This window comes from Oryza glaberrima, chromosome 10 (assembly GCF_000147395.1).
Source record: "Oryza glaberrima chromosome 10, OglaRS2, whole genome shotgun sequence".
Classification (NCBI taxonomy): domain Eukaryota; kingdom Viridiplantae; phylum Streptophyta; class Magnoliopsida; order Poales; family Poaceae; genus Oryza; species Oryza glaberrima.
Genome location: NC_068335.1, coordinates 22,279,772 through 22,417,306, shown reverse-complemented (window position 1 = coordinate 22,417,306; position 137,535 = coordinate 22,279,772). Strand labels below are relative to the sequence as shown.

The following is a 137,535-nucleotide window of genomic DNA, read 5'->3' as shown; positions in this document are numbered from 1 at the left end:
AAAACCTTGATAACATTGCCATCCGGTCATGTAATCGAGCTAGGTTTTTTTTGACGGCTGCAGAATCACGGGCCTCACCCTAGAGAGGCTGGATTTGGAGAGGTGGACCCCTAGAGATTTTTCTAGAAATGACTTACCATAGGCCACGAAGCAGCAGTTGTTTCGGCTAAACGTCGAATATCTGAGGGTCCACAACTGGTTTTCAACGAGGTGATTAGTATAGGAATGGCACATAGGACGTTAGGGTGGATAGCTTAGACTATGTTAGTGTCAAGCGCGTCGACTAACCGCGCGGTTAAGGTAGGCTGGCGAGCGCGACACTGTGGTGGACTGTAGATGGAGAATTCCGAGCGAAATTAAAACCTTGATAACATTGCCATCCGATCAAGGAATCGATCTAGGTTTTTTTTGACGGCTGCAGAATCACGGGCCTCACCCTAGAGAGACTGGATTTCGAGGGGTGGACCTCCAGAGATTTTTCTAGAAATGACTTACCATAGGCTACGAAGCAGCAGTTGATTTTGCTAAACGTCAAATATCTGAGGGTCCACAACTGGTTTTCAACGAGGTGGTTAGTATAGGAATGGCACATAGGACGTTAGGGTGCATAGCTTAGACTATGTTAGTGTCAAGCGCGTCGACTAACCGCGTCGTTAAGGTAGGCTGGCCGGCGCGTCACTGTGGACTGCAGATGGAGAATTCCGGGCGAAATTAAAACCTTGATAACATTGCCTTCCGGTCATGGAATCGAGCTAGGTTTTTTTGACGGCTACAGAACAACAGGCCCCACCCTAGAGAGGCTGGATTTAGAGAGGTGGACCCCCAGATTTTTCTAGAAATGACATACCATAGGCCACGAAGCAGCAGTTGTTTCGGCTGAACGTCGAATATCTGAGGGTCCACAACTGGTTTTCAATGAAGTGGTTAGTATAGGAATGAAACGTAGGATGCTAGGGCGGATAGCTTAGACTATGTCAGTGTCAAGCGCGTCGACTAACCGCGCCGTTAAGGTAGGCTGGCGGGCGCAACACTGTGGACTGTAGATGGATAATTCCGGGTGAAATTAAAACCTTGATAACATTGCCTTCCGGTCATGGAATCGAGCTAGGTTTTTTTAGACAGGTGCAGAATCACGGGCCTCACCCTAGAGAGACTGGATTTGGAGAGGTGGACCCCTAGAGATTTCTCTAGAAATGACTTACGATAGGCCACGAAGCATCGGTTGCTTTGGCGAAACGTCGAATATCTGAGGGTCCACAACTGGTTTTCAACGAGGTGGTTAGTATAGGAATGGCACATAGGACGTTAGGGTGGATAGCTTAGACGATGTCGGTGTCAAGCGCGTCGACTAACCGCGCCGTTAATGTAGGCTGGCTGGCGCGACACTGTGGAATGCAGATGGAGAATTCTGGGTGAAATTAAAACCTTGATAACATTGCCTTCCGGTCATGGAATCGACCTAGGTTTTCTTTGACAGCTGTAGAATCACGGGCCCAACTCTAGATAGTCTAGATTTGGAGAGGTGGACCCCCAGAGATTTTTCTAGTAATGACTTACCATAGGCCACGAAGCAGCGGTTGTTTCGGCTAAACGTCGAATATCTGAGGGTCCACAACTGGTTTTCAACGAAGTGGTTAGTATAGGAATGGCACATAGGATGTTAGGGTGGATAGCTTAGACTATGTCAGTGTCAAGCGCGTCGACTAACGCGCCGTTAAGGTAGGCTGGCGGTCGCGACACTGTGGTGGACAGTAGATGGAGAATTCCTGGCGAAATTAAAACCGTGATAACATTGCCTCCTGGTCATGGAATCGAGCTAGGTTTTTTTTGACGGCTGCAGAATCACGGGCCTCACCCTAGAGAGACTGGATTTGGGGAGGTCGACCCCCGGAGGTTTTTCTAGAAATGACTTACCATAGGCCACGAAGCAGCAGTTGTTTCCGCGAAACGTCGAATCTCTGAGGGTCCACAACTGGTTTCCAACGAAGTAGTTAGTATAGGAATGGCACATAGGACGTTAGGGTGGATAGCTTAGAAGATGTCGGTGTCAAGCGCGTCGACTAACCGCGCTGTTAAGGTATGCTGGCGGGCGCGACACTCTGGACTGCAGATGGAGAATTCCGGGCGAAATTAAAACCTTGATAACATTGCCTTCCGGTCATGGAATCGAGCTAGGTTTTCTTTGACAGCTGTAGAATCACGGGCCCAACTCTAGATAGTCTAGATTTGGAGAGGTGGACTGCCAAAGATTTTTCTAGTAATGACTTACCATAGGCCACGAAGAAGCGGTTGTTTCGGCGAAACGTCGAATATCTGAGGGTCCACAACTGGTTTTCAACGAGGTGGTTAGTATAAGAATGGCACATAGGACGTTAGGGTGGATAGCTTAGACGATGTCGGTGTCAAGCGCGTCGACTAACCGCGCCGTTAATGTAGGCTGTCTGGCGCGACACTGTGGAATGCAGATGGAGAATTCTGGGCGAAATTAAAACCTTGATAACATTGCCTTCCGGTCATGTAATCGAGCTAGGTTTTTTTTGACGGCTGCAGAATCACGGGCCTCACCCTAGAGAGACTGGATTTGGAGAGGTGGACCCCCAGAGATTTTTCTAGAAATGACTTACGATAGGCCACAAAGCAGCGGTTTCTTCGGCGAAACGTCGAATATCTGAGGGTCCACAACTGGTTTTCAACAAGGTGGTTAGTATAGAATGGCACATAGGACGTTAGGGTGGATAGCTTAGACGATGTCGGTGTGAAGCGCGTCGACTAACCGCGCCGTTAATGTAGGCTGGCTGGCGCGACACTGTGGAATGCAGATGGAGAATTCTGGGCGAAATTAAAACCTTGATAACATTGCCTTCCGGTCATGGAATCGGGCTAGGTTTTCTTTCACAACTGTAGAATCACAGGCCCAACTCTAGATAGTCTAGATTTGGAGAGGTGGACCCCCAGAGATTTCTCTAGTAATGACTTACAATAGGCCACGAAGCAGCGGTTGTTTCGGCGAAACGTCGAATATCTGAAGGTCCACAACTGGTTTTCAATGAGGTGGTTAGTATAGGAATGGCACATAGGTACGTTAGGGTGGATAGCTTAGACGATGTCGTTGTCAAGCGTGTCGACTAACCGTGCCGTTAATGTAGGCTGTCTGGCGCGACACTGTGGAATGCAGATGGAGAATTCTGGGCGAAATTAAAACCTTGATAACATTGCCTTCCGGTCATGGAATCGAGCTACGTTTTTTTTTACGGTTGCAGAATCACGGGCCTCACCCTAGAGAGACTGGATTTGGAGAGCTGGACCCCCAGAGATTTTTCTAGAAATGACTTACGATAGGCCACGAAGCAGCGGTTGCTTTGGCAAAACGTCGAATATCTGAGGGTCCACAACTGGTTTTCAACGAGGTGGTTAGAATAGGAATGGCACATTGGACGTTAGGGTTGATACCTTAGACGATGTCGGTGTCAAGCGCGTCGACTAACCGCGCCGTTAATGTAGGCTGGCTGGCGCGACACTGTGGAATGCAGATGGACAATTCTGGGCGAAATTAAAACCTTGATAACATTGCCTTCCGGTCATGGAATCGAGCTAGGTTTTTTTTGACAGCTGCAGAATCACGGGCGTCGCCCTAGAGAGACTGGATTTGGAGAGGTGGACCCCCAGAGATTTTTCTAGAAATGACTTACCATAGGCCACGAAGCAGCAGTTGTTTCGGCGAAACGTCGAATCTCTGAGGGTCCACAACTGGTTTTAAACTAAGTGATTAGTATAGGAATGGCACATAGGACGTTAGGGTGGATAGCTTAGACGATGTCTGTGTCAAGCGTGTCGAATAACCGCGCTGTTAAGGTATGCTGGCGGGCACGACACTCTGGACTGCAGATGGAGAATTCCGGGCGAAATTAAAACCTTGATAACATTGCCTTCCGGTCATGGAATCGAGCTTGGTTTTCTTTGACAGCTGTAGAATCACGGGCCCAACTCTAGATAGTCTGGATTTGGAGAGGTGGACCCCCAGAGATTTCTCTAGTAATGACTTACCATAGGCCACGAAGCAACGGTTGTTTCAGCGAAACGTCGAATATCTGAGGGTCCACAACAGGTTTTCATCGAGGTGGTTAGTATAGGAATGGAAACATTGGACGTGAGGGTGGATAGCTTAGACGATGTCAGTGTCAAGCGCGTGGACTAACCGCGCCGTTAAGGTAGGCTGGCGTGCACGACACTGTGGACTGCAGATGGAGAATTCCAGACGAAATTAAAACCTTGATAACATTGCCTTCCGGTCATGGAATCGAGCTAGGTTTTCATTGACGGCTGCAGAATCACGGGCCTAACCCTAGATTGTCTGGATTTGGAGAGGTAGCCCCAAGAGATTTTTCTAGTACTGACTTACCATAGGCCACGAAGCAGCGGTTGTTTCGGCGAAACGTTGAATATCTGAGGGTCCACAACTGGTTTTCAACGAGGTGGTTAGTATAGGAATGGCACATAGGACGTTAGGGTGGATAGCTTAGACGATGTCGATGTCAAGCGCGTCGACTAACCGCGCCGTTAATGTAGGCTGGCTGGCGCGACACTGTGGAATGCAGATGGAGAATTCTGGGCGAAATTAAAACCTTGATAACATTGCCTTCCGGTCATGGAATCGAGCTAGGGTTTTTTTGACGGCTGCAGAATCACGGGCCTGACCCTAGAGAGACTGGATTTGGAGAGGTGGCCCCCTAGAGATTTTTCTAGAAATGACTTACCATAGGCTACGAAGCAGCAGTTGTTTCGGCTAAACATCGAATATCTGTGGGTCCACAACTGCTTTTCAACGAAGTGGTTAGCATAGGAATGGCACATAGGATGTTAGGGTGGATAGCTTAGACTATGTCGGTGTCAAGCGCGTCGACTAACCGCGCCGTTAAGGTAGGCTGGCGGGTGCGACACTGTGGACTGCAGATGGAGAATTCCGGGTGAAATTTAAACCTTGACAACATTGCCTTCCGGTCATGGAATCGAGCTAGGTTTTTTTTGACGGCTGCAGAATCACGGGCCTCACCCTAGAAGGACTGGATTTGGAGAGGTGGAACCCCAATGTTTTTTCTAGATATGACTTACCATAGGCCACGAAGGAGCGGTTGTTTCGGCAAAACATTGAATATCTGCGGGTCCACAACTGGTTTTCAACGAGGTGGTTAGTATAGGAATGGCACATAGGACGTTAGGGTGGATAGCTTAGACTAGACTATGTTAGTGTCAAGCGCGTCGACTAACCGCGTTGTTAAGGTAGGCTGGCCGGCGCGTCACTGTGGACTGCAGATGGAGAATTCCGGGCGAAATTAAAACCTTGATAACATTGCCTTCCGGTCATGGAATCGAGCTAGGTTTTTTTTGACGGCTACAGAACAACAGGCCCCACCCTAGAGAGGCTGGATTTAGAGAGGTGGACCCCCAGAGATTTTTCTAGAAATGACATACCATAGGCCACGAAGCAGCAGTTGTTTCGGCTGAACGTCGAATATCTGAGGGTCCACAACTGGTTTTCAATGAAGTGGTTAGTATAGGAATGGAACATAGGATGCTAGGGCGGATAGCTTAGACTATGTCAGTGTCAAGCGCGTGACTAACCGCGCCGTTAAGGTAGGCTGGCGGGCGCAACACTGTGGACTGTAGATGGATAATTCCGGGCGAAATTAAAACCTTGATAACATTGCCTTCCGGTCATGGAATCGAGCTAGGTTTTTTTAGACAGCTGCAGAATCACGGGCCTCACCCTAGAGAGACTGGATTCGGAGAGGTGGACCCCCAAAGATTTTTCTAGAAATGACCGACCATATGCCACGAAGCAGCGGTTGTTTCGGCGAAACGTCGAATATCTGAGGGTCCACAACTGGTTTTCAACGAGGTGGTTAGTATAGGAATGGCACATAGGACCTTGGGGTGGATAGCCTAGACGATGTCAGTGTCAAGCGCATGGACTAACCGCGCCGTTAAGGTAGGCTGGCGAGCACGACACTGTGGAATGCAGATGGAGAATTCTGGTCGAAATTAAAACCTTGATAACTTTGCCTTCCGGTCATAAAATCGAGCTAGGTTTTTTGTGACGGCTGCAGAATCACAGGCCTCACCCTAGGGAGACTGGATTCGGAGAGGTGGACCCCAGAGATTTTTCTAGAAATGACTTACCATATGCCACGAAGCAGCGGTTGTTTCGGCGAAACGTCGAATATCTCAAGGTCCATAACTGGTATTCAACGAGGTGGTTAGTATAGGAATGGCACGTAGGATGTTAGGTTGGATAGCTTAGACGATGACGGTGTCAAGCGTGTCGACTAACCGCGCCGTTAAGGTATGCTGGCGGGCGTGACACTTGGACTGCAGATGGAGAATTCTGTGCGAAATTAAAACCTTGAAAACTTTGCCTTCCGGTCATGGAATCGAGCTACGTTTTTTTTGACGGCTGCAGAACCACGGGCCTCACCGTAGAGAGACTGGATTTGGAGAGGTGGACCCCCCTGAGATTTTTCTAGAAATGACTTACCATAGGCCACGAAGCAGCGGTTGTTTCGGCGAAACGTCGAATATCTGATGGTCCACAACAGGTTTTCAATGAGGTGGTTAGTGTAGGAATGGCTCATAGGACGTTAGGGTGGACAGCTTAGACGATGTCGGTGTCAAGCGCGTAGACTAACCGCGCCGTTAAGGTAGGCTGGCGGGCGCGACACCGTGTACTGTAGATGGAGAATTCTGTGCGAAATCAAAACCTTGATAACTTTGCCTTCCGATCATGGAATCGAGCTTGGTTTTTTTTTGACGGCTGCAGAACCACGGGCCTCACCCTAGAGAGGTGGACCCCCAGAGATTTTTCTAGAAAGGACATGCCATAGGCCACGAAGCAGCGGTTGTTTCGGCGAAACGTTGAATATCTGAGTGTCCACAACTGGTTTTCAACGAGGTGGTTAGTATAGGAATGGCACATAGGACGTTAGGGTGGACAGCTTAGACGATGTCGGTGTCAAGCGCGTCGACTAACCGCGCCGTTAAGGTAGGCTGGTGGGCGCGACACCGTGTAATGCAGATGGAGAATTCTGTGCGAAATTAAAACCTTGATAACTTTGCCTTCCGGTCGTGGAATCGAGCTACGTTGTTTTTAGGCTGTAGAATCACGGGCCTCACCCTAGAGAGACTGGATTTGGAGAGGTGGACCCCCAGAGATTTTTCTAGAAAGGACTTACCATAGGCCACGAAGCAGCGGTTGTTTCGACGAAACGTCGAATATCTGAGGGTCCCCAACTGGTTTTCAATGAGGTGGTTAGTATAGGAATGACACATAGGACGTTAGGGTGGACAGCTTAGACGACGTCAGTGTCAAGCGCGTCGACTAACCGCGCCGTTAATGTAGGCTGGTGGGCGCGACTCCGTGGAATGCAGATGGAGAACTCTGTGCGAAATTAAAACCTTGAGAACTTTGCCTTCCGTTCATCGAATCGAGCTAGGTTTTTTTTACGGCTGCAGAATCTAGGGCCTAACCCTAGAGAGACTGGATTTGGAGAGGTGGATCCCTAGAGATTTTTCTAGAAATGACTTACCATAGGCCACGAAGCAGCGGTTGTTTCGGCGAAACGTCGAATATCTGAGGGTCCACAACAGGTTTTCAATGAGGTGGTTAGTATAGAAATGGCACATAGGACGTTAGAATGGCACATAGGACGTTAGAACAGGTTTTTTTGACTGCTGCAGAATCACCAGCATCACCCTAGAGAGACTGGATTTGGAGAGGTGGACCCCTAGAGATTTTTCTAGAAAGGACTTACCATAGGCAACGAAGCAGCGGTTGTTTCGGTGATACGTCGAATATCTGAGGGTCCCCAACTGGTTTTCAACGAGGTGGCTAGTATAGGAATGGCACATAGGACGTTAGGGTGGAGAGCTTAGACGATGTCGGTGTCAAGCGCGTCGACTAACCAAGCCGTTAAGGTAGGCTGGCGAGCGCGACCCCGTGGAATGCAGATGGAGAATTCTGTGCGAAATTAAAACCTTGATAACTTTGCCTTCAGGTCATGGAATCGAGCTAGGTTTTTTTTTACGGCAGCAGAATCACGGGCCTCACCCTAGAGAGACTATATTTGGAGAGGTGGACCCCTAGTGATTTTTCTAGAAATGACTTACCATAGGCCATGAAGAAGAGGTTGTTTCAGCGAAACGTCGAATATCTGAGGGTCCACAACAGGTTTTCAACGAGGTGGTTAGTATAGGAATTGCACATAGGACGTTAGGGTGGACAGCTTAGATGATGTCCGTGTCAAGCGCGTCGACTAACCGTGCCGTTAAGGTAGGCTGGCGGGCGCGACTCCGTGGAATGCAGATGCAGAATTCTGTGCGAAATTAAAACCTTGATAACTTTGCCATCAGGTCACGGAATCGAGCTAGGTTTTTTTATGGCTGCAGAATCATGGGCCTCACCCTAGAGAGACTGTATTTGGAGAGGTGGTCCCCTAGAGATTTTTCTAGAAATGACTTACCATAGGCCACGAAGCAGCGGTTGATTCTGCGAAACGTCGAATATCAAAGGGTCCGCAACTGGAGAATTATGAGCAAAATCAAAACCATGATAACTTTGCCTTCCGGTCATGGAATCAAGCTAGGTTTTTTTGGACGGCTGCAGAATCACGGGCCTCACCCTAGAGGTAGTAGATTTGGAGAGGTGGACCCCTAGAGATTTTTCTAGAAATGACTTACCAAAGGCCACGAAGCAGCAGTTGTTTCGGCGAAACGTCGAATCTCTGAGGGTCCACAACTGGTTTTAAACTAAGTGATTAGTATAGGAATGGCACATAGGACGTTAGGGTGGATAGCTTAGACGATGTCTGTGTCAAGCGTGTCGAATAACCGCGCTGTTAAGGTATGCTGGCGGGCACGACACTCTGGACTGCAGATGGAGAATTCCGGGCGAAATTAAAACCTTGATAACATTGCCTTCCGGTCATGGAATCGAGCTTGGTTTTCTTTGACAGCTGTAGAATCACGGGCCCAACTCTAGATAGTCTGGATTTGGAGAGGTGGACCCCCAGAGATTTCTCTAGTAATGACTTACCATAGGCCACGAAGCAACGGTTGTTTCAGCGAAACGTCGAATATCTGAGGGTCCACAACAGGTTTTCATCGAGGTGGTTAGTATAGGAATGGAAACATTGGACGTGAGGGTGGATAGCTTAGACGATGTCAGTGTCAAGCGCGTGGACTAACCGCGCCGTTAAGGTAGGCTGGCGTGCACGACACTGTGGACTGCAGATGGAGAATTCCAGACGAAATTAAAACCTTGATAACATTGCCTTCCGGTCATGGAATCGAGCTAGGTTTTCATTGACGGCTGCAGAATCACGGGCCCAACCCTAGATTGTCTGAATTTGGAGAGGTAGCCCCCAGAGATTTTTCTAGTACTGACTTACCATAGGCCACGAAGCAGCGGTTGTTTCGGCGAAACGTTGAATATCTGAGGGTCCACAACTGGTTTTCAACGAGGTGGTTAGTATAGGAATGGCACATAGGACGTTAGGGTGGATAGCTTAGACGATGTCGATGTCAAGCGCGTCGACTAACCGCGCCGTTAATGTAGGCTGGCTGGCGCGACACTGTGGAATGCAGATGGAGAATTCTGGGCGAAATTAAAACCTTGATAACATTGCCTTCCGGTCATGGAATCGAGCTAGGGTTTTTTTGACGGCTGCAGAATCACGGGCCTGACCCTAGAGAGACTGGATTTGGAGAGGTGGCCCCCTAGAGATTTTTCTAGAAATGACTTACCATAGGCCACGAAGCAGCAGTTGTTTCGGCTAAACATCGAATATCTGTGGGTCCACAACTGCTTTTCAACGAAGTGGTTAGCATAGGAATGGCACATAGGATGTTAGGGTGGATAGCTTAGACTATGTCGGTGTCAAGCGCGTCGACTAACCGCACCGTTAAGGTAGGCTGGCGGGTGCGACACTGTGGACTGCAGATGGAGAATTCCGGGCGAAATTTAAACCTTGACAACATTGCCTTCCGGTCATGGAATCGAGCTAGGTTTTTTTTGACGGCTGCAGAATCACGGGCCTCACCCTAGAAGGACTGGATTTGGAGAGGTGGAACCCCAATGTTTTTTCTAGATATGACTTACCATAGGCCACGAAGGAGCGGTTGTTTCGGCAAAACATCGAATATCTGCGGGTCCACAACTGGTTTTCAACGAGGTGGTTAGTATAGGAATGGTACATAGGACGTTAGGGTGGATAGCTTAGACTAGACTATGTTAGTGTCAAGCGCGTCGACTAACCGCGTCGTTAAGGTAGGCTGGCCGGCGTGTCACTGTGGACTGCAGATGGAGAATTCCGGGCGAAATTAAAACCTTGATAACATTGCCTTCCGGTCATGGAATCGAGCTAGGTTTTTTTTGACGGCTACAGAACAACAGGCCCCACCCTAGAGAGGCTGGATTTAGAGAGGTGGACCCCCAGAGATTTTTCTAGAAATGACATACCATAGGCCACGAAGCAGCAGTTGTTTCGGCTGAACATCGAATATCTGAGGGTCCACAACTGGTTTTCAATGAAGTGGTTAGTATAGGAATGGAACATAGGATGCTAGGGCGGATAGCTTAGACTATGTCAGTGTCAAGCGCGTCGACTAACCGCGCCGTTAAGGTAGGCTGGCGGGCGCAACACTGTGGACTGTAGATGGATAATTCCGGGCGAAATTAAAACCTTGATAACATTGCCTTCCGGTCATGGAATCGAGCTAGGTTTTTTTAGACAGCTGCAGAATCACGGGCCTCACCCTAGAGAGACTGGATTCGGAGAGGTGGACCCCCAAAGATTTTTCTAGAAATGACCGACCATATGCCACGAAGCAGCGGTTGTTTCGGCGAAACGTCGAATATTTGAGGGTCCACAACTGGTTTTCAACGAGGTGGTTAGTATAGGAATGGCACATAGGACCTTGGGGTGGATAGCCTAGACGATGTCAGTGTCAAGCGCATGGACTAACCGCGCCGTTAAGGTAGGCTGGCGAGCACGACACTGTGGAATGCAGATGGAGAATTCTGGTCGAAATTAAAACCTTGATAACTTTGCCTTCCGGTCATAAAATCGAGCTAGGTTTTTTGTGACGGCTGCAGAATCACAGGCCTCACCCTAGGGAGACTGGATTCGGAGAGGTGGACCCCAGAGATTTTTCTAGAAATGACTTACCATATGCCACGAAGCAGCGGTTGTTTCGGCGAAACGTCGAATATCTCAAGGTCCACAACTGGTATTCAACGAGGTGGTTAGTATAGGAATGGCACGTAGGATGTTAGGTTGGATAGCTTAGACGATGACGGTGTCAAGCGTGTCGACTAACCGCGCCGTTAAGGTATGCTGGCGGGCGTGACACTTGGACTGCAGATGGAGAATTCTGTGCGAAATTAAAACCTTGATAACTTTGCCTTCCGGTCATGGAATCGAGCTACGTTTTTTTTGACGGCTGCAGAACCACGGGCCTCACCGTAGAGAGACTGGATTTGGAGAGGTGGACCCCCCTGAGATTTTTCTAGAAATGACTTACCATAGGCCACGAAGCAGCGGTTGTTTCGGCGAAACGTCGAATATCTGATGGTCCACAACAGGTTTTCAATGAGGTGGTTAGTGTAGGAATGGCTCATAGGACGTTAGGGTGGACAGCTTAGACGATGTCGGTGTCAAGCGCGTAGACTAACCGCGCCGTTAAGGTAGGCTGGCGGGCGCGACACCGTGTACTGTAGATGGAGAATTCTGTGCGAAATCAAAACCTTGATAACTTTGCCTTCCGATCATGGAATCGAGCTAGGTTTTTTTTTGACGGCTGCAGAACCACGGGCCTCACCCTAGAGAGGTGGACCCCCAGAGATTTTTCTAGAAAGGACATGCCATAGGCCACGAAGCAGCGGTTGTTTCGGCGAAACGTCGAATATCTGAGTGTCCACAACTGGTTTTCAACGAGGTGGTTAGTATAGGAATGGCACATAGGACGTTAGGGTGGACAGCTTAGACGATGTCGGTGTCAAGCGCGTCGACTAACCGCGCCGTTAAGGTAGGCTGGTGGGCGCGACACCGTGTAATGCAGATGGAGAATTCTGTGCGAAATTAAAACCTTGATAACTTTGCCTTCCGGTCGTGGAATCGAGCTACGTTGTTTTTAGGCTGTAGAATCACGGGCCTCACCCTAGAGAGACTGGATTTGGAGAGGTGGACCCCCAGAGATTTTTCTAGAAAGGACTTACCATAGGCCACGAAGCAGCGGTTGTTTCGACGAAACGTCGAATATCTGAGGGTCCCCAACTGGTTTTCAATGAGGTGGTTAGTATAGGAATGGCACATAGGACGTTAGGGTGGACAGCTTAGACGACGTCAGTGTCAAGCGCGTCGACTAACCGCGCCGTTAATGTAGGCTGGTGGGCGCGACTCCGTGGAATGCAGATGGAGAACTCTGTGCGAAATTAAAACCTTGAGAACTTTGCCTTCCGTTCATCGAATCGAGCTAGGTTTTTTTTACGGCTGCAGAATCTAGGGCCTAACCCTAGAGAGACTGGATTTGGAGAGGTGGATCCCTAGAGATTTTTCTAGAAATGACTTACCATAGGCCACGAAGCAGCGGTTGTTTCGGCGAAACGTCGAATATCTGAGGGTCCACAACATGTTTTCAATGAGGTGGTTAGTATAGAAATGGCACATAGGACGTTAGAATGGCACATAGGACGTTAGAACAGGTTTTTTTGACTGCTGCAGAATCACCAGCATCACCCTAGAGAGACTGGATTTGGAGAGGTGGACCCCTAGAGATTTTTCTAGAAAGGACTTACCATAGGCAACGAAGCAGCGGTTGTTTCGGTGATACGTCGAATATCTGAGGGTCCCCAACTGGTTTTCAACGAGGTGGCTAGTATAGGAATGGCACATAGGACGTTAGGGTGGAGAGCTTAGACGATGTCGGTGTCAAGCGCGTCGACTAACCAAGCCGTTAAGGTAGGCTGGCGAGCGCGACCCCGTGGAATGCAGATGGAGAATTCTGTGCGAAATTAAAACCTTGATAACTTTGCCTTCAGATCATGGAATCGAGCTAGGTTTTTTTTTACGGCAGCAGAATCACGGGCCTCACCCTAGAGAGACTATATTTGGAGAGGTGGACCCCTAGTGATTTTTCTAGAAATGACTTACCATAGGCCATGAAGAAGAGGTTGTTTCAGCGAAACGTCGAATATCTGAGGGTCCACAACAGGTTTTCAACGAGGTGGTTAGTATAGGAATTGCACATAGGACGTTAGGGTGGACAGCTTAGATGATGTCCGTGTCAAGCGCGTCGACTAACCGTGCCGTTAAGGTAGGCTGGCGGGCGCGACTCCGTGGAATGCAGATGCAGAATTCTGTGCGAAATTAAAACCTTGATAACTTTGCCATCAGGTCACGGAATCGAGCTAGGTTTTTTTATGGCTGCAGAATCACGGGCCTCACCCTAGAGAGACTGTATTTGGAGAGGTGGTCCCCTAGAGATTTTTCTAGAAATGACTTACCATAGGCCACGAAGCAGCGGTTGATTCTGCGAAACGTCGAATATCAAAGGGTCCGCAACTGGTTTTCAGCGAGGTGGTTAGTATAGGAATGGCACATAGGACGTTAGGGTGGATAGCTTAGATGATGTCGGTGTCAAGCGCGTTGACTAACCGCGCCGTTAAGGTAGGCTGGCGTTCACCACACTATGGACTGCAGATGGAGAATTCTGGGCGAAATTGAAACCTTGATAACATTGCCTCCCGGTCATGGAATCGAGCTACGTTTTTTTTACGGCTGTAGAATCACGGGCCTCACCCTAAAAAGACTGGATTTGGAGAGGTGGACCCCCAGAGATTTTTCTAGACATGACTTACCATAGGCCACTAAGCAGCGGTTGTTTCAGCGAAACGTGGAATATCTAAGGGTCCACAACTGGTTTTCAACGAGGTGGTTAGTATAGGAATGGCACATAGGACGTTAGGGTGGATAGCTTAGATGATGTCGGTGTCAAGCGCGTCGACTAACTGCGCCGTTAAGGTAGGCTGGCGGTCGCCACACTATGGACTGCAGATGGAGAATTCTAGGCGAAATTGAAACCTTGATAACTTTGCCTTCCGGTCATGGAATCGAGCTAGGGTTTTTTTGACGGCTGCAGAATCACAGGCCTCACCCTAGACAGACTGAATTTGGAGAGGTGGACCCCCAGCGATTTTTCTAGAAATGACATACCATAGGCCACTAAGCAGCGGTTGTTTCGGCGAAACGTCGAATATCTGAGGGTCCACAACTGGTTTTCAACGAGGTGGTTAGTATAGGAATGGCACATAGGACATTAGGGTGGATAGCTTAGACGATGTCGGTGTCAAGCGCGTCGACTAACCGCGCCGTTAAGGTAGGCAGGCGGGCGCGACACTGTGGACTGTAGATGGAGAATTCTGTGCGAATTTAAAACCTTGATAACTTTGCCTTCCGGTCATAGAATCGAGCTAGGTTTTTTTTGACGGCTGCAGAATGACGGGCCTCACCCTAGAGAGACTGGATTTGGAGAGGTGGACCCCCATAGATTTTTCTAGAACTGACTTACCATAGGCCACTAAGCAGCAGTTGTTTCGGTGAAACGTCGAATACCTGAGGGTCCAAAACTTGCTTTCAATGAGGAGGTTAGTATAGGAATGGCACATAGGAACTTAGGGTGGATAGCTTAGACGATGTCGGTGTCAAGCGCGTCGACTAACCGCGTCGTTAATGTAGGCAGGCGGGCGCGACACTATGGACTGCAGATGGAGAGTTCTGCGCAGAATTAAAACCTTGGTAACTTTGCCATCCGGTCATCGAATCGAGCTAGGTTTTTTTTGACGGCTGCAAAATCAGGGCCTCACCCTAGAGAGATGGGATTTGGAGAGGTGGACCCCCAGAGATTTTTCTAGAAATGACTTATCATAGGCCACTAAGTAGCGGTTGTTTCGGAGAAACGTCGAATATCTAAGGGTACACTACTGGTTTTCAACGATGTCGGTGTCGGTGTCAAGCGTGTCGATCAACTGCACCGTTAAGGTAGGCTGGCGGTCGCAACACTGTGGACTGTAGATGGAGAATACTGGGCGAAATTAAAACCTCGATAACATTGCCTCCCGGTCATGGAATCGAGCTACGTTTTTTTTGACGGCTGTAAAATCAGGGCCTCACCCTAGAGAGTCTGGATTTGGAGAGGTGGACCCCCAGAGATTTTTCTAGAAATAACTAACCATAGGCCACGAAGCAGCGGTTGTTTCGGCGAAACATCGAATATCTGAGGAACCACAACTGGTTTTCAACGAGGTCGTTAGTATAGCAATGGCACATAGGACGCTAGGGTGGATAGATTAGATGATATCGGTGTCAAGCGCGTCGACTAACCGCGCCGTTAAGGTAGGCTGGTGGGTGCGACACAGTGGACTGTAGATGAAGAATTCTAGGTGAAATTAAAACCTTGATAACATTGCGTTCCGTTCATGGAATCGAGCTAGATTTTCTTTTACGGCTGCAGAATCACGGGCCTCAGCCTAGAGAGACTGGATTTGGAGAGGTGGAACCCCCATAGATTTTTCTAGAAATGACTTACCATAGGCCAGGAAGCAGTGGTTGTTTCGGCGAAACGTCGAATATCTGAGGGTCCACAACTGGTTTTCAACGAGGTGATTAGTATAGGAATGGCACATAGGACGTTAGGATGGATAGCTTAGACAATGTCGGTGTCAAGCGAGTCGACAAACCGCGCCGTTAAGGTAGGCTGGCGGGTGCGACACTGTGGACTGGAGATGGAGAATTCTGGGCGAAATTAAAACCTTGATAACATTGCCTTCCAGTCATGGAATCGAGCTAGGTTTTTTTTGACGGCTGCAGAATCACGGGCCTCACCCTAGAAATACTGGATTTGGAGAGGTGGACCCCAAGTGATTTTTCTATAAATGACTTACCATAGGCCAGGAAGCAGCGGTTGTTTCGGCGAAACGTCGAATATCTGAGGGTCCACAACTGGTTTTCAACGAGGTGGTTAGTATAGGAATGGCACATAGGATGTTAGGGTGGATAGCTTAGACAATGTCGGTGTCAAGCGCGTCGACTAACCGCGCCGTTAAGGTAGGCTGGCGGGTGCGACACTGTGGACTGGAGATTGAGAATTCTAGGCGAAATTAAAACCTTGATAACATTGCCTTCCGGTCATGGAATCAAGCTAGGTTTTTTTTGACGTCTGCAGAATCACGGGCCTCACCCTAGAGATACTGGATTTGCAGAGGTGGACCCCCAGTGATTTTTCTAGAAATGACTTACCATAGGCCAGGTAGCAGCGGTTGTTTCGGCGAAACGTCGAATATCTGAGTGACCACAACTGGTTTTCAACGAGGTGGTTAGTATAGGAATGGCACAAAGGACGTTAGGGTGGATAGCTTAGACGATGTCGGTGTCAAGCGCGTCAACTAACCGCGCCGTGAAGGTAGGCTGGCGGGCGTGAGACTATGGACTGCAGATGGAGAATTCTAGCCGAAATTAAAACCTTGATAACATTGCCATCCGGTCATGGAATCGAGCTAGATTTTCTTTTACCACTGCAGAATCACGGGCCACACCCTAGAGAGACTGGATTTGGACAGGTGGACCCCCTTGAGATTTTCTAGAAATGACTTACCATAGGCCACGAAGCAGCGACTGTTTCGGCGAAACGTCGAATATCTGAGTGTCCACAACTTGTTTTCAACGAGGTGGTTAGTATAGGAATGGCACATAGGACGTTAGGGTGGATAGCTTAGACGATGTCGGTGTCAAGTGCGTCGACTAACCGCGCCGTTAAGGTAGGCTGGCGGGTGCGACACTGTGGACAGTAGATAGAGAATTCTGGGCGAAATTAAAACCTTGATAACATTGCCTTCCGGTCATGGAATCGAGCTAGGTTTTCTTTTACGGCTGCAGAATCACGGGCCTCACCCTAGAGAGACTGGATTTGGACAGGTGGACCCCCCTGAGATTTTTCTAGAAATGACTTACCATAGGCCACGAAGCAGCGGTTGTTTCGGCGAAACGTCGAATATCTGAGTGTCCACAACTGGTTTTCAACGAGGTGGTTAGTATAGGAATGGCACATAGGACGTTAGGGTGGATAGCTTAGACGATGTCGGTGTCAAGCGCGTCGACTAACCGCGCCGTTAAGGTAGGCTGGCGGGTACGACACTGTGGACTGTAGATAGAGAATTCTGGGCGAAATTAAAACCTTGATAACATTGCCTTCCGGTCATGGAATCGAGCTAGGTTTTCTTTTACGGCTGCAGAATAACGGGCCTCACCCTAGAGAGACTGGATTTGGAGAGGTGGACCCCCAGAGAGTTTTCTAGAAATGACTTACCATAGGCCACGAAGCACCGGTTGTTTCGGCGAAATGTCGAATATCTGAGGGTCCACACCTGGTTTTCAACGAGGTGGTTAGTATAGGAATGGCACATAGGACGTTAGGGTGGATAGCTTAGACAATGTTGGTGTCAAGCGCGTCGACTAACCGCGCCTTTAAGGTAGGCTGGCGGGCGTGATACTGTGGTTTACAGATGGAGAATTATGAGCAAAATCAAAACCATGATAACTTTGCCTTCCGGTCATGGAATCAAGCTAGGTTTTTTTGGACGGCTGCAGAATCACGGGCCTCACCCTAGAGATAGTAGATTTGGAGAGGTGGACCCCTAGAGATTTTTCTAGAAATGACTTACCATAGGCCACGAAGCAGCGGTTGTTTCGGCGAAACGTCGAATATCTGAGGGTCCACAACTGGTATTCAACGAGCTTGTTAGTATAGGAATGGCACATAGGACGTTAGGGTGGATAGCATAGATGATGTCGGTGTCAAGCGCGTCGACTAACCGTGCCATTAAGGTAGGGTGGCGGGCGCGAGACTGTGGACTGCAGATGGAGAATTCTGTGCGAAATTAAAACCTTGATAACATTGCCTTCCGGTCATGGAATCGAGCTAGGTTTTTTTTGACGGCTGCAGAATCACGGGCCGCACCCTAGAGAGAGAGAGGATTTGGAGAGGTGGACCCCCAGAGATTTTTCTAGAAATGACTTACCATAGGCCACGAAGCAGCGGATGTTTCGGCGAAACGTCGAATATCTCAAGGTCCACAACTGGTATTCAACGAGGTGGTTAGTATAGGAATGGCACGTAGGATGTTAGGTTGGATAGCTTAGACGATGACGGTGTCAAGCGTGTCGACTAACCGCGCCGTTAAGGTAGGCTGGCGGCGCGAGACTATGGACTGGAGATGGAGAATTCTGGGCGAAATTAAAACCTTGATAACATTGCCTTCCGGTCATGGAATCGAGCTATGTTTTTTTTTACGGCTGCAGAATCACGGGCCTCACCCTAGATTGATTAGATTTGGACAGGTGGACCCCCAGACAGTTTTCTAGAAATGACATACCATTGGCCACGAAGCAGCGGTTGTTTCGGCGAAACGTCGAATATCTGAGTGTCCACAACTAGTTTTCAACGAGGTGGTTAGTATAGAAATGGCACATAGGATGTTAGGTTAGATAGCTTAGACGATGTCGGTGTCAAGCGCGTCGACTAACCGCGCCGTTAAGGTAGGATGGCGTGCGCGAGACTATGGACTGCAGATGGAGATTTCCGGGCGAAATTAAAACCTTGATAACTTTGCCTTCCGGTCATGGAATCGAGCTAGGTTTTTTTTTACGGCTGCAGAATCACGGGCCTCACCCTAGAGAGATTGGATTTTGAGAGGTGGACCCCCAGAGTGTTTTCTAGAAATGACTTACTGTGACGCCCCGATTTTCATTTGGGATTAAAAATCATTAAATAATGCATTTTCTAGAAATTAAATAAAAGTTCAAGCAATTTAATCAAGTGAAATAATGGGAGAAATAAAATTTACTTTAAAAAAATCATTGGCCGAGAATATTTTGTAATATTCTTTGTGCCCTAAAATACTCTTTGAAATTTCCCGCGAATTTTCGGAGCTCAAGAAATAATTTGAATAGCACAAAGTTCATTTAACCAATTTAATAAAAAGAAAAAAAATTAAATCTCCTCTCCTTCACTTTGGGCCACTTCCGCCCAAAAGCCCTCCTTCCCTCCCCGCACACCGGCCTCCGCTTAGTTTCCCCAAATTTGCCACCACAACCGCCCCTCCACCATTGACCCGAGCCACCACCATCATTGGTCGAATCCAGCCGTGTTGTCCCGCTACTCTGGTCGTCACCAACCCACGCCGTCGCCTCCCTCAGCTCTGCAAGGACGAGGAGAACCTCGGCCACCTCTTCCCATCGCCGGAAACTCACAGGACATCCACTACCCCGTGCGCCGGTGAGCCCTTCCTCCCTTCTTTTACACTCCAGCCGGCCATGTCGCTGCCCCGTCCTCCCTAACAGATCCCCTTCCATCCGATGGTGCAGCTGCCGCTCGTCCACCTCTTCCCGAGCTCTGCTCGTCACCGGAGCGTCGTCGCCTCCCTCCGCCCCGAGCTCCGTCGTCGCCGCCTTCCGTTGCTATCTCGCCGCCGGCCACATCTTTCCGCCGTGTGCCGCTCGGTGAGTTCCTCCTCCCCTTTCCCGCTACCCTCCGCCGCTCTCCCGCGCGTGCCGCCACGCCGGTGGTCGTCGCCAACGACCATCGGGCCGCACGTCACCGCTCCCCGGCCGGCCGGTCGGCGAGCCGGCTCCTGCCCGCCCATGGCCGCCCGATTCACCCGGGGTGAATCTGGGCCGTCCACGTGGCCGCTCGGCGCTGCCCCGCGTCGGTGCCCTCGTGGCGCCACGCCGGCACCACCTCTACCGCCTGTCCGCCGTGGCCACCACGTGGCCATCCACGTGGTGCGCCCGCGCCTGTGCCGCGGTGGACCGAGTCCACCGTGGGCCGCTTCTCTTGCGCCGCTGAATCGTGGGGCCCGCCTGTCGGCGCCGGCCTCTTTGATGATGTCAGCGACGGCCCTTTTCCCTTGAGAAAACAATTAATAATTGCGCAATAATTCGATAATAATTCTAGAAATTCATTTAAATGGCTCAAAACTTCTAAAATTCATATCTAATTCATTCGAACTCCGAATTGAGCCATTCAACTTGCAAAATTCATCTAAATTTGAGCTCTACATGTTTGTTTACTTTTTATGTACTGTTTGCTTGGTTTTTATTAGAGTTTTTCCTAGTTTTGCGTGCCAGCGTGTAGAATCCGTCGTTTCGGAAGATCGCGGTCACAAGGATAAGAGTTCGGAAGATTGTTTGAAGAAGAAAGGAAAGTCACACATTCTCCTTGAGCATTTTGATCCTACTTTACAAATGTCTTACCGTTTGCAAATAAATATGCATGTTTTGCTAATTACATGGGATCCGGATATTACCTATCTGCTCACTTGTGCCATGTTTACTTGATATATGTCCTTTGTCAACCTTGGGTAATAAATCGACTAGCTCATGTTACTTATGTGACCTAGCTAGAACTATATGCTTAGCCATGCTTAATTACCACTAGCTCAGTTGATGGGATAATTGCAGTATTAGACTTCTTAGTATCATCATGAGCTGCGTGCTCGAGACATCTGGCCATGCTCCATGGTCGTAATTATCCAACTAATAAGCGACTGAATGGTGGGCTGTGGGTGCATGGTTTTGCTAGTCGCACCCATGGCAATTAAGGGCCGGTTCGCGGGATGCCCTGGAAGAACTTATCATACTTGCCACAAGCAAGCGTGGGCAACGGCTGGGCTTGTAGTGTAGCTTTCCTCTAGCTGACGCATCCAGGCAAGGGCGAGCGTGATGGAGTTCGGATGGGCCCTGCGACGGCCTATGCGGCTTTCGGATTCACCTAGGCACGAGAGGGGACTGCCCGCTGCCTTGCGAGGAGTCGGGGTGAAACCTGAGGTGTGGTGTGTTTGGTTAGAGGGGGTTATGCGAAGGGTCCTATCACGGCCTCTTTCCGGTATGTCGTGGTAGCATGTCAGCGCACGGGAACGTGTCGTGGGGCTGTGTCTTGTGGGTACAGTTGTACACCTCTGATCAGAGTAAAACTATTCAAATAGACGTGCCCGCGGTTATGAGCGGTCGACTAGATTCACCGTGATTAGTCCGACACTTAATAAATCGACCCAATGCACTGTAGTTCAGGTGGGTTGGTTGGGCCTGTTCAACGTGGTGTAGCGTTTATCAGAGGAGATTTAATATTACCTTAATTACTCAACAGTTTTACTGTTTTGCTCAATAAAATGTTTTACAACCGCCTTTATGCAAATAGCCACAAACCCCTCTTTGTCTCCCCTTGCACGTCTGCATCATTGTTGTGGCTTGCTGAGTACGGTGGTTGTACTCAGCCTTGCTATTTTCCCCCTTTTCAGAAGTGTAGTTCTTCTGAGCTGAAGACGAAGTTAGAAGACCAAGGCTCAGACCCCAGTTGAGTTTTGCCTGTGGAGTGGAGCTGAAGCCCCGCTAGGATCGCCTTTTTCCGCCGCTGCTGCTTTCGTTTCGGCGTGAGGACTAAGAGCCTCTTCTGTAAGTATTTACGCTTTATTTACGTTTGGCTCTGATTATTACTTGGCGTTTTGTTTACCCTGGCAGGTCCTGGACAGGGATTTCATACACAAAATAGTCTGGAAATTTGGGCTAAATTTCTGGGCGTGACAAAGTGGTATCAGAGCCAACTCGACTGTAGGTTGAGCCAAATGGTTAAACCCTAAGGACAAGTTTTCTGAAAAACTATTTGTGAAATGTCTCCCCTCTCTCTTCGGTATTTCTTTGCGAAGCAGTTTCGTAAAATTCTCCTCCCTATCTCTCCAACTCTTTTAGTTGCAAAACCTGGAGGCCAAATTGCCAGCTTCATGTCTGTTCGGAAGCCAAGTCAAGCCTCAAGCTTCATGCGGCAAGGAGCAAGAAGTTTAGTCCAGAGTCTTCGTTCCGCGAAGATCAAGTGAAGTTTTCCCGGAGTCTACCTAAACCCAATCTGTCCCAGAAGAGTAGTTTCGTTAGCTTCTAGATCATGTGTTGTTTTCTTGTGTGTAGGGGTATGGTTTGCATCATTGCTGGGGATGCGACCATACTAGGTTGTTTGCTTAAGCAACTTGAACAATAAAAAGCCTACTCACAACAGATCAGTAGTCAAGTGGCCTAAGGTCTTATCTTTAGCAACCCCTCTCTTCCACCTCTCTTCCGTCCTGGTAGCAGATGGTCAGCGTTAGCAGATGGTCAGCGTCAGAGAGAAGAGCAACAACAAGAAAGAAATCTTCTTGATCAATCGAGGGATAATCTTGCAAGACTACTTCGTGAAGAGGAGATTAGATGGTACCAACGCTCAAAAGTCTCAGACGTTCTCCTTGGAGACAATAATACAAAATATTTTAACTTGATTGCCAATGGCAAACATAGGAAGAAGAGGATCTTCTTCCTAGATCAGGATGAAGGAAAAATTGAGGGGGTTGAGGTGTTGAAAACATACATTACAAATTTTTACAAGAAACTCTTTGGACCGCCAGAGGAAAACTTGTTTTCACTTGATGAGCACATAACTGAGGATATGGCTCAGGTCACACAAGCAGAAAATGACTTTCTTACAGCTCCTTTTTTGGAGAAAGAAATAAGGAAGCGATCTTTGCAATGGAGCATAATAAAGCTCCTGGACCAGATGGTTTCCAACTTTTGGTCTAAACTTTGGGGTGATTACTCTTATTCCGAAAGTTGAAGAAGCAAATCGAATCCAACAATATAGACCAATATGCTTGTTAAATGTCAGTTATAAAATATTCACTAAGATCGCCACAAACCGAATTAGCTCGGTAGCTGACCATTTAGTGAATCCAACACAAACAGCTTTCATGCGTGGGCGAAACATCTTAGATGGAGTCGTCATCATACATGAAACAGTTCATGAACTACACAGAAAAAAATTGAATGGGGTGATATTCAAAATTGACTTTGAAAAAGCCTATGACAAGGTCAAATGGCCCTTCTTGTTACAAACTCTACGGATGAAAGGTTTCTCGCCCAAGTGGATTTCTTGGATCGAATCTTTCATCGTCGGGGGAAGTGTGGCGGTCAAAGTCAATGATGACGTCGGACCTTTTTTCCAGACTAAAAAAGGCCTTCGGCAAGGAGACCCTCTCCCCAATCCTATTCAACTTTATTGTTGACATGTTAGCTACCTTGATAAATAGAGCCAAAACACAAGGGCAAGTAGATGGTCTCATTCCGCATTAGATTGATGAGGGATTGTCTATATTACAATATGCCGATGACATAGATCTTTTTATGAATCATGACCTTGAGAAAGCTCAGAATATGAAGTCGATGCTTCTAGCCTTTGAGCAATTGTCGGGTTTGAAGATCAATTTTCATAAAAGTGAACTATATTGTTTTGGCGAAGTGATTGAGTATAGAGATCAATATGCCCAACTCTTCGGTTGCCAGGTTGGCAATTTTCTTTTTCGATATCTTGGCATTCCAATCCATTGTAGGAAGTTAAGAAATGCGGAATGGAAAGAAGTGGTCAAAAGATCTGAAAAGAAATTAAGTAGCTGGAAAGGAAAACTTCTTTCATTGGGAGGGCGACTTACACTGATTAACTCAGTACTTAGTAGTCTCCCAATGTATATGATATCGTTCCTTGCAATACCTAGTGGGGTACTTAAAAAACTTGATTACCTTCGATCTAGGTTCTATTAGCAAGGGGATGGCCATAAGAAAAAATACCGGCTTGCTAAGTGGGACATCATCTGTCGTCCCAAAGATCAAGGAGGGACGGGAATTCATGACCTCGAGGTAAAGAATATAGCGTTACTTAGCAAGTGGCTATTCAAGTTGCTTACCACAGACAAAATGTGGCAATAGATGATACGTAATAAATATTTGGGATCACAACCTTTATCTCAGGCTTATTGGAAAGCAGGAGACTCACATTTTTGGGCTAGTCTTATGAAGGCCAAACAAGATTTTTTTCGGTTTGGGTCTTTTCGTATTAGGGACGGCTCTCAAATAAGGTTTTGGGAAGATAAGTGGTTGGGTAATGCCTCGTTAAGAGATCAATATCCTTGTCTCTATAACATAGTTAGGCATAAACAATCGACAATATCACAAATCTTTCAAACGAACCCTCCAAGCTTTTCATGGAGACGAGATTTAATTGGAACAAAATTAGCTGCTTGGCATAATTTATTGCCTCGCATAGCTGATTTGGTGTTGACACAAGAGCAAGATGAATTTCGCTGGATTCTCACCCCCAATTGGGTCTTCTCGGTCAATTCACATTACATAGCTCTTGTTCATACGGGCGTCCCGAATATTAAAAGACGTATTTGGAAGATTAAAGTACCGTTAAAAGTAAAAGTTTTTCTTTGGTACTTACGTCGGGGAGTAGTTCTAACCAAGGATAACCTAGCTAAGCGAAATTGGAAAGGTAGTAAAAAATGTTGCTTTTGTTATAAGGATGAAACCATTCAACATTTGTTCTTCCAATGTCATCTATCTCGTTTGGTATTGTCCGTTATTCATATGGCCCCTAACTTTCAACCTCCTCGAAATGTTACTCGTATGTTTGGGCGTTGGCTTTCATGTGTTCCTAAAGAAATGAGAAATCTGCTTTTTGATGGGTGCATCAGCTCTTTGTTGGTCCATTTGGCTAAGCAGAAACGGGGTTATTTTTGATAACAAGTTAGTGTCTTCTCCTCTACAGGTTATTACTCTAGTTACCCGGTGGCTACGTAGCTGGGCTATCCTCCACAAACCGGGATTGCGGGATACTATTGTGGCGGTATCTCGACGTTTGAACCAGGTGGCACGGGATGTTTTTACCCAGGAGCATGGGTGGCGATCTAGTCTACGAATTGATAGTCACTAATATCTATGTTTCGTGATGGGGATTTAGTTTTGTCCTTTTCTTGGCTGTGTGCATTTTATGCAGAGGCCGGGGGTGGGCTCAGTTGGAATGTATTATCTTGGTGTATTTGACTGAGTCTTAATAAAGCGTCCATTATCCAAAAAAAGCTAGCTGAACTGGCTAATTAGCGAAACAAAGTGGAACGGAGTTGCTAGAATATGGCGCCATATGCTACAGTCGATTTTTTTCAGCCATTTACACAGTAGTTACACCTCATTTACACCCCACTTACATATGTAATTAGTATGTAATTTTCGAATTTACATATGTAATTTTAGTACTTACATATGTTATTTTGAGACTTATATTGTAAATACACTAAAATTACATATGTAATTTAGGGACTTACAATGTAAATACATGCCGACTATTTTTTGATAAAAATATGGCGCCATAAATATAGCTACACCCAAGTGGAATTGCAAACAGAGTGGCTTCATCACTCTGAACTGAAGCCTTAAGCTTATGCCCAAATTGGTAGCTTATGCTATGTCCTTATCTGATGAACAAGGTGTTTATGGAATATCTGGATAAGTTTGTCGTGGTGTTTATTGATGACATTCTTATTTACTCCAAGACAAAGGAAGAACATGAAGAGCATCTTCGTCTTGCTTTAGAGAAACTACGTGAGCATCAGCTCTATGCCAAGTTCAGTAAATGTGAATTTTGGTTGTCAGAAGTGAAGTTTCTTGGTCATGTCATCTCAGCCGAAGGAGTGGCCGTAGATCCAAGCAATGTGGAGTCAGTGTTAAATTGGAAACAACCCAAGATGGTGCCAGAGATTCGTAGTTTCCTTGGACTTGCGGGGTACTACCGCAGGTTTATTGAGAACTTCTCAAAGATCGCCAGACCAATGACTCGCCTGCTTCAGAAGGAAGTGAAGTATAAGTGGACGGAAGATTGTGAGCAAAGTTTTCAAGAACTGAAGAAAAGGCTAGTGACTGCGCCTGTGTTAATCTTGCCCGACTCAAGGAAAGGTTTTCAAGTGTACTGTGATGCATCCTGACTTGGTTTGGGTTGTGTTTTGATGCAAGATGGGAAGGTGGTTGCCTATGCATCTAGGCAGTTACGTCCTCATGAGAATAACTACCCAACGCATGACCTAGAGTTGGCAGCGGTAGTGCATGCATTGAAGATTTGGCGTCATTATCTTTTTGGTAACCGTACAGAGATGTATACGGATCATAAAAGTTTGAAGTACATTTTCACTCAACCTGATTTGAACATGCGTCAGCGAAGATGGTTAGAGTTGATCAAGGATTATGATATGGAAATCCATTACCACCCGGGTAAAGCAAATGCGGTAGCAGATGCCCTCAGCAGGAAAAGCTACTGTAATATGTCAGAAGGACGACATCTACCTTGGGAATTGTGCCAAGAATTCGAAAAGTTGAACCTAGGAATAGTCAGCAAAGGTTTTGTGGCTGCTTTAGAAGCTCAACCCACTCTATTTGATCAAGTTAGAGAAGCTCAAGTGAATGATCCTGATATTCAAGAAATTAAAAAGAACATGAGAAGAGGAAAAGCCATCGGTTATGTGGAAGATGAGCAAGGAACGGTGTGGCTAGGAGAAAGAATTTGCGTGCCTGATAAGAAGGAGTTGAAGGATACTGTCATGAAAGAAGCTCATGAAACTTTGTATTCCATTCACCCCGGAAGCACTAAGATGTATCAAGACCTGAAGCAACAATTCTGGTGGGCCAGCATGCGACGTGAGATAGCAGAATATGTGGCTCTGTGTGATGTGTGTCAACGAGTCAAGGCAGAGCATCAGAAGCCAGCCGGTCTGCTGCAACCGTTGAAGATTCCAGAATGGAAATGGGAGGAAATAGGAATGGATTTTATCACCAGTCTACCCAGAACGTTGGTAGGACATGATTCTATTTGGGTAGTGGTTGATAGGCTTACTAAAGTTGCTCATTTTATACCTGTCAAAACAACCTACTCGGGAAATAAGCTTGCAGAGTTATATATGGCAAGAGTTGTATGTTTACATGGCGTTCCCAAGAAAATAGTGTCAGATAGAGGTAGTCAGTTTACTTCGAAGTTTTGGCAGAAATTACAAGTAGAGATGGGTACCCGTTTGAATTTCAGTACTGCTTATCACCCTCAAACTGATGGTCAGACGGAAAGAGTGAATCAAATTTTAGAAGACATGTTGAGAGCCTGTGTTCTAGATTTTGGTGGAAGTTGGGATAAGAATTTGCCGTATGCAGAATTCTCATATAACAATAGTTATCAAGCTAGTTTGCAAATGGCTCCGTATGAAGCATTATATGGCCGAAAGTGTCGCACACCGCTCCTGTGGGATCAAACCGGTGAGCGTCAAGTTTTTGGGACAGACATTTTGCGAGAGGCAGAAGAAAAAGTGAAGATTATCCAAGAAAGGTTGCGTATTGCTCAGTCACGTCAGAAGAGCTATGCCGACAATCGTCGCAGAGATTTGGCTTTCGAAGAAGGGGATTATGTATACCTTCGGGTTACGCCGTTACGAGGTGTTCATCGTTTCCAGACCAAAGGGAAATTGGCACCGCATTTTGTGGGACCTTTTAAGATCGTGAGTCGAAGAGGTGAAGTAGTAGTAAAAGATGACTTGGCGCAACGATCGACACATCCAACATCCAAACTAACTACTTAACCCCTGAAATATAACTACTAGTTCAACTATATAAACTACAATCTACTTGCATTTTTCTGCTTCTTCCTCGGTGGCAAGTCTCCAGATGAATCGTCGTCGTCGTCGTTCTCGTCGTGTGATTCGAGCGGAGGGGCCTTCTCGTCGGTGTTCCAATCGTTGTCTTCGTCTTCCTCACCACCGGGGTCCGACGAAGAGTAGTCGTGTGCAACTAACCCCATATCCTCCTCCCACTGCTCCTCCTCCTCAGAGAATGATGTAGCCCATTCCAAACTTGGGGAATACCCAGCGTTGCTGGTGAAATCAAATAGGGTTAATATTCACGAATTTTGTTCCAAACGGACCCAAGGCTAATGGTGGTGAAATTTTGAGACGGAGAAAAATATTCATGTGTTCGAATACTCATTAATTTTGGCAAAAGCTATAGCTCACTAAAAGAATCAAAATGTTTTTTAGTTATCTTAACTAATTAAAAGATCCATAACTTTCCGATCGTCGCCTCGTCCGTGTGCTAATTTTTCGTCCGTCCCCACCCCCTCCCCCCCCAAACAAAAAAAACAGTCAGAATTCCATTGCACAATCCCACCCAAAAAAAATCCCAATCGGAATTCCATCACACAAATAAAACTAAAGCATATACACATAAATTTTATCCAAAAATTCCCATGCAGCTAGATCTAAGGGAAGGGTACTGCCGTTGATGCTGAACCGTCGCCATCGCAGTCGAACCGCCACCGTCGCAGGGACGTCAGGCCGCCGGCGGCTCCCCTCCCGTTGGATCTGGCGGAGGGGAGGGCTCCGCCACCGCTGGGACACCAGCGGGCCGCCACCGCCTCGCCTCCCGCTAGATCCGGTGGAGGAAAGGGCGGGGCATGGCTAATGGGCGATCGATCCCCATCCCCCTGTACACTCCTCTCCCCCCCTTCCTCATCCCCTTCTTCTCTTCCTACTACACTATAAATTTAAAAAAAATAAAAAAACAAAGTTGGAAAATTTTATGTATATAAATACTATATATAAAAAATATTTGAATTCAAATTCAAATTTGAAACGGGTATGCAAACTTTTGACTTATAAACTTTGGGTCTATAAACTTTAGGTGTATAAACTTTAGATGTATATAATACTATATATAAAAAATATTTGAATTCAAGTTCAAATTTGACTTGGATATAATTCAAATTCAAATTTGAATCGGATATATAAACTTTTGACTTATAAACTTTGGGTCTATAAACTTTAGGTGTATAAACTTCAGATGTATAGAAATACTATATATAAAAAATATTTGAATTCACATTCAAATTTGAATCAGATATATAAACTTCTGACTTATAAACTTTGGGTCTCTAAACTTTAGGTGTATAAACTTTAGATATATAAACTTGAGGTGTACAAAATTTAGATGTATAAATTTATTAAAATAGGAAAGTAATGCGGTGCCAAAAACGGAAACCATGTGGAGGAGGGGGATGGGGATTGATCACCCCGGGCGATCGCTCGCCCACTAGGACTTTCGGAAAGGGCGTCACTGTCACGCCCTAAAAATCGCCTAAATTAATAATCCATATTTTAAATCATTTCTAGAAATTATTTTAAAAAGCCTTCAAGTTAAACTCTAATAATCTAGGAGAAATTGTAACATAAAACTGAGTTAGATAAAATCTCGTTAAATACTTTGCTTGTTTATCTATTTTCTAGATTTTTCTGGGAATTATTTGAGCAAGGAAAGTATTTTTAAATAATGAAACATCATTTCACGAATTATTTTAATTGGAAAAGTTTTTAAAATCCTCTCCTAAGTCGTTGGGCTGATTTCAGCCCAACATCTCTCCCCCTCGTGTGCGTGCTGTGCAGCCCAAGCCGGCCCAAGCCGAGCTGCTCTTCCCCTTCTCAGCCTAGCCGAAAGTCTAATTTGCCTCCCTCGGCACTGTTCATCTTCTACCTCTAGCAGCCGAACTGAGACCGAATTGGCTCTCCTCCAAATCCAACCTTTTCTCTTGTGTTTTCCTAAAATTTGTTGAGGGGAAATATTTCCCTTATCTCCCTCTTTCGTATCCCCTCAAGAATCGGAGCAAACCGTTGAGTACTCTCTTTGAATCGAACTCGTTTTCGAGTTTATCTCCAAAACCGAGTTTAGATTTTCCCGGAGCGATTTCTTACGGGAGGAGTCCGATCTCTTCAATCCAAGGCTATAAATAGGACCCCCTAGTCCTCCTCTTTTGTTTGCCCCCTTTCCCGAGCTCTCTAGTGCGCCGTAGAGTCGCTGCCGCGTCGCTTTAGCCGCCGCCATCGCCGGCCAACCACCAGCCGTCGCCGGCCAACCACCAGTCGCGCCGCGCCATCGCCCTAGCCGTCACCACTGCCTCCTCTCGCCGCCGTCGGGTGCGTGTGACCGAGGGCTAGCCCGGCCGCACCTCCCTCTTCGTCGCCGGCCGCCGTAGCTCGCCGTCGCCGGTTATCCCGAGCCGCCGCCGTCGCCCCTTCGTCGCCGGCCGTCGTCGATCGTCGTTTGGCACGAGGGTGAGTACCGTTGGGTTCGCCTCGTCGTCCTCTACGTGTACATGCCCTCCAAATTCGCAGCCGACCATCCAATCTCCAGCGAGGTCGCCATCTTGGTCCGGCCATTGATGATGTCATCACGACGTCATCATCGTTTTTCTTTTTCTCGTTTTTCCAATAGATTAAATCCTCGGAAAATCATAACTAAATAACCGTAGATCCGTTTCAGGTGGTTCAAGTTGCTAAATTTTTCTAAAATCAAGATCTACATGTTAAAAATATCCACATGTACTGTTTTGTTGATTTTGTTTATTTGCTTTAGTTTCCGACGTTCTGGAGGAGAGCGTTACAGTTGAGGAAGGTTCAGAGGTTTTTGTGGAAGCTCAAGGCAAGTCACACAGATCCCAAATAACCCTTTGAGCATGTTGAACCCGTTTAAAGCTAATATTATATTTCAACTTATGCATTATTTTCGAATGTCATCGAGTGATGAGCCTTTTCCCATTTAATTATGGCCGAAGATGACTTTATTTTCCTATGGGTTATAATTTGATTAGCTAGAACCTTATATATTGGTTTGGTTTAGCTAAATGCTATATATGTATAATTGCTTAGCCATGCTTAGAAACATAAGCTCATTAATGGGATGAATCATACTACATTATTATTCACGATTATATTTAATGGTAGCTCACGATGGTTAATCGTGTTATGTTAATTAATTGATAATTAAAACCTAATTAAGGTGGGTTGTGAGCATATGGTTTTGATGGTCGTGCTCATGACAATTAAGGACCGGTTCACGAGCTACTGTTGTGAAACATTTACCGTGCCAACCACAAGCCAGTGTGGGCAACGGCTTTACCTTTTGTATAGCATGATTCATTATGGGGTGCCAGACTGAGAAGCAGCGAGAGTCCGTGGGGGTCGCTAGGGAGTCCATGCCTCTGGTTGTAGAGGGGGTGATTATGATCCAGGTATGGTGCACTGTGGTGAGTTGTGTTGTGCGAGGGGTATTGTCACAGTTCCTTTCCGAGGTATCGTGGTGGTATTAAGGCGCATGGCAACATGTTGTGGAACTGTGTCTTGTGGGTACAGTGATACATCTCTGGCCAGAGTAAAACTATTCGAATAGCCGTGCCCGTGGTTATGGGCGGGTCTAACAATGTTTTTCGTGATTAGTCTCACATTATTCATTGATGGTAATTGTGATAATTAATTTGACTCCTAGTTTGGAATGGTATATTCCTGGTATGGAGGTTTGATTTGTACATCCGGGGTTGATTGTTCAAATGGGGTTGGGCCTATGCAACACGGGTGTGTTGTATAGTGTTTACTTAATACTGATTAATTATTCAACTGTTTTACTACTCTCTTAAATATTTATTAAATGCTGTTTATGCAAATGAGCTATATTATGCCATCCTTTGTTATCCTGTGCACTTGCATATTTGCTGTGTGGCTTGTTGAGTATGTCGTATGCTCATTCTTGCAATATTCATTCATCAGAGGAGGAGTACTTCAGTGAAGGTGATGATCTGGAGGACTAGGCTTGGTCCGGGTTAAGTTGCCTGTGGAGTGGAGTCGCCATAGCTGTTCCGTAGTTTGTTTTATTTTCCACTGCGTAGAATTTTATTTTTTGAGAGGAACTATCCACCTCTGTAATAATTTGCTATTTTACGAATATTAATTAGTTGTTTAAGAGTACTCTATTATCAATTTGTTATTGTGTGCCTCGGCTGATTTCTGGACGAGGATTTAACACACATGTAAGCGTTTGGAATTTTGGATAGAAATTCCGGGCGTGACAGTCACCGCCTATTGCCGCTCGCCACGGTCGAGCCCTCCTACAGCCCCATGGTGAGGGAGAGGAAGCGAGGGGCGGAGAGGCACAGCCGCCCGTCGCTACTCGTGGAATGAGAGCCGCTGACGCTAAGAATTAGCTAGCCGGCTGTTGCTCCCTGGCCCATCGCGGACCGCTGCTCGCCAGGCAGCCTTGGCACGGGGTCACAAGTACAGGGAGAGGGAGAGAGGAGGCGCCACGGCTGAGCCGCCGGCTCGGGGCAAGGGCGCCACGAGGAGCGACCCTGCCGTGGGGGGAGGGACAGAGATAGAGGAGAGAAGAAGAAAAACAAGATAAGGATCGGCGGAAGAATCAAGGCACGGGGCACTCTCTCTCCACTCTCTCCGAGCAGTAAAACAAAGTCAATTGTAAATTTATCATTTTTTAATCGTTATTGCAAAAATGGGACTAAAAAATTACAAACTGTCATTCGAGTGACATCCTTGCAAAATTGGAAAAAGGTGGCAAATTGCAAATTCCCACCACTTATAACTTAATACTTTATTTATAAAAATAATATATCTTATCTTAACTACTTAAAAAATAGTAATTTTTCATTCGTCACCTAATTCTTTCGTCCGTAAATCTGTTTTTCGGCCGTACGGATATTTGTGTTCGTCCGTCGTTCCTTTCTCGCAATCCGATTCGAGCGACGCAACAGCCAAGACGCTACTAAAAGGGAAAAGCAAGGATGGATTCGATCTGGACACTGGATCGCACAAATAACCACAATAAAATCAGCTTGGAGGTAACCAGAAGATTGCAATCCAATGAAATCGATCAAACACCTGGTACTTTGCATCGGCAATAGGCATCGATCCCCTACCAGATTTCCGACCACACCATTCATACTCTCGCGCACCATGAGGTGCCTGACCTCGTCGGCGTTTGACGGCCACCACCTGCTCGTAGCCCACTTCGCCTCCCGCCCCCATGTCCTCGTCGTCGAGGCACACCACGCACGACATCACGAGCAGCGCCCTCGCCATCAAAGCGCCTACCTCAGTCGTCGCCGCCGCCGCCACGCGTCGTCCGCATCGACGTGTCTGGCTCCCATCTCCCCCACAAGCTAGTCTCCCACCTTCCTCTCTTACACCGTGGCATCAGCTAACTCCGTACGGAAGCTTCGTCATCGTCGCTCCACCAAGTCGCGCTCTATTAACAACCAAATTTGGTATCGAAGCTAAAGGCAAGATCTTAGACCTGCACTGAAGTTAAGCAGATCTTTCAAGCCAGTGTGTGTTTTTCGCATCAACACCCTCACATCTCTTGCTTAAACCAGTGCGCCGTGCAACACGAGCTGGCCGGCTTCGCTTTGGTCGTGGGTCTCCACCATTGCCAGGGCTCATCAGAGACATGGACGACATGAGTACGTCGCTCATGGCTGTGTTATGATGTCATCGTTGTTACTCCGGGTGGTCGCCATCATGACTCATGGTTTGCCAGAAAAGTAAGGGCTAATGGGCCTATTTTTTTTCTTTTTTTACAACTTTTTTTATTTCTAAGGAATATTTGTTTTTGAAGGGCTCATATCATGAAAACCTAAATCCTAATCATGTAATACATTTTTTTTGTCACCGTACACGTTCCGCAATCACCCGGTGCAATGCAACTTTTTGCTAGTAAAGGCCTTGTTTAGTTCACAATTTTTTTCTCCGAACTTTCAACTTTTCCATCACATTAAATTTTCCTACATACACAAACTTTTAACTTTTCTGTCACATCGTACTAATTTCTTCAAACTTCTAATTTTAACGTGGAACTACACACAGCCAAAGTTAAAATTGATGAATTTTCTAGCCAACGATCCGGGGCTAAAAATATTTGGGCCGGAGGCGCAAAATCACTAAATTTTGTGTCCTTTGTAGGAGTACTTGTTGATGGGCTGGGCAGGGTTGACAATTCCAGTGGAAACGGGATCCATCCATCCTGAGAAAGTGCAGCGCGGAGAGAAGGACGCCGCCGACCAGATGCCGCCTCAGGCTCCGTCTCCGGCTCCGGCTCCCTCCGGCAGTGTCGGCGGCGCGGCGTGGCGCCACTTGCTTCTCCTCCTGACGGGCCTTCCACTCGCGCTCGCCGCCCTGGCCTTCGCTCTGCAGTGGCGCGGTGGCGGCGTCGACGATCCCACCGCGCGATGGCCCCCCCACGCCTTCCCCGGCATGGGCATGACTGATCCTACGCCACCTTCCCTCCCCTCCTCCGCATGCGGCGAGGTCCTCATCGCCTCCTCTGGCCCCTCCTTCCCCTACCTCCGCGGCTGGTCTTTCCCTTTCGATTCCGATTCCGACGCGGCCCTCCACCCCAAGGTATGATGATCCTTGCAACGCTCTGCCTGCCTGCCTGCCGTGTGATGTGAAGATGTGAAGATGTGATGCGCCTTCGCCTTCAGGTGTGCGTCCAGACGAGCACCTCCGCCGGGTTGGACCAGATCCTCCCGTGGCTCTTCTACCACAAGGTTGTCGGCGTCGCGCAATTCCTACTCTTCGTCGAGGGCAGGGCGGCCAAGCCCCAAGTCGCGGGGGTCCTTGAGTCCATTCCTGTGGGTATATTTTTCTCCTTGTTCCAAGGCCAAATTCTCAGGCTAATTTTCTGCTCTTGGGGCCGCAGGGAGTGAAGGTGGTGTACAGGACTCAGGAACTTGAGGAGCAACAGGCCCGGAGGTTAGCTTGGTCTTCTCATTCCGTTGCCTTCGATTAGATTTTTGTTTCTGTACCACCTTCTTTTCTGCTACCAGCCACAGATAAAGGATTAGTACCCAAGGATGAAAGAGGCCTTCTGCAGACTAGGGATGCCATGTGTAATACATTTCATGAACAAATCGGCCTAACTTCTATCACGGTGTAGACAATCAGCATGAAGTGGACTTATCCCTGTCGAGGGTCTAACATAATGCTGTTCGATTACACTGTTCAATTTCAATGTGTAACTTGAGAAATACTTTGTTTGACTTGTCACGCTATATATTTTATGATATTTTCTTGCGACGATTATGCCGATATAGCTTTCCATTAACCATAAAATGTTCATACTGGAACAGATGCTTCTATTAGGAGATAGAACTGAAATACTATCACAAATAACATTCTGATGTTTTTCATTGACTGACCTGCAGTCGAATCTGGAACGAAACATGGCTTGCAGGTTTTTTCTACAAACCTTGCAACTATGAACTATTTGTGAAACAATCGCTCAACATGGAGATGGCTATTGTGATGGCTCGGGTATGCCAATTCCCATATTGTCACTCACTGCAACTATTTCGTGAATGAACTCTCAGTTTGTTTTTGCATAGATAGTTTCTGTGGTAAAATCATTTGGTTCTCTAGTTTATGTTCACATTTTATGTGGTTATTCTTCATGTAAGGATGCGGCAATGGATTGGATCATACATCTAGACACTGATGAATTACTATATCCTGGTGGAGGTGCTGAGTATTCTGTCAGACATTTGTTAGCTGACGTCCCTGGTGATGTTGACATGGTTATCTTTCCAAACTATGTAAGTAACTTTAAGTCAAATCAAGTGTGACACTGTTTCGCAAAGCGTGCCAAACTCCTCAGTAATTATTTGCAGGAAAGCAGTGTTGAACGAGATGATATAAAAGATCCATTCAGCGAGGTAAAATTCATTTTTTGATGTCATTGCTAGATGGAAGTAACTCTGTTTGATAATTTGGTAGGTTTTCCATTTATTCAATAATTTAAGGGGCAATTACTTCTTTGACCCCGTTTTGAACCCTAACTACCAATTTGACCATACTTTTTGGAGTTTGCTTATTTGACCCTCCTTTTCAAAATTGAAGATGCAATATGACCCTATTCTGTTAAGGGCATCAAACGGTGTTAACTGAAGCACAAAATGTCTCTTCTGCCCTTACTCATTTGACCCTATTACATGTGGGACCCACCCGTCAGTTCTCTCTTCTCCTCTCCTCTCTTCTCTCTTCTCTTCTCCACGGATCAACCACAAGGAGAGGCAGCGAAAGGCGAGACAGCGAGCCAGCGCCGGCCCTGGTGACGACGATGATGACGAGGAGTGGCGGCGGCGAGTTCTTCTCCTCTCCTCCACGGATCCACCACAGGGAGAGGCGGCAAAAGGTGAGACAGCGAGCTGGCGCCGGCCCTGGTGACAACGACGACGAGGAGTGGCGGCGGTGAGTCCGAGCGGTGGGGCTCGAGCTGCGATCGGCGGATCCGGCGGCAGCGGCGCTGCTTCCTTCTTTCCTCCACGCACCGGCTGCGCCACCGCTCCCTCCCTTCATGAGGCGCCGGCGGCGTGGATATTCTCCCTCCGCGCCCCTCAGCCGCCACCGCCACTGCAACTCGCCCCTCCGTGAGCTGCCGCTGCCGCCGCTCCCTCCCTCCGCTCCCTCAGAGCGCCGCCGCCGCCCCCTCAGCTCCGCCGCCGCAAGTCGTGCAGGAAGGAGAGAGAAATGTGGATAGGGTTGAGTGGATGGATAGGGTTTCCTAAGGGTATTCTGGATATTATGAATATTAGTTACATTTCTTTTTTTATTTTAAATCAAAACTTAACGGACTAGTGGAAACAGGTCAGACGGGAGCTTCGTTTTTGAAAAGGAGGGTCAAATAAGCAAACTCCAAAAAGTAGGGTCAAATTGGTAGTTAGGGTTCAAAACAAGGTCAAATAAGCAATTGTCCCATAATTTAAACTCAATATGTAAATTGTATCTTGATGCAATCTCATGCTAGTTGTTACCCACAAGTACAGGACTGCAACATCTTTCATTCCAGACACTTGTGCACTATAATTGGGCATATTACAGAAACAGCATTTTTTTACTATATACTCCCTCCATCCAAAAGTTTAATACATATTCCATTCTTTGGTTTTTTCAAAAGTTTAAGTCCTATTTGTAGTCACCATGTGAAGTCATTTTAGTACTTATTGGTTGCATGTTCATTGGTTTTATCACATGGTGAATGAATTAATTGCTCATTGGTCTTGGTGCAAAAAGAAATAAGTCTTAGACTTTTGGATGGAGGGAGTACTGGACATGGGACCTAGTTAGTTTAACAAATTGCCCAAAAAGAAAACAAAAGCAAATTGAGAAATCATAATTCTTTTATGTATGCAACAAATAATCTTTCATCAATATACTACTCCCTCCATCCCATAATATAAGGCGCGCATGCATTTCAAGATTCAACCTTTAAAATATTTGACCAACACTTAGTATAATATGAAATGAATTTTATTTGTTAAAAATTATATCATTAAAAATTAAATCCTCTAAAATCCCTATGTTTTTCCTCCAATTCAAAGGGGCCCTTAAATTTACTTTCATATGGTTATAGTTTTGTTGCTATAAACCTTCTAGTATATGAGAAATTATAAATTAAAGATTAGTTTTGGAGACTGTGCCTACTTTGACCACGCCTTATATTAGGGATAGAGGGAGTATATAGATTTCAGAAATCCCTATATCTTGTGGTTGGCTATTATTTATCATTTTTGGCACAATATGTCGGAACCAACATAAACCGGTCATCTTAAGGCCAGTTTGAAACTCCATATTGAAGTAGCATATTAGCAGCACGCAAAACAGGGGGGCTGATTAGTGCTTGATTAATTAAGTATTAACTATTATAAGTTTGAAAATTTGTTTCTTACTTTTATTTTTTGGAATAACTTCTATATAGAATTTTTTTGTATAAAGCACCGTTTAGCAGTTTGGGAAGCGTGCTAACGAAAAACAAAAAAGTTGTAGTTTGGAGTTGAAGTTTAGAACTCAGCCTTAATCAAGCAATCAACAAACAATAGCATAACATTGGAAACAGAGTTAATGTCCAACATGTCGTATTATTTGGGACTAAATTGAGACTGGTGTATTGTGGAATCTTAAGACCATAAAACTAGGGGTTATGTGCCACAAACCACGATGCTTGGCTTTCTGCAACTTTACCCCACGAAACTCATGGCTTTTCCTGAAATTTATGCCTAAACATTTCTGTAACTATTATATAATATACCTATCTTGTGAGATATCTAGTATCCTGACATCTAAGATGTACCTCCCATATACAGCTAGCAACTAATCATGTTGCTTATTCGCATAATCATCAATTAGCATAGCAAATGAGTGATCTCTAATGAAGTTACATTCACATTTCATACTTTTATGGTTAACCCAATCTCATCATGATTAATGTCGGTATACATTGCACCAATGTCTTACCAGGTATCTATGTTTAAGAAGAATTATGATCATCTCCCAAAAGATACTTACTTTGGCATGTATAAGGAAGCAACACGTGGAAATCCTAACTATTTTCTCACTTATGGTAATGGAAAATCTGCTGCCCGAGTTCAAGATCATCTGCGCCCAAATGGTGCACACAGATGGCACAATTATGCGAAGAGCCCAAAGTAAGGAGCTCCATAACAGATATTTTTCACAATGTGCATTTCCAGGGAGTTAATTAACACAATATTGCCGCTGCATAACTCAGTGAAATCAAGCTGGAGGAGGCTGCTGTTTTGCACTATACATACACAAAATTTTCAGACTTAACATCTAGACGTGATCGCTGTGGATGCAAACCCACAAAAGACGATGTGAAAAGATGCTTCATGTTGGATTTTGACAGAGCAGTAAGTCAGGCTACTTGTTCTTTAGCAAGTAATATAAAATTCTTTTTTTTCAATGGTTTTACATATACTGTCTTATGACCAAGAGTAAAAAGGCCAATGTATCCAATTCTTCCTAAGGATCTAAATCATGTAAACATAATGTCTTTCTTAGGTGTTCAATAACCTTTTCAAAGCATTTACATTCTTTTTGAAATTGTGAGTTGTACAAAATTAAAATGCTGTCGGGTGGCGATCACGCACTTAGTAATGTATTTGTTATTTTGATTTTCGGCGAGAAAGTGTTTATGATTGTATAGTTATTTGTCACTTAAAGAATAAATAGTATAAAGAGAAAATAAACTGTGAATCTTAAAATATCTCATGTGCGTTTATTGTATTTCTGATATCTGTATTGTGTTGTTTTTACTTCACTTAATCTTATTGTCCTTGTTTCATTTAGGTAGGGATGCAAGTACATTAGCCAACAGTACAAAAATAGATGAATAAATATAGATACAACTATAATTAGATTAAGTGGAACCCGCTAGCTTGTCCCACTTGCATCCTTACTTTGAGGACAACTGGACAAGGAAGTGAACTTGCCTGACAGCTATCTCTTTTACTGCTCTGCTGCACAAAATATAAATTTCTTTCTTTACAACTTCCTTTTGCTCAGTTGTTAGTATTGGACCATTGGCCTATCGATAATGTGACAAAATGTCTATGTATCTTTTTAGAAAGCAGTTACAGTTGGTCAGCTATTTTTAACTTCCTGTCATACTAACAAATCCCAAAGGCGTTGTAACATAATGAAACTATACTATCTTGTTGTCCATTTTATCCTAAAAGCAGATCGGCCATTGGTATGTACTTTAGATTGTCAAGACGTTGTCGTTTCTCACTTTAGTATCTCTATATCCACAAAAAAAATGAGTCTAAAAATATAAGATGGAACCAATGATGGTAAGAAAATCACTATAACTAAATTATTTGAGCCCATTTTGAATCATATGATATGATAACCCTATACAGCTAGCTCCATTGAAATCAAAATGATTTGATTGGCATTACTCTTTTTTAGGCAAATTTTGCTACATGACACTCAAAATTAGTGTAATTTGCTGATAGATATCGCAAAAACGTGTCATGGCTAAAAGACACCCTAGATTACTGGTAATTTGCTGGAGGACACTTTCGACTCAATTAGAGAGAGAAATTCTTTAAGAAGTCGAGAATGCCCCTAGGACCAAAAGCTTCTAAGCTGAGGCTGGAGTGAAGATGGAATTTAATGTATGCTAGAAATGTACTTAGGATGATGGCAAATTAGGAGTTGCATAATTTCCATATTTTCACTCCAATGCCATGTTTGAAGCATATGGCCCCAGGGGTATCCTTATGTATTTGAATAATTTCTCTCTCCAATTAAGCTGAAAGTGTCCTTCAGCAAATTAACAATTTCCTAGGGCGTCTTTTAGCCATAACACGTTTTTGCGATGTCTACTAACAAATTACACAAATTTTAGATGTCCTATAGCAAAATTTGCCTTTTATGGTTTAGTCCCTCATTTCCTATTTTTCATCTTCTATTTTAGTCCTTGGACTCTGTAGATATTATGAAAAAGTCCTTCATTTCCTATTTTTCTATCTGCATAAGGCGTCCTCGCCTTACTCGTTGCCGCCTTAAAAACCATGCTATTCAATGGTTAGCACACGAAATAGAAATATAGGGATGTAATTTTTGTTGAAAAGCAAGACCTCCTCCCTAGAGTGCTGTACTCCTTGCTCTAACATCAGCTACAGGCAAATCAAAGCAAAGTCAATATCTTTGAAAGCAAAACGCTAAATACCTCACTGATTGTGCTAATTATAGAACAACACAATGTGATTCCAAGTAATATATGTTATACATTGTTGGTGATGTCTTTTGTTGTTTATTTCTTTACTTTCTTTGCAGTAGAGAGTCTCTTTGCCTGCGTGAATCTTTGCTTTTGCATTACGATGGTAACAGTACTGCTATTGCTGCTTCCTGGTGAGACTGTCTCCACTTCCATCTAACTTCAGCATTTGCTACACAGGCATTTATAATCGCATCAACTGCTAGTGAAGAGGAAATGCTTCGCTGGTAATTTTCAAAGTTTTCTTATTTACATTTTATGGTTTTATGTGATGTTCTGTTATTGTGTTTTCACCAGAGAAAGAAATTTGCTAGTTTCTATAACTCCTGCGACAAAATTGTACCCAGATTGCAAATTGTTAATTCTAATTCACATGACCATGCTTGTTTGGCAACTTAAGGGGAGAGGATTGGGAGTTTAGATGAGGGAATTTATGGTAAGATTAAAATTGGAATTTGATTTTTAATGTCAATCTCTTGTTTGGTAGAGGTTGTAGGGAGTTTAGATAGATACTAGATCTTATAAAAACGGATGGCCGAGATTTGTTTAGGCAACGTAAAGGAGGATTCCCTCCCAACTCCCACCCCTACCTAGGTTTTGAAAAGGAGGGGGCTCCTCTCTCAATTCCTCATCCTCATCCCATCAAAATTCTCATGTCTCCCATCCAAACAGAATAGTTAATAGCCTCATCCCTCTAAACTACCAATCCCTCCTAAAAACTCCCACCAACCAAATGCACCCTAAGGGGTTTAGTTTGTTCGCAAATTGCAAACATTATATATTGAATTGTTAATACGTATCACAAACGTTTGAACTAACTAGCAACAAGAACTTTGCTCCAAACCCCTCTTATCCAAAGTCCAAACAGACCCTTTGGCTGGTTTTGTTATGAGATTTGGTATAATTCTACACAATTATTCTGATACCAAACACCTGGTAATTGCACTATTTGCCTTTTTTGTAGGTACAATGAACGAGTTGTGTGGAATGATAAGCAGCTCAATCTAAAGCTTCTCAGGAAAGGAGTGCTGACTCGCATATACACCCCAATGGTGCGTAATAATCATGGTGCTCTTTTCTCCAGACATTGTTGTCGAATTTGTTGCTATTTACTGCTTACATATACATGTATGTCCTCTCGTATTAGGCAATTGTTCAAGGTCTACGTGAGTCTGGTGTCTTCACTTCTTCCATTGCAGCTGCCCAATCACTTGTGAATGACAAGGTCTCGTTGAAGGAAAACAATATTCAAAACAAAAATCATACGAAATTAGAAAAGGTATCTAGAAAATTCATCAGAGCTAATTCTCAGGCATCTGCCAGGAAAATACTGCACGCTGTTGAGCCTGCCAGCCATGATAGTAATGTATCTGCTGTTCCACCTTTGTCACCACCTAGTTTGGATAATCACCTCCTGGAGCTTAGCTAGTGAATCACCACTTGCAAGAATTCCTCTTGATTGCAAGTTACCTCTGGTACTGACATGAGCATGGATGACCAAACTGTCTCTACGGTTTGTGGCAGCTAACTTTTTAGTGAGCATCCTTTTGGTGATGAAAGTATATATATAGTACTTCAGTCCACATAAACATTCAGAAATTTTGCACTTGAAGATATTATTGCGAACATGGAGTCACATATAGAGTTCGTAAGAGATCTTGTTACACATAAAATGTTGTTTGGTGTGTTGACATTATTATCTTTATCTGCAAAGTCCTAATCAGGGAACAGTCTCAGTCCAAAGATGATGTAGGCAATGATTTCTTCTTACCAGAAGAAGCATGCATGAATGCATTATTACATCTGTAAACCCCTAGTGTAAACCCATTGGAATAGGGGAGCCTAATTATCCATTTAGCGCAGTTCTTATGCAACAACTTAACACCAAGAGGAAGGGAGAAGGATGGAAATGGTACGCCCATGTGAGTTTAAATTAAATAAATACGGTTCCCCACATTAATTATGTGCAGAAGTAATTCGAACCGAAGAATCCCAAAAATAAAATCGAACTGAAGTTTGTAGTTGTAGGTAGTACCTAGTGGTAAATAGCAATAGTTTTGTTGTGACATGCGTAATTTTCATGTTGCGTACTCGCAACGAAAAGGCTACTCGATCCTGTGCACGCGAGCGCACTGTTGGTTCGATCGCGTAGCAATAGCAAAGCCGGCAGCAACCAGAATGAAATAATGTGATCGCGTTGCACTAATCTAGATCCGACCGGGACAACTGGAGGGAGGACGACAGGTTACCAAAGCATGCATGCAGAATAATGGTCGGTTTGTAGAATCATCTCTTTAATTAATCGATTAATTTCCTGTTGCACGCTAGTATAATTAGCTACTTATCCCATATATCCATTTTCAAGGAGCATGTTCAAAATTTGCTCTTTGTATCTCCATTTAGCTAGCCAGCCTCTTCATATAAAGGACTCCATCGTCCTGCGCATTCCAACAGACTTTCTATATCCACTCACTATATCCCAAATTTAATACTCCCTCCGTTTCAAAATGTTTGACACCGTTGACTTTTTAAATACGTATTTGACCATTCGTCTTATTCAAAAAATTTAAGTAATTATTTATTTTTTTATATCATTTGATTTATTGTTAAATATACTTTCATATACACATATAGTTTTACATATTTCATAATTTTTTTTAATAAGACGAACGGTAAAACATATGCTAAAAAGTCAACGGTGTCAAACATTTTGAAACGGAGGGAGTATCAAACATAAGCTGAATACATCAACCAAATAAACAAAGCTCGAGCTTAATCCATCGACCATGCATGGGCACGCCCGACCATGGGAGGACGCGTCGATGCTTAGGATACAACATGGCTAAAAAGTGCCACCGATCAAGAGTTGACGGACCGTAGGAGAAGGAGAAGATGTGGCGCGAGGTTAAGTACAAGGTGTGGTGGCACTTGGGAAACAGTTGGAGAAGGCACCGGCCAGAGATCGGGAGGAGCCAACGGCGATGGGAAGATCGATGTGGCAGAGGAAAGAGGCGGCAAATTAAGAGAGCAGAGGGCATCTGATCGAGATTGGGACATTGCGTCGTTGACTGATCTAGCTACGAAGGATGCACCAGTGGATCTCTGAATATCAATACGGTGAACTCAAGATAGGCTATACGGGCTTGGAAGGGGTGTGGTACGTGTAGGAAGGAAACAAATGTGCTCGAACGACAGTGCGTGCTGAAGAGCCGAAGCAACTCAGGGGCACTGCTAAGGAGTGATAGTGTTCGAAGTGCTTTGCTCGGGAGGTAGAGGAGTAGATGTGATAGAAATTGGGATGGAGAGACACACGAGGTGACAATATTTGCTCGATCTAATTAAGTTAGATCACTAGCTAGCTAGTTTGGTTCCACGTGAGGTCTCATGATGATATTATGTATATATATAATTAATTATCTTGGAAGTGGATATGCAATGGGTTGTTTCGAGGTGCTAGCAATATACTCTCTCCGTCTCGAAAAAAAAAACTCAACCTAGAAAGGGATATGACCCCTCCTAATACAATGAATCTAAGGTCACATTTCTTTCTAGTTGAGTTTTTTTAGATAGAGAGAGTAGAGTACTAAATAAAGTACTAATTAAAGTACTACTCCCTCCGTTTCACAATATAAGTCATTCTAGTATTTTCTACATTCATATTGATGTTAATAAATTTAGATAGATATATATATAATTCATATTGATTTTAATGAATCTAGATAGATATATATGTATGGATTCGTTAACATCAATATGAATATGAGAAATGTTAGAATGACTTATATTATGAAACGGAGGAATTAATTGACATGGTTATTATATATGTAGTGCTAGTGTATTAGTGTAGTAGTGTGTGTGTGGCACCGACAGATGCAAAACAAATATTCGTTGGTTGACAGGCAGGCAAATGAAGGCGAATTTAAGGCCGCAGATCCTTCCAAACAAAAGTCACGCGCCCGCGTTGGATTTGGATGGTTGGATCGTCGGCGCGGAGCGGAGCGGCGCATCCTGCACGTGCATGGGACCCTACTATTAGCAGCTCACGATCCACCGACTCCCTCCGATCCATCGATTTTCAGTATCAAACAACGATAAAATCACTCGACAAACAATTAATAAACCCTTTTTATCAAACCCTACTAATATATATAGTCCTACAAATCATTTGTTTTTTAAGGGATTGAATTAATAGGATAAAGCTGGAGACAAGTGCTTAATTTTGCTACTGGAGAGCATGCAGGTTAATTAAGTATTACTAGCAACAAGTGTATTGTGAGGACCATACGTGTTAGCTGGGTCTGACCTGACGATCGAGATAGCTTTATTGAGTTGCGTTGATTATTATTATTATTATTATTATTATTATTATTATTATTATTATTATTATTATTATTATTATTATTATTTATTCTCAATTGCGCGTCCGTCAAAAGCTAGCTAGTGTCCGCGGGTGGTGTTAGCTCATACTCCACTAGCTAGTCCACTGCACTCACCACATCGATCGATCACTCGCTGATAGCTAAGCTAAATGCAAATCCGCCGAATCCATGACATGCATGCATCCAGTGTACCACTGCCAAACTGATACTGATATGATGGACATTGAGATCGGCTTAACTTATAAGGTAGTGAGAATAGCATGTGAAAATGCTTAAACATTACTCCCTCCATTTTAAAATATAAAGAAACAAACGATTTTAATTTGATCATTAAAGTAAAAAAAAGATCAATCATTTTATATTGATGTTACTGGATTTATCATTAAACAAATCATCATAATATATATATCTTTTTATCTAAAACGTCTTAATTATATATATCGTTGGTCAAAGTAGTGCCTCGAAAATTGTGTCGAGATAAAAAAAAGTTCTTATATTTTGAAACAGAGTATTATTAAGGGCATGCATTGCATGTCACATGCACCCTTCTAACTCCTCAATCTAATATAATCAAAGAGAGGGGTGGATAAATTAAATGTGGTGAACAATGTAGTATATTTTTCGATGCTAAAATAAGTCGGCCAAAGTCTCACAAATTTGGACTAATTAAGCTACTCCGGCCGGTAGTTTCAAAGGAGGATGGCCAGTCCAGTCCAGATGGGCGTGCGCCTAACCGGGCCGGTAACTAACTGGTTAATGGGCAGCTACCATACCACCATCCATCTCTTCTAGTATTATTTGTAGTGCATGTTTCTTCTGCTATCCTCCTCCTCCTAGGCCTTTAAATGAAAACTGCTCTGCTCGATCGACGATCCATGGATGCAGAGTAGCTGGGGGCAAAGAAAAAAAACATTTAATTCTTGCAATCCTAGCTAGTAATATATATTCGAGTCGAATTGTTTGTTTGTTTGTTTGTTTGTTGCTAGGTTTGTCTGGGGGTTTGGTTAGTTATAAAAAGAGAGCTAGCAATTCTCCACATTTCTCTCCCGGTTCCTCCGCTGCAACCGTTCTCTTGCTTCAATTCTCGATTCGCCATGCATGCAAGAGTCTGCTGAACGCCGATTGATTAATTGTCTTGTAGTATCTAGGAAAGTAATCCGCTGCTGTATCCTCCTCCTATCTGGATTCTGGAGTGATCCCTGCCCGCTGGCTCCATCCCGCCGCTGCCGACACACATAATTAAACAGCTACTAGTTGATCGATATTATTTCTTCTCTTCTCTTGGGGTCATCCCTCTCAAATCAAGCTCTACTACTCTACATACTCTCTATCGGGTGCCGGCACTGCAGTCCCCCAGGTACTAACTATCTCTGTTACTTGTTGTTCGTCTTCTCCTTTTGAGATGGATCACAGGGCAACAAAATATAGATAGATAGATAGATAGATAGATATATGGTACACTAGTACCAAATATCAATATCAATAGATCGCTATTACGTTGCCAGGAATAACGCAGGGTACTTAATTGTTGGCTGTTTGTTTGTTGGTTGGTTTTAGTATTCCTTATCTTAAGGGACTCGTTCCTTTGAGACCTATGCATCTGCATCTCTTCCTCCTGTGAATCTATGGTTGATTAATCTCATATATATATATATATATAGGTGAGTGAGTGAGTGAGTGAGTGGAGTGCGGTGGCAGAGAGCTAGCTAGGCATGAAGTACAGCAAGGAAGCAAAGCCCGAGAGGGCGGCGGGAGGGCGGTCGAGAGCCGTGCCGGTGGCGCTCCTGTTGGTCGTGCTCTGCGCCTTCTCCTTCTACCTCGGCGGGATCTACAGCACCGGCCGCAGCTTGCTCGATGTCAATGGCATCGTCGTCAAGGGGGCCTCTTCTTCCTCCTCTGCCTCTGCCGTTGCCATTCAAAAGGACACCAACACCAAAGCCGTCGTCGTCTTCCCAGAGTGCCCCGCCGACTACCAGGACTACACTCCCTGCACCGATCCCAAGGTACTATCAATCTAGCTTCTTAATTTCAGATTCAGCAGGCAGGCAGGCAGGCAGGCAGCAATCTGATTCTGATGAGATGTATCTGATTGATCTGCAGCGTTGGCGCAAGTATGGCAACTACCGGCTGAGCTTCATGGAGCGTCACTGCCCACCGGCGGTGGAGCGCAAGGAGTGCCTGGTGCCGCCGCCGCAGGGGTACAAGGCGCCCATCCGGTGGCCCAAGAGCAAGGACCAGTGCTGGTACAGGAACGTCCCCTACGACTGGATCAACAGCCAGAAGTCCAACCAGCACTGGCTCCGCAAGGAAGGCGACAAGTTCATCTTCCCCGGCGGCGGCACCATGTTCCCCAACGGCGTCGGAGCCTACGCAGACCTCATGGCAGAGCTCATCCCGGGCATGAGGGACGGCACGGTGCGCACGGCGCTGGACACGGGATGCGGCGTAGCCAGCTGGGGAGGCGACCTGCTGGGGCGCGGGCGGGGCATCCTGACGCTGTCGCTGGCGCCCAGGGACAACCACGAGGCGCAGGTGCAGTTCGCGCTGGAGCGGGGCATCCCGGCCATCCTGGGGATCATCTCCACGCAGCGCCTGCCCTTCCCGTCCGCGGCATTCGACATGGCGCACTGCTCCAGGTGCCTCATCCCGTGGACAGAGTTCGGCGGCCTCTACCTGCTGGAGGTGCACCGCGTGCTCCGCCCCGGGGGCTTCTGGGCGCTCTCCGGTCCGCCCGTCAACTACGAGAACCGCTGGCACGGCTGGAACACCACCGCCGCCGCGCAGAAGGCCGACCTCGACCGCCTCAAGAAGACGCTCGCCTCCATGTGCTTCAAGCCCTACAGCAAGAAGGGGGACATCGCCGTGTGGCAGAAGTCCACCGACCCTGCCTGCTACGACAAGCTCACGCCGGTCTCCTCCCCTCCCAAGTGCGACGACAGCGTCGACCCGGACGCCGCCTGGTACGTGCCCATGCGCTCCTGCCTCACCTCGCCTTCTTCCACTTCCTCGCGCTACAAGAAGCTGGCGCTCGACGCCACCCCCAAGTGGCCGCAGCGCCTCGCCGTCGCCCCAGAGCGCATCGCCACCGTCCCCGGGAGCAGTGCCGCCGCCTTCAAGCACGACGATGGCAAGTGGAAGCTCCGGACCAAGCACTACAAGGCTCTGCTCCCGGCGCTGGGGAGCGACAAGATCAGGAACGTGATGGACATGAACACCGTCTACGGAGGCTTCGCCGCCAGCCTCATCAAGGACCCCGTCTGGGTCATGAATGTCGTCTCCTCCTACGGACCCAACTCCCTCGGCGTCGTCTTCGACAGAGGCCTCATCGGCACCAACCACGACTGGTGAGTATTTGCATTCATCCAATTCATTCTTCTACTACTCCATATGCATGAGCTTAATTAATTATTCAACTACTATTATTTACTTCCAATCAACTCTACTATTATTTACTTACTACTGTAGGTGTGAGGCATTCTCTACGTACCCCAGGACGTACGATCTATTGCATCTTGATGGCTTGTTTACTGCAGAGTCTCATAGGTACGTACCGTACGTACACTTGCAATTTAATTAATTCAGCATTATATTTCTAACTTTAAATTCACAAGAAAGCAAGTAAGAAATACTCCATCCAGTTAATAAGTGCAATTAACACGTACTTACCGTACGTTGCAATTGCAGGTGCGAGATGAAGTTTGTACTTCTTGAGATGGACCGTATCCTTCGTCCCACGGGTTATGCCATAATCCGCGAGAACGCCTACTTTCTGGATTCTGTAGCCACCGTTACCAAAGGAATGAGATGGAACTGTGACAAGCATGACACCGAATACAAGGCAGACAAGGAGAAGGTCCTCATCTGCCAGAAAAAGCTTTGGTCAGGAAAGAACACCCAGCATTGAAAAAAAAATCAATAACTTGATAGCCTCACCTTGATCGAACCTGGAGGGATCACAATGTAAATCTGCTCAACGATTTCAAGACAGTGCTCCACCTAAGGCACTTCACCCTCCCACTAGATTTCACACTCTGATACAAGAACGTTCGTATAATGATTAAATTAAATAAAATGAGCAATACTCCAATATAGGATCCAATACTTCCTTATCACACAATTATTTTTTATAGTTATTAGGGGACCAATTAATTAATACCACCAAGAGGCAGCTGTAAGTTATTACTTTTTTTTAGAATGGACAACTGTAAGTTACTTTTATACTACTATATAGCATGTTCATTTGTATTAGCCATAGCTTGTTTCTACGATTGTAACAATAGGAACGGCTATATATTTATTTTAATTGAATGTTTACAGGAGTAAGATATTGTTGTTGGTATATGTTCCTCAAATTAACAAGAGTTGGCTGTGGGTTTTGCTGTTGCAAATCACGATCGATGAAGGGAGAGTATATAACGAGTAACAATACTATTACCATTATTCAAGAAAAAACAATACTATTACCATGTGCAATCAAATTGCCCTAACAAGCATGACGAAGCACTGTTTTTCTGAGGCACATCAGTACACTACCACCATGCACAACCAGCAGCACTTGCTTTGGCATACTTTTCAGTGACACTACATCTGAGAATATCAAATTGTAAGCCAAAGAAAACTAAAAGGGGAGCCCTTCTCGGAGCAAGAGGTGCATAGGGCCATTAAGGAGATGCCCACCGACAAAGCCCCAAGGCCAGATGGCTTCACTGGGATCTTCTTCAAAGTCTGCTGGGAAATCATCAAAGAAGACATTCTTCTGGTCTTAGACTCAATCTATAATCTCATATGCACATCTAAATCTGCTCAACTCCGCGAACATCGTCCTAATACCTAAGAAAGAAGGGGCTGAGGGGGTCGCGGACTACAGGCCAATTAGCCTCATTCACAGTATCGCCAAGATCTTCTCCAAGATGCTTGCGCTGCGGCTAAGGCCACACATGCATACGTTGATTTCGGTCAATCAAAGTGCCTTCATAAAAGGAAGAAGCATTCATGACAACTTCCTTTTCGTAAGAAACATAGCTAGAAGATACCACCGCTTGAAGCGAGCAATGTTGCTATTCAAGCTAGACATAACTAAGGCCTTCGATTCCGTTCGCTGGGACTACCTTCTTGCCTTGCTATAGCGAAGGGGTTTCCCAACAAGATGGAGAGATTGGTTGGGGGCTATTTTCTCAACGTCAACTTCGCAAGTACTCCTCAATGGTTCGCCAGGGCAGCGAATTAAGCATGGCAGAGGCCTCAGACAAGAGGACCCCCTTTCACCACTGATATTCATACTTGCAATTGACCCCCTGCAACGAATCCTCTCAAAGGCAACAGAGCTCGGTGCAATCTCGAAGTTGCGAGGGAGAACGACCCGTCTGAGGACCTCGATGTATGCGGACGACGCAGTCATCTTCATTAACCCCACTCGAGGCGATGTCACGGCTTTTGCAGACATCCTACATCGCTTTGGCACCGCCACTGGACTCGTCACCAACCTTCAAAAATCCCAAGTGGCGGCCATCAGATGTGACACCATTGAGTTGACGGAGGTTCTTGAGGGCGTTCCGGCGGTAAGAGCAAACTTCCCCATAAAGTACTTGGGCCTCCCCTTGGTACTGGGTAGACTACAAAAGGCGGATTTGCAACCTATCTTTGACAAAATCTCAGGAAGGATAACAAACTGGACAGGGAAGAACATGGCAGCAGCTGGAAGAACCACGCTCGTCAAATCTGTGCTTACGGCACAACCTATCTATCTCCTGACTGCCTTGAAAACCACGAAGGAATCCCTTGAGCAAATAGACAAGCAGCGCCGTCGCTTTCTCTAGGCCAGAACGGGAGATATCACCGGAGGAAAATGTAAAGTCAACTGGAAAAAGACGTGCTTGCCAACCAGTCAGGGAGGATTGGGAGTCCTAGATCTAGAGAAATTAACGAGGGCCTTGAGGCTGCGATGGTTATGGCACGAGTGGAAGGATCCGACCAAGCCTTGGGTGGGACTGGAAACGCCCTGCGATGAAATTGACAGGAGTCTTTTCGCCGCCTCAACAAAGATAACAATTGGAGATGAGAACACGACGCACTTATGGGATTTCGCCTGGATCGAGGGACAAAGACCCAGAGACCTCATGCCACTGGTCTATGCGATCTCTAAAAACAGAGGGAGGTCTATTCGAAATGGAAAGGAGGAGGACACCTGGGTTCAGGACCTGGCTCTAGAATCACACTCGCCTATTATAGTAGAACTAGTTGAACAACTGGTTGTCCTGTGGGAAGCGGTCCGGAATGTCCACTTAGGCATTGGAGAACCGGACCAGATTACCTGGAAATTCACAAGTAGCGGACGCTACACGACCTCCTTGGCCTACCATGCGCAATGTCAAGGAACACCGAGCACAAGTTTCAACTCCTTAATCTGGAAAGCCTAGGCGCCGGGGAAATGCAAATTTCATGCTTGGCTCATCATTCAAAATAGAGTATGGACTTCAGATCGACTTGCGACAAGGGGATGGCAAAACAATGGGTGTTTGTCCTCTGTGCCGCTGCGAGGCTGAGACGGCGCTGCATCTCATTGCCACTTGATACACTAAAAGGATATGGGGCCTCGTTGCTGGATGGGTGGGCTACCAGCAGATTGAGCCGGCTCAATGGGAGGAGGCACTGTCAGTGCAACAGTGGTGGGAGAACCTTGCAAACACGCCAAATGCTTCGAAAAAAGGGCTCCGATCACTCATAATGCTAGTTGTATAGGAAATCTGGAAAGAGAGAAATCGGCGAATCTTTGACCATAAAGAGGTGGCAACAAGTTTCCTCATGTCGAGAATCAAAGAAGAGGCTAACCTTTGGGCTTTAGCAGGGGTAAAGCGGCTGCGCGAGTTAATCCCACACTTTGTATAGTGTATAGCTACAGGCTCCAGATTTTTTTTTCTTTTGCCCCTAGGGGTTGTATTTTCTCCTGCTCTATTCAATGAAAAGGCACTCTAGTACTGTTTTCCGTTAAAAAAAAAAGAGCTAACAGATTGTTTTGTGTGTGGATTAGAGTACATGATCTGCAATTTGAAAAGCACAGCTGTCTCAAAAGAAGTCTAGAACTCTATATCAGTTCAGTAATTAAACTTGATAATTCTTTGGTTTTTTAGATAATGGAAATGGTATATAATGATTCTTTGTTCACCAAGAGATGAATTTTTTTGAAAGGATTCACCAAGAGATGAATTAATCTGCTTTTGACAAAATCAATGAATTGGGAGCGAAAATAAAAGTAAAAAAAATAACAGAAGCACGTTGGCTATGTTTTCAAGCTTCATGTAAAGTTTTAATTTAATCTAGGGATGATGTCTTAAAAAAATGAGCCTTTGTGCTTGTAAGTCAAGAAAGGTGCAGTCAATGCAAGCTATGGAACTTATAGGTCCATCTGTAAGCAAGGTGGGTACTCAACAAAGTCCACAGGAGACACCGTACGAATGCGACCATGGTATGTACTATACCATGGTGTATTGGTGTATACACACACACGCGCACCTAATATAACCCCAATCAAGTCCATGCTACACTGTTAAACTATCCCAAAAAGGTGCAGTCAATGCAATCAGTACTTGAATCAGTTAGTACAATACTATATATTTGCAGGCAGAAAGGCTAGCTAGAATGCAATATATTTGCAGGTTAGAGAAAGTACCACACTTAGAGATAGGCACGCGACAATGGATCGAGTCAGCAGATAATATATAGGCACCATACCAAGAGCAGTGCAGGAGTGTGAATGGCGAAGACCCTTTAGGATTGCAGAGTGTGAAGGCACACAAATCAGTGAGTTCGATCAGGCCGGCTTTCAGTGTGACAGGGTGTATATGTCTAGTCCAGATCTAGATAGATGAAACAGTATCTAATTCTTGAAACTTTTGTTGGATGAACAAACTGCTTCCTGCAGAATTTCAGACTCACAGTTAACAACCAGGTTGGTGAGATTGAAATTAAAGGAGACAGAGATGTAGACACACAGCTCGTGTACATACATGCATGGAGGCGTTTCATCAAACACCTTGCGCCTGCGGGAGAGGAGGAGAGGATCCAATCATCCAAAACGAAGGCAACTGAAGAAGTTGTAAGGTGTGGTCTGCCGTCTGCGGCGGGGCGAAAGGTGTGGTGTGGGCTAAAAAATGTAGTGTAGGAAGTAAGGCCCAAGGCCCATCCGATATCGACTCGACTCTTATCTGTGTGGGCCGTCGTCGTCTTCAACCCTCCTCCTCCTCGGACTAGGACTAGGACTCGGACTCTCCCCTTCCTCCTCCTCTCTACCTCTACCTCTAGGCAGCCGCAGGAGGAGGCCGGCTGCGCTGCGCTGCGCGATGGAACCGGAGAGGGAGGCATCGTCGGAGTGGGGAGATGATGTCGGGGCGCTGGGTTTCCGGGTGAAGGCGTCTTCGCGCGAGCCGGCGGCGCAGAAGGCGGCCAATGTGCTGGAGCCGGACCTGCGTTCCCACTGGTCCACCGCCACCAACACCAAGGAGTGGATCCTGCTCGAGCTCAGCGTGCGTACTAGCGACTTGTTCTTTCTTCCCCCTCTCTAACTAGGAGTCTCCTTCTCTAGCGGTAGCGGAGGAGGAGGCCCTGAATGAATTGCTGAATTTGCTGCTGCAGGAGCCGTGCCTCCTCTCCCACATCCGCATCTACAACAAGTCCGTCCTCGAGTGGGAGATCACTGCCGGCCTGCGCTACAACAAGCCAGATACCTTCGTCAAGGTTCGCCCGCGCTGCGAGGCTCCCAAGCGCGACATACTCTATCCTGCCAACCACACCCCTTGCCGCTACGTCCGCATCTCTTGTATGCGCGGCAACCCTATCGCCATCTTCTTCATCCAGGTACAACTACTAGTATAACTTTTACTCTTCCTCCGGATATATTCCGAGTAATAAGTCACTCTTCTTCTTCAGCTCATTGGAATCCCTATACCTGGACTGGAACCTGACCTCCAGCCTCTAGTCAACTACCTATTGCCACATATCACTGCACACAAACAATCCTCTCAAAATATCCACCTCCAGGTTTGTTTCTTCTTCTTCTTCTTCTTCTTACTTCTGTCTGTGTCTTGGCAACATATAAGTTTCTTCTAATCATGCAATTTTTTTGATATTAGTTACTCAAAGACATTGCAAGCAGGCTACCACCATTTCTGCCCCAGATTGAGGTAAGCTTTCCGACTAGCATGCATCTCCCCATGTCCATGTATGGTATGTTGTGCCTTTGTTGTTTCCCTTTAATCGCCGCTGTCTATCTGAGTGCAGGCTGACCTCGCTAGTGTCACAGACACTCCAGAGAGCAGTGTACACTTTTTGGCTCTGCTTGCTGGGCCATTTTATCCAATCCTCCAACTTACAAATGAAAGGTGCCAGTTCCTTGTTCAACATTCAACTGCATATCAATTATTTTTTTTATACTAAGCTCTGTGCTGTCCTAGATTATTTTTCGGACAGCTTATGTGTTTGTGCAGGTTGCTGCACAAACATGTGTGCGCACACCTACATGCAAGCACTGCTATCTGAAACACCTTCTTATTTTACAGGGATTTTACTAAATCATTAATTAGCTCTGCTGATTCAGATGCTCTGAAAAGTAGTTTGGCTTCTACTCCAACGGTTTCTTCAAACTTTGAGGCATGTAGTTTTTTTCTTTCCAATGTACTTCTACCGCCTTTCTAGTTTCTGCATTGCACTATGATAATGTGAAATGTTATAGCTGATATATGCTGAAAGAGTGAAAGCTTTGATTAAATGGTGCTGTTGCACTTGCTGCTTTAGTAACACACAATTTTCATTTGTGTGAAGTGTCTGTAAGACCTAACCTTAATCTTCAGCACATTGTTTTCTCGAGAGACTACGGGAATTCATAGTGCTAACTAAGGGTATAGACACCTGGCTCCATTAGACCTTACCTTGAACTATAGGAACAGAAGCTAATGGCAGGATGCATCCCCACAGTGACATAATAAAATTAGATAGGTTTTATGGTTGGATCCAATAGACAAAAAGTCCTTCATAACTATTACTCTGTAGGCTGCAATATCTATGTAAGATTTGACTTAATGAAAACTAAGAAACACAACTTGTTTCTTTTTTGAAACCAAAAGTAGTATCATGTAAATCATCCACATTTTCTTATATTTTACTGGAGCTTTCTGTATTCCATAAAAATCATCATGTAAACCAATAAGACAATTTGGGATGGTTGGTCAATATTATAAATTATTCCCTCCATTCCAAAATATAAGGCTCAACCACCCTTAACCCAAAAACCAAGATATTATCACATCATAGTTTGGATCATCCTAATCCTATATACTTATAGTTCATCCCCACTAAGTGTAGTTAATGCTATTTCTCTTTTCTCTCATGAAGCCACATCATCTCAATTATTTCTAGCCTTTGGATGATAGATCTATGGTACACATAGTCTCTTCTTTCTTCTCTCATAAAACCACGCAATCTCAATTTTTAGGCTCAAAATTCATAAGTATCAATTACATAAAATATGTTCACCTTGCACTATATTGGAACCATGTGTAAATCGTATAGAACATAGGAGGTCATTTTGTTTTGGTTATAAAATATATTGTGGCTTATTTGTACATATTATACAACTTAATTTCCCACAGAAAGACGGCGGGGTATTTATCTAGTAAATATAATGCATGCACCCAACAGAATTAAAGATCTTGAGTATGGAGGATTTAAAAAATAATAATTTAGTGGAAAAGAAGTGCTAGTTAATAGCATGCATTCATTCCTTATATTATGAAACATCTCGAAAAAGTAGTTGCGCCTTATATTATGGAATGGAGGGAGTAGTAAATTATTACTACCTCCATCCCAAAATATAACAACTTCTAGTTATGTATCTTGGGACAGAGGGAGTAGTTATCACCTACTTCCTCCATTTCATATTATAAATCATTTTGGGTTTGTCCTAAGTCAAACCTCTTTTGTGACCAAGCTTATAAGAAAATATAGCAACATTTCCACAAAATAAATATACTACAAAAATATATTTAATGGTGAATTTAATGAAACTAATTTGGTGCTTTAGATGTTAGTACACTTCACTATAAACTTGGTCAAACTTGAAGAGGTTTGACTGGACAAAACCGAAGTGACATATAATATGAAACCGAGGGAGTATTTAGGATTTATGCGTTTTTCATATGGGCATTTATCTTAATTGCTCCTTTCAGTTTCTGAATTCTTTGATTCCCTCCAGACACAACCTAGGAGATCACGGAGTCCATCTTCTGTTCAGCCTGCTTGTTTTCTGGCATTTCGATCTGAAACAGCCGTACTGCTCTTAAGGAAAGCACACAGAGACAGAGCCCTTGGAATTGTTTGCCTGAAAGTAGGTTCTTTGATGTCCTTTTCCTTTCTTATTGATTACAAACTCTTCCCCTCAGAGGGTTTTCATGACATGTATTTATTTTGAAATTAGGCATCAAAGGTCCTGCAAGAACTTCTGGAGCCCGATCCATTGTTAGATGATGCTTCTGACCAAGTACTTTGTACAGACTACTCTAGTTTGTTTGGAGATGTATTTAGCTTATCGGAGAATTGCTTTGATGCCTCTATTCTGAACATTTTGGATATTGCTGCTGTTGAAGAAGGTATTCTTCATATACTATATGCAGCTTCATCACAGGTTCTGTCTGAACTCTGAAGTTGTATCTTTGTATATATTTTCAGTTCCTCTGCATTTACTTTCTGTTTTTTTTTCTAGAACACCTTTATAACCTTTTTGGTTTCAATTGTAGCCTCTGTTATGTTGCAAGCTTGCTGAGAAAGGTTCAGACATGTGGTCTGTCTTACCACTTGTTCAAGCTCTGCTTCCAGGTATTAAGTGGAACATATACACTTGTGCTTTATATTTTTTACTTTTTGATCCAAATGGCCAAAAAAAATGTGAATAGATAGAACATTTGTTACCAAATAATGTACATATTCCCCCATGCTCATTCATATCTTATCCTATATATACCAAGTGATGACAGGCCTTTGCCAACTGGTGTAACATAATGACACCTTTGTTTTTGTGGATTTTCTGGGATTTATCCTTTGGCCTCTCCGTTGGCATGGGCCTAAGGCTTTGGGATGATTGTGATTAACTGCCTGACTTCACCCATTCGTTGAGTTAGAGAAGGGGAATTCCTGCAGTTGCATAAGGTACAACACAGATGGCTTTGTTGACTGGTGTCACTGATAGTATGCTTTTTCTCTCTCGTGTTCCTGTAGCACTTCGTCCTCCACTTAGCCCTGGTTCTACTGAACAGATTGATGGTTGTCTTAGCCAATGGAATCATCCAAATGTTCATAAAGCTCTCTCTCAGGTACCTGAATTGGCACTATTTTATTAGCTTTGTCATGCATCACGGACATCACTTAATATTCCTCAAGTTAACTGTTTCTGCAGATTGCTACAATGTCAATGTCGTCATCAGTTCTTCATCCTCTTCTCAGAGCCTGTGCTGGTTATCTTTCATCCTACCTGTCATCACATGTTTGTTACATAACTCTCTCCTACAAAAATATCCCATTTCTTCTGAAAATTAGTGATGTCTCTTATTTTCATTGTTAGGCAAAAGCAGCCTGTGTTTTGCTTGACTTATGCAGGGGACCATTATCACCGTGGGTACCCATGATCACGGCAAAGGTCTCTTTTTATGATTTTTCCCCACACTTATTTCTACAATCCATATCTTTTTCACAACCTTGTATACTCTTTAAACAGGTAGACCTTGCCATTGAACTTCTGGAGGATCTCCTGGGTATTATCCAGGTATGTACAAGTTAAAGAAAAAAAACTTAGCATGGCATAATTTATGTTAACCTTTGATGCATGTAATCTGGCATATTTCTATATTGAGTAAGTTGCCCACGCATTATAAGAACACTTGGCTGGCTGGAGTTTTATTTTGCATGTCGCTGAAGATATGTGTGGTATGTAATCTGGATCCTCTTGGACAAAAGTACACAGCGAAGTCAGATCTGGATGCACCACCATACTCTGCTATTGGAATATCAATCAAGTGATCAATCAACTACCTGTAGTGCTCTTCCCTAAGCTCAGCAATTCTATTCCTGTTGTGTGTTTCTAGTAAGATTTTTTAGTGGATAGTCACCTTCTTGTCGTATGCACAATTGTGCATATCTTCTGTGTATCCTGGAGTGGACAGCAACATAGATGATAGATGGCACATGCAGAAGTGTCTGTATCATCATGGCAGAGTGCATGGCAATGGACCATGTCCGTCGAGTGTGCTGACCCTGCATCTTGAGCATAACAGATCCCAGGTAGAAATGTGAGCGATGCGAAAACATCGAAAAAGTCCGGATAATATTTTTGCAAATCCGAAGTTGACACGTGCTAGCGTTGACATGGGCCTCCTAGGTATCAACCAATGTTATCTGCTGATGTGGAAAAAATCATGCGTGGCATGCTCTATGATAAAAACACGCTACCTGACCAGTCTTTTTCACCTGGAGGCTCATTTTCAAATTCTTGCACCAGATTCTACCCATCTGCCAAGTTATTAGAGCATACATAATTTACTCTTCTGTATCTTACCATACTTCTATAGGATTGACACTTTTGTACCAATAACTAATAAATAAAGAAATCAATTCTTCAATTTATTTATTTTTATTTTGGGTTGACTCTTGAAGGCATTTAAATATACTATGTGTGAAGGTGGTATGACAATATTGGTCATGTTTTCTCACTACAAAAGGAGTATGTTACCATGACTATGCGCCTTTCCTTTTTGCCATCCTAAGTTAATATTGATGATTTGCTTTGTTACTTCAAGTCATGATTTACCCAAATTTATGTGGGATCAAATGGTTTTGTTTCTTTTAATGTTTTTCAGGGAGTTGGTCAATCTCTTACTCGTTCTCGTGCAGCACTGAAGTATATTGCATTGGCCATATCTGGCCATATGGATGATGTTCTCACAGAATATAAAGTACATTCATTTTTCCTCCTGAAAGTGAGCTTTTCCTTGGTGATTTGTTTTACAGACTCCTTAACTTGTATTATGTAAATTTACCTACTCTCAGGACGTCAAACATAAGTTACTTTTCATTCTGGAGATGCTAGATCCTTTTATTGATCCTTCTGTAAGTGTTATGACAGATGCAATGGCATTTGGTGATGTGTCTGTTGTGCATTTGGAGAAGCAAGCAAGTGCTTGCAATATTTCGTTAAATATTATTCGTACAGCAGTGAAGAGGCCTGCTGTTCTCCCTTCTTTAGAACTTGAATGGCGTCGTGGTGCTGTTGCCACAAGGTTGGTGAACTCTATATGTTTACATGCTTATCATAAATTTGCCATTAAGATTGATCTGAACTTGTCATGGTTGATGAGAACCAGAATAGTACTGTCATTATTTAATTGTGACTTCCTCTGGTCACAAAATTCTCCATTGGAAGCATGCAATTGAACTTCATCATTGCAGAAAAAAAGAATATCTTGGAGGAACTAGTTTTGCCTTTAGCTAATAAGAAAGATATGCACCCAAGTTTGAACCAAAGAGGACTTGGGATGTATCATAGAACCTGGTAAACCGTGTGACTTTAGCATGCACATATGATTGACGGCTTAAACATTAAAGCATTTCTCTAGCTCAGACCTACTTTGTATGCTGGTAAAAACATGCTAAATCTAGATTTGATTTGCAGTGTTATTCTCTCTACCTTGGATCCGCATATGCCACTCCCTCCTGACATAGACCTCTGCAAAAGTTCGATGCCTGAGATTGATCAAATATCTCTGATAGTTCCAAACTGTCCACCGCACTCCTGCAGTGCTGAAGATGCTGATGGGCGTGATACATCTGAAACAACTCCCAGGGAAGATATTCTTGAACAGTGCAATTCTTTATTTGCTCCAGAAGAATTAGAGCAATCTGAGTTGACAAAGACTTTGGAAGAAAAAAAGCATGAGAAAATAAGTACAGATTTGGACCAGAACTTCCCAGAGGACACAAAAAGTAATGGAAAATTACCAGCTGGCCTTTTTCAGTTAGATAATATTTTTGCTGCTGATTACTATGATGCACATGCTGATTATCTGCAGCTGGTGAACTATCAGGACTGTGAATTAAGAGCTCTAGAATTTCAGCGCTTAGCACTGAATCTATGCACACAACAAGAACCTACAGTTGAGGGGCATAATGCTGGAATAGATGCTTTTCTGTTAGCTGCTGAATGCTATGTTAATCCACTCTTTCTCTTGGATTTCCATTCTAATTCGGAGTCTTTGGATGAAATTGAACGTATTCATGCAGAATTGATCCAAGGAAATTGTTTCTCTGAGGCGAAACATCTGCGTGCTAAAGATATTGATCTCATGAAAATTTATAATTTGGAGAATAAACGAGATAAAGCGGTCCTGGATTTACTCATGCAAGCTGCAAGATATGATTTTGAATACCAGGGAAAGATACCTGATGGGAAACCTTTTCCAGATGATGTTGAAGATGGCAAGCAATATATAGAAATTTCACCAGAGGCTAGACACCTTGCTGATGCTGTAACTTTGGTCAGAAAGAACCAGGCTATGCTTTGTCACTTTATCATGAAACAATTTGAAAGGAAAGGACACTCTCCTAACGAAATTCTCCTCCAGAGCTTGTTGTTCTTGTTGCACTCAGCAACTGATCTATTTTGTCCACCAGAGAATGTGATCGATATCATATTGAAATCCGCCGAAGATCTCAATGGAAAACTTGTATGTCTTTACAATTCCGTTAATGCAAGGAATAATAAATTGGATAGAGTAAAACTACATTATCTACGAAGACGTTGGGCACTGCTCCAGAAGCTGGTTCTTGCTTCGTCTGGCAGTGATAATACTAGAGAACTTGTCAGCATTAAAAGAGATGGTTTCCGTTTTAAAAGTCTGGTTCCTCCATCAGCATGGATACATAAGATATCAGATTTTTCCAGGTCTTCTAGTCCACTACCTCGATTTTTTGGATGGATGGCAGTGTCCCGTTATGCCAAGGAATATTTAAATGAGCAGCTATTTCTTGCCTCTGACTTCTCACAGCTTACATCTTTGCTGTCAATTTTCACCGATGAACTTTCTTTGATGGGTGGTGTTACTACTCAGAAGGCCAAGTCTGCTAAAATTGAACAATCTGGTTGCAATAACTATGTGCTTCTTAAGAAGGAACCTTTGCTGTCAGACCAACCAAGCATGAGATTGTTTCAGATTTTACTTCCTGAACTGCATTTCTTCTTTCCGAGTATGAGCAAAAAGTTTGATGCATTTGGCCAAAGCATTTTGGAAGCTGTTGGGTTACAATTAAAATGTCTCCCAAAAAGTGCAGTGCATGATGTTCTTTGTTGGTTTTCAGAAATGTGCCTGTGGCCTTATCTTGGAAATATTAGGGAGCATCTTGCATTTGCAAACGGAGTTAATAGTTTAAAAGGAAACATTGCAGCTAAGGCAAAGGCTGTTGTTTTCTACCTACTTGAGTCAATTGTCGCTGAGCACTTGGAAGTTATTGTTCCTGAAATGCCACGGATGGTGCACATTCTTGTGTCACTTTGTAGAGCTTCTTACACTGATGTAGCTTTCCTTGATTCTGTGCTGTGCCTAATGAAGCCAATGATCTCACACTTCTTAAGGAAGAGTACTGATAATGGAAATGTATCAGGTGATATTACTGAATGCAGTGATTTTGAGTTACTTTGTTTTGAAGAGTTATTTGAAACAATCCAGTTTGGTAAACAATCAGAGGATACACCTGGCAATAAGAACCAGGTGCCCTTTCTCATATTCATTCTGGGTTCGCTATTTCCTGATCTGTCCTTTAAGAGGAGGATTGAGATATTAGGCTCATTATTAGTATGGATAGACTTCGGCAGTTCTGATCCATCATCATTGTTGTGTAGTTATCTACAAGGCTTTCAGGCATTTATTGATGGTTGTGAAACTATACTAGTTCAGAATATTGAATTATTTGGTGTGCATGTCCTTTCTGAGAGAAACCAGTCTACAGAGTTTGCTAACTCCGCAAGTCCAGATGACACCATGGATAACAAGAAAGCACAGGCCAGTGTAGCACAGGTACAGAGGAGGTCCACAGAATATCATGAGAATGGTGAAAATTCAAAGGGAGTTGATTCCCCACATACTGTTTGTATTAAAGAATTTTGTGGTGCCCTGGAGAGGTTAGTGTCAAACCTTGCACCATCTATTGAGGGCAGTTGGAAATGGCACCTTCAGTTGGCCTCTAGGTTATCTTTATCGATTGCAAAATGTTTGCTGTATGCAAAATGCCTAAAGTCTATTGCCGAAGGAGGTATGATCTATAGTAGCATCAAACAAGAGGTTGGTACTGAAATATCCACTGATCTTTCCCAAAAACACTGGGAGAGTGCTCTCCAAGGTCTTGCAGAAACCATTTTAGTAAATCAGAAGAAGCAGTGCTGGCAGGTGGCATCAGTTATGCTCGATTATATGATTAAGCTTCCAAATATTCTTGCTTGGGATAATGTTCTTAATGTCATATCTTCTGCAATGAAACACCTCTGCTCTCATGCACCCAGGATATCTTGGAGGCTTCAGACAGAGATATGGTTATCAATATTGGTTTCTTATGGAATTGAAGGCCTTAAGAACAGTGAGAATTCATTGATTGATCTTTTCTGCACATTGTTGAGTCATGCTGAACCAGAACAGCGCTCTGTTGCATTGCAGCAACTTGGGAGGATTATTATGAGTACAACTAAAGTTGATTCTGAATATACTACTTATAAGCAAAATTCACTCTCATCTGGTTCAACAGTAACATCCCTTTTGGTTACTCATACCTGGGACCGAGTAGCAGCATTGGCTTTCTATGATTCTTCTATGTTATTAAGGAAGCATGCATTGGCTTTGCTTACTGAATACATTCCATTTGTTGATAGAAATCATCTACAGTCCTTTCTTGGATCCAGTAACAGCATCCTTAATGGTGCGGAACAATTTTCTTATGCAATAGAACAGGGGTATTTGACACGAATGTCTTTGCTGTTGCTTTCAAGGGCGTGTCTCTATTCTGCTCCTGAAGATATTGCTTTAATACCTGAATGTGTTTGGAGAAAACTGGAAAATATGCAAACATCAATACCTGGTAAATTTATGCTCCTTAACAATCTGCACTTTCTTTTTTGCATAAACACATGTAAATTATGTTGTACATCCTTTCAAGATCAATAACTACCAATTAACCATGCTATCTAACTTTTTTATGTCTTACTAGGATGCTTTGGTGATATGGAGAAAGATCTCTGCCGAGCACTGTGTCAACTAAGAAGTGAATCTGATGCTAAAACTGTAGTGCTCTCTCTCTCTCTCTCTCTCATACCTAAAAGTTATTTTAATATCTTAAAAATCAGTTCTGTGGTTGAGTTGATACCATAGCGCGACAAAGGGAAGTAGCTTCAGTAGAATTTTGTACATGTCTCTAATACTGATTACTGATTGCATACCTGTTCCCTTAGGTCGTAAAAGAACTTCTCACGGAATCTACTGCGAAACCAGTCGAAACTGATTTTAAGGGCATCCGTGAATCGATTCTTCAGGTCATATTCTTCAGGGAACTCTATTGTTGGCTATCTTTCTTCTTTCTTGCTTGATCCTCTGCCTTCAAACATCACTGCTTATAGTTCAAAAACTCAAACTAGGTTGTCAGTGCTGACTGCTGACTGTGCTTGCACAGTTAAACTGTACAACATAAATGACAATACTTGCAAATTAGCTAACTAGTTCTCCTAATTGAGCCAAATGAGCATCTATTTTTAGAATTTGATAATGACAGGATCAGTGCAATTACTTTGCCCAAATGAATAATTCTTGATGACAACTATTATTGTTGTGGATTTTTTATTCGTCATGCAATCAATAGGCACAACTGGTCCACTGCAGTGTGCTTGTATTATAGTTTCTTTGTTCAAAAGGTTATTATCTCTATACCAGAAGATGCTGTAAATTATATTTCCTGATCTTGTCAGTGCTGGTCTATCTCGATTCATGATTCTCTCTTTTATAGGTGCTGTCCTCTTTGAGTTCTGTTGAATCATACTTTGAGTTCTTCTCAACAAGATCTGATCAGGAATATCAGGTTAGAAATGCAACAAGGGCTTTCCTTTTGGGCCTTTGTTTTGAACACCTTATACTGACACTTGGTTAATCATAACATTAAGGAACTTGAAGAAGCAGAGATCGAATTGGAGATTGTTAAAAATGAGAAAGCACTTCACAGCTTTATTGTACATCCCCAGGACACCATGATTCCGGACATGTCATCATGTAAGACTAACGAATTTTAAGGCATCCTTTCATTAACGATGTACTTTTGATGTGTTATGATATTATTCTATTTCCAGACTATAAGGATGGTAATGAGGTTAATAAGCAGCTCCAGCAAATTCAGGAAGATATACGGTCCTTGTAAGCCCTGAACTCCTGATTTGTTTCAACTGAACTATTTTTCTGTCATGGTAATAGACCAGCCCTGCCAAGCCCTTTAGGGGTTTATGGCCTATGGGCAATAATATATGGTCCTGCCCAGTCAGCATGTCATGCGCTCATGCCTGGCTTTTGATCGTTCCTTTTGGGTATGATGAGTCTCAAGTGGTTGGATATTGGTTCAATTGTTCAACGTCTAAAAATGCTGATAAGAGAAGAAACCAGCCTACTAATGAGTAAATAGGCTCAATTTGTCCCATAGAGTATATTTTTGTGAAAATAGAAAGTACATTACTTTCCTATATTATACTTCATTTGGATTTTTTTTTTAAAAAAAAAACTATACATGTTGTAGACCACTAAAAAGCTAAAAAAAAAATAACACCTGTGATTTTCTCCAGGAGGCACGGATTGTCTGCTAAGGTGAACTAAAGTTCTACTAATACATGTTTGCTTTCTGGAATTTTTTTTTTTTTGGAATTGCTCGATAAGCTTCTGTATAATACTGCCTTAGCTCTAGTTCCTTGTAAAATTCTTTATTATCTTTGTGAAATGTCCTTTTTTTCACCAATTTGAATTCTAGAAGAATTTCAAATTTAGTGCTAGTCTTATTTATAGACTTATAGTTTGTGTTCTTCTTCAATAGGGAAAGGTCCAAACTCAGGGAGGAAATTATAGCACGCAGACAAAAGAAGCTGCTTATCCGACATACTCGTGAAAAATACTTGGAGGAGACTAGTTCAAGGGAAATGGAGCTGTTGCAAGAACTTGACAGGTTTAGAGTTGTTGCCTTTGTCATTTAGCATGTCAGAAACAATATAAATGTTCCTATCCCTATTTCTTTGTTGTGTTATCTGTATAGGGAAAGGGCTCATGAGATGGAACGTGAAATCGAAAGACAGCGACAACTGGATCTTGAGCGCGTTAAGTCTAGGGAACTGCAATTTAACCTCGATATGGAAAGAGAAAAACAAACTCAGGTGCCAGAATAGTTTACTCTTATTCACATATTTTTAGACGAACAAGAATCTTTGTATTTCTCTTTGCACTCTGTGCTTAGTATATGACTATGGGCCTGTTCAGATTGTAGCAAAAATAAACTTTACCAAATTTTGGCGATGCCAATACTTTGGCAATTTGGCAATATTGCCAAGTTTTGGTAGGATTTCTTATGTATTTACTAGAGCTTGGTAAAAAAAACTAAATGGATGCACATATTTTGCAGCTTTAAAAAAAATTGGTATGGTTTGAAATGGCATCAATCTGAACAACCCCTATATGTATATGTCTTCCTATGTTGTGGTGGGTGGGTTCACTTCATATTGATAGCGCATGTTTATTTGATGTTTCGCCACATCCTTTGTGGCTAGTAATTTAGGGTGAAGTATCGTAGGTTTTGACGATACTCAACATTTTGCATGAATTTGATATTTCTTGCCATGTCATATACTGATTGCTTTTGTAGAGAGAGCTTCAACGAGAATTGGATCAAGTTGAGTTGGGGCGGTCATCAAGGCGGGAGTTTTCAGCCAATACTAACAGGTGTGTTATGCTGGTAGGCGGTTGCCTCATTGTCTCACCATAAATAAATTTTCGTACTGCTTCTGATGAAACTTCACTTGACCTGTTTGTTACCCTTGCCATGTGTGTGATGTGATGGGTGTTTTTGCAGCCGGTCTAGGGAGAGATACCGTGAAAGGGATAACGGTAGGGGACAGCAGGAAGGAAGGAGCCGAGGTGGAGGGGTTGAGGCCGGTGGGTCTGCGACAAGATCATTTTCAGGCAACCTTCCCACAATACTGCAGCAACCTCGAGAGCGTACTACGAGTGACGAGCGTACTAGCACAGGAGGAAATTATTATGAGGAGAATGCTGAGGGAAGTGGTGACGCCAGCAGCGTCGGAGATCCAGAATCAGCGGCGGCTTTGGAAGCTGGCACGAGGCATGGCCCACGGGGGGGCAGCAAGTCGTCGTCCTCAAGCTCAAGGCAGGTTGTAGTAGAACGCAGGGAGCGTCGAGAAGGGAAATGGGAGAGGAAGCATTCTTGAGCAGGTTGTGGTCAAATTGGCTGCCAGTACGAACGAACTGTATCGATTATCTCCTGGTTGCCCTGTACTGTACTTTTCTCTATTATGTATGTGTACGCAGAGCGGCTAATGACAATGGCTGTTTCGATCGGTGGCTTCGGTGTTCTTTTTCATCGCTCGTTTTCTTCACGGATATTTGTCGAACTGATAAACGGTGTCTTTTTTTATATAAAACAGAGTTTTTGCTTCATAAAATTATGTTAATCTATTTTCAAGTTTTGTTTCTAATAATTAATCATGTATTAAATTGTTGCTTCTTTTTACATGCTAGGAGAGAAGGTTCCCACACGCTTAGACTGTAGTGGATGTCATACCTCCATCTTCTCCTTCTGCTTGCATGAATAAAGAGCTATATTGCTGGGAGGACCGTGTAAATCGTAAGTTGTCTAGTATTTCTTTCATCAAAAAATATGAGACATATTTTTCTTTTGTCATCGAGATTAAGGGGAATTAACTCAACTCCTATGAAACAAAACCATATAATTTTATACTGTATGTATATTACCAATAAGTATTAACATGATTTTGTTTTATCCCAATCAACAATTAATTTAGTATATGAAGATCACAAATATAAACTCTCTTAAAAAAAAGTATGGGTGCGTTTGGTTCCAAGGCTAGCAGGGGCCTAGCCTGGCCTGGCAAGGACAGTCGTTTGGAATCAGAAAAAAATCCTAGCCCATGCGGGCGAGCTAGCCCATAGGAGCGAGAAAAGGATAGCTCACAAGGGAGAGCCGAATCGGCTCGCCTCCGACGGCAAGCTCCTCGCGTGAAAAAAGTTTTTGATAAGGATGAAGTGATTTTTCTCAAAAGTTGTTACCTTCTTCAACAACCAGCCTCCCAATTTCGTCCTACTCCTCCACTCTTCGCCAAAGAATCGGGCTTGCAGATCTCGTCGCTCTCTTCCCCCACTCTTGGCTGAACTATAGGGCTCACAGATCCGGTCAATTTGCAATCACCCTCCTCCCCTTGCCGAACTATCAAGCATCCTCGATTCATCTGCAGTAATCCCGTGCCCATATATAAATGCAGTAGAGCCTCCGGCCTCCACGCAGTAAATCGGAGAGCAAGGCCAACTCGATTTGAGGAGAGCATGTTCTTGCAGAAGATTGCTACTGGACACAAGATTGCTCGTGGTGAGAACTGAGAAGCTCCCAGATTTGATTTCTTCCACCGATGGCGCCTCGTCTATCTAGATTTGCAGGTACGAGGACTTTTTTTCTTATATTAAAGCTCTCCATCTTCCTGCCATGGATGGATGTATACGAGCTGTCTATGTTGCTTCATGTACTATTTCCACATCCAGTAATCTTGCTTTGGGCCTTTGGTGCTGGATTCTGATTTTGCATTAATGGGGATTGTCGATGGTATGGGCAGTAGTAGCTAGGAACTTTCTGGCCGTCGGCACCAAGCATGATGGAAGACAACTTGTATTTAAAGAAGTACATCATGAGGAATGTGCAAAGCAAATTAATGGCAAGTATCACAAAAACTTCACAAGTCGACAAGTTTATCACAAGTTGAAGGCTCAGTGGAAGGTGATTATGGAGGCAAAGAATTTGAGCGGGGCCTACTTTGATGATGTTGAGAAAAAAAATCCTTTATGATGAGACTGAAGTTGTTCGAATGACTAATGTGAGTGTTCTAACTATTCTTTCCTTGCAAATAACTATCGTGTTTACATATAATATGGATGTCTATGTTTCTGACATTTTTCTTGTCATGTGTAGGCCAAAGATAAAAGGGCTAAATTCATTAACGTCCCCATACGTTGGTATGATGAAATGGAGTTTATTTTTCAAGACAAGCATGCAACAGGGGAATTTAATGTTCTGCAAACACCATATGACCATCCAATGACTGAAGATGATGATTTTATTGGTGATAAAAATGACAGTCCTGGTGATGTTGACCCTTCATCAAATTATGACTCAGATTGTCTTCCAGATCAAGAGAATAATACTGGAAGTAGCTCATCTTCTAGGCGTGCAAAAGGTAGAAAATCTGATAAAGGTAAAAGAGTTAGAACTGATGATAATGTGGTTTATGAGATAACAGGGGCTACGGATAATATGTCTGAAACCATGTGTTTCACACATATGACACATCCAAATGAATCCCTATTTAAGATAATTGATGAGATGACGGAATACCCTGTCATGGTTCGACTTGAGCTGCAGACTTATCTCGCGACCCATGAGAATATAGCTGCCATATTGAAGGGTAGGCCACTGGATTCTATTAAGGAATATGTGGCCCAATGGATAATACAAAACTATCCAGCTGCTATGTAATTTCTTTGCTGAGATGTTTGAATAATTACTATGCATTCAAGCTAAATAGTTTAAGAATGAAACGTGCACTTTAGATATTATTTAAATAATTGATATGCTTTGGTTCGAACTAGTAATAAAGTAGTTCAAAAAGATGTTTGATTGTTTCAAGGAATTCTTTTAGCATATAGCTTTGCCCTTTTTACTACTTCTATCCGTATTATTCTTGTGGCCAAGTTAACTGTGGAAGAATCTGTAGTGTTCTTGTGACAAAGCCATCGGTTAAAAAAATTTGATCTGTGTGCAATATTATTTTGCTCAATATGAAAAGAAGCGGCACAAAATACTCTAAAGAGAAAGATGATTCATTGAAACAACCAAACGGCTAGCCACTAATTCTTGCCATAGAAAGCACACCAACCAAACAAAGGGTATATGGCAAGCCTGGTAAGCTAGCAACGAGTTGGCTTGCCCTTACCCAGCTAGGCTAGCTGGGCAATGGAACCAAATAGACCCTATATATCTAACACTTAAGGGAATACCAATCTTGACAGAAACACTAGGCAGACCAAATCCAAATAGCCATGGCACGCTCATGCCTAGCCTAGTGAACGTCAACGAACTGGATGATTGTCTACTCCGTGTTATTAACGGTGAAAAGGATAGGCAGAGGGGAAGTAGTCGTAGTCGTAGTCGTAGATGGTTCAGCGTGTGAAAATGGAGCGTCAATACGTCGCGTGGAAAGCATGAGCTGCTTGCTGCTGCAGAGTAGCTGCTGCTATTGCTTGCTGGGTCAAAGTCGTAACTCGGCAACCACTGCGCGTGCCAACAACCCCCACCACCACCACCATCTTCTCTTCTCTTCTCTTCTCTTGTTTCTTCCCATCCCATCCTCTTCTCCTCCGCATTTTGCTCTTCATTCATTTGTGCTGTGCTCTCCACGCGCCCTCGCCTCTCTTTCCTCCGATCCTCCGCTTCGTTCGAATCCCACAGGTGAGGTGACCTCTTCTCTCCAGTCTCCTCTCCTTAGTAGGATTAGGATCATTACGAATTTAGGATCGAGAATATAGGATTATGAACCAGTAGTATTAGGATTATGTTTTCTTCGATTCTTTTTCTCCTTCAAATCAATTCCCAATTCGATTTAGGGTTGACGGATACGCGAGCAGGGATAGCCCTCCCGCCCGCAGAAAGATTGGGCTTTCTTGGTTTCCCTGTCGTAATCCCTTCTTTCCAGCCAACGCGGTGAAAATTTTGTTTCGGTGGGGGTGGGGTGGGTGGTTGCCGGGTAGGTGCTGGTGCATCTGCTTTCAGTTTCACCACCACCATGGATTGGCCGCTAAACATATACTGATATACACCTGTTTCCTGTCCCCTACCCCTAGGCTAGACTACTAGGGAGAATTCAAAAAAAAAAAAAAGAACGCTGGACAACTAGGGAGAATACAATGCAACCAGATTCAATCATACTAAGGCTTGTATTCCCAAACACCACTTAAATCTTACGCTTCTAGCCATCCTTTTAATTCTAGTGTTAGCAATAATCTAGTCTATGACTCTACATGCTCTTGCGGAACAAAATAATATTATAGTCGCCCAAGACACTTTTTTGTCAAGTTTTTTTTTTTATAAATGATTTGGCTCATCAGTTAAGCATGGACCTGCCACGGCAGCATCATTTCTTTCTGTTTTAACATGTTATACTCACACTTCTCTCTGCTCACAGGTCAGTTTGTGGTGTTCATATGGATCCCTTTTTCCGCAGAGCTTCCAGTGACCCCTTGTGCTTGGAAGACAACTCCGTCCAACATGGAATTGAAAGATGCCCATTCCTAAGGAACATCAATGAGCCTACAAGTTTTTCATTCTCGTCCGTTAATTTTCCTGTTCCTGTAAGCCCTTTACCTTCCATCCTCATAATCTTATCGCATGTTTCTGAAAAATTGGATGTATTGTGGATGCCATTGCTCAACTATATCATTTGCTGCTTGTAAAGGCAAGAGGAGACAAGGGTCCAATTTTTGAAGATGGACCCAATTTTGACATGGCATTTCGAGTTTTCCATGGCCAAGATGGGGTTGTTCCACTTTCACAAGGATCATTTGAGCGATTTGAGAAGCCAATGCCAAAGCCCAATCCTGAATTTAACCCCTTGGCTGCTAAAGCAGCTACCATCAGTCTCTCTGCATTTGGAGGTTTTTTCAGCTTTGGTGATTTCTCAAATAAGCGCAATAAGAAGAATAGTAACCAAAAGAAGCCCAACAACCTTCCCCAGGTAAGTTTTTGGTTCTCTTTGCTCAGGCTCTTCTTTTTTTCAGATTACCTTGCTTGTCTATATCGAAGTGTGATGTGTCAGAATAGTTTGTTTAAAGAAATCATTTGTCAGAATGTTGTGGCATCCTACTGGATGGTTCTTTAGATGAGACCAATTTTAATACGAAAAGGAAAGGGAAATCATTTTGGTAACAGTAAATAAATGCTGGACATGATTTTTATGAACTTCCCCTATCCCTAGATAGGGGGAACACTAAAATGAAGATGGAATGAATGGTTTACCGTATTGGTAGTAAGAGGTGCACTTAATCTGATTCTTTGGCATTTCAGAACGGAGGTCAGCCTAATAACCATGAAGCACTGAGCAATGAGTGGCTGGAAATGGGTCAATGCCCCCTGGCAAAGTCGTACAGGGCATTAAGTGGTGTTGTGCCCCTCGTCGCAAAGATGATGACACCCCCGGCTGGTATGAAACTGAGATGCCCACCTGCAGTAGTTGCCGCCCGTGCAGCACTATCACGCACAGCCTTTGCCAAGGGGCTTCGTCCTCAGCCCCTACCGACGAAAATGCTGGTGATGGCGTTGCTTGGTATGGCAGCAAACGTTCCCCTTGGCATCTGGAGGGAGCACACGGAGAAATTCTCAGTGCAGTGGTTTGCCGCAGTCCATGCGGCGGTACCTTTCATAGGCATGCTCAGGAAGTCTGTGCTGATGCCAAAGACAGCCATGGCGCTTACCATAGCTGCCTCAATATTGGGTCAGACAATTGGTTCGAGAGCTGAGCGTATCAGATTGAAGAGGGCAGCAAAGGTTGCTGGTAGCCAGGGTGATGCTAGCACCAGAATGAGCCTGAAAACCGGGAGATACACTGATGATGTCCAGTTCTGGGATCCGCTTGCCCTCAGAGTTGAGAGTACCATAGGAGCAGGAACTCCGGTTCTTGTTCCAACTTTCCATTGATGATGTGCCTTGGGTTTGTTTCTTCGGTCGATTATTGTTGTATTCATTGTGTTGTGCCTTAGTCTTTATACTAAATATTACGTTGGATGCTTCTCCCATGAATCTGGGGTCCAAATTTCAGTGTACAATAAATTGCACGTGTACATTTCCGAAAACAAGTGTTACTAGTGCGCTAAGAAATACGCTTAGAGCTGAGAACTAAGATGTCCTTGAATTCGACCGATTTGCATCTGCAACTGGCTGATCTTGCAGTCGTTGTACAACTTTTCTTACAAGAGCTATTCGGATGGCGTGAAAACTGAAGGAACTTTGTGCGTGCGTGTGTATAGAGTACTAGAGTTTATTTGGTTAATTAAGCACCGGGGCGTAGCTACAGCCTACATGAGCTGCCACGCACTTTGGTCAAATTGCCCAGTACACAAACCACCTCATCAATCATCCACATTCGCACACCAAACGCATGCAATTTCAAGGACAAACACAACCAATAAGTCTAACTGCGTGCTCAACAATCGTAATATGGCACTAGTTGGTTAACATGTGACAGGAAAAAATCAACTAGTGCTAGGACTAGGAGCATCGTCTTTGATTGCAAGCAGCCCCCTTGCCGTGCGAAATGCAAACGACAGGCAGGCAGGCTCATTACCTAGTATATCTCATCATCTGGGACATCAGGTGTAAGGAACTTCTGTGGATCCTTGTACAGTTCCTCGTAGTTGTATTTCGGCTTCACCCTCTCCGGGACAGGCTCAAGTGGGATGATACTGTCTCCGTCGATTACACCGTCGATGAGCCCGTAATCAACAGCCTCAAGAGGACCCATATATCTGTCTCTATCAATGTCTTTCTCAACCTGCTCCGGAGTGCGTCCTGTGAAACCTGATATAAGCCGGATGACATTCCTCTTGTTAGTCAATATCTCCTTGGCCTGGACCTCGACATCCAAGGCCTGCCCACTTGCGCCTCCAACGGGCTGATGAATCATTATCCTGGTGTTGGGCATGGCGAATCGCTTGCCCTTTGTGCCACCACCAAGGATTATAGAAGCAGTGGAACCAGCTATGCCCAATCCAATAGTGGAAACATCTGCCCTCACGAGCTGCATTACATCATAGATGGCCATTGTTGCGCTGAGAGAGAAGCAGGAATCAGTCAGAAAACACAAAGATATTTGCATCAACAGATTTACCAGACTGCCAAGAACCCAAGAGCTATTTAACGTAATGACCTGCCTACAGCTACTTGCTCTTGGTTGATGAACTAGTATCTCCTACTTGTATTGCAATACATAATCAATCTTGTACCAGTGCTATTAAGGTACTTTGCAAACAAAACAAAGAGAAGGCATTCCTACACTAACTTAATAAACAAAAAAAAAGGCAATATCCTGCAAGGGAAACATAAAATTAAGCATCACTCTGAACAGGACGTGCATCATTTATAAAATGCCAAAAACATCATTACCAACTCCGAACTGCGGCAAGATCTTTTTACAGAAAGGAAGGAAGCAAGGTTTACATTCACATAATATTGCCCCATCAGGCCATCTCTTTCTTTCTTGTGGGTGTGGGATAGCCTCTATCGGATCAAATAGTGTTGTTGATTTAGAATCTACTCCCTCCATCCCAAAATATAAGAGATGAGCAAATACACTATCAATTCAAAACAAATGGTTGGTTGGTCCATAAGATTCATAGCAGGAGCTCTGATATTCATTATAACTGGAACCTGGAAGGACTGTTTATTTACAAAGGGAAAAAAGAAAAGGATATAGTCTGATTGATGTTATTCATCATATAGTAAGTAGCTCAAGACTTGTCTTTTACCCACAATTTGCGTTATCAGAAAATAACTACCCTATAAGTAGCATACTTGTATGATTCCTAATGCGCTTAATTAATTTCGTGCTCCAAGGTTAAAGCAATTCAAAGCAAAAGGAGAAATAAATTTAGGATGCGCGACCTGAGTGAACCCCCAGGGGAGTTGACGAAGAGGCGGATGTCAGAGTTGGGGTCGACGGCGTCGAGGAGGAGGAGCTGGCTGACGACTGCGTCGGCGAGGAAGTCCTCTATCTCGTTGCCGAGGAAGACGATGCGCTCCCGGAGGAGGAGGCCCATGACGTCACCCCCGGCTCCGGCTCCGGGCGAGTCGGACGACTCAGCTCGGACGCCGGCCTCCCACAGAGGAGTAGAGGGGGCGGAAGCCGCGCGAGGGGGGTTGAGACTGGTGAGCCTGAGGGGGCGCGGTGGCGCGACAACGCGCAGGCGTCGCTGCTGCGTGGGGCGGAGAGCGGCCGCCGCCACCGCCACCGCCGCCGCCGCGGAGAGGGAGGCAGTGGCACTCGCACTCGCAGCCGACATCGCTCGCAATTATCTCTATCCTGCCCTCGGCTAACCTACTTCTTGCTTGGGTTGCCCTTGTCTCTTGCCCTTTCTCTTGTCTCTTGACGGGGGTTTGGGGTGGATTTTCTTATAAATTACTATATATTACATTCGTCCTATAATATAAAAAAAGTTTTATAGTTGAATACGTTTATTAAAAAAAACTAGTAATATATCCATGCTAAACACTACAATACAATTATATTTGTTTTAATAATTCTTAAAATTTTATGTTAGTAAAAGTATTTTTATATGGTTTGTGCACGTGAACTTAAAATCAATTTATGCCGTACATCAAATCAAATATATTTCACGTAAATTTGAATTTGTTTCCTTGCACAATATTCACGCTGTTTTTTATTCCTCAACTGTCGATCTTCACCATTAATTTTACCTGTGAATATTTTTGCAAAATAAAACGGAGAACGATTCATATCTCACTTTTATACTCCCTCGGGATTAACCAAAAAAATCCCCTTCCGAGACGTTCCCATGTCCGAAGGGCCTGAGACACGATGCATCGAATTACCCCCTGGTTAATTGGTAAACGAATGTACTAGTGGAAAGAAGGAAAAAAAGGCAGCAGCAGAGTTAGAGGTCGAGGTGAATGGTCTTCCCTCCGTTTGCCTGCCACCTTCGGAGTTTTTTTTTTTTCCTTTGAGAAAAGGAGACAAAAACACCATCGAGTACTCAAGCTGGTAATCAGTTATACTTACTGCTAGTTCAGTAAGAAACACAGTTAGTATCACGCTCATACAGTTCTGTCCACATCCCAGCTTGCCATACGAGAACAAAGGATATATAACAAAACGTAGAGGGTGCCATCAAATTGCATTCTCGCGTCCTACATTAGTCTAGTCAGCTTCTTCCTCTTCCTCCATGTCATTTGCACTTATTAGATGCCCAAGTGAAACTTTGGCTTTTTTCAGTTCCGGTGACCTCAGTGCAGCAGCAATGCCATCGCTTTTCCTCTTCTCGCCAAACCCCGCTTCATCTTCGTCTTTTGTAGCCTCACCCGAGGACTTGTCATCGTCAGGCTTCTCAGCAATCGTTGACACAGAATCATCCTTCTTCTCCGATGGAAGCTCACCTCCCTTCTTCAATGACTGCTCACATTCTTTCAGGAAATCACGAACATCATCCTTCTCTGCAACATGTAGAGCCGTCTGACCCCCTTTTGTCTTTGCGGCGATGTCTGCACCTTTCTTGACTAAATACTTCACAAGCTCCAGGTGGGAGTTCTGCGAAGCAAAGTGCAACGCAGTGAAGCCTTTCCTGTTCTTTGCTTTCACAGAGGCACCAGATGCCAGCAGCTCACGGACAACCTCTACATGGCCTTTCTGAGAGGCAAAATGGATCGCAGCGGTGTCATCCATAGCTGCAGCTCCAACATCAGCTTTGTGCTTGCAAAGGCACTTCACAAGCTCAACATGTCCAGCCCATGCTGCCAAATGGAGTCTAAATGAACAAAGAAACACCACATCAAGGAGATAACCAAAACCGAGAAAATTGATAGATATCATATCTCATAATATGATACACTCATAAGGCAGAAGCACAAGTGATAATACTGATGCAGCAGTAATGGATTCTGCTCAAGTAAATCAACACAAACACAAGTGATGCAGTCAGTTGTTTCTAGTTGTTGAAAAAGCAAGTGACAGATGAAACAAAATGGCCTAGTAACCCCCCCTGTAGAGATAGTGGAATAGATGCCTCACACCCAATGTGGGGAGGTGATCTCTCATATATAGCTGAGTTACAATCAATGCTAGTGAGATACACAAGACCAAAGGTCTAGGAGATAAACAGCCTATAGACTAATAAATAATTCTAATACCCCCAAATCAGAAGAAAACTTGAGGAACAACCATGTAGTAGTAGCCTAGTAGGAGGAAAGTATGAATGGAGAGATAAACAGCACAACAGCTGTAAATTAACGCAAGCTTAAACTATCTTACACACAGGAGAAAAAATGTTGGACACCAGACCAGGTGAAACAATGTGTGGCCGAGGAGAATTGAACACTGCCTGATGGAGTGGCATGACAACAACCACAGTGCTATGTGCAATTCTTTACATTTGGAGTAAATTGCAGATTGGTCCAGCTTTTATTACCAAAGTGTCACTTTGGGCTACCTCTAATTCAATCTTTTCACTTAAAGCCAACTATTGTTACCAATTCTTTGCAATTTGGGCTAGTGGCCCACCTGTCAATAGGCTTATGAGCTTTTCTGTTTCTCCTTCTTCCTTCTTCCTTCTCTCTTTCGGTTTCTTCTTCTCCAGGTCGAGCAACAACAGAGAGGGAGAGGGATAGGGCGTCGGTGCTCCGGTGGAAGGGGAATGATGGCGTTGGCGGCGGAGTGTGTTCCCGAGTAACGCGCAACCGAGGAGGGTGGTGGAAAGCAAAGGGAGTGAGGGAGATGGCCGGAAAGGCGCAGGAAATAGCTCAGCTCCGGCCGGCATGGATGGTGGCGGTGGTGACTTGTGGCGGTGGCTAAAGGGGAGGGGAAATAGGAAAAATAGGTTCACCTCGGCGAGGCAAGCCCGATGGCGCAAAAATTTGGCCAGCGGAGCTCCGGTGAGGGAGATCTGCCGGTGGCCGGTGGTGGTTTGGCATGACAGGAGAGAGAGAGAGAGAGCTCGATGTGTGGTGAAGGCACCGCCGCATGGAGCTGAAGCCATCGTCACCGCTACTTTGCCAATCTAGGGGCGCCATCACCATGCCACGTGCTCCTCCTCCACCGCCCAACTCCGCCCTCTGCTGCCGCCATGACCGGCCAATCACGTCCAAGAGCTGGCGCATCGAGCTCTCTCTCTCTCTCTCTCTTTTCTCTCGTAAGCCCGCTGATAGGTGGGCCACTAGCCCAAATTGCAAAGGATTGGTAACAATAGCTGGCTTGAAGTGAAAAGATTGAGTTAGAGGTAGCCCAAAGTGATACTTTGGTAATAAAAGCTGGACCAATATGCAATTTACTCTTACATTTGAGACAAAGATAGTTTTAACTGTGTAGTGGGGCTGCTTTTAGGAAGTTTAAGCTATGGCAAGGAAAAACAAATTCCACAAAAATGAACCTGATATTAGTCTAACATAAATCATGGGGATACATTACAGCAGGCCTTGCAAGTTGCAACGGCAGTTGATGGGCTGCCAAATAAAAAGTACTAGTACTAGTATACTGGCGATAAGTTGTAAGGATCAAGCGCATGATGAATCAGCAGAGTAGATACACAGAGTATGATGAATCAGCAGAGCAGATAGACGGAGTTATGAATTATTCGCAGCAACAACAGCAAGTAATAATACACAGAGTGGTGTATAGCTTCCATCCCAAAGACCTAGGTTTCGCTAAAATTAACTCAGGCGACAGAGGGGAAAATAAGTACTCCGTGCGCTAGGTCGGAGGAAGGGAAGGGAAGGGAAGGGAAGGGAATCTTCTTCTTACGGGGTGCGAGAGAGGCGATCTCTGGAATTGAGGGCGAGAGGGTTGGCCTCGCACAGAGACTCCGCCGCCGCCAAATCTCCCGACCGCGCGGCCTTGTGCAGATGCAAGTCATCCTCCTCGCCTCCTCCGCGGCCTCGGCCTCCACGGCCACGACCGCCGCCGCCGCCGCCGCCGCCGCCGTGACGCCTCCCCATCTCTACGCTGCAGCCGCTCCGGATCAGAGAGGAAGAAGGATGGGAATTGGATCGAACAAATGATGGGCTGCTGCTCTGCCTCAATTGCTGCCCAGGCTGGCGGCCCATTAAGACAGGGAATCTTAACCTTTATCCTTATCTATATATCTCGTGTCTATCTCTATCTTTACTATTATAAAAATTAGAAATATTTTTGTCAGAATTTTAATATGCCATCCGTCTTTGAATTGGATTTTAATTTTATCATCAGACTCTTATATATCCTCCCATATCCGGCCTTCGTCACCACGTAGCGGGCGTTGTGAGTCCAACCTTATCATTGCAACCATGTATGTAACATCTCCTCCATCTTTAAAAACCGGTGCAAATCGCTTTCTTTAATGGATTGGAAAGCAGTTTATACTGATGTGGCAGGTTGACTTGGTCCAAACATGCTGATGTGGCAGCCCAGTCATCAAAAGGGTTAAAAATAGAAGTGGGTCCCTAATCTAAGTGGCAAAGGATAAAATAAAAAAATATGGGCCCACTTGTTAGTCCCACTTCTCCTATTCTTCTTCCTCTCTTCTATCTCTCTCTCTCTTTCTTAGCCGCCGCCGCAAATGCTGCACACACGCCAAGAATGAATCGGCTGCGCACGACAGCTGTGCTGAGGCCGGCGCGGACATCCCATATGTGAAGGGTGCAGCCATGGACGGCAGCGAGCCATGGTGTTAGTGCTTGCCCTTTTTCAATTGCCTATGTGCAGGTCTGCACGAGAGGCCCAACAGAGTCGCCAGTGGCGAGAAGGAGGAGTGGGCCGTGGCGTATGTGCGGTTGTCGTCGTCGTCGGACGCCATCTCCTACTCCTCCAGCATCTCCACGGACATGCCGCTCTATGAGCCCCCCGAGGTAAACCACATCCTTCTTGATCTCTGCACTGCCATGGGTTGATGCGACGAGATGACCGGAATTCATGCGCGTCGCTTGTGCGCGTGTGTGTGCAGGTGTCGTTCGACGAGTACCTCCTCGACTGCGCGCGCGTGTTCCACGCCATGTTCCCCGACAAGAGCAGGAGCCAGCGCCCCAACGATGTAAGCAAACCAAAACCACTCCCGAAGTCCTGTTCGCTCTGCTCCGGCAACGACGCTAAAGCTTAGCTGATCCTGTGTATGCGTGCAGGAGGAGTGGAGAGTCTAGATGCTGTCGCTGCACGTGTTTGTTTGTTTGTCTATTTGGGCACGTATACGAAGTGGGAGCTACGTGGGCTGGAGCGCGGCTACGCATCGGCGAGCTTCGACCTTGGCATCCGCGGGTCGCTCTACACCGATAGAAGAGTGCGCGACTAAGACTGATGGGAGAAAAGTGCGCGGCCGGCCGATGACCCTTTCCCCCGCACGCGTCATGACCTGCGACCCCTCCTAGGCGCGTCGGTTGGCCACTCCGCCCCCACGTGCTGCTGTAAGGTGAGAGAAGAGGTAGAGGAAAGAGAGAGGTGGAGAGGTAAGGAAGAAGATAGATGGAGGAGGTTGCTGACAGGTGGGGCACACAAACTGATTCAGTCAACGGGGTCAAAACTGCCACGTCGACGAAACCACCTTTCTAACCGCTGAAGGAGGCGATTTGCACTGGTTTTTAAAGATGGGGGAGTCGCTATACCCAGTTTTGTGGTTGAGGGATGTGATTTAACTAGAGCAAGAGTTGAGGGAGGCAGTATGGACTTATTCCACTTAGAAAAGAGCCACATATAGCCCCCAGCCCAACTAACTAATCCCTAGCTCGGTAGCTCCCGACCCCGGCGGCCGCCGGCGCTCCTGTCTCCGGCAGGTAGCAGGCCGCAGGTGGAAGCGCGCGGCGCTGGCGGCGGTGAGCAGGCAAGCAGCGGAGTACGGGACGGCGTGTCCGCGCGACTTCGCGAGCGCGAGCAGCAGCAGCAGCAGGCCAGCAGTCAGCAGAGGCCAGCGCGAGCAGGAGGGAGCTGAGCAGGTTGCAGACAGGCGGCCCGCGGCCGGCCGCCGGCGCCGGCGACGCCACGGGAGGTCGGGTGCGTGCATACTGCCTGCAGTCTGCAGCAGACCAGCAGCAGGCCGGCGGCTGCAACCTGCCAATCTGCAAAACAACTAAACAAGGTATGCTTATCACTTATCAGTTTATGCAAATATGCAATTGTGATTACTTAAGTGGAAATTTGGAATGGCTCAATCCATTAGCAATTTAGCACAGTTTCATCTTGTGAAGTTGTGATGTATTTCTCATTATTTCTCTGTTTCTATATGAAACTTCTTTAGAGTACAACGTAATACTATGGTATTATAATATTGTATGAGACATGATGTGTTTATGCCGGAGTTCCCCTCAATTTTTCATTCCTGGATCCACCCCTGCTTTTCAAGATGCATTCATTTGGCCATTTAGGCCCAGATAGTCTCAAGTTAAATCAACAGAACATGGCTCAGATCAGTTACAGGCCAAGTTTTCACTACCCAATAAACAAGTCCAGTTTAACTTACATAGCCATTTTACTACAGATCTTCATAGCATACTATGTCACATACAATAAAATTACTAAATTCTTGGACTTCCTCATCAGTTTCCCATTTTTAAGTTTTAACAATGCAAAAGTGCCTTACTGTCATGCGGTGAGTCTCCTTGATTCAATATACGCATCACATACTTGATAGGTGTATACTGGCAGCAAAACTTTTAGCTATTTACTCCAAGAGCTGATGATAAACCAACAATGGTCATGGAATTTTAGCTCTCTTCTTCAGATTCTTCCACTTATCCTACTCCAACCACAGCACGTAGATCGATGCGGTGGCACTACCTTCTATGTGTGTTAGGCTCCCATCTTTTTGCCAAATATGAAAAATACGTCATATGGCGTATTAGCAAAATAATAATAATTTGTAGGTAAAACTTATATATATGTGTTCTTAGCGACTTAAACGACAATCTTCGACCGAAAAAAACTTCAAAACCAAGTTTTAAAATTTAAATTTTGGCATCGGTTGATGCTGAATAGAGTAAACGATGGGCGCGAGGGAGAGATGGCTGCGCCGCCGCCGTGCACGGACGGGAGGCGGCCATGGTGTGATTCGAACCGGATTCTAGCAGGAGGAAGACGAAATGGGCCGATACGAAATTTGGGCTTGGATGTGTGGGAGCTGAAAGTCACTTGGGCTATCAGCCATGGCCCATACCACTAGCTGGCCTCTCGTCTCCGCTCACGCTGCAGGCTGCTGCATCACTGAAATTCCCCACCCACGCATCGCACCGCACGTCGCCGGCGGCGGGTTGCCCTCCCCTTCTCCGTCCCCGTCTCTGGCCATCCTCCCCATCCATCCGCCGTGCTGCTGCCTGCTATAGCGCCCCTAGGCCGGCAGCCCGCCAAACGCTGCCCCAGCTGGGCAGCCACGCAACCAGCCGTCTAGCCCACTCCGCTCCCAGCGATAGGGCCGGAGCCGGTCACCTACACCTCCCTCTCGCTCTTATCCTTTGCATACTTCGTTCTGCATCTCGTCTAATCGATCTTCTCCTTTGTCATCTTTCTTACAGTTGCAGGTTGCTTCTTCAATGGCAGGTTCGGAGGATTTGAGCGGTTTGGCAGCTTCACTTGGAGAGTTACACGTGGAATCATCAGCTTCAAAGGACAGTGAAATCTCTCAGCCTGGTTCGTGTCACTGCACATGTTATCTTAGCCTACTTGTTAGTTGTCATTGCTTGGGATGTACACACTAGAATTGCATCCTGCTATCATGTAGCTCTGTTTATATATTTGAACTGCTTACAAAGCAACCTGTGATCAAATGATGGTTGTGCTTGTTGATAATACAAAGCAAAGGTACTACAATAAGTTGATTTGCGTGTGTTTTGTTCAGGCAATTCGGTTGATGATGATGCTATTGCTGATGATAATGTATGGGATGATGTTTCGGATTCTCCTGGTCATGGATCCACATTAGACAGAGAGTGGGTTCACAGGCAGAACCAGTTTCATAAGGTATAAACCTAAGGCAGCAATTTGATTATGGGAACTTTGCCCTATTCCTAAAGGAATCTGTGAAATTGTTATGTTCCATTTAAATCATCTTTACTGCAATATATTTCTTTAGTTATGATTTGTGAAACTTGTGTTTGGACCAGAATGTGTAAAGTAATCTTTCCATTTTTCCTTTAGATGGGATACAGGGATGGTATAGCAGAAGGACAGAAGGACATCGCCCAAGAGGGCTTCAATGTTGGGTTTGGGCAATCTGTGCATGTTGGCTATAAGTGGGGTCTTGTTCGTGGGATTACCAGGTTAAAATGGATATTTGCCATTCCAAGTATAGTTCTTGTACGCAGCCGCTTGTAGCATCCTTATTGATTCTGTTTTCTGTTTATTGTCCTTAAAACAGTGCATTAGCTAGTCTCCCTGACAGCTTGAAAGAAAAATTGTTGCCCAATGTCCAGTGCAGAGGACAACTCCAAGAACTGAATAATTCTGTGCAAGAAATTTCAGCAGAAGACGCACTTCAGATGTTTCATGAGAGCATTCTTCAGAGTAGCCATTCATCAGAGGAACCAGATGCAACATTAAAGAGAGCTACAGATTCCAGTAGGTTGCAAAGCCTCTCAAAGGATCTTGTGATTTTGTTGCATGAATGCCCAGATGTGAAAGTTAGCGAAGAACTGAGAGGAGGTTCATAAACAAGTTGGCGGAATTGTGAGCACTACCAACCCTATGTCTGGCCTAGTTGCTACTTGCGTCGAATTTCAGTTTGCTGAACATCGAGGAAGATGGTGATTCAGGGGTGTTGTTGGAGATGGAAGCAATTCAATTCCTTGATCTCACAACCATGATTTGCTGTTTCGAACTCAAAAGGCTTAAGCCTCAAAGACCAAGAAATTAATAAGAATGTAATTGTAAATCTTGTAACTAAGATTTCACTGATCATATAAGCCTTTCCTTTTCCTGCTAGATATAACCGGTTTCGTATCTGTAACTCGCAGCATGCACACACATACACACACGCATTTCACTAGAACTTTGGCAGCTGCTAAGATGATAACTTCCTAATATCTTCAGCAGAAAGTCTGGTGTATGACAGTTGCATTGTAACTTTGCATCTTCTGGTTCCAGGAAGTGTACTCACTTTTTTATCAATTGAGAAGGTTCGAGCCACTCCTGAATGTTTGCTACTGCCCTACTTATGTAATGTTGAATGTTGATATGATGAATGGCCCTTGGTAATTTCAGTTTGACAGCTCATGTCAGTAAGTGGCCCGCTTCTATTACATGTGGTTGGTGCGATTGGTGCATCAAGCTCAGCACCTCTTTTCGACATGTACCAGGTTGGTGAGAACATCAACACTTCTATCCGTTGCATGTTGTGAGTGTTGGTTTTCAATATTAATGTCATTCATTCATGAATATTCATGATTGATCTGGTTGGAGCGTTCATTGATATTTTATACAGTACAGTTATCTTGAATCTGAACTATGATTGATCTGGTCTCTTGGCTTGGTTGCTCCTGACTCCTGAGTTGAATGAAATACTCCTGACATCCCAATCGGTTGATTGGCACTTCTGACGGTACATGTTATTCTGAATAGATTCAGTTTATTGGATTGGAGGTTCTTTTTTTACCCAATCCTGTCGTTAAATCTACATCAGAACCTATAGCAACAGAGTTTTTCCTTCCCTATTTCTTGTTACATGACATGTATTCAGGTTACATGCTCGCATATCAATTCTGATTTCTTGTTCCCAGCAAGTTTGGCACCGTCTTATTGTCAACACGCTTGCACAGAGACTGGCAGACTGCTGTCACATATCCAATTCTGATTTCTGGTTCCCAGCAAGTTCAGGCCCATCACTCTCCTAGCGGTATTCTGAAAAGCAACTTAAACTTGCCATCACTTATCAGTCAAGTTAGATCACAGCTCAGAACTTATTAAGATGGCGAAAGATATGCATCTTCTGTTAGTGATTACAGGAGATATAGGAGAGATTGAATGGATAATAATAGTTCTGTACCCATAGATAATCAAGACATGCTATTGTAGGGAGAACAAATGCTGTCAATAAGAGTTTTATTGATCTTTGCCCAAGGAATACATCCCAACACTCTTGCCACTTCGCAAGTCTCGTACACTTGCACATTAATCTATCTTATATTTTTATTAAAAAATCATAATTATTTAGTTGATATACAAGAAATTGGTGTACGTCCACTTAAGAGATTAGAATCCATTTAAGAGATTAGAATCCATCCTCGATTTCATGGCCATTTTTTTTTTTGCTTGTAACGATAAGAAGATGAAGATGACGTAGGCTGCCTGTTTATTATCAACCAACATATCAGCTAACGAGAAACATCGGTTATTTTGTAGTATACACAAAACGTGTTCACTATCATGCACACGCTGCTGATGCACACTCTTTTTTAATTATATAGGCTCTCCATACATATATGTGTGTATATAAAAAGTGTACGTACGAGTAGTATATAGTACGTAGAAATCTTAATTAGTCTATGGATGGATGGATGGATGATTGGATGGAATCAGGAGTGCATCATCTGATTATTATTATTGTCGTCGTCGTCGTCGTTGGCCGGATGGGTTCCGGCAGGGTGCATCTCCGTCTCGTGTAGCTGGCGGTAGCGCTTCTCAGCCTCGGGCATGGCGCCCATGATGGCGCGGAGGCGGAGGTTGACGTCGTCGAGGCGGTCGTACACAGCGTCGTTGGTGAACATGCCGGCGCAGACCTTGGTGATGGTGGTCCAGCTCTCGGCTACCGGCAGAAGGATGATGACGACCGAGCCCACAGTCCCCCACGCGATCGCCACCGCGGCCCACAGCGTGAAGTAGCCAAGGCTGTACCTCCTCGCCGGCAGAGACAGCGCAGGCCACGCCACGACGATGACGGCGGTGAAGACGAGGCCCCACCTGACGATCCAACGCTTGGCGTGCACCAGGCGCTCCTCCTTGAGCTCGTCGTCCAGCGCGGTATGCACGCTCTCCACCGTGGTGATCATCTCCCGGCTGGTCCCCCAGTCGTAGTGCTGCGGGCGCAGCAGGCTGCACGCCGCGTGCACCGCCCCGCCCACCAGGATGGACACCAGGTTGCCCGCCAGCATCGGCGCGTTCCGACCTGTGGTGTCCAGGTTCACGCGCCCGTACTGCACCTTGGCCACCGTGAGCCACACGGCCACGCCCAGCGCGCAGCCGGACACCGCGCCGCCCATGGCGCCCACCGCGTTGGCCTTGCTCCACAGCAGCAGCAGGGCGATGGGGATGACTGCGGATCCCACAATGACTCCCATGGCCAGGTACATCCACCCCAGGGACACCCCCGCCACGTTGAGCACCACGGCGAGGACCCCCATGAAGCAGCCGAAGCCGAGCACGACGGCCCTCGACACGCGGAGTATCTGCTTGCCGGAGGCGCCCGGGTTGAGGTACGTCCGGTAGATGTCGTAGGTGCAGAGGGAGGAGACGGCCACCAGCTCAGCGGAGCCGGCGGATGTGACGGCCATGAAGAGCATGGTGAGTAGCAGGACGGAGCCGGACTTGCCCATGAGCGCTGTTGCGGTGGCCGGGGGCACCAGGCCCTTGGCTGCCTCGGCGGCGGTGAGCGGGAGGTCCAGGGCGAGCGCGCCGAGGCCGAGCGAGGTGGCCAGCGAGAAGGGAACGGCGAACCACACGAGGCCGCCCAGCAGGTAGCCCTTGTGGGTGGAGGATGGCCGGGCGGCGATGGCGCTCATCCAGTAGCCCTGCAGCAAATTAAATTACTTGTAATTAATTGACGATCCAAGATAATTATTAGTACTACGTACGTTTGGGTACGTACGTTGTCTACGAACACCGTTCCAAAGTTGCCGACGATGTTGATGATGCCGAAGACGAGCCCCCCCGAGCTGAGCATGGTGAGGTAGGAGCCCTTGAAGTTGCCGGCGACGGGGCCGCACGCCTGGCCGTTGCGCGAGAGGTCGGCGGAGCAGTCCCGCGCGGCGCTGGCGACGGCCATGAGGCGGTCATACACCACACGCGGGCTCCCGAGTTTGGAGCTGGAGGTGTAGACGAGGAAGACGAAGACGACGAGCACCGCGTGCACGACGACGGAGTGGATGTAGCTGGCGAGGAAGGTGGCCTTGAGGCCGCCGGCGAGTGTGTAGACGACGACGCCGAGCGGGATGAGGAAGCTGGCGGCATAGACGTTGACTCCGGTGAGGGCGTTGACGACGGCGGAGCCGCCAAGGAGGAGCATGGCGGTGACGATGACGTTGGTGAGGAGGCAGAAAGTGAGGAAGACGAGGTGGGCGGCGGTGCCCCATCGGGCGCGGACGATCTCGCAGACGGTGTGGGCGTTGGGGGCCTTGCGCTTGATCTCGATGGCCATCACGCCGAAGAGGAGCACCTGGATGGTGGCGCCGCTGGCGTACCAGAATGGCCCGCTCACCCCGTACTGCCATGCCACGTTCGAGCTCTGCAGGATGGTGGCGGCCCAGGTCCACTGCGACACGATCACGCTGGCGATCAGACCCGTCTTCACGCTGCGCCCCGCCGTGTTGAACCACTCCGACGTGTGCTGCGACCCGACGTAACGCTTCTCAAGCCACACCTATATATATATGCATACGTACGTAGGTAGTAGCCACAAATTAATTAATCATATCTCTGCGATCGATCTCAAGAGAGGAGAGGCCGAAGGATCGGAGACTAACCAGGAAGGAGGTGAAGAGCGCGAAGAAGGCGCCGAAGCCGAGCACGACGGCGTACCCGACGGCCTGCGTGAGCACCGGCCTTCCGCCGAAGTAGCTGCCGGCGCGGCTGCACACCCCGTTCACCACCGAGTAGTACTCCGCCCCGAACCCCAGCTCCGCAGGAGGGCACACGCCGCTCGCCATCGCCAGCTTCAATCCAATCGATCGATCCTAATTAAATGGGGAATTTTTACTCTAACAGACGGATAGATGGATATGTACTGTACTAGCTAGCAGATCAGAGATGTGTTCCTAGCCTATTAGGCGCGTATTTATACACGTATAATGACCATATATGCGATGCAAGCAAAGATACTCTCTCCAGTCATAGATGCGATGCGATGCGAGCTTAATTTGGAGTAATTGGGTAGTTGAGCACGGAATCTTCTCTTCTTTTGACCCAGTCATCCACTAGCTAGCTATATTCCAGCTGCATGCGTACATCATAGAGTAGTACAGTATATTATACACACTCGTTGTTTTCTCTGATGGCGACCAGATTATACAAAACTCCATTTATTTCGTTTTCGCAAAGTCCAACTTAGTTTACTCACTTATATATAACACCAAACAAGGGCGCTTCACTTGTCAACAACACGTACTGCACGCTATCAGAATCGACAGCTACTTCCGTCGATTCTCTCTACTTCCTCCTCCGATAGGCCAGGTTTAAGGGAAATGGCACTAATTAACAAGCCACTAGGATCCAGTTGTAACGATAACAATCCAAGGTCAAAATCGCCCGCACACAACTCGCTACATAATTAGTTGCTCCAGTTGCGCATGAATGCCATGTCCATGTTTCTGTTTGTCAACGCACACCGCTTGCACCCATTCTATTTGTGGAGCAAACTCTTTGTTTATTTTTTTTAAAAAAAAGTGTTCTCACAAATCATCGAATATGCAATGTCAACGGCTTACATTAAGTATGGCAGAAAATCTTTTTAATCCCCTCTAAAGACGCAGCCGCGGCCTCTCCACATCTGCATTATCGTGGAGGCTGCCTAGGCCGCGGGACGGCGGGAGGCGTGGCCTTCGCTTCTGGTCCGCACCTCTATTGGATGGATGGATCCATTCTCTCTGGTGAAGTTTGATGAAACGCATAAAAATTTCCTGACTTGTGTCTCTGTTCTTTAAGGATGAAGCGACAACGTTGCCGCAACAGGAATTGCAACGGTTAACTGCTACATTATTTTTTAACGCATCTGCCTGTAAACACTATATAAATAATATATTTTTTTGGCTTCCTGAAGGAAGTAGCACAAATAGTTGATAGTTATTGTTACCTTCCCTCACAATGGATATTGCAAAACAGGATGTGAGCTTTTATTGCTTATTCATTGCTTTAATCCTATACCGTGGACAATTAAAAAGAGATTGGATAGACCTGAAAGCCTTTTGTGTGTATGCGGAGTCCCGCGGAAAGCGAACATGCCTGTACCTATAGTCTACCTAGGATCGATCTAATCCTAGGGGAATATGTGACTCATAGTGGAATTAGTTGAACATCGAAATTCAAACTTTGGTAGGTAACCCGTATAGTCTATTGTGTACGGGCATTGAGTATTGCCTTTAAAAAAACGGTATATGAGACTGCCAAATAATCGTTCGATGAGGTTTAATGGGATTTCAGACACTTTATGCTGCTCATTGATCCAGGGTTTCCTTTGTAGTTTCTTAAGGAGATGTTTGTAGTACCTTGAGAATCAGTATGGGAATGGCTAGGGTCAATCCACTTATAAATTGAATCGATCCTTAAATTTACTCTAATGAATCGTTAGAATCACTCCAAAATGTAAACGGATCAAACCATTAGAACTTGCACAATCCTAGCAACAGGCGTCCAATTAGTAGTTCCGGAGTGCCGCAGCCATGGCGATGGTTGCGCACATGACCTCCCTAGCTCCAAGCTGCGCGCTGCTACACTGTGGGCCTCACATGTATGGGACGGAGGGAGTGTATTATCCAATGGATACAGGTAACCCATTATGGGCCCCACATGCTTTGTATAATAAATTGTTCCTATAAAATCCAATAAGTTTTTATAGTGTGAGCACGAGTTTTAAAAAAATTGTATGTCCGAGTTTTACCTACATGTAATACGAATTTTTTGGTCTATTAGTAATGCAGATGATCCATTTGGGTGTTCATGGATAATCTATCGATATAATGAACTCGTAGTGGATTGACCTTTGTTAGACCATGGATCCATAAACTCAGTGGAAATGGTTTAGGCACGATTCATATCCTAACCATTCCCATCCTGACTTGGCATACTCCAAAAAGCCGTTGAAGTGAGGCCTAAAATCTTGAAAATAGAAGTTGGAGATTTTGATCAATGGTGTCTCCATCATTGCCAACCACAGTAAACAACTAATGTTCTTGATTACATTTCATAATGTTCACTGTAGATGGTCGTATGGAATTTGACGGAGGCTAAGATGACATGGTAACAAGATTACAAGACTATGGCGGTGTCTTATGGGCAGTTTTATGGATGGGGCAAGCACAAGGGACAACAAAAAAGCAACATGTTAGGAGGTGGTATGGCTACCTGTGTGGTAGGGTAAGCAAGGAAAAACTACCAAAGAGGAATAAATAGGCATTATAGGAAATATGGACATTCATGTTAGTGACCTGTACAAGTGATATGCATGGAAGGAGGTGCACATAAATCTTGATTGGTGGAGACTCTGGTTAGGGTACCATATGATGCAGAGGTGAAGGTCCCCATATGGCAGATATGGTAGGGTGGCCCAGCTACTAGGCTTCCCTTCTTGCTTGTCCTGGTAGGCCTTTGTTGCTGACGGCGTCAAGGCTTGACACAACACCCCAAAAGGTTGGATCCCTTGCCTCTCAGCAGCCTATTTGCTTAACCTTGTCTCCTTTTTCCTCTCATGAATGTAGCTTCTGAGACCAAAGCCATGCACGAAGTCAACCTTAGCATCATCGCCCACCGCCGCGCCACTCCTTGAGCCCATTAACCACTATCCATTTCGTTGCCTTCTTGCATGTGGCCTCGGCAGCCGACCCCCCATGCGTTCCATGGAGGAGGAGGAGGAGGAGGAGGAGGAGGAGGGATAACATGAGAGACGAGGGGACGGGCAGGTGGTGCAACATCCCTAGCACTGACAAGGCACGACCAAGGCTGCAACGATGACAATTTAGTAGTGGTAGCGTCACCGGCTCCTATAGATAGAACCAAGGATAAAGGTATGTCCTCTAATTGGTGCAACACAGGCCTAGATGGAAAGAAGAAAATGGTAGCAAAAGGTAATGAGCTTATTTAATTGGAATTAGTTAGGTGGCCTGCACAATTGTGCGCTAGCACCTATACAAAATGATCTAACTTTTTACACATGGTTTTATTAAAAAAAATGTTAAATAGCCATTTAGTCGTCTTAGTCTTTCAAAAGATCGATCCTATCATCATTTTTTGTTTTTAGTTTTATATTTTTAAAAGTCACACCAGCCACCACTCTCTACTCTTTCGCCACACTTTTTTTTTCTGTTGCCCGACCTCCCACTGCTTCTAATCATCATCCTCGTGACCTTTAAAAATTCAACCTGATATGCACACACTAGTTTTTTACATGCAATGAACAGTAGCTTCTTCTCTTTCTTTGTATAGAGCCAAATTTGCCTTAATTTCTAGCACCAAAATGTTGAGGTGTGTCTCATTCATTAGATTCTGCTTCGATCAGTATAAATTCATTTTGGATGCAACAAATAGTAGCTTTCCTATTTTGTAGTTTATTAATTTTTCCCAATTTTGCAATTTTCATATGATTTTCGAATGAAAATTTACACCAAATTTAAGACGATACTAGTTTGGACCTTTCAAGTGTGAGCGTATTTTGGCTTTACGCCTTCGTGTGGGAGTAAACGCCCTTTCTGTTGGGCGGGTTCGGCTGGATCTTTTGTTCCCCCTTTTCCTTTCTTCTCCGGCAGCGGCGGCGGCGATGGGGGACGGCCGCGTCGGAGGTGGAACGAATCGGCCGGCATGGTTGCAGCAATACGAACTAGTGGGCAAGATTGGCGAGGGGACCTACGGCCTCGTCTTCCTCGCTCGCCTCAAACAATCGCATCCCCACGCTGCCGCTGGCGTTGGCCGCCGTGGCTCTCCCATCGCCATCAAGAAGTTCAAGCAGTCCAAGGAGGGCGACGGTGTCTCGCCCACTGCCATCAGAGAGATCATGGTACCTTCCTCAGGGAGATCCGCTTTCCCTACTCCTCCCTGCCATACCAAACCCTAACTAATCACTAGTCTTCTCCTCTTGCAGCTTCTGCGTGAGATCAACCACGAGAATGTTGTCAAGCTCGTCAATGTTCACATCAACCACGCCGACATGTCCCTCTACCTCGCCTTCGATTACGCCGAGCACGATCTCTATGTAAGCAGCAACGCCCATCTCCAATCTTCTCTCTTATCTATTGTACAGTAGTAATCATTTGTTTACTCCAGTTAACAGCTAATGAACCTATGAAACATATCACAGGAGATTATCAGGCATCACAGAGAGAAGCTTAACCTCCCCATAAATCCCTACACAGTCAAATCTTTGCTCTGGCAACTGCTCAATGGTCTCAACTATCTCCATAGGTATCGTTTACTTCTTAAGTTATCATGATGAGTGATATGTAAAAACTGGAGCCTAACCTAGCACATGGAACTTTTTTTGCTGGGATCCTAGCTTATTCTGATTTTATCTCCAAAAAGAAATCTAAAAATTGATTTCCCTTCCTCAGTAACTGGATTATCCATCGAGATCTCAAGCCTTCTAATATACTGGTATGTTGTCATATGCTACCTTTTGATGTACAACTCTGTCAATCTTGCTTTTCCTGGCTCACCGGATTAGGATGATGTGCCCCAATAGGTCATGGGAGAAGGAGAAGAACATGGAATTATAAAGATTGCTGATTTTGGACTCGCTAGGATATATCAAGCTCCATTAAAGCCATTAAGTGATAACGGGGTTAGTACATCCATCTGTGTGCCCATTAGCATGTTTGCTGCTGTCTTGTGTTTATTTCAAGGCATATAAGGGCAAAAAATGGTAGTTATTTGTAAAACTACTGCTTGTTTCCTCTTTTTTGTGATGAACCTTCATATGCTCATCTGTTCCTTTCCTTTTTTGTGGAAGCATTTAATGTGTTATCAATACCCACAAGTATATGGCTAACCAATAATTTCCAGGTTGTTGTTACCATCTGGTATCGGGCTCCAGAGTTGTTACTTGGGGCAAAGCACTACACAAGTGCTGTTGGTATCCTTGCTGGAGATTGAAATGATATCTTTCAACCATCTTTTTTCGCTTTATTCACTTCAGCTATTTCCTTAATCAACTCTAGATATGTGGGCAGTTGGTTGCATTTTTGCTGAATTGCTTACACTCAAACCACTGTTCCAAGGTGTTGAAGCCAAAGCTACTCCAAACCCGTTTCAAGTATGGGCATTCACACTCAAGTAATTGCTATCGTTACCTTGTATTCAGAATCAATTACTAGATACTAGACTAAGACTGCGACATTTTACGTTTTCTATGTGATGCTTAATTTCAAGTAAAGATATTATCACTCTTGCCTGGAACCTTCCTAAAAGTAAATAGGCAGTTGATAATTGTATGTTGTTGCATTTTATATATCCTGCTGTATTACATTTTGTAGAATATCCATGCTATGTATGCCATTCATTTGCCATTTATTTTTATCTCACAGTTGATTTGCCCATGTCTTGTAGCTTGATCAACTAGACAAGATTTTTAAGGTCTTAGGTATGGATGACTCATTTCTCATTCTGACTATTTGATTGTGTACTCTTCCTGAGATAGTATATGCTCTAGGATAATCATATAATTATTCTCCAGGTCATCCTACCGTTGAGAAATGGCCTACCCTCGCTAATCTTCCATGCTGGCAAAACGATCAGCAACACATTCAAGGGCATAAGTAGTATGTCATGCATTGTTAAGCTGCTTTTAAAAACCTGTGAAAATAGCATTTATCTTTCCTTGAGGAAATAGTTTCTCCCTTGCAGTGAGAACACAGGACTTCATAATATTGTTCACTTGCCTCAGAAGAGTCCTGCGTTCGATCTTCTCTCAAAAATGCTCGAGTATGTAACTGGCCTTTTGGCCTGCTATAAATCCAACATAACCTTGGATGATTATCATTTCTTACATTCATCTTTTGTACTACTAAATGTTGTTTTAATTACCTTATATATTCCTGTTTCAGGTATGATCCTCGAAAGCGTATAACAGCTGCGCAAGCTTTGGAACATGAGTAAGTAACTACATCCCTCCATCTATTCATTATTCCTTTTTTGCCTAGTTGGATACTTCTTATGTTCTCAGTGTACAGCAAGTGCGATCTGGAGTTCTAATTGCTTCCCTGAATCTAGTTTAGCAACCATGCAAGAAAAACAGTTATGCTTTATTTGCACGAGGTTTTGATACTTGGACGAGGTCTTGATGGTCCTCAGTTGGAGCTGATTTTGTGGGGTGGGCTGGAGTGGTGGTGGTAGTGGTGTGGCTTAAAGGGTGTAAAATTGCCAAGACCATCTGTTTAGAGTGGCTAACGGTCAATTTTTCCTTGTAAATATTTGTGCATCCTAAACCTTATATATTTTACTTTAAAAATATAAATATATGCAATCCTTAGTTTGATTCGCTATACTTCTAAATGTTTTCATCTCTAGTGGCTTGGATGAAGGTTTAATGCTGAAAACTCGAGGAAATACTACTTTCGTTGTGGTGCTATTGTTTATTACTCCCTCTGTTTCTTTTTGTAAGGCTATAGGCCCTCTGTTTCTTTTTGTAAGGCTATAGTCTTCCCTCTTCCTCTGTTTCTTTTTGAAAGGCCTAGAGTTTTTTCAATCATTTTGCAAAATATAAGGCTTGCATGTTGGTATTGAATTTTTTTTTCTTTATGTGCCCACAATTATTACATAGTCTCTCTCCCACATTTATAAGAAGCATCTTACTAACCATCTCCACACCTATTCTTGAGGTATTTTAGTATGGTGGCATGGTCATTTGAACTCTTCTTTCTCTTGGTTTTCCACCCTCCCTAATCATTTTTGCCCACTCAGAATAAGACTTGTAATTTTAAATGGAGGGAGTATGATTTACTACAGCAATCCTTCTGAACAACCCTTTTCTGTTGATAGGTACTTTCGAATGGATCCTCTGCCTGGACGGAAGTAAGTTATGTGTAATCAGGGTCTTAATATACTTTCCCTAACTTGCAACTCTTAAACATTTGGCTTTACATTTCCTCCACAAATGAAGATGACTAAAATCTTTCTCTGGTCAGTGCACTTTTACCATCGCAGGCTGGAGAGAAAATTGTGCAATATCCTGTGCGTCCAGTTGATACCACAACTGATTTTGAAGGAACAACAAGCCTTCAACCAACTCAAGCGGTAATGGATTTCTGTCCCTGTGCCACCTTTTTACCAAGACTTATCAGTATTACTTAGTATTGGGAAGCGATATACAGAATATGCATTTTCTTTGGTCAATTATCTAAGTTCTTTATACAGTTGGCAAAAATATCGTGCTTTAGGGCATATTCAATTGGTCAAAACAAGTCGATACATGGTTTTCAATGCCATCAAAGATTTGGTCCAGTGTGATTTAAGGAACCCAACTCCATGTTGGCACATTTTCTTGCAGAATTGATTCGGGTTGCTTTATAAGGTGCATTTTTATAATGTTGTACATTTGTATTTCAGCCATCAGGGAACGCAGCTCCTGGCAACCAGTCTGTGGTACCGAGACCCATTCCGAGGCAAATGCAACAACCCATGGTCGGTATGTCGAGAATGGGTGGTACAAACATGGCGGCCTTTGGTGCAGCTCCGCAAGGAGGCATAGCTGGGATGAATCCTGGTAATATTCCAATGCAGAGGGGCGCTGGAGCCCAATCTCATCCGCATCAGGTAAAAACTGCTGCCTTGGAAGTAAATGTTGCTTGGAAAAAGGCCTGTGACAAATGCAACATTTGATTGGCTTTTGATATGTGCAACAGTTGAGAAGGAAAGCTGATCAAGGGATGGGGATGCAGAATCCCGGTTATCCTACTCAACAGAAGAGGCGGTTCTGACCGACTGAATTTGTAATTGTATATCTATTTGGTGTGTTACTTGTGAGCACGCTTAGCTTTTGCGGTGGTTGCTCCTAGTCGTACAGTGAGAATTGTATCTGTTCTGTTGTAATTGGACGCCATCACAACCAACACCTCTACTAGTTAGTTACTAGAGTGACTACGCAGACAGGGCCAGGTTGCCGATGATGCCATCACCAATGGAGACAGGCATACCCAGCCAGAGTTTCGCCAATACTCTGCCCCCTGAACCCAACCAATGAATGAATTGGCATCGTACGATCTATTTCACATCCATGCTCTCATAATGATACAAAGCCATTTTTCGTCAGAAGAGAAATGCATCGAGTGCCCTTTCCTACTAAAGGAAAAAAAATATACACACAACTCTTCGAATCTGAAAATTCACGAATACAACTGGTTCAAGAGCAACCACAATTATATCAGTACAGTAGCAGCTTCATATATTTACAACCACTCCCGCTTCCACGAAAAGATGAACTTTCAGTAAGTAAACCAACCACTCCTCCCAAGTGCAAGTGCATCACTGTCACCTGTCTTTCGTAACACTACAGTTTTGCCTGAATCAAAGCTTTACCAAAAAGCCTCGCCCAGTTCACGACCAATAGCTACAACAGGAGAGGAGGAAATCAAATGGAAAAGAAAGCAAGATGCAGGCATCAAGTTAATCCACATAGCGCAAGGATCAACTATCCCTTGTTATTCTTCATGACGATGATGTTGAAGTTATCCGCCCTGAAGCTCGCATCTCATCCAGAGTTGTTGCTAACCAGTCCAATCCTTCATAGAGGCCATCGCCTTTGAGAGCACAGGTTCCTTGGATATGCCATATACGGTTGGTCAGGTCATATAGACCAAGGCCCTCGCATACTTCCATCGGAGTCATCGCGCCCCTCTACACTAGCAGATACATTACATGGGTGAGCAACAATTCAGTGGCAAATAATAAAGCCATTAAGTTATCTAGTGCAGAGTCATACTATTCCAATGGTTTCATAAGTGAATGCACAATGCCAACAAAATTTAGCATCATCATACCATAAGCATGGAAACATGCCAACAATTAATTCATCATCTGCAAACTCAACAAAAGATAGAAGTGCATCAACCATGAATGGCAGCAATCTCCCATAGTGACAAGGGCGATGGGAAACACAAGTTACATGGACGTGAACTTCAATAACAAATGATTTTTTTCATGTACTACCCAGATGATGACTTTACATATACAGGAAACAATTATATATTGGAAAAAGGTAATATAGTCATCTGAACAAGCTAGATGATGTTAAAGTAGCTGCCATAAGAAATACAGGTTTTGGAAAAAGAAAAAGAGACAAGTTGAGCATACCATGTCTTGCTTGTTAGCAAACACCAATAGAACACTATTAAGCATAAAAGGGTCATTAATAATGGCCTGAAAGACAGATTACCACACAGTAAGTTAGAGCAACAAGGCAACAAATGTCAGTGCAGAAGCAAACACTTGCTGCCTCATAATAAATTATTTATACATATATGTAAACCTGAAATTCAGCTCTGGCTCTCCCAATCCTCTCTCTATCCAGGGAATCAACTACGTAGATCTGCGAGTTAACAAAAGAAGAGAGGAATTTACAACGCAAGAAAAGTGTTTCTGAAACCAAAATGTGCGTGCTAATTAAATAAAGCAACGTGGATCTGTAACATAAAAGGTCCTTGTAGGCAATCTTGAGCAAAAGATTATTAGGAGCTGTAATGCTATTTGGCATAGCAATTGTTGCTCTTGGTGGGATTGATGTGGTTTTTGATAAGCAAGAGAAATAAAGTCGCAATATGAATTGCTTGTTCAAAGGAGGTACGTTATGTGTAAGAAATGTTTCCCTATGCCGCTGGATAAAAGAAGAGGGGAAAAAAAAGAGTGACCAGAGCATCGGTGTTGTTGAAGTAGTGCCTCCATAAGGGCCTCAATTTTTCCTGGCCACCAACATCCCACACAGTGAACACCACATTCTTGTATTGAACTTTCTCCACGTTGAAGCCTGCATGATGATGATGATGATGATGATGATGTTAGGTTGGGTTTGGATTTGGCTCAAAACAAAATAAAAGATTCGATGAGGCGGAGGGAGGGAGGGAGGGAGGGATGAGAGTGAACCTACCTATAGTGGGGACGGTGGAGAGAACTTCGCCGATGTGCAGCTTATAGAGTATGGTGGTCTTCCCCGCGGCATCTAGCCCAAGCATCACCACCTGCCAGCCAAAACCACCATCATCCATGATCCGTCCAAAACCCAATCTGAGACGAGACGGACAAAAGTGGAAAAGCTTGGGGGTACCCGCATCTCCTTGTTGCCGAAGAAGGCGTCGAAGAGCTTGCGGAAGGCCTGCCCCATCCCTTCTTCGCCGATCGTAGCGGCCGGATCTAGAAGCTTCCAGAAGATTCCGCGGCGAGCGAGGAGGAGGAGTCGGGTACTCGGCTGGAGCCTGGAGCGGAGCCAAAGCCAAGGGAGCCAGGGGGGAGACACGAGAGAGGAGACGACCTACCTGCCCTGCCCGTCGTGGATTCCAGATGCCGAGCCGAATAATCTGGGCCGTCCGATCTGTGCGGGGCCCACCTCTAGTTGAGTGCATTACCTTTCCCTTTTTTATTCATTTCATATACTTTGAAATCAACTTTCTAGTAATATTCATCCATTGGGCCTAGAGGTGGCAAGTGGCAACGGCTTGCAATTTGTAGTGTGTAAAGTAGTACCGTAAAGCGCTTTGTTACGTGAATTACTTAAAAAGGTTTTTAATATTTTTTCAACAATTAAGCTAGAAGCAAAAGAGCAAAATGAAATTAAGGAAATGTCATAGTTCATCAATACTAATCGTGAAAAAGACAAATGATATCCATGCTTCGAATGCAGAATATATTGATAAATATATATTAAGTATTATAGATATGATAGATATATATGTTAAAATATTGTGGCTTGTGGAAAAGATGTGAAGGATGAAGATTGAATATGTTTGCATTTCGGTTTGTAGAATTCAATAAATCGTAGATGAGGTTGCATGCTTGAATGAGGTTTGATATGTAATTATTGCTAGTGGATGATGATATGGTATGGTTACATATTAAGTTTTAGACTTAGTGGGTTGTAATTTTATAGATGGTATAGATTATATGACTAATGTACTACTAACATGTTAAGAACATCAAAAATTGATAATGTGTATAGTACTGCTGCAAATTAGTACACAAGTTATATGTGCATAGTAGTACTGACATGATAAGAGGTGCATCGTAATACTTAATTAGTGTGTTCAATAATTATTTGTCGATTTTCTTAAAAAACCATTATTTGTTGACTAAATATGTCTTTCACCATCTTTGTGCCTTTGGAGGTTCATGGCTTGCACCAATTTGATTGATATCATTTTTTTATTTATATGGGCTTTAATCCCGTGACTATGTAACCCTTTTTAATTGGTAAATAGAGAATCGATCATTGTACAATGCTTAGCAAGTGATTCGGTTACCCCGTAGCAACGCGCGAGGGTATGTGATGAGGATGTTACTAGCTCAGATATAACCATACTTATATTACACATCAACAATCTAAAAGTGCATATATTTTATATAAGGTTTACTTATTATATGTTTGAACAAATGTTACTATATCATGAGTTTTATATCTTCTCATATGCAGTCGGAATTGAACCTGGATACGAAAATATAATCGAATATTATCAAGGAAAGTTTTCTCCATAGACTTAATGTGACACCCAAAAGTTTCCACTATAAAATAATATGGTATTGCATAAATATAGAGCAAATACGGTAACAAATATTTATCAAAATATGAAGAAATCTAACCTAGCTTCTCAAATCAACGAAAAGATATAGCTCAATATTTTTCTAATAAAACAGTAAAATGATATTTCTAATTTTTTTATCAATTAATAATAATAGAACTAATTATACACTTTACTTTTCTGGAGATTACAGTAAGCAAAACTACATTCATATATAACTATAACCAGTATGGAATGGCTTTAAAAAGACAAAAAAAAAAGTCATTAGGCAAAAGAAAAACAGTTCTAGAGCATTGGGCTAGAAAAAAAATCCCATTCAACTGATCACATCAAATATATAATTATGTACATCTAGAATAGATAAGGCTAAAGATTGTATCCTATATATGATAAATATATATATATTTTCCAATTCCCATAAGAAAATCCGAGTTCGTTTCAGGAATGCTTCTGTCCGATTCCTATTTCGACAGACAGTGATCTAACCGTATTCGTTTCCATTTTTGATTCGAAGAAAAAAAAATGGGAATATGTTTGTTTGAAAAAATTTATGCCCGACACTTTTCATTTTCAAAAGCAGGTGAAATTTTCCAAACAGTTTTCATCACTACCCCTAACCCTCAAAATCGTAGTCTTGGTGCCACCAGCCCACCACGCGACGCGATGGCCGTTGTCTTGACTTGCTCGCGCTCGCTCTCCGGCCTCGACCCTCCTGGCCTGGCCTCCCCTCGTCAAGGTCACTTGCTCGTCGCCAGCAAGAGGTACAATGCAGGAGGTGGGGGCTTCATGCCGTTGGATGGATCCCGCGATTGGTGCGGTGTTTTCGACGGTACTGTATAGGGCGATTTGCGATTCCTCCGCGATGGCAGGATCCCCTTACATTGAATCTGACTCGAGAGCGTGTCCAGTGCCTGGAGCCCATGATACAGTTTTAGCCCTCCGATCCATCAGTCATATGCTGTGGATAGGCAAAAAGAAAAAAAAATAGTATGAATTAAACACACAGCTACACAAATGCTTATGGATTCACAGGAAAAAAATTGCTAACGTGATGGAAAAAGAAACAAAAATTAACAACAAAGCTACGCACTGCTTGTGCATTTTCACGGAAAAAATACAAATGCTAATGTGATGAAAAAAGAAATGAACACATCCATGCATGTGCTGGTACTGTGCGTCGCGGTATCTGAATGGACTAGATGGGGCATCAGGGGATGGGGGTGGAGGGGAAATTCCTAAACATACCTGATGGACTCCCTTGGACATTCGTCGGCCGGATACTCAACGAGACCGGACGGTGCGCCGATTCCGCCGACGGAAGATGCAATGGAGATGCGGGGCGGCAGCCGCTACAGCTTCCAGGAGGATGCGGGTAGTGCGCGGGGCCGGTGAGGCGGGGGACGGCGCCGGCGGGCGGCTGGCGACCGGCGGCGGTGGGTGTGGGTTCGGTCATGGTGGCTCAGACGATGGAGAGAGATGGAAACTGGAAAGGGATAGAATGTATCGAACGGATATGTGGCGGAGGATACAAGGGGTCGTACTCCGTACACACGAGCTGGTCCCGCGTACTACCCTTCCACAGGGAGTCTGGGAATCTTACGGTGGGCCAGGCTGTATTTGAGCGAGCGATAAAAAAAAAACAAATACCATGCTAGCCCATACATATACTATCTGATACCGTAAAAGTGTGCACGAATCTTCAAGCCATCGTGTGGTTGCCAGCCTAGGTGCCGCAGCACCTAGGTGCTAAAAGGACTTTCCTGTACAATGCAATGCTGCCCTGGTCGTATATCTATTGGGCTTGGGCTTCTCTGTTTCTGCCCAAAAGCTACCAATTCGATCATATGCAGAAAAGTTTGTCGTCAGTTCAATTCCCTGGATTCCGATGTTAAATTCAGAAGCAAAGTATAGGCTATAAAGATACAAGATGCACTGCTGCAGACTATATAGATGGATCCATCTTACAGATGAGATGAGATATGCGTGCGTATATATGGTATGTCTATGATGATGATGGATGAACAATTAATGGTGGAGGAAGAAGGAGATGATTAAGCTATAGTGGTAGTGGCTAGGGATGAGAAGAAGAATGTGGTGGCGAGGGCTTCTTGGACTTGTAGCGGGCGGCGAGCAGCAGGTAGAGGGCGAGGTTGGCGAGGCTGATGAGGGCCCAGAGCCAGAAGTAGTAGTCGAGGTGGGCCGTGTCCAGGTCCGGCGCCAGCCAGCCGCCGGAGCCGTCGCTCCTCTTGGTGACCGCCGCCACGATGGTGACGACGAGCGAGTTGACGTAGAAGCCGAGGGAGAGGGCGAGGAAGGAGAAGGCGGAGCAGATGCTGCGCATGGACCCGGGCGCCTCGCCGTAGAAGAACTCCAGCTGCGCGATGCCGCTGAACACGTCGGATCCAGCCAGCACCACGAACTGTGGCACCTGCCACAAGATGCTCATCGACCGCTTCTCCCCTCGCAGCCTCCGCCTCTCCACCAGAGCAGCCGTCGCCATGGCCACCACCACCAGCACACGCCCCACGCCCATCCGCTGCAGCTGCGTCAGACCACCCGAGCGCCACCACCTCCTCGCCACCGGCATCACCACCACGTCGTGGAGCAGCACCCACAGCAGCATGAACACCACCTCCACCGACACCAGCGACGCCACCGGCACCCGGAACCTCCCCCCGAACACCCTCGTGTCCATGGCCATCCCCTGCTGGATGAAGGTGGTGGTCATCTGCCCCAGCGACGCCGCGTACAGCACGCACGTCACCCAGATGGGCACTATTCGCGCCAGCACCTTCACGCGCTCCACCTCGCTCACCGTGCACACCTCCCACACGCCGCCCCCGTCCACCCTCACGGCGGCCTTGTCCAGCCACCGTAACCCCTCGGTGTGCGCCAGCTTCTCATCATCGCCGCCGTTCTTGCTCTTGTCGTCGTCGACTTCGTACAGGCCATCGCCGTCGGCGTCGGGAGGCAGCGTCCGGGTCCTGTTCCTGAAGGCGGCCACCAGCACCCTGAGGATGGCCTTGATGGGGGTGTCCCCCGTGGGGAGGCGCACCCTGTAGCAGGGCGTGGCTGCCAGGAACGCCGCCGACGCGATGAGCAGGCAGAGCGTGGCGATGCCGAAGCCCAGCGCCCACGACACGTTCTGCTCCACCCACGACACAAGCGTCCCGGCCACGAAGATGCCGAGGTTGATGGCGCCGAAGAACCAGCTGAAGAAGGATTGCTTCGTCTTCTCCGGGGCCGGGGCGCCCTCCTGATCAGTGTCGTGGTCGTCGCGCTCGTACTGCTCTGCCCCGAAGGGGAGCAGCGCAGACTTGACGCCGCCTGTTCCGATGGAGGTGAGGTAGAGCGCGAGGAAGAAGACGGAGAACTGGGTCCCGGTGGCCGGTGAGCATGGGACGCCGGTGCACGGCGCCGGGCGCAGGGAGGGGACAGCGGCGGAGACGGTGAGGAGCACAAGGCCCTGCACAATGCCCGCCCTGGTACGTTATCCATCTCCATGCTGCATGTATGGATCGGATCGAGTATGAAAGAGCGAATGACTTACGGCGAGGTAGAAGAGGAGGGAGGCGAGGATGGTCCTGTACTTTCCCCAGTAGGAGTCGGCGAGGAAAGCCCCGATGACGGGGACGATGAAGGTGGTGCCATTCCAGGTGTCGACATGGGCGGCGTTGAAGGCGAGGGTGCCGTGAAGGACGGTGGCCAGGTACACCACCAGGTTCAGCGCCACGCCGGAGAAGGCGATGCTCTCCAGCAGCTCGAACCCCAGGATGGTGGCCGGCCCAAGCTTCCACTTCCACCTCTTCTTCTTCTTCTCATCCCTGCCCCTGCTACCACTTGGTGGACTACCCATCATATTATTCATGCTCATGCCGCCCGCCCCGGATCTATCCCCTACCACCACCTTTCTAGCTAGTATCTCATTTCACGATACGAGGCAGCGAGGTCGTAGGCTCGTAGCTACCAATATATGGATTCTGTACTAATCCTCAGCTGCTCCTGCTCGATCGTATATCATCATCAACAACAACTGTCCGGTTTAATTAGTTTGATTCGATATCATCATCTTCTTCACCATCATCATACATATCGATATATATATATACACTCGTCTCCAGACTCCAGTACTAGTATATATGCGCGCGCGCGATGACAAAGTCAAAGCACCGCGCTGGCTAGCTGGAGAAAACTGTCTATCGTCTTAATCTGTCAGGACATGAACCTGATTGAGAATGGAAAGCCGATATCTAACTCAACTAATCACAAAAATGCTAGCTCGTGAATGATAACAATAAATAGTAATTCTTTTAGCCCGCGCACCATTTTAACCTATTAAGAGATTTAAAACATGGCGATGAGCTCCTTTTTACGCTAATTTATGTCACGTCGAACATGTTTTCAGTATCAACTAGAGTGGCGTTGAGAAATTTTAGCTGAACGCCATCGGGATTGACGGCGTTTGGAATTAGTTTTTGACATAGTTTATTTTTAAAAAACGGTCAATTTATCAAAATTACGGTAGTCATAACTAACCGATACGTGTATGTGAAGAATTAAGAGAAGCAGCCACAACCATCCATGTATCCAGCTTGCCAACCACCACCTCCGTTACATTTTTGGATAAAGATCACCTCCAGTACATGCATATACATGTGCAACGATACAAGATAGCATAGCAAAGCAACTACTACTCCACACCCACACAGTGGTCAATTCATGGTGGTAGTTGAGCGATCCATCCATCTTGCCATCCCAGCTGCAGCTGCAGCTAACTTGGTTAATTTGCCTTTGCGTGGCTAGATTGCTTCCCTTCAATTCAAGCTATCTATCTATCTATGTATTGTATATAGCAGCAACCTAACAACCCAAAATGCATTTCGATCGAACCAATTTGGCAGCATGGCACTGGCATGCGGCTTAATTCAATTACCAGCAGCTGCTACCACCTGAAACTATGAACAACCCTTTCCCTTTCAGACTGAATAATCGCGTCCAACTCCCAGAGAAATTAAGCTGGCCTACAGCTGACTATATTTATCTACAATTAATCCTACTTGTAAAATAAATAATACTACGTCTACTGCTCTGTTTTAAGTCATGGGGTAAGACTTGTAGTTTAAGATCGAATACCACTAGTATTAGTATACGATGATAGTTAGTCAGGCACGTTGGATTCGGCCAGCAGCCAAGCATCAGGCCAATAGCAATATACTCCATAGTACTCCAGTAGTGTATACACACAGACGACGACCCAACTGCACTCAGTCAGTCAGTAGATTAATTGATTGATCGATCCATTTGATTAGATTAATGAGGGCAGCACCGTTCGCTAGGCTCGATCGATCGACTAAAACTAATCACAGGCAAGGCAAAGCACCCAACTTAATTTGTCGTTAGGACTTCTTTTCTCCAACGATCTATTCTGACTTCCTACTGGAGTAGGACTATACATCAAAAATAAATTTGCATTGGCCGCTTAATTACATTACTAGTGGTAGTTAATTATAATAATTAAATTGCTTCTCTGAAGTCTGGAACTAGAAACCTCAATATTATTCAGGGGAGAGACCATGTGAGCCACGTGAAGTGCAAACGTACTCTCTACTGTAATCACCTGCTTAGCTGCCTACCAAAATATCTCTTAGTCAACTGGAACTGCTGGAATTGAATGGATTAAAAAAAATTGCACGTCACATGCACTAGTTGGGATTGAATCTCTACCTCTAAAATTGATAGAAGTTCATATGTCCGTGTCGAGCTTGCTTCCGTACGTGTGGACCGTGTGAAAATGGCATAACGGAGAACCCAAATTCATAGTGGCTATGTTCGGCAGCCATATAAGCTACAGCTACTGCATCATAAATTCACTGTAAACTAGAGCAATTCTTAACTACTTCCTCCGTTCGATTTTAATTTTTTATTTGTACTGTTTGATCACTTATCTTATTTAAAAAATTTGTGTAAATATAAAAAACGAAAAGTTATGCTTAAAGTATTTTGGATAATAAAGTAAGCCACAAATAAAATAAATAAAAATTTTAAATTTTTTTTAATAAGACGAGTAGTCAAATAGTGCAAGCAAAAAGTTAAAATCCCTTATATTATACTTCCTTCGTTTCACAATGTAAGTCATTCTAGCATTTCCCACATTCATATTGATGCTAATGAATGATTCATTAGCATCAATATGAATGTGGGAAATGCTAGAATGACTTACATTGTGAAACGGAGGAAGTAGTACAGAGGGAGTACTACTGTTGCAGCTGCAAAAATACCAGCCGAACACAAAAGTGTTTCTACCTAGAATTTTTGTAGATATGCTCTCACCTCCCTCCGCCCGTTGCCTCTTTCGCCATTGCAGCAGCCGGCGCGCGTGAATCCATGCAGCTAGCAACGGTGTGAGATCCCGTACGGCGCAGGGATGGCGATGGCACGAATCCAGCAAGGAGATGGTAGCCACGTTTGCGTATGGAGAACCCAACTGCTGGTTGAATCCTCGCATACTAATACTAGTGGTATTCATAAACTTCAAGTCTTATTACTACTCCATGACTTAAAACAGATCGAGATTCGAGCAGTACCCAAATCCATGGGGCTCAAATCTGATTTGAGGGAGTTGGGCATGGCAGCAACTAGTAGTTGGATTCTACCACATTCAATCCAACTATAGCCAAAGTTCAATCCATGCCCTTCTACCGCGAAACTAGATATAGAGGATCCCTTATTCCATGAAACCAGATATAGAGTGTCCCTCAATTATTAAAACTAGATCAATTTAGGTTCCTAGGCGGTTGTGATGGTGGTTTTGTCATGCGTGACGTCAATGTTGGCATTTCAATTAGAATAAATAAATAAATGAAATATGCAGACCTCACATATCATTGGCATCTACTTCCTCTGCCCTCTCTCTCTCATATCCTCTTATTTCTCTCTCCATCGGTGGGGGATGGGCATGAGATAAAGCGTTCTCCGTCAACGGGAGCACCATGCCAGAGCATGCTCTCGATGACAGCCATGATGTTGACCAGGGCAAGGAACAACGAGCGTGCGGATAGCCTACTGGAGCCCATTGAGCTCACCATTTTGATCACCAATGCCGCCCAAGCCACACTGCCCATTGAGCTCACCATTTTGGTAATGCTGCACCCCTTCAACACCGGGTTGCACTCGTCCCATGCTCCTTCACCACCAGGAGTGCCTTGAGCAAGAAGGGGGTGGAGGAGGGTGTTGTGATTCAGTCAGCGGCGTATGCCGCACAAAGAAGGCTGCATGTTCACAGCCTAGGAGGACCTAGTGTCCCAGACCATCGAGCGAAGGAAGGCGACTATGGTCTTATACACCTCGATGGTTGTCGTTGTGCCGCCCACGACGAGAAGGCTACAAGAAGGCACCGGTGCTAGTGAGAGGTGGTAAGAAGGGCTCTTGCAAGTGGGGGACATTGTAACAACCGGCCCTCTAGAACCTCGTAGCGCAACACATCCGACGGGTGGGCACACTTACACATACCACCTCACTTATTCTTTCATCCTTGCTTTGTGTAAAAGGGTTAACCCGAGAGTGATATGGTTGGAGTGTCATGCCTTTATAAATTGGTTTCACCCTTGCTAAACTAGTATTGTGGTACTAAAGATACGCACACAACTCTCATGGGCTACGTAGGTCACATCCTAATTAGCGTATGACATGCCATGACATGTGCCTCACGCGCCATATGCCCACACATTGATTCATACGCACAATCACGAGGGTCGGCTACGCAGACAGTTCTCATGGGCCACATAGGCCACATCCTAATTGGCGTATGACATGACATGTGCCTCACACAGAGCCCACACGTGTCATGTGCCATGAGCCCGCACATTGATTCATACGCGCAACCACGAGGGTCAGCTCTGATACCATTTGTAACAACCCACCCTCCAAAACTGCAGAGCCCAATGGGTCGGCCCACTTACATATATTATCCCACTTACACTTTCGTCCTCGCTTCATGTAAAAAAGTTACTCGGGAGTGATATGGTTTGAGGGTTAGGCTAACCCACCCTCCAAAACTGCAGAGCCCAATGGGTTGGCCCACTTACATATATTATCCCACTTACACTTTCGTCCTCGCTTCATGTAAAAAAGTTACTCGGGAGTGATATGGTTTGAGGGTTAGGCTCTTATAAGTTAGTTTTACCCATGCTAAACTAGCACTGTGATACTAAACATGCACATGCAGCTATCATGGGCCATACATGCCACATTCTAATTGGCCCGAGATGTCACAAACATCCACAATGATGTGCTAGAGCGTGTCCTGGACAGTCGCACACCGCACCAGGAGCTTGAGCTTGACTAGAGTACACCGTCGTGCAAACCTGCTCCTCCGCATGCCACCACCCTCGCTAATGTAGTGAGCCTGAACTCCGCCAATGACGATGTCAATGCTCGTAGATCCAACAAGGGCGCATGGGATGAGACGCGCGGAGGCACGCAGGGTGATGAGATAACTATCGTTGCCCGCGTGCATCCAAATCCCCATGTCGTTCCGCCACCACTGACAGCGGCGGTCGAGCTTGGGCACAACCACCCTTCTCATTGCCTGTGGTAGCGCACGGGGACTTGGTAGTGTCAATTGGACTTCACCATCTTCTTGCTCCATGGGGAGGGGGTGCGTTGTCACCTTCATGTCCATTGCTGCGGCCGTGCAACTCCCCATCCTTCCTCCTCACTCCCGCCTTTCGATCTTGCTCGTCGATGGGCACGAGCAGGATCTCCGGCGGCGCGGGCGGCAGCGGCATCGTGTTCACCGTCGCCAACTGTGTCTAGGGAGGGAGAGGAGGGAAGGGGAAGACCACATAGCTTGCACCCGCCGTTCTTTGAGCTCGTTGCCCTTCATCACTGCCCACCTTTAGTAGTGAGAAAGCGGAAGTGGCGGTGGCTGATCAGTGAGGGAGCATGAGGAGGGAAGGGGAATGTTGGGAGAGAGAGGGGGAAGAAGTGCCGCCCGCCAGGGCAGATAGAGAGGTGAGAGTGAAGTGGGGGAAGTAGGACCCACTGACAAGCATTTTGTTTATTTTTTTAATTTTGCTTATAATGACACTTCAACACCGCACGAGACAAGGGCTAAGTCAAACCAACTAACCATGTAGGTATCCACCAACCAATCCAAACCGTTTTTGGATCTTGTCTGCACTAGTTTTAGGATTTGAGAGACGTGTTATATCTGGTACTATGGTACCAGGACGTGATTCAAACTCTACGTCAAGACAAGGGATCCTAAGTGAACTTATTCCTTGATTTGCAGGTGGGATTGGGAAGAGGATATTTTCCTTTCCAGTGGGTTAGGTTGGGCAGCGGAATGATAATAGGCTTTTGGCCCATATTCCATTCCACTTTTTTAAAAAATTCCTCATGCATTTGGGCTGTTAAATTTCTGTCCTTTTCTTTTGTGAGGGTAAGAGAGACTTATTGATTGAACATAAGGAGCATTACAATCTTCAAGCAATAGATGTTGATACCGTCCAGAGTCGACTCCAGCTAGCCAAACAGCACTACTACGGCAGCGTATAGCATGTTGAGCTAGCTCATGTGATACCTTTGTTTATTATTTTGTTCTTCTGTTTACCTTGGCGATACAGACTCCACCAAATAATATGTGACCAAAATTACAAGACTGATCCATACTAGTGCCAGAAGAAACCGAATTTGCAGTTTGTGTGGAAATCCTGTCCTTAGCTTATTAGGTGAAGGAAGTACCAACTAGCAAGGAGCAAGTAATTGTCAGGGAGTGTGATCCTGAAGAAGACAAGGACAAGAGAAGGGAGCCAAGTATTGAGAAGGCAGAAGAAGCAGGAAGACAAGCTGAAGACTTGGGCCATCATCCAGCTCGTCTGAGGAGGCCCAATACCAAGGTCCAAGGCCCAGACTGGGTTGCGTGAGTCACTTGCTCGCCTGTGAGCTGGCGTGATGTTGGTGTTAGTTAAATACTATTCTGTAAACTGAATTAAGACATTGAATTGGCAACTGGAGGCGTAGGCGGCGGTGGCTCGATCCTGTTGGATCTGAGAGGAAACTATCATAGTGTTGCCAAATTGTGTGTGTGCTTGAGTGAATCCTTGTGAGCCCTAACAATCTGGTATCAGAGCCCTTCCGTGCTGCATTTCCTCTTGATTTGGCTGTAAATTTTTCTCCAGAGCGAGGTGGGATTCGGCTGCTTCGGCGGTGAGAAATCCACAAAAGTTTCGGCTCCCTCAATCTGGTTGGCTAAATTCGGAGAGCAAGCGAGGGATTACGGTCCAAAACTAGCCATGGATCTAGACGCCAAGTTCGATCTCTTGTTCAAGACCATTGCTGACAACGAGAAGAAGAGGATGAAGACGGAGGAGCGTACCAGGGCGGACTACTTGGAGTTGAAGAAGACAGTCAAGGGCCGCATACCGGCGGTGGAGAAGAAGGTGGAAGAACTAGGTGAGTCGCTGCAGTCCCTGAGCACCAAGGTCGAGCAGCTGGAAGGCAACACGATGCGGCAAGTCAAGTTTGAACCATTCTCTGCTGCAAGTGCTTCGAGTGTTCAAGGAGGAGCTAAGGAGGAGCAGTTCGGAGGTGCTGCGGGAATGTTTACTCCTAATGGTACGCCTGAGAAATTTTCCCCTTCCCCTATTCCTTTCAATTGCGATTCGGCATCACCCACTTTTGGTAGCGGAATGGGGACAATGAATCTAAGTAGTGCTATTCCTCCTATGACTTGCCCTCAATTTACTAGTGATAACCCCCAAATGTGGAAGTCAAACTGTGAACAATATTTTGATGTCTATGGAATATTGCCAGTTCACTGGGTTAAGATTGCAACACTCAATTTTTCTGGTAATGCTGCCTTTTGGTTTCAATCTGTTAGAAATCAGATGAGTGGGATTTCTTGTTTGTCTTTGTGTGATTTGGTATGCTCCAGATGTTTTAAGGATAGGCAGCAAGCTCTTATCAGACAATGGTTCCATATTAAGCAAGAGGGCAGTGTTTCAGAGTATGTGGAAAAATTTGATAGTCTGATGCATCAGTTGCTAGCTTATGACAACTCCCTGTTGCCTGTTTACTTTGTGACTAAGTTTATTGAAGGGCTTAGAAGTGACATCAAAATGGTAGTTTTGGTTCAAAGGCCACAAGATTTGGATTCAGCCTGCTCAGTCGCACTACTTCAAGAAGAGGCTATGGAAGGTGTTAAGTTCCAGGGCTACAAGAGACCAAACAATTCAGTTATGATTAGAAACAACTCACCAGCCCCGATAGTTGGACAGGCCTCCACACCCCAGAAAATCTTCTCTCCTCAAATTACTGAAGATAGAAGGGGCGCTGAAGCTGCAAGAGCAAGAGATGACAGACTGTCAGCTCTGAAATCCTATCGCAGGTCTAAAGGGCTCTGTTTCACCTGTGGTGAAAAATGGGGTAAGGATCATAAATGTGCCACAGCAGTGCAATTACATGTTGTGCAGGAGCTTCTTGATATTTTACACTCAAAATCTCCTACATAAATTGAATCTTCTGGTGGAGAACAAGAAATTGATGAAGTGGGAGATTTGATGTCTATTTCTCAACACGCAGTTTGGGGGACTGAATCCTCTCGTTCTATCAGACTCATCGGCTGGGTGCAGGGTACTGAATTATTGATGCTGATAGACTCTGGCAGTACTCATTCCTTTATGGATGAAACAGTTGGTTCTAAGATGGTGGGTGTTTCTCCACTCAGGAAGCCCTTGTCTGTGCAACTAGCTGATGGTGGGTCCTTGTTATGTTCCCATGAGATTGCTAATTGTAAGTGGTGGATGCAAGGGCATTCTTTCTCTAGTAATTTCAGACTCTTGAACTTGGGTGGCTATGATATCATATTGGGCATGGACTGGTTGGAGCAATTCAGTCCTATGCAGGTGGATTGGTCACAGAAATGGATGGAAATTCAAGTTAACAACCAGCCTGTCAGGTTGCAAGGTATAACTTCCCAGACTAACAGCTGCAATGCTATCTCTACTGAACAATGCTTGGGTATGGCTAGAAAGGGGTCTATTCTGTATTTGGTCCAATTGACATCTTCTGTTTCAGAAATCTGTGACACTATGCCTGAAGCAGTACAGAATTTACTTCTCAAGTTCCAGGATGTTTTTTCAGAACCTACTGAACTCCCTCCTAAGCGATATTGTGACCATAGTATTCCTCTTGTACCTGTGGCAACACCTGTTAATTTGAGGCCATACCGCTTTAATCCTGCTCTTAAGGATGAGATTGAAAAGCAAATTTCTGATATGTTGAAATCTGGAGTTATCCAGCCTAGCCACAGTGCTTTCTCATCCCCAGCTCTGTTGGTCAAGAAGAAGGATGGTACTTGGAGACTTGTCATTGACTATAGAAAATTAAATGCCATTACCATCAACGGCACTTACCCCATGCCAATCATTGATGAGCTTTTAGATGAATTATCTCAGGCTAAGTGGTTTTCTAAGTTAGACCTACGAGATGGGTATCACCAAATTAGAATGGCCCCTGGTGAGGAGTATAAGACGGCTTTCCAAACTCATATTGGACACTATGAATACACAGTAATGTCTTTTGGGCTGACGGGAGCTCCAGCTACCTTTCAAAGTGCAATGAATGATACTCTGAAAACAGTTCTCAGAAAGTTTGCTCTCATTTTCTTTGATGATATCTTGATCTACAGCCCTGATTTTGAGTCCCATCTGGATCATATTTAGCAAGTACTAGCCTTACTGTCTGAACATCAATGGAAGGTTAAATTGAGCAAGTGTTCATTTACTCAACAACAACTTACTTATCTTGGCCACACCATCAGTGCTACCAATGTCCATACTAATCAGAGCAAGATCCAGGAAGTGTTAAACTAGCCAGTACCAACCACTATCAAGAAATTAAGGGGTTTCTTGGGATTGGCCGGTTACTATCGAAATTTGTGAAGGGATTTGGTCTCATTAGTAAGCCCCTTACAAATCTTTTGAGGAAGGATGTTCCTTTTGTGTGGACCACTGCAACTGACTCAGCTTTTAACCAGCTTAAGCAGGCTCTGGTGACTGCCCCGGTCCTAGCCCTGCCTGATTTCAAGAAGGTCTTCATTGTGGAAACTGATGCTTCTGAAGCTGGTATTGGGGCTGTGTTATCACAAGACAATCATCCTATCGCTTTCATTAGTAAGGCCTTGGGTCCAAGAACAAAAGGCTTGTCTACTTATGAGAAGGAGTGCATGGCAATCCTCATGGCAGTTGATCAATGGAGGTCTTATTTGCAGTTGGGGGAGTTTATTATCCTTACTGATCATCACAGTCTTATGCACCTTTCTGACCAAAGGTTACACACACCCTGGCAACATAAAGCTTTCACTAAACTCCTTGGCCTCAATTATAAAATTTGTTACAGAAAAGGTACCAGTAATGCTGCAGCTGATGCTCTCTCTCGCAAGTTTCAGGATGATAACAGTGAATTGTATCACATTTCCAGCTCCACCCCACTCTGGTTGCAAGAAGTAACAAAAGGGTATGCTCAGGATCCCTTTTCCCTTCAATTGCTCACTGAATTATCTGTCTGTCCAACTTCCAGGAAGCATTTTTCTCTCTTTGCTGGGTTACTGAAATATAAGGGCAGAGTTTGGATTGGTAACAATGATAATTTACAGCTTCAACTCATGTCTGCACTGCATGACAGTCCCATTGGGGGACACTCTGGCTTTCCAGTTACTTATAGGAAAATCAAACAACTGTTTGCTTGGCCAAACATGAAGAAAATGGTAAAAACCTTTGTTCAGCAGTGCCAAGTTTGTCTCCAGGCCAAACCTGATAGAGCTAAGTACCCTGGCCTCCTTAAACCTCTCCCTGTTCCTGAAGGAGCTTGGCAAATTATATCCTTGGATTTCATTGAAGGATTGCCCAGGTCTGAGCATTCTGATTGCATCTTGGTTGTTGTAGACAAATTCTCTAAGTACATTCACTTCCTTCCCTTAGCTCACCCATTTTTAGCTCTATCTGTTGCTAAGCTGTTCATGAAAAATATCTTTAAGTTACATGGTCTGCCCCTGGTTATCATTTCTGATAATGTTTTTACTAGCCAACTTTGGGAACACTTGTTTGAGGGAGCTGGCACCAAGTTACATTTCAGTTCTGCATATCATCCTCAATCCGATGGTCAAACCGAAAGGTTTAACCAATGCCTAGAAATATACTTGCGTTGTTTTGTTCATTCAGTTCCTTCCAAATGGGCTGCATGGTTGCATCTCGCTGAGTATTGGTATAACACATCCTATCACTTTGCCATTCATGCTACTCCATTTGAGGTCCTTTATGGTCATCCCCCAAACCATTTTGGCATTGGTATTTCAGACTGTTCTATTCCTGAGTTGGATACATGGTTCAAGGAAAACAAGTTGATGCAGCAACTTGTACAGCAACACCTTCACCGCGCTCAGCAGCAAATGAAACACTTTGCCGACAAGAAAAGAAGTTTCAGAACTTTTGCTATTGGTGATTGGGTATACTTGAAACTTCAGCCGTATATACAGACTTCTGTGGCTGTCAGAGCTAATCACAAATTATCATTCAAGTATTTTGGGCCTTTTCAAGTGATTCAGCGTGTGGGCAGTGTGGCTTATAGACTTCAATTACCACCTCATAGTTCTATCCACCCAGTGTTCCATGTGTCCCAATTGAAGTCCGCTGTTGGATTCTCTGGTCCTGTTCAATCCAAACTGCCCACTGATACTTCTGCATTGCAGTTTCCCTTGCATATTTTGGACAGGCGTTTGGCTAAGAAAAGTAATTCAACTGTCACTCAAGTGCTAACTCAATGGTCTAATTCTCTCCCAGAGGAAGCCACTTGGGAAGATATGGAGGATCTGCGTTCCCGTTTTCCAGCTGCATTGGCTTGGGGACAAGCCAATTTTCAAGGGGAAGGGCTTGTCAGGAAGTGTGATCCTGAAGAAGACAAAGACAAGAGAAGGCAGAAGAAGCAGGAAGACAAGCTGAAGACTTGGGCCGTCGTCCAGCTCGTCTGAGGAGGCCCAATACCAAGGTCCAAGGCCCAGACTGGGTTGCGTGAGTCACTTGCTCGCATGTGAGCTGGCGTGATGTTGGTGTTAGTTAAGTACTGTTGAATTGAATTAAGACATTGAATTGGCAACTGGAGGCGTAGGCGGCAGCGGCTCGATCCTGTTGGATCTGAGAGGAAACTATCATAGTGTTGCCAAATTGTGTGTGTGCTTGAGTGAATCCTTGTGAGCCCTAACAGTAATACAATGTTCACAAGTTGGGAATATGCGTGTTTTCATAGTTTTGGTCTGCTGATGGATCTCGGTAGGATGTACGTAATTCTAGCAGAGATCTGGTTTAAAAGCTGAAAGATTTTTTTCCTGTTGCCCCTAGGGGTTGTATTTTCTCCTGCTCTATTCAATAAAAAGGCACTCTAGTGCTATTTTCCGTTAAAAAAAAGATTTTTGTTAAGAAACTGCAGAAGGTAATGCATGGATTCAGCCCTTTATTTGGTTTATTTTTTATTTGGTTTATATACGTGCTCAACGAATCAAGTGGAATAATAATACAAGAATGGTTGATTGGAATAATACAAGGCAGTGTTGGGTGGATGAGGGAGACGATCAGTGCGAGTGCGGGACGGCGAGTCTCTTGACGGTATAATTCTTGGCAAAGGCGGCGTACACCACAAAGTTGATGGCGCTGATCCCCGTCCAGAGCCAGAAATAGTAGTCCAGATGGCCGTCGTTGAGGTCGGCGGGGAGCCAGCCCTTGTTCGAGGTGGTGGTGACGACGGCGACGATGGAGACGACGAGGGAGTTGACGTAGTAGCCCAGCGAGAGCGCCAGGAAGGAGAAGGCCGAGCAGAGGCTCCGCATCGACACGGGGGCCTCCGAGTAGAAGAACTCCAGCTGAGCGATGCCGCAGAAGACGTCGGAGCAGGCCAGGATGACGAACTGCGGCAGCTGCCACGCGATGCTCAGGTTGCCGCCGTCCCTGACGCTGCGCAGCCGCCACGTCTCCAGCACGGCCGCCACCGCCAGCGCCGGCACCGCCAGCAACCGCCCCACGCCCATCCGCTGCAGCTGCGTCAGCCCCGCGGGGTTCCCGGTGTAGCGCCTGGCGATCGGGACGACGACCGTGTCCTGGAACACCACCCAGATCATCATGAAGATGACCTCGGCGGAGTTGAGGGATGCCGCCGGGACAGAGAAGGACCCGATCTTGGTGTTCATGGCATTCCCCTGCTGCACGAAGGTGGTGGCCGTCTGCCCCAAGGAAGCCGCGTACAGCACGCTGGTCACCCATATCGGCAGCATCCGCAGCAGAATCTTCACTTCCTCCACCTGCGTTACCGAACACTGCAGCCACCCTCCACCCCCACCCTCATCCTTATTTATCTCTTCCACCTCCTCAAAAACCACTGCCGCCTTATCTAACCACCTGAAATGAAACAAATATAAGTCTATATCCAAAAGTAACCTTTTACACAAATTAAGATTATCAAAATTCAGGACAAGTGACACAGCCCCCTGTCGATCATCCCATCCATTACTGTTGTTCGGTTTATCTCACTCCTTAGTTCAGTCGGCTTTTGCCTTATGAATGGGTAGTGTTTATTTTTTTTTGTACAATCTATCTACTGCGGCGATACACTGGGACGTCGCCCCCCCTTGAACTGTGTTTTTAATCTTATAAATAAAGTGATGAGTTCTCGAAAGAAAAAAAATTCAAGACAACTACAACTATATCAGCTATTTTTTAGAGGAAGAAGAACAAGAACTACCTAAGGCCAGCTTATATATATGTTCGCCTTGAATTGCAAAGCGTATATAAAGATTAAGTCACAGAAGTACCTGAAACCATCAGTATGTGCTAGTTTGACTGATTGTCCATTGCTTAAATCAGCATCATCCCCTTCATACAGGAGTGCGTTATCGGCAGGAACCTCCAGTTTTCTCTTCTTAAAAGAGGCAACAAAAACCATTACAACACTCTTGAGTGGGCTTCCACTGGGAAGCTGGACCTTGTACACTGGTGTTCCTGCCAAAATGGCAACTGTGGCAACAAGAAGGCATATTGAGGAGATGCCGAATCCGAGAGACCAAGCAACATTTTGCTGTATCCAAACGACGACAGTGCCCGAAATGAACACTCCAAGGTTGATAGCAATGAAGAACAAGCTAAAGAAAGATTGCTTCTTTTTACTCTCTTCGAGGTTTGAATCGTTGTACTGGTCAGCTCCAAAGGGGAGTAATGCTGATTTGACACCCCCGGTGCCGACCGAAATAAGGTAGAGCGCGGTGAAGAAGACAAAATACTGAAACCCTGTTGCAGGAGGACATGAGCTCCCATTGCATGGAGCAGGTTGTAGTGATGGGATGACAGCAGAGGCGGTAATTACAAGCAACCCCTGTTTGTTTGTGGACATATATAACTCAGATAGTACATACTTATATGGCATGAGCACAACACATGCAAATGCAAATGAGAGGAATTACTACTAGCTAGCTAGCTAGTATTAAACGATGCACAAAACGATACTAGTACATGGCGGATGCACTTACAATAAGATAGAAAACTGTAGAGATGGCAATGGTCTTGTACTTTCCCCAGTATGTATCAGCCAAGAAGGCTCCAAGCACCGGTGTAAGAAAAGTGGTTCCGTTCCATGTATCAACATTGGCTGCGTTAGAGGCGGTAGTTCCATGGAGGACGGTTCCAAGATAAACGACCAAGTTGAGGGAGATGCCAGCATAGGCAATGCTCTCCAAGAATTCAAAGGCTACAATGAATGAAGATGTATGAAGTATTTATATTAGGATACAACTATGGAGTCCGTGATTAGATTTAAAAAAATGCCAAATTGACAGATTTAACTAGACAGTTGTTCTGCAATCACAAGACAAGTATTCTGACAAGTGTGGAAAGGCGTTATATTCATTTTTCATAGGAGTATATGGTTAATTAATTATGTATGTGTAGATAGATCCATGCGACTGGTGGATCGAGGAGGAAGATAAATTAATTAAGAAGGGGGTGGGGGCTGGGGTTACCCTACCCAAGATAAGAGCAGGAGCCTTCCAGTTGAAGGGGGGCTTGGTATAGTGCTGATTGGATGCGGAAGCCTGCAAGCAGAGGGAGGGAGGAAGACAGTGAGTACTGATCGATACAGGGCGGTGAGAAATTGAGAATGCTCAATTTAATCCAATCCAATCCAATCCAATGGGAAATTAATCCCTTCCCTCCCCTCCCTTTCTACCGTGGAGTTGGAGTATATACTAGTACTGCCGATCATATGGAAGCAAAGAAAAGCTTAATTAGGAAGGATTTAGAATTGGGGATATATATTAGTAGTAGAAAGAGAGAACCTGGTGGTGGAGCAGCGGCAGTTGGGCATCTCCGCTCTCCATGCCCATCTTCTTCTTCTTCTTCTTCTTGCTCCTCTCCTCACCTCCTCCTCGATCTCGGATCTTCTACTACTGGAATGGAATGGTGTAATGGTGGCGAACAAGACCCCAACTCCTAGTAGCTGTATTTGTCGGCTTGCATTGTCACGGTCTCTGTCACCTCATTAACTTGCTCCCAACACCCTATAATATAAGCATTTCTAGACTCTAATACGATTTTTTTAGATATTATATTGACCAATAGTATATACTATAAAAACGAGATGTTTTAAGTAAAAAAACGTAGTTTATTTAATAATAAATTTAGTAACATCAATTTTACATGATTGATTTTTTTTATTTTTTCTATTAATAGCTAAAGTTAAAAATATTTGATTTATTAGTGTGATAAAAATACTTATATTTCGGGACGGATAGAGTAGTAAATTAATACTACTCCCTCCGTCCCAAATAAGTGCAGTTTTGCACTATTTATGTTCAACGCTTGACCGTCCGTCTTATTTGAAAATTTTTTATGATTAGTATTTTTATTGCTATTAGATAATAAAACATGAATAGTACTTTATGTGTGACTAAATATTTTTAATTTTTTCACAAATTTTTCAAATAAGACGGACGGTCAAACGTTGAACATAAATAGTGCAAAACTACACTTATTTTGAGACGGATGTAGTAGCATACAAATACAATACTCCACGGAAAATTGATGACTACTCCACTGCCACTTGCAACCTGTGAGCTGCTGTTTTGACCTCGTGGGGATTTTTATTTTCTTTTTGAATTATTTATACATATATTTATAAGGGAAAAGGATTGGTGACCCACGACAGCCACGAGAAAGCGACACAGACTGATGGGCTTAACTGGGCCCACGTCACTAGGCCGGATATCAATTGGGCTGGATGCAATATGGGCCTTCATCTCTCTCGTCGCTCGATCCCTCTTGGACTCCTCCCCTTCTCGAACAAACCCTAACAACAACAGACAAGAGAGAGGCATTGCACGATGCGGCGGTGGTGCGCCGCCGCCGGCCTCGGCCTCGGCCGCCGCCTCCTCTCCTCCTCTGTCTCCGCCCCTGCCCACCGCCCTCTTCCGGCGCACCTCATCCCCAGCCCCAGGCCATTGCCCTTCTCCTCCCGCCACCACCTCTTGACTCCTCCTCTGGGTCTCCATCCCTCCTCCCCACCGCCGATGCAATGGCAGACGCAGCAGGTGCGCCACTTCGCCGCCAAGGACAGATCGCGCGCGCCACGGACGCCCACCACCTCCAAGGTCAAGAAGTACAAGATCAAGCCCCCCTCGTACGCATCCCTCCTTCCACTCCTCTCTTCCATCATTCAATCACTATTATCAACTTCTCACTTACTACTTTTTTACTACTAGCTCCATGAAGTTTCGATTCAGAGTCATGAATGACGGCCAGGTCCGCAGGTGGAGAGCCGGCAAGCGCCACAATGCTCACCTCAAGGTACACCATCTTCCATCTTCTTCCCCCCATGCCTTTCCTGCTAGGCCTAGGACCTTATCATCTCTCTGTTGCTTGTACGTATCCAATTGTTTTCCTAGTGAAACCTAATTTTTCGATTTAATAATGATGTATCATGATTTTTCAGTTTATTACTGTTATATCATGGATGATGAATTCCCTGCTCTTTGTTACTATCTTTTTTTGCAAAACCGCATATGTCTCATCGTGGAAACATGGATTTCCCTGCCATTTTCTCTCTCTCTCTCTCTCAATATGTAGTTCACCATGATCCAACGCCAATCTATTGGTTCCGTGCCCAAGAGAGAGAGAGAGAGATATGAATATGGACCAATTCGGTAAACCTTTTAGATGTCCCGTAACTTCAGTCTCCAGAAAATCATAATGACCATCTTCTCTTCTCCCCCATGCCTTTCCTGCCACTTTAACTTCTCTCTTGAATGCCTGTTGCTTGTACCAGTGTTCAGTACCAAACTTTCGATGTATGCTGTCTAAATGGAAATTTTGATTTGTTACTGTTATATGTTGGATGGTGAACTCTCTGCTCTGTTATCTTTGCAAAACCACATATGTCTCATCATGAAAACATGGTTGCCCTGCCATTTTCTCTTCCTCGATATGATTAGTTTTACCATAGTCCAACGCCAATCTATTGGTTCCACGCCCGAGAGAGAGAGATGAATATAGTGGACCGATTCGGTAAACCTTTCAGTTGTCCCGTAACTTCGGTCTCCAAAAAGTTGTAACAAAATCTGACAACACCACTTGAGCTACCCTTCCTCCTCCTATACGCTACACAGAATCGAATCAAACTCATTTCCACATAGCCAATTGCAGAACTCATTAAACATTTTCCAAAGTTCATTGATGCATCCATGTCTTTCTTATATGATCAAAGTTACTCATAGCCACTTTAACTTCTCATTTCTACTCACTATGTTATTTAGCTGGTACTGCCGGCCAGTGCACACTGAGTTTGTATGTGATGCTATTGTTTATGTTGTTGCAGTCGAAGGAAGCGAAAAGAAGACTTCGGAAGCCTGCATTAGTGCACTTAGCTTATGCAAAAGTGATAAAGAAGCTCAACTTCTGCAGCTAGGAAATCAGGACAGACATGATGGAGTTTGGCATGCGAGACAGATTGACGAGTACTGAGTGCCAACTACTGCATTCCTCACACTGATTTGAAATGTTATTTTTTTCCCAATTGTTGTTTGATGCATTCTCATCTGGTTTTGTTTTCTGCACAATCTGGCTGATAAAGCCCACCCGTCTTGTGCTATGTACAATATTCAGCATAATAGTGGGATAACTGCTGCTGGTGAAGAAATTGGTCTTGCACACACATCGATTCTACTTAACGTCTTCATCCAAGCTTCAGGCCTACTTTTAACATGGCAATATTTCTCTGAGAGTTTAGATATGGACACTCTGGTCACACAAAGGCATAGTTGTTGTTTTCTCAGATTGCGGCCAGTAGATTTTCTGCTCGAGGGTGAATGCCGTTGATCATCGCCAGGCGATTTTGAGTTTCTGAATTCAGTTACTGATGATGATGATCACTACATCATGCACACATAAACCTAAAGATAAGAGCATAGCTGACACGATGTGCCTTGTTGATCATCAGTTCCAGGGAGTGTTTGAGACGGAATTGGTCGAGAAAATCAACAAGACGCCACATATTTCCTACATTGTCCAGTCTCATCAGCTAGCACCCTAGCAGCAACAGGGATTGCATTGTGGTAACAAGATTCTTCTTGTCGTTTGAGCTTTTTATCTTTTAGCTTTCGGACCTCAGGTTTTCCTTTCAGCCTGTGCCCATCTCTCTTTTCCTTCTTTTCAATTTTTTTTCTTCCCTTCTTTTGTGGGGTTTACAGTGTCCTTTGGACTGAATATCGCCATCTCATTCATTACGAAATGCAGATTGGGACACTGCGAAGTGATGGAGATATATAGAGATCCAGATTCAGGCACACGTCGTTGTTAATAATCGATTTAGCTTGTTTGCTAGTTACCCTATGCATATCACTCTCCATTCAGTAGAATGTTGAATCAAGACATTGATCGAGAACAACCAAGCTGGTAACAGCGTCAGCGTGAAATTACATATCAAACTGACCTTTAATTTCGGCATGCAGCTTGCTCACTATCATTAGTTGGCTCTATAGCATCGATAGTTTTTTTTTCTCGAAATATTTTTTGCCTCAATTTTCCTCATTATCATATAGCAGCAAAAGGCTTTTTTTTTTGTTTCAGTAAAAATAACAGGGTAATAGGATCATACTACTACTCCCTCAATTAGTCACTAGAAGAAAATGGGTTTTGGACTTTTCAAAGTTAATACGACTATTTAATTTCTTTTGTATAAATCCAAGGTTTTATAATATGAAATCTATTGCTAGGATAAACTTGGCTACAAATATTTTAATATGTCCAAAATCGACACATCATTTTCATAATAATGAATAGAGAATCGGTTTCTATACCTATAAATGGATATACACAACCAAAGATTACACAAATGCATACACTCCACATCTCATAATCGAGATTAAAAAAACAAACCACCAAAAAGAAAAGACAAAAACACTAACTTCAAGTTTTTCCTCATCACTTCAAACATCGGATGTGGAGCTAGCATGTCTTTCTACCTGCACACTCTCTCGTTGACACTGTAGCAACCGTAAAAACTTCATTTGCTCTGCCATGAGCAAAGGAAGGGGCCAGAACTAGTCCGCCCAGCTGCCTTGACATCACCAAGCACCAGCCTCATACCAGACGGACAATCAATGCCCCCCTTAGCATGAGCACATCCATCGCCGCTATGTCGTTGTTGTCGTAAAATACCACCTCCGCTGAGCTACCGCAGCTTATCTCACCAAAAGTCATCGCCACATCGCACAAAAGCGATCATGCTACCCCTCTGCTGTCACCGTAGAATCTCACATCAGACAAGTCACGGAAGCTTATCTCGCTAGAGAATCATCGCATCCACGCTGTCATCACCACAAACCACGACCTCCGTCGAGCTGCAGTAGCTTATCTCGCTGGAGAGCTGCCGCCACAAAACCATTGTCATCACAAACCACAACCTTCGCCGAGCTAACATCATAGCATATCTTGTTTGGAGAGTCGCCGCTATTGAGTCGTCTTCATCCCTGACCTCTGCCACCACCCTTGGCACTGCTCCTAGCACGCCGCTGAGCTGATCAGCTACCACCATCACCACCAAGCAAGCCAACCGCTACTACTGCCAGCACCACCACCAACACCGCGATCGGCACCTAGGCCCCAAGCGCTGCCACTTCGTATGCCGCTAGTAGCTACCACCGTCGACCCTTCCACCTCTCAGAATGCCCCCACCACCTCCGTTGTCACTGCCATCATGCCTCCATACCCACCACGACCCGTGCTAGCTAGGGCCTACGTCAACGCCGCCGTTCGCCTCTAACGCGGCTTTGCCCCGTCTCGGCCGACGAGACAAGGAGGAACAGGAGGGAAGGAGGGAGAGGAAACCTTATAGTCAAATTAACTTCTCGAAGGATTGAATAACAAGAACTAAGCCTACTAGATGAGGGGTGAATGGTAGGAACACCAAAAACCAAATCTATTTTGCAAAATTAAAAAGTTACCCTCAAATTTAATGGAGATCAGGTCTGACCGACGTGTGTGTTTCGATTTGACTGGGTAGATGCCGCTGGTTTGGCCGACGATGCTCTTTTGATCTGGCTGCCTTGCTCGCCGCTACAACCTCCTGACGCCACCGGTCTATAGACGTGGATACCGCCGATTTGACCACCACCGCACCACCAGTTGGACCGCCGCTTTGCCATCGATGTGACCGTTGAGATCCAAATAAAAACATATCAAAGAAACTCTTGAAAGTAGATCAACTTTATTGCATTAATATATGTTTATAAATTGCATCTAAAACACTCCTCTCTCTCAACTCACGAACTAGGCCCGAAGCAAATAGTAACTTTCCTCTCCCAAAACGTTGATATCCTTCTAGTCTCAACCAGTCTTCTATTTATACCCATAACATTACTGTCTCTAGCCACGAATCCAACTAGAACTAGCACTCCTAATCAACATAGGAAACCTATCAAACCAGGCAAACAATATCACCATACAACTCCACACTCCAATCTTCTCAAACTTGGACTCCGTTTTAAATTTGACCCATCTTTCCATAGGCACAACTCTATGTGTATGTCATATAAAAACCTTCACCTCCACATGCATTGTTCTCTAGCCTGAACATCCCACATGTCTAGCATGATAAGTCCCAATCCATCACCAGCTACACTCCCATGGCCTCAACTAACACCTACACATGAAGAACAAAAAAATTTCATATTTGAGTATAAGTTCACACCAAGTTGATTCACATCAGCACACAATAATATCACATACGAATAAAAACCATCTAGAACTCATAAACATGAAACAATCTATAAATTCCACAAAAACAATCCAAAACCGACTCCCTCTTGGAGTCTGCCGGTTCGACCGTCGGGCACTCCAATTAGACTGCACGAACACCACCGGTTTGACTAGACTCCTAGAGCCGACAAAAACCGTCCACAATAAAAAAAACTATTCACTGTATTTTAAATAAACACTTTACTTTGATAATTGTTCATCACCAAGATTAATCATCACATGATTGTGCAATGTGGAGGCATTCTAAACGATATTCCTTTTGTGACGGGAGGGAGTAACATTTTAACTAACAATTGTGGCGTGCTCTGTAACAAGTAATTAAGCACGTACGCTAGCTTACATTAGGCTATATATAGATGGTAAAGTAGCTAGCTAGCTACTAGTAGCTTACAAGAAAGTGTGGCTAGTCGAAGAAGCCGAAGCTGTGAGGATGGTCTTGATGAAACAAGAGGTGGTGCTTGGTGTCAATAATGGTACACAGCTGATGGTGGTCGGGCTGCAGCAGGGAGGGGGAGATGATCACGTCCTCCTGCTTGAGGTGAGTGGTCGTAAGACGATCGTGGCCAGTCTGACTCTGATGATGAACTGGAGTACTGTCTTGGAGGCGTATGTTGGATGAGTTGGAGGAGGAGGGGCGGGTGGAGCCGGCGAGGGCGTTGCGGTGGGTTGGCCATGGATGGTTGTGGTCGGAGGTGTAGGTGACGACGAGCATTGTGGGGTCGGCGCGGCTGCGCTCCACCTGCTTCCGGGCGGAGCAACCTTTGGAGCTGCTGCAGCGGTAGTACCCGCGAGGGTAGGGCGACCCCTTGATGGGCTTCTGCCCGTACTTCCTCCACGCCCACAGGTCCGACGGCACCACCTCGCCGCCGCCGCCGCCACTCGCCCCCGCCGGGATGCACACCACCTTCTTCGTCTGGCTCTTCCTGCATATATATATATATATATGCCTGTACGTGTTAAGATCCATCCATCCTTACAGCTAGCTAGGTACTACTCCAGTATAAGAAGTTAAAGAATACCTACGTACCTTCGCTTGATGGGCGGAACGACATAATGAGCACCAGCAAATAACTCCTCGCCGTCGCCGGTGGTGTCCTCCTCAATCGTCGTCCTCGTCCTCGACGCTCCCTGCTGCTGCACCTGCACTACTGGTGGTGGTGGCAACAGCGCATGGAGAAGGTCGCAAGCTGCAGAAGCATCCACCATGCTCTGCTGCTGCTGCTCATCGTGTTGGCTCACTGCTGCAAGCTGGTCTTCTCCTCCTCCTCCTCCTCCTCCTAAGAGGTGCACATACGGCGGCGATGCAGCCTGATGGCGAGGCGCCGTCTGCAGCTGAAGGCTGGCCCTCACCACATCCGAGAGGTCCCCTTGGTCGGCCGACGACTGCCAAAACAAGCTGTCACACATGGTCGATCGACGCTATATATCTCGCTAGCAAGAGATCTCCAGATTAATTCCAGAGGAGATTAATCAGGCCGGCCGGACAGGGATTATATGTATATAGTATTGAAGAAGAAGACGACGACGACGACGACTTAACTAGAGTATATTGTGGCCACCATGCCATGCCCTTGCATGCATATATGAATATATACCAGCACAACGGAAAGAAGACGAAGGAACTAACACACCCCACATCCCCATCGATCGATCGATCGAAGCTAGATAGTGCGATATATAGCTAGCAAGAGATAGGTAATAGCTAGTCTTGTCATACATCAACAACAACCGATGATGATGATGATGAGTACTAGTGTCACTCACCTACAGCTATACTAGAGTTACTCCATCATCCATTCATCTCTCCTTTTAGGCTTTATGTATATATATTTCCATTTCCTTTCACTACCACCCTGTTAATTTTACTTTGATGCATAGTTATTGTTTTGATTGATCTTTGAGTGGGTCGGCGGGCACGGACGGGACTGATTGATGGATATATCTGTCAGACAGACAGACCCTAAATAGATTGATCAACAATTGTTGATGGGTGCATGGCCATGGCGATCTCAGGTATCAATCCATTCACCCATCCATTCATATACATATACTGTATCTCCCCCAATTAATTCATCCGATCCTCACTGTCGATGTGCTATCTATCTTGTGTACTTTTCCATATGCATGATTAGGCAGCTTTCATCAACAGCAAGAGGCATATCCATGCATGCCCTCCAGATAAAAAGCTATACTCCATAGTACCTTTAATTCGACGGACGGCATGGTTCTTTTTACATGAGAAATTCATCATATATCTGATGATTATGCAAGCAATTGCAAGTACAGCTAGCTAGATTAATTAAACTGTGTGCATGTAGTTCATCGACAATCATATCGAACGATTACAATGTCATCCGCTAATTGTAATTAATACTTGGAATTCAGTGGGGATTGTCCGGGCCCACATGTCATCCGCTGCTACTATATCAACAGTATTGTATAGGATGTGCATCCCTTGGACTTAAGTAGTACTGAATATATATCCTATCTTTATATATAGTTGGTACCCATTAAGAAGCATTTACTTCTATAAAGCCACATAATCAACAATTTTAAGCCATCAGATCATATTAGTATAAAGATAACAACCGCTGAATCAAGAAGCTACTTATTCATTCAATTCAATCATTTATTAGTTATCCATCTATTCACCTCCCTTTGCTCCACTTCATAGTCACGCATAGCACTGCTATATATTTTATGCATAACACCATGTTTTCCGAATATAATATGTGGTTATTGTTTAATATGTATGTTTTATTTTATTATGCATGATAAGGTTGCATATAATTATTAGGTATAGTTACCTGAATCCATTTTCAGAAAAAACTTGAGTGAGGTAGAGAGATGCAAACTGTTTAACTACAACGATACCCATATTACGCATGAAGATAATATTCATATATTATAACAATACACAATGACACTTGAAAAAACAAAACATGAATGGTATTGTAATAACATAAGGCATATATAAATCCACATTATCATATATTTTATATATATATAAAGTTGCACTTAACCATTTAAAACTATGATTTTGTTTGACGATAAATCTATAAAACCCATGGTAAAGACGCGGGGCGGGCTGCCAACTAGTATATATGTATGTCTGACCCATGATTCTTGTGTAGATATCTGTAAAAATTATTAATCAAACAAAATGCATTTTGGAGCTGCCACACTGCTAGCTAGAGTAGCTAGAGTTGGATTCTCGTTTCCAAGGATTAGACGACAAGGTAGAATGAATGAATGGACAAGGATCGATTAAATTAAGCTAGCAGCTAGCAACCCCATGAGTTAAAACTCAGAGCATATGTAGTATGTGCAGTAGATCAGCAAGTGCATGGACTGTGGTATAACCGGCCGTATATGTTTAGTATAACCTGCCGATGTTTGGATGGTGGTTTTAGGTTGGGCGACGGACCACGGAGACAGGGGTTGTAGGGGTTCCGAGCGAAAGCTTAGCCCAAGTCATTGGGCCAACAATGATCATACTTTTGGGCGTGTTAACCCTCCAGAGGATACTGTTGAGGTACCCCTCCTCCCTCAGCAAAGAGCTCTGGGTGTAAACCTTGTCCAGTTCTTTGGACGGACGACGACGGCGTCTTTCAGTGTCGCGACCCTCTTGAGGGCATAATTTTTACCTCTTGAGGGCGTAATTTTTAGAGTCTTCGTTCCATGGTGGTGGTGTTGGCCTGGTGGTGATCGGTCTCGCATAGCGATAGCTGATTCGGTGCCCGGCTTCCCTCTCTGTAGCATGTGTTTAGGTGGTTGGCACATGGTCCAGGGAGTGTGCTCTGGTGTACATCCTTGCTTGATAGCCAACTGTCAATGTAAAACTTTTCTTGTAACATTTTCTTCATATCTTAATAATATTGGATGGTCTCCTTCGGCTATTCCAGCAAAAACCAGCCGTATATACCCAGAGATAAATAATTAGGCTGCAATACTAGCGCTCTCTTCTTTTACATTGTAACAAATTCAATAGTCCACATCCATAGTTTATTTTTAGAAATGCTTTTCTTAATATATACTGCCAATTATAATTCAAATGGAGTCCATTCAATTCACTGCCGCACATCGTTACAGATGAGAGCAGTTTGGTCGAACCTAATTAATGCATCCAAGGCATGGAATGGAGGAGTAACTAAAAACATTACTCGCAGAGAACTGGTGGTACTGATCGATCGAGTGTGATTTTCTTTCCTCTGCATGCAGTGCAGGCTAGTAACTGATCAATTCAAGTGTGTGTGTTTGTGTATAATATTCCTAATTAGATATAACAATCATCACTAGTGCACTACAGTAGTCGTATGGCGACTTGCATCAAGAATGGAAGGAACAGAAAGTTGTTTGATTCTCCACTGCATATATTACTATAATGATATGGCCTGGCGATCATACACAGTATCATAATATTGGTCGATCTGTAGCTAGCTGTACATAACAAGGTTGCCTAGCGAGCTGCATATGCTGTACTTAACCCTCCAAACAAATACAAAGAAGATGGATATAAGCTCTGCGTTGTACTGTGTAATTCTAAAAAAAAAAGTAGTGATGTAAGATCATCTTAAAATTTTACTCCTAAAAATCTTGGATTAGCTAGTATCGTCCCAAAAAAAATTGGGCCCAAATATCACCTCCTACTCCAAGAATGCCTCTAAATTTGATTTCCACCAACTTTAAAATATGCCATATCATCTCAATTAGATCCTGCTTCGACCGTTTATGTCTTTTCATTTTTCTGGTAAGAGAGAGATCGATGCTAGGCGCTGCTAACCAATCGCACGCTAGCGGCTCACTATGCTGTGCAACAGGACGATCTCGTGCATGCCTTGCAGTTGTGGCAGCGGACAGCGTGGGCATCAGCAAGTCTACAAGGCGCGTCGAGGGGGGCAGACAGGGCTCGGCCATCTCGCGGCAGGGCACTATAGAGTAATACATGAGGTTTCTTGGTTGTCCCGACGACGCCCTAAATGGAGGGGCAGCGACGCCTTGGACGGAAGGGACGCACACTAGTCGGAGCAGAGGCGAGCTTGTCGATGCCTTTCTGAGCACTGCCCCTGTGACGGAGGGTCACCAACACCAGGAGCGCTCGGCAGGATGCGACAACTCTAGATTGTCACGAGAGGAGAAGAAAGGTGCGAGCGGCAAAATCCTCCCATGATTTCATCAATGGTTTTGGGTGTCAGTAAATATTGGGACCGTCTTTGGATATCTCTTGAAGACATGGTTTTAGATTAGATTCCTATAATTTATCTTTTAGAACTGGTATTAGGGAGCTCTTGGAGATTTCTAATAATCTACTACTTTCTCTGTTTCACAATATAAATTATTCTAGTATTTTCCACATTCATATTGATTTTAATGAATCTAGATATATATGTCTAGATTCATTAACTTTAATATAAATGTGGGAATGATATAATAATTTACATTGTGAAACGGAGGGAGTACTAGACTGGAGTAGTATACTAAGTGATTTGGATAAAGTTTTGGCAGCGCCTAAAACTCGGCCCATCCCAGAAATGGGCTCCCAGGTGAATGAGGAGCCCATACAGATGAAGTCTGGTGGGTGGTTGGCCCATCCATGTTCCTCTTCTTCCTCCTCCGACTCCGACCCGCAGCCGCAGGAACCCAAGAGGAGATCGGAAGAGAGAGAGAGAGATTGAGGAGGAGGAGGAGGAGGAGGAGGAGCCATGGCTGCGGTGGTGCGTGGCGTGTTGAACGGCATCCGGGAGAAGGGCCTCTCCAACTTCCTCCGCCATGCCCGCGACGAAGGCTACTTGTAAGCTACCTATAACCCCTCTCCTCCTCCTCCTCCATCTATGCTACGCAGGGCGCCGATCCGGATCTCCATGCGTCCCGTCCGCTACCTGTTTCTCCTCTTTAATTAGGCCCCGATCCATACTAGTTTCCTCTCCCCTTCGATTCAGCACCGAATCCCCTCGATTAGGGTTGTTGCTTCATGCCGCCCAGCCCAACCGATTGGCCAATGGCTATCCGACCCTCGCTTTTCTTTTCGCTGCATTTCTCGATACCATCTGCTTGCTCCATCAAACTGAATATCGCTTTTGTATCATTTGCAGCAAATGCCTTCTGGATGGAAACCTCTTGTAAGTTCCCCCTTCTTACTAGCTCTCCGTTTATTCTTTTTTTTACACATATCTGGATGTGTCTGTTTGTCTCCCCACAGGTCGCCGCAGCCTAATGTAGTAATTATCATCCTCTCTTTTCAGGCAAACTAAAATCCACAATATCGGCGCCACACTTGTAGGAGTAGACAAGTTCGGCAACAAATATTATGAAAAACTACATGACACTCAGTATGGTGAGTGAGGTTTCTCGCATATGCTACATTTTATTCTATTATGCAATTTTAATTCATTTCAATCATGGAATGTACTAGAGTAGCATCAATTATCTTCTCACAACAAGACATGCTATGCTATCCTGTTTTGCTTTTTTTTTTTTTGCCATCTTGTTTTCTTTTCTTCCACTTCTGAGATTTGTAACTTTGCTCATAAGTGATCACCCTGGGCTTGACTGGTATGCATGCCTTTGTAGTAATGTAACGTTTCTTACTTTCTGTCTCCTCCAAAGAGAGGTGCTTTCTACAAAACTAAATACTGGTAACCCTGCAGGAAGGCACAGGTGGGTAGAATATGCAGAGAAAGGGCGCTACAATGCATCCCAAGTGCCCCCTGAATGGCATGGATGGCTGCACCACATCACCGACAGCACTGGGGACAAGGCAAGTTTTCTTCTTTGTGTTGGCTGTGTTTCCTAGCTTTGGTCCTCCAACATAACTATAGGTTATGGTAATGCTTTATCGTATGCCACTGACTTAGGAATTTGGATCTTGGGAAAAAAATGTCTTGCCCTCAAAACCAAACAAGTAGACACAAATTTGGCATCAAAAGTGAAACAACCGAATGTCCAGACAAGTCAAGGAAAGCTTATCTGAAAAGGGCAAATCTTGGTTATTGCTTCCCATGGCTAAATGAGCAAACATGCATGTTTAGTTAAGTTAGCAAACAGGGGAGCCTTTAGAATTTACTGCAGTCTGTATATGATGAAAACTCTGGTGGTGCTTGTTACTTGTACTGTCCAGTGTGATGCTTAGAAATGTTATTACCTGTTAGGCGTTTTCTTATGTAATATTCAGCGGTGAATTCACCTCCCGGGCGGCTGCCTAGGCTTAACGCCATTGAACCATTTAGCCTAGTGATAAAACAACACCGATTTGATTAGATTCCCTGGCAAGTTAATTAGTTGTAGGTGCCAGGTAGCAAGCTGCAGGCCTGTTTGGCTGTGTCCCACAGCATGAAGGTAGCAACCGGTGGCCCAAGGTCATCCTTGCCTAATTTAGTTACCTTCAGTTAATCATGTTGATGTGGCCCACAGTCTACTCAGCCAGCATGTATCCCATAGCCCAGGAAAGGCATACAAAAGGAATATTTTTGTCTTATATTTCTTGCAGAGTTGTTATGATGCTATGATGTAGTATAAATTTGAGTAAATTTCACAAAACTATAGATTTAAGGCCAAGTATCACATAACTTCATATTTAATATCGACGTTATCACAAAACTACAGAATTTAGAGGTCAAATCATTAGCACTACCATTATGTTGGAGCTATAAACATTGTAGTTTTATGATTGAATTGGCACTAAACCTGTAATTTTGATAAATTTGCTACTTAATCTATAGTTTTGTGACCATATATCTAAATCTATAGTTTTGTGATAAACTGATAAATTTAAAACTAAATATGTAGTTTTGTGAAATTTACTCTATAAATTTTCATTTATCTTTTTTTATCTCGCGTCTCCGAAGAGACTTCATTTACTTTTTTATTAGGCTTATCTACTTTTTATCTACTAGAAAATCTGCTGGAATTTATATACTCATTGGATCATAAATTTATAACAAAATTGTGACTCCGATAGAAATTTGAGCTTATAGACATGTTTGATCATACTGGTTTTCATTAGGGTTGAGCACCACCCAGGCTTCCAAAAATTGCTGGCTTTGCCACTGGTAATAGTTGCTGGGAATGTGGGTGGGTGTTGTGGTTGGATGGGAAAGGTGATTCTGACATACTTGGGTATGTTGTGGCAGCTACTGGAGCAGAATGCTAAAGCGTACATCGTGGATCACAAGGAGAACTTCTCCGGCGAGGGTGAGGAACTGATCTACCACTCCAAGGGGCATGCTCTAAACCCAGGACAAAGGGACTGGACGAGGTACCAGCCGTGGGAACCAAAGAAAGAAGAGGCAACCTAATTAAGGCACTGATCCAGTGTGTCATTTGATTTGGTGTCTAAAACAACAGTCAGCCGGCTCGGTGGGCTGAATCTGAATAATGTTGTCTTGAGGATTGTTTACCTGAGAATGGAAGAACATGATGGAGTTTTAATTCCCATATGATATGTTTGTTTATTTTTGATGGAGCGGAGCGTCGTCCCCATTGAATGGACGAGGGTTGAATGCTGGTTTGCTGAGATGAAATATTGTCGATTGTCTGGATTTGTGATGTGATAGAACGTCGGTATCGTCCGTCCTTGACTGGGCTGGTAGCTGCTGGATCTGGATGTGAGAGAGGGCTACTGGCTACGTGGTTGGCTTCGTCTCGGTGGAATGAAATTGGGGCGGAAGCGGCTGCCACGACTCATTGTGTAGTGTCTGCATGTGTTGTTTGTGAATATTTTCTGCTGGCTACTCCTAATAATAAGAGATTTTAATTGAATATGACGTATCCTAGTAATTTGGACCGGCTTCATGTTCAGATTTATTATATGTGTCGCATTCAACCAAAATTTCTTATATTTAGGGACGAATGGAGTAGCTCCCTAATCCTAATATTTGCTGAAGGCTCACCCCCAACAAAAAAAAAAAAAAGAAGGGAAAGGGAAAGAAAGACTGCTGCTGAGTTTGTGACAGCAGCAATGTCTGTCAAAGTTTCACAAAGGAAAGATAAATAAAGACTGCTAAGACGGTTGCTAAAGTTTCGGCACAAAGGAAGGAAAGGAAAAGAAAGACTGTTAAGAAGGCGGCTGCTGGTTTGATTGACCATGTGCCGTTCATAGGAGTAGTCCATGTTATGTAGCCAAATGACTCGTATAGTTAGCTTGGAGGACTGAACTTTGTGGGGTTGGTTGGTTGGTTGGTTATACAAAGACGCTACGAGTCCGGGAATAAGGGGGCAACTAGGAAGTTCCTCTTCCTCCTCCGAGAACGAGAACCCACACCTCCATAACTTCAATTTCCAAGTTATATATATATAAAAAAGGCAATGGCGGACGATCCTCTCTCCAACTCCACCACCACCAACAAGGTACTTGTCGATCTTGCTTCTACCAATTCCAATTACTACTACTCCATCGGCTCGGCAGATTGATTTGATTGTTTGCTGCTTCTTTTTTCTGATTGATGTCAGAGGGCAGAGGGGATCCAGCTCCAGCACGGCGACTGCGAGAGCGAGAGCACTGCGCCCTTGCTGCTCGCGCCACACGAGTCCTACCGCCTCTCCGCCGCAATCCTCCCGTGGGTTCCTCTTCTCCTCCTCCTTCTTCCTCCTCTTCTTCCTTGGTCGGTAATAAGGCTGGCACCTTCTTCTGCAGCTTCCTATTTCCAGCTTTGGGCGGCCTTCTCTATGGCTACGACATCGGAGCAACGTCTGGTGCTACCATATCGCTCAAGGTCTCTATTACTATACTCCACTATTCATCGATTTTGTTAATAATAGAACTATATATTACTTGAACGATTACCCATCATTTTGCTTTGCAGTCATCCACCTTCAGTGGCACCACATGGTACAACTTGTCATCGCTGCAAACCGGCCTTGCCGTAATGCCCTTACCCTCTCCTCCATTTGTTTCTCTTTTTTTTTTCCTTGTACACTACCACAATTTCATTTCTTCTTCCCAATTCTCGTTATGCTTATGCAGGTCAGTGGCTCACTCTATGGTGCTCTCATCGGTTCCATCTTGGCATTCAACATTGCCGATTTTCTAGGTCTAATACCCCCACCCACCTCCTCTCTTTTCTTTTAACATTGCCCTCGTCTTCTGTTTTCGCTTATGCTTATCTCTTACCACAGGACGGCGCAGAGAGCTTATTCTTTCTTCTGTCTCATATTTGATTGGAGCTCTTCTCACAGCAGCAGCACCTAACTTCCCTATCATGGTGGTTGGCCGCTTTTTCTATGGCATAGGAATAGGATTGGTAATCAACCACAATTATCTTATTCATGCCATACTTGACACTGCAAAACACATACAAACACCACACGGTGTTTATGACGCTTACGCTAACTCTTTGCTTTCGTCAGGCTATGCATGCTGCTCCAATGTACATTGCAGAAACTGCTCCAAGTCAGATAAGAGGCATGCTCATTTCTCTCAAGGAGTTCTTTATTGTTCTTGGGATGCTTGTAAGTTCACATTACATGACCTGCCCTTTTCCCCCTCTCTTCCTTTCTCTCTCAGACTACTTAGTCATTTACTTACGTTTCTCTTTTGCAGCTTGGCTACATTGCAGGCAGTCTCTTTGTCGAAGTGGTTTCTGGTTGGCGCTACATGTATGCCACCAGTACACCATTATGTCTCATCATGGGAATTGGGATGTGCTGGTTACCTGCTTCACCTAGGTGGCTTCTGTTATGTGCCATACAAGGGAAGAGGAATATTATGGAGTCAAAAGAAAATGCTACCCGTTGCTTATGTCGATTGAGGGGTCAAGCTTCTCCTGATTTGGTTTCGGAACAAGTTGATTTGATTCTGGATGAACTGTCATACGTTGATCAAGAGAGGCAAGCAGGCTTCAGTGAGATCTTTCAGGGAAAATGCCTCAAAGCAATGATAATCGGATGTGGCTTGGTGTTCTTTCAGCAGGTGGTCTCTTAAGTCATCATATAGCCATACTCGTATGTTCCATGATGTAAAGATGAAACTGACGGTGTGTTTCTTATGCACTTGCTGTATGAATCTGTCAGGTTACTGGTCAACCAAGTGTGCTATATTATGCTGCGACAATCCTTCAGGTACTGATGCTTTTCTGTATGAATTACGTATTTCAGCTATGTCCTTTTGTGGTGCTATGGTTGGCTCTCAAAAAATGGAAGCCCCTACATGTTATAAGATGTTTCCCCATATTGCTCAAGAATATAAAAAATAATGTTATTCTTGTAAGGTCAAGTGGGGCTCACGGGACCTCCAGACACCATGCTTTCATCGCTTTAGTTCCTGTATTTTTCATAGTTGTCATTTTTCTTTCATGCAGAGTGCTGGATTCTCTGGTGCATCTGATGCTACTCGTGTATCAGTTCTTCTTGGCTTACTGAAGGTATATAGTACTTCTTAATATTAGTTCACATATAACACACGCTGATATTTTCAAACTTTAAGCTGTTCCATATTTGCCATTCCCCTATGAATGAACATGAACTAGCAACAAATTACTACAATAGTACAAACCGATACACCCATAAGAGCAATAACCTGTACCACTATTTGTCTTGATATTATTCGATACGACAACACTAACGAAAAAAAGGACACAGCTAGCACTCAGGCATTGAGACGGCAGCACCAAATACCTGATGACATGACCATCTTGGGAGGATCCCCTTTTCCTTTTTATGTGCTGCATCTCCTCTCCTCTTCATCTAAAATTAATTTGTGCATCCATAAAAGTGAAGCTTGTTTGTTTCAAGTGTTTTGAGTCTCCACTAGAATATCTTACCATCCCAGCAAAAAAAAAGAGAGAGAATATCATCACCATGTAAGGCAGAGAAAAAACAACATCCTTTGTCACAAAAATACTAACACCACCATGCAACATGCAAGGGCTCATGATGCAACAATGAGCAATTACTTGTAAAAACTATGAAGTTTCGCGCAACAAATCGATAGACCTACTGCCACAAATACCAATTTAACAAAACAGTGAGCTAGTGAGCTACATGTCTTAGCTGCATCAATTCAGTGCAACAAATCAACATTATTGCAGATACGGTTGGTTTTGGTGCAAGAAATAAAGAAACATGAACATCTACAACAAATAACTCTTGTGACTAATTTTGGGAAGACAGGTTGCAACAAATAAATACTCTCTGCATCATTTCAACTGATGTTGTGTTTCTTTTGTAGTTGATTATGACTGGTGTGGCAGTTCTTGTGGTTGACAGACTTGGGAGAAGACCATTACTGATTGGAGGTGTTAGTGGGATTGTAAGTCTAGCCTCAACAGATGCACTCTTATCTAAATATGATAAAAGCAGTCATGAGCTTCTTCAATAAATATCAATTCAATCATTCACATGCTCGTTTTCTCTGTTCAATGTGATACACAACTGATATCTCAATAGAACTGTATCTCCTTATTTTCTGAAAAAAAGTACTTAATCGTATATTTTCATGTTCAGTTGTATGTTTCTGTGGAACAAAGTAGCATCGAAATTTGTAGGGATGAGTTGACTATAGGTGCTATAGGCATAGTTTTCACATGATGGTTTGTTCGTATTTCTGAAAAATGCAGTGATGTTCTTTTGAGTGAAATAATACAATAATCTTCAAGGAGATTTTGCTTCCTCACTCAACTTATCTGTTAATTGGTTTAATGTGCAGGCTGTTTCCTTGTTTTTGTTATCTTCGTACTACACCTTATTGAAGGATGCTCCTTATGTGGCTGTAATAGCACTTCTACTCTATGTTGGCTGCTACCAGGTACTCACAGCCAGTTTACCCTTGTTTGGCATGAATGAAAAAAAATAGAAATTTTATGTAGCAAAGTTTCAGTTGATATTCTGCCCGTGTATATATATTTGGCGATCTGTCTAATGATAAGTTATTCTGCAGCTGTCATTCGGTCCAATTGGCTGGCTTATGATTTCGGAAGTTTTCCCATTAAGGCTGCGAGGGCGTGGGTTGAGTATTGCTGTTCTTGTGAATTTTGCCTCCAATGCACTAGTCACTTTTGCTTTCTCCCCATTGGAGGTATGTCTCAAGTTGGTTTGTGCAATGGAGTGTACATGACATGCCAGCCAAGAAGAGGCTATGTATGAGTGTACTGACTGCTCTTATATATGTGACTGTGGTGTAGGATTTGATTGGAACTGGGATCCTCTTCTCTGCGTTTGGGGTGATTGCAGTGGCGTCTCTTGTTTTCATATTCTTCATCGTGCCCGAGACGAAAGGGCTCACCTTGGAAGAAATTGAAGCCAGCCTGTAGATCCAGCTGCCCTGCGGCTGCTGGCACGTAGGAGAACTGCTTATTATTCAGATATGTTGCAAGCTGTTGGACTGACTGACTGACTATCTTTGTGGTGTGGTAAGGTAACACAGTGAGATCCATTGAGAGTGAGTTATGTTGCTTTCGGTCGTTGTTTTGGTTGGAGAAAGAGTATAGTTCAAACATATATGTCCATACTGGGTTGTTGTTCATAATACATGAGCACATCATTTTTTTTCCTTGAGAACGATATATGTGTGATTAATGCTGTACAGCAGGAGCAGTTGGCTTATGCCATGTTATTGGGCACCTGCTGAATATTTGGCATGATCTAAAAATAATAATGTCTTCATCCCAGAATAATTACATTTCAAGGAGGTTAAAGAAAAATTAGCGGCACACACAAATGACCACAATAACCTTATTTAATGATTACACTGCATGTATGTAGACTTTATTAAAAATACAATCTTTTTAGGATATAATTTAAATGGTAGAAATACAATTAGTATTATAGAACCAAGGAACTAGGTGTAAAAGATAGTGTAGTGCTAACCTGTAGCTCTAGTTTATGTTTTAGAGTAATAAATAAATTTGTGAAGAAGGGAATGCGAATGCTACTTCCTTCGTCTGAAAAAACCTGAGACTACATGAATCCGTCAACTGCAAGTATGTACTAGAATGCGTTACATCCAAACATCCCGTACTATATGTTATTTTTTATTGGATGGAGAGAGTAGGTCTGAACATGAGTCTGACCTGTGAATTCAATTTGTTGGATACAGTTGTGGAACATGTGAGATGAAAGAATGAGAGATGAGAAGGAAGACGTGGCAGCATGTGTGTGTTGCGTAGAGTTGTTGCACATGTATGCTAGGCTAATTACCGTTCCCTCCAAGTCCAAGGAATACATGTGATGTGCCAACTGCCTTTTTGTGTCCGTTGCGTGCTTATTTGACTTAACTGATCGAATCGATGATGAATGGATGGATCGTGCATGTGAATGATACTTACTTCTCTCTGTTTCAAAATAAAACAATTTAAAATTAAACGAATTTGATAGATCTTTATCTCGATTCATTATATTAAGGCCGTATTCTTCTCGGCTAGCCGGTTTAAGTGATGTTTGGGTGGGGGACTCCCTCCCACCCAAACACCATCTTACCACCTTATATTAATTAGCTACACGTAAAACGAGAAACACGATTAGCATTTTAATTAGGTATTAATTATTAAAAATTTAAAAATGATTTTATTTGATTTTTTAAAGCATATTTTGGCCCGGTCTAGTTCTCAAAATTTTTTGTTTTGGGGTGTCATATCAGATATACGGACACCCATTTGAAGTATTAAACGTAGTCTAATAACAAAACATATTACAGATTCCGCCAAGGAACTGCGAGATGAATTTTTTAAG

The 137,535-nt window shown here is 44.6% G+C and overlaps 16 protein-coding genes and 1 pseudogene across 21 annotated transcripts; 10 read left to right on the top strand and 7 right to left on the bottom strand.

Annotated features, from left to right (window-relative positions):
• The first annotated feature begins 33,775 nt into the window (after positions 1-33,775).
• On the top strand, positions 33,776-41,953 carry LOC127752558 (glycosyltransferase-like At2g41451). The gene is made up of 11 exons (XM_052277968.1): positions 33,776-34,213; positions 34,297-34,446; positions 34,515-34,567; positions 35,020-35,128; positions 35,272-35,406; positions 35,482-35,526; positions 38,108-38,295; positions 38,379-38,520; positions 40,575-40,621; positions 41,359-41,446; positions 41,542-41,953. The coding sequence occupies exons 1-11, from the start codon at positions 33,788-33,790 to the stop codon at positions 41,821-41,823; spliced, it is 1,665 nt and encodes a 554-aa protein (XP_052133928.1). The 5' UTR covers positions 33,776-33,787; the 3' UTR covers positions 41,824-41,953.
• Positions 41,954-45,571: 3,618 nt separating this feature from the next.
• On the top strand, positions 45,572-49,096 carry LOC127752496 (probable methyltransferase PMT21). The gene is made up of 5 exons (XM_052277894.1): positions 45,572-46,130; positions 46,435-46,776; positions 46,874-48,117; positions 48,239-48,316; positions 48,458-49,096. The coding sequence occupies exons 2-5, from the start codon at positions 46,486-46,488 to the stop codon at positions 48,675-48,677; spliced, it is 1,833 nt and encodes a 610-aa protein (XP_052133854.1). The 5' UTR covers positions 45,572-46,130; positions 46,435-46,485; the 3' UTR covers positions 48,678-49,096.
• Positions 49,097-53,022: 3,926 nt separating this feature from the next.
• LOC127752494 (uncharacterized) lies at positions 53,023-66,447 on the top strand. 3 transcript variants are annotated; one of them, XM_052277892.1, is made up of 25 exons: positions 53,023-53,292; positions 53,402-53,623; positions 53,696-53,806; positions 53,899-53,949; positions 54,047-54,147; positions 54,325-54,415; positions 56,016-56,147; positions 56,238-56,444; positions 56,557-56,635; positions 57,035-57,129; positions 57,213-57,299; positions 57,378-57,452; positions 57,531-57,578; positions 58,669-58,764; positions 58,859-59,088; positions 59,481-62,929; positions 63,083-63,132; positions 63,300-63,380; positions 63,848-63,919; positions 64,002-64,107; positions 64,185-64,248; positions 64,913-65,041; positions 65,129-65,246; positions 65,732-65,808; positions 65,939-66,447. In XM_052277892.1, exons 1-25 carry the CDS (start codon positions 53,110-53,112, stop codon positions 66,312-66,314), a joined length of 6,330 nt encoding a protein of 2,109 aa, XP_052133852.1. In that variant the 5' UTR covers positions 53,023-53,109; the 3' UTR covers positions 66,315-66,447. The 3 variants fall into 3 exon arrangements, with proteins under 3 accessions (XP_052133852.1, XP_052133851.1, XP_052133853.1); XM_052277891.1 differs by having other exon boundaries at positions 63,059-63,132; XM_052277893.1 differs by lacking the exons at positions 53,023-53,292; positions 53,402-53,623; positions 53,696-53,806; ... (2 more) ...; positions 54,325-54,415; positions 56,016-56,147 and having other exon boundaries at positions 56,325-56,409; positions 63,059-63,132.
• Positions 66,448-69,422: 2,975 nt separating this feature from the next.
• On the top strand, positions 69,423-72,019 carry LOC127752522 (uncharacterized). The gene is made up of 4 exons (XM_052277926.1): positions 69,423-69,619; positions 70,353-70,518; positions 70,623-70,901; positions 71,231-72,019. The coding sequence occupies exons 2-4, from the start codon at positions 70,372-70,374 to the stop codon at positions 71,858-71,860; spliced, it is 1,056 nt and encodes a 351-aa protein (XP_052133886.1). The 5' UTR covers positions 69,423-69,619; positions 70,353-70,371; the 3' UTR covers positions 71,861-72,019.
• A 300-nt stretch (positions 72,020-72,319) lies between these two features.
• Positions 72,320-74,299, bottom strand: LOC127752526 (ATP-dependent Clp protease proteolytic subunit 4, chloroplastic). Its single transcript, XM_052277930.1, has 2 exons — positions 73,823-74,299; positions 72,320-72,990 (listed from the first exon to the last, which is right to left on the bottom strand). The coding sequence occupies exons 1-2, from the start codon at positions 74,218-74,220 to the stop codon at positions 72,507-72,509; spliced, it is 882 nt and encodes a 293-aa protein (XP_052133890.1). The 5' UTR covers positions 74,221-74,299; the 3' UTR covers positions 72,320-72,506.
• Positions 74,300-74,928: 629 nt separating this feature from the next.
• On the bottom strand, positions 74,929-77,965 carry LOC127752523 (uncharacterized). The gene is made up of 2 exons (XM_052277927.1): positions 77,688-77,965; positions 74,929-75,699 (listed from the first exon to the last, which is right to left on the bottom strand). Exons 1-2 carry the CDS (start codon positions 77,879-77,881, stop codon positions 75,096-75,098), a joined length of 798 nt encoding a protein of 265 aa, XP_052133887.1. The 5' UTR covers positions 77,882-77,965; the 3' UTR covers positions 74,929-75,095.
• Positions 77,966-78,286: 321 nt separating this feature from the next.
• Positions 78,287-79,206, top strand: LOC127785976 (uncharacterized; annotated as a pseudogene).
• Positions 79,207-79,642: 436 nt separating this feature from the next.
• On the top strand, positions 79,643-83,023 carry LOC127752527 (uncharacterized). 2 transcript variants are annotated; one of them, XM_052277931.1, is made up of 5 exons: positions 79,643-79,986; positions 81,416-81,530; positions 81,739-81,860; positions 82,038-82,159; positions 82,258-83,023. In XM_052277931.1, the coding sequence occupies exons 2-5, from the start codon at positions 81,434-81,436 to the stop codon at positions 82,547-82,549; spliced, it is 633 nt and encodes a 210-aa protein (XP_052133891.1). In that variant the 5' UTR covers positions 79,643-79,986; positions 81,416-81,433; the 3' UTR covers positions 82,550-83,023. The 2 variants fall into 2 exon arrangements, with proteins under 2 accessions (XP_052133891.1, XP_052133892.1); XM_052277932.1 differs by lacking the exon at positions 79,643-79,986 and adding an exon at positions 81,079-81,324.
• Positions 83,024-84,273: 1,250 nt separating this feature from the next.
• On the bottom strand, positions 84,274-86,949 carry LOC127752516 (urea-proton symporter DUR3). Its single transcript, XM_052277920.1, has 3 exons — positions 86,573-86,949; positions 85,699-86,469; positions 84,274-85,621 (listed from the first exon to the last, which is right to left on the bottom strand). Exons 1-3 carry the CDS (start codon positions 86,753-86,755, stop codon positions 84,410-84,412), a joined length of 2,166 nt encoding a protein of 721 aa, XP_052133880.1. The 5' UTR covers positions 86,756-86,949; the 3' UTR covers positions 84,274-84,409.
• A 3,544-nt stretch (positions 86,950-90,493) lies between these two features.
• LOC127752521 (cyclin-dependent kinase E-1) lies at positions 90,494-94,851 on the top strand. The gene is made up of 15 exons (XM_052277925.1): positions 90,494-90,810; positions 90,895-91,005; positions 91,111-91,214; positions 91,361-91,403; positions 91,492-91,590; positions 91,812-91,881; positions 91,967-92,061; positions 92,355-92,388; positions 92,482-92,566; positions 92,652-92,729; positions 92,852-92,899; positions 93,786-93,818; positions 93,932-94,040; positions 94,353-94,559; positions 94,649-94,851. Exons 1-15 carry the CDS (start codon positions 90,574-90,576, stop codon positions 94,721-94,723), a joined length of 1,428 nt encoding a protein of 475 aa, XP_052133885.1. The 5' UTR covers positions 90,494-90,573; the 3' UTR covers positions 94,724-94,851.
• Positions 94,852-95,085: 234 nt separating this feature from the next.
• On the bottom strand, positions 95,086-97,587 carry LOC127752529 (ADP-ribosylation factor). 2 transcript variants are annotated; one of them, XM_052277933.1, is made up of 6 exons: positions 97,063-97,443; positions 96,886-96,976; positions 96,650-96,765; positions 96,271-96,330; positions 96,096-96,161; positions 95,086-95,639 (listed from the first exon to the last, which is right to left on the bottom strand). In XM_052277933.1, exons 1-6 carry the CDS (start codon positions 97,117-97,119, stop codon positions 95,451-95,453), a joined length of 579 nt encoding a protein of 192 aa, XP_052133893.1. In that variant the 5' UTR covers positions 97,120-97,443; the 3' UTR covers positions 95,086-95,450. The 2 variants fall into 2 exon arrangements, with proteins under 2 accessions (XP_052133893.1, XP_052133894.1); XM_052277934.1 differs by having other exon boundaries at positions 95,494-95,644; positions 97,063-97,587.
• Positions 97,588-100,442: 2,855 nt separating this feature from the next.
• LOC127752518 (protein NRT1/ PTR FAMILY 8.3-like) lies at positions 100,443-102,620 on the bottom strand. The gene is made up of 2 exons (XM_052277921.1): positions 102,078-102,620; positions 100,443-101,993 (listed from the first exon to the last, which is right to left on the bottom strand). Exons 1-2 carry the CDS (start codon positions 102,399-102,401, stop codon positions 100,599-100,601), a joined length of 1,719 nt encoding a protein of 572 aa, XP_052133881.1. The 5' UTR covers positions 102,402-102,620; the 3' UTR covers positions 100,443-100,598.
• An 11,389-nt stretch (positions 102,621-114,009) lies between these two features.
• Positions 114,010-117,071, bottom strand: LOC127752519 (protein NRT1/ PTR FAMILY 8.3-like). Its single transcript, XM_052277922.1, has 5 exons — positions 116,901-117,071; positions 116,591-116,657; positions 116,097-116,314; positions 115,386-115,942; positions 114,010-114,972 (listed from the first exon to the last, which is right to left on the bottom strand). Exons 1-5 carry the CDS (start codon positions 116,946-116,948, stop codon positions 114,153-114,155), a joined length of 1,710 nt encoding a protein of 569 aa, XP_052133882.1. The 5' UTR covers positions 116,949-117,071; the 3' UTR covers positions 114,010-114,152.
• Positions 117,072-117,894: 823 nt separating this feature from the next.
• LOC127752531 (uncharacterized) lies at positions 117,895-119,781 on the top strand. Its single transcript, XM_052277937.1, has 3 exons — positions 117,895-118,240; positions 118,323-118,407; positions 119,435-119,781. Exons 1-3 carry the CDS (start codon positions 117,945-117,947, stop codon positions 119,522-119,524), a joined length of 471 nt encoding a protein of 156 aa, XP_052133897.1. The 5' UTR covers positions 117,895-117,944; the 3' UTR covers positions 119,525-119,781.
• A 2,532-nt stretch (positions 119,782-122,313) lies between these two features.
• On the bottom strand, positions 122,314-124,513 carry LOC127752524 (probable WRKY transcription factor 33). Of its 2 annotated transcripts, XM_052277929.1 has the most exons (3): positions 123,902-124,513; positions 123,266-123,797; positions 122,314-122,758 (listed from the first exon to the last, which is right to left on the bottom strand). In XM_052277929.1, the coding sequence occupies exons 1-2, from the start codon at positions 124,279-124,281 to the stop codon at positions 123,278-123,280; spliced, it is 900 nt and encodes a 299-aa protein (XP_052133889.1). In that variant the 5' UTR covers positions 124,282-124,513; the 3' UTR covers positions 122,314-122,758; positions 123,266-123,277. The 2 variants fall into 2 exon arrangements, with proteins under 2 accessions (XP_052133889.1, XP_052133888.1); XM_052277928.1 differs by lacking the exon at positions 122,314-122,758 and having other exon boundaries at positions 122,783-123,797.
• Positions 124,514-128,479: 3,966 nt separating this feature from the next.
• LOC127752530 (probable NADH dehydrogenase [ubiquinone] 1 alpha subcomplex subunit 12) lies at positions 128,480-131,331 on the top strand. Its single transcript, XM_052277935.1, has 5 exons — positions 128,480-128,665; positions 128,967-128,993; positions 129,117-129,208; positions 129,522-129,631; positions 131,004-131,331. Exons 1-5 carry the CDS (start codon positions 128,577-128,579, stop codon positions 131,166-131,168), a joined length of 483 nt encoding a protein of 160 aa, XP_052133895.1. The 5' UTR covers positions 128,480-128,576; the 3' UTR covers positions 131,169-131,331.
• Positions 131,332-131,474: 143 nt separating this feature from the next.
• Positions 131,475-136,484, top strand: LOC127752520 (D-xylose-proton symporter-like 2). The gene is made up of 14 exons (XM_052277923.1): positions 131,475-132,219; positions 132,322-132,428; positions 132,506-132,584; positions 132,675-132,734; positions 132,836-132,902; positions 132,988-133,112; positions 133,219-133,320; positions 133,412-133,780; positions 133,882-133,929; positions 134,169-134,231; positions 135,038-135,118; positions 135,515-135,613; positions 135,746-135,883; positions 135,990-136,484. The coding sequence occupies exons 1-14, from the start codon at positions 132,178-132,180 to the stop codon at positions 136,116-136,118; spliced, it is 1,509 nt and encodes a 502-aa protein (XP_052133883.1). The 5' UTR covers positions 131,475-132,177; the 3' UTR covers positions 136,119-136,484.
• Positions 136,485-137,535: the final 1,051 nt, after the last annotated feature.

Coding starts and splice junctions, on each gene's coding strand:
- LOC127752558 (XM_052277968.1), top strand. CDS start 33,788: ATGGGCTGGGCAGGGTTGACAATTCCAGTGGAAACGGGATCCATCCAT. Junction 34,568..35,019: donor GAGGAGCAACAGGCCCGGAG/GTTAGCTTGGTC, acceptor ACTGACCTGCAG/TCGAATCTGGAACGAAACAT. Junction 38,521..40,574: donor TGTTGGATTTTGACAGAGCA/GTAAGTCAGGCT, acceptor TTTGCTACACAG/GCATTTATAATCGCATCAAC.
- LOC127752496 (XM_052277894.1), top strand. CDS start 46,486: ATGAAGTACAGCAAGGAAGCAAAGCCCGAGAGGGCGGCGGGAGGGCGG. Junction 48,118..48,238: donor ATCGGCACCAACCACGACTG/GTGAGTATTTGC, acceptor TTACTACTGTAG/GTGTGAGGCATTCTCTACGT. Junction 48,317..48,457: donor TTTACTGCAGAGTCTCATAG/GTACGTACCGTA, acceptor TTGCAATTGCAG/GTGCGAGATGAAGTTTGTAC.
- LOC127752494 (XM_052277891.1), top strand. CDS start 53,110: ATGGAACCGGAGAGGGAGGCATCGTCGGAGTGGGGAGATGATGTCGGG. Junction 57,579..58,668: donor ATCTCCTGGGTATTATCCAG/GTATGTACAAGT, acceptor AATGTTTTTCAG/GGAGTTGGTCAATCTCTTAC. Junction 65,809..65,938: donor TTTTCAGCCAATACTAACAG/GTGTGTTATGCT, acceptor GTGTTTTTGCAG/CCGGTCTAGGGAGAGATACC.
- LOC127752522 (XM_052277926.1), top strand. CDS start 70,372: ATGGATCCCTTTTTCCGCAGAGCTTCCAGTGACCCCTTGTGCTTGGAA. Junction 70,519..70,622: donor CCGTTAATTTTCCTGTTCCT/GTAAGCCCTTTA, acceptor CTGCTTGTAAAG/GCAAGAGGAGACAAGGGTCC. Junction 70,902..71,230: donor AGCCCAACAACCTTCCCCAG/GTAAGTTTTTGG, acceptor TTGGCATTTCAG/AACGGAGGTCAGCCTAATAA.
- LOC127752526 (XM_052277930.1), bottom strand. CDS start 74,220: ATGTCGGCTGCGAGTGCGAGTGCCACTGCCTCCCTCTCCGCGGCGGCG. Junction 72,991..73,822: donor TCCCCTGGGGGTTCACTCAG/GTCGCGCATCCT, acceptor CTTCTCTCTCAG/CGCAACAATGGCCATCTATG.
- LOC127752523 (XM_052277927.1), bottom strand. CDS start 77,881: ATGGGGAGGCGTCACGGCGGCGGCGGCGGCGGCGGCGGCGGTCGTGGC. Junction 75,700..77,687: donor GATCGCCTCTCTCGCACCCC/GTAAGAAGAAGA, acceptor TTGTTCATTTAG/ACTCCATTTGGCAGCATGGG.
- LOC127752527 (XM_052277931.1), top strand. CDS start 81,434: ATGGCAGGTTCGGAGGATTTGAGCGGTTTGGCAGCTTCACTTGGAGAG. Junction 81,861..82,037: donor GGCAGAACCAGTTTCATAAG/GTATAAACCTAA, acceptor TTTTTCCTTTAG/ATGGGATACAGGGATGGTAT. Junction 82,160..82,257: donor CTTGTTCGTGGGATTACCAG/GTTAAAATGGAT, acceptor TCCTTAAAACAG/TGCATTAGCTAGTCTCCCTG.
- LOC127752516 (XM_052277920.1), bottom strand. CDS start 86,755: ATGGCGAGCGGCGTGTGCCCTCCTGCGGAGCTGGGGTTCGGGGCGGAG. Junction 86,470..86,572: donor CGCTCTTCACCTCCTTCCTG/GTTAGTCTCCGA, acceptor ATATATATATAG/GTGTGGCTTGAGAAGCGTTA. Junction 85,622..85,698: donor GAACGGTGTTCGTAGACAAC/GTACGTACCCAA, acceptor AATTTGCTGCAG/GGCTACTGGATGAGCGCCAT.
- LOC127752521 (XM_052277925.1), top strand. CDS start 90,574: ATGGGGGACGGCCGCGTCGGAGGTGGAACGAATCGGCCGGCATGGTTG. Junction 91,591..91,811: donor AGCCATTAAGTGATAACGGG/GTTAGTACATCC, acceptor AATAATTTCCAG/GTTGTTGTTACCATCTGGTA. Junction 94,041..94,352: donor GCCTTCAACCAACTCAAGCG/GTAATGGATTTC, acceptor TTTGTATTTCAG/CCATCAGGGAACGCAGCTCC.
- LOC127752529 (XM_052277933.1), bottom strand. CDS start 97,119: ATGGGGCAGGCCTTCCGCAAGCTCTTCGACGCCTTCTTCGGCAACAAG. Junction 96,766..96,885: donor CTCCACCGTCCCCACTATAG/GTAGGTTCACTC, acceptor ATCATCATGCAG/GCTTCAACGTGGAGAAAGTT. Junction 96,162..96,270: donor GAGCCAGAGCTGAATTTCAG/GTTTACATATAT, acceptor TCTGTCTTTCAG/GCCATTATTAATGACCCTTT.
- LOC127752518 (XM_052277921.1), bottom strand. CDS start 102,401: ATGAGCATGAATAATATGATGGGTAGTCCACCAAGTGGTAGCAGGGGC. Junction 101,994..102,077: donor CCCTCCTCTTCTACCTCGCC/GTAAGTCATTCG, acceptor GGCATTGTGCAG/GGCCTTGTGCTCCTCACCGT.
- LOC127752519 (XM_052277922.1), bottom strand. CDS start 116,948: ATGGGCATGGAGAGCGGAGATGCCCAACTGCCGCTGCTCCACCACCAG. Junction 115,943..116,096: donor CTACAGTTTTCTATCTTATT/GTAAGTGCATCC, acceptor ACAAACAAACAG/GGGTTGCTTGTAATTACCGC. Junction 114,973..115,385: donor GCACATACTGATGGTTTCAG/GTACTTCTGTGA, acceptor GTTTCATTTCAG/GTGGTTAGATAAGGCGGCAG.
- LOC127752531 (XM_052277937.1), top strand. CDS start 117,945: ATGCGGCGGTGGTGCGCCGCCGCCGGCCTCGGCCTCGGCCGCCGCCTC. Junction 118,241..118,322: donor TACAAGATCAAGCCCCCCTC/GTACGCATCCCT, acceptor TTTTACTACTAG/CTCCATGAAGTTTCGATTCA. Junction 118,408..119,434: donor GCCACAATGCTCACCTCAAG/GTACACCATCTT, acceptor ATGTTGTTGCAG/TCGAAGGAAGCGAAAAGAAG.
- LOC127752524 (XM_052277929.1), bottom strand. CDS start 124,281: ATGTGTGACAGCTTGTTTTGGCAGTCGTCGGCCGACCAAGGGGACCTC. Junction 123,798..123,901: donor GTTCCGCCCATCAAGCGAAG/GTACGTAGGTAT, acceptor ATATATATGCAG/GAAGAGCCAGACGAAGAAGG.
- LOC127752530 (XM_052277935.1), top strand. CDS start 128,577: ATGGCTGCGGTGGTGCGTGGCGTGTTGAACGGCATCCGGGAGAAGGGC. Junction 128,666..128,966: donor GCCCGCGACGAAGGCTACTT/GTAAGCTACCTA, acceptor TATCATTTGCAG/CAAATGCCTTCTGGATGGAA. Junction 129,632..131,003: donor CCGACAGCACTGGGGACAAG/GCAAGTTTTCTT, acceptor ATGTTGTGGCAG/CTACTGGAGCAGAATGCTAA.
- LOC127752520 (XM_052277923.1), top strand. CDS start 132,178: ATGGCGGACGATCCTCTCTCCAACTCCACCACCACCAACAAG. Junction 133,781..133,881: donor GCTTGGTGTTCTTTCAGCAG/GTGGTCTCTTAA, acceptor TGAATCTGTCAG/GTTACTGGTCAACCAAGTGT. Junction 135,884..135,989: donor TTGCTTTCTCCCCATTGGAG/GTATGTCTCAAG, acceptor ACTGTGGTGTAG/GATTTGATTGGAACTGGGAT.